We start from the raw sequence: 144,179 nt of genomic DNA on the forward strand, positions 1-144,179 counted from the left end.
ACGTTTATAACCATAAATAGTGCAAATAAAAAATTATAATGTTATTACAAGTAAGCTTACTGATATGAGCGCAGAATTATTAGAATAAAATTTATACAATTACTCGTTAATTAAAAATATTTGTCGCATAAGAAATATTGATTGTAGCCAAACAGGTAGAATAAACTGATTATACACACAAAAGCATCCAATAAGAAAGAATTTAAGAAAAATTAAGGCAATCGCTTAAGGGCAGATTATCAGTCAAAACACAAAAAAGTTTAAAATAAAAATTTCTAATAGACGCTTTATGAGGCAGATCATTATGGTTCAGATGGCATGTTTTTATGCAAATATTAGTATTAATTTTCCTTGTTAATTGCAAGATGCCTGAGGATTATTGTAATTAAACAGAAGCATTAACAACACGTTAAAACAAAATATTTTGAGCAGTCATCCAAGATAGTTTTTTAATGAAATAAACTTTAAGCTGCGTATTACGTACAACTTATCAAGTTTCAGTGTTTAATAATTCAATTAAAAATTCACTTAAAAAGTTATCATAAGTAGTTTTTATTTACCGAAATGAAAATACTCAACATAATTATGATTTTTTGGTATAAGGCACTTAATAATACAAAATTATTTTAACAGAATAAATATTTTTGAATGAAAATATTATATTATATCCGCAATTTTGGGTGATTGAATTAAATAAGAACGTTTCATACTACTAGCTTTGTTATATATTTTGTTATGATATATAATAGCTGTTGCATAGAGATTTATTCGAGGAAATTAATAATAGCTAAATGGTACGGCATATTTTTTCTTAAAATAAGAATAGGTCAAAATCCAGATATTAAAAAAGTCTTTTTTAGTGGCAAATTGCATAGTACCCTCCTCGTAGTTAGTTGCAAAAAGTTGCATTACTTTGTGTTGCGAGTACCAAATGAATGATTTAAATACTGCATATTTTGGTCTTATTAACCAGAATTATGGTTTTTGTTTCACCAGAAATGTAATTATCATACAGTAGGGTAATTTTAATTATACGGTAACTATATGATATGGTTCTTTGCAGATACACTTAATAATAATTCAAAAATAATAGCAGATACACTTAAAAAAATCACTAATTCACACTATTAGATACGCAAAGTAGCTCCCAGGGGTTATTAAGTAAAAAAGAGAAAGGGGCGCAACTCGCTTGTTTGAAGCACTATTTCATTAACTTTATTTCAAAGTTGGTTATTGATCGAAGGTGAACTCGAAGAAAGCAATAATCTCATAAATGGTAAACAACTTGCCTAACCAAGTCACTCTACGTCAAATATCTTCGTCTAAAATTAAATCTATCCTTTCGGTTGTTTACTTCCTAACTTAAAGGGCAGTTTTGACAAAACAATTTTGCCACTTTACTGAAAACCTAATTATAAAAAAATAATTAAATATAAGATGTGGTTTAGAATTTTCTTAAAATATTTTTTCATTATAATGAACTAAAAAAGTACACAACTTAGTTATATATTGGGAATATTTATGAAACTTATTTAGAGATAAAGGATACACATATTTTATCTCTAGAGATATATCATTTACCTATCCAAGAAATAATCGTATTAGGTGGTTTTAGTAATGCCAATTTCCTTTTTAGCGTAGTTATCTATTTAATCCGTCAGACAGATACTAAAAAGAAATTAGTTGCTAAGATCTTGACTTCGTTAGAGCAAATAAAAGCATTTGCGTGTATCTATATTATAAGAACACTTTATTTTCGAACACTAATGTAATCTAATTAGTTTTCGCTCTATGTAACATATCAGTTTGCAATCATTTTAGTTTCATAATGGCAAAGAGTTATATTATTACTGAGATTATAAAAATATTCAACGAAGAAATTCAAAAATGTTTAATAGTAATAAGATTCGGTTACCAATGTTTAGTTTATTGCTAATTTCCTAAAGATAGAAGTTAAACTGATGCCCGGTGGCTGAGCGGTAGCGCTTCGCGCAGTCGTGCCACAGGTCCCTAGTTCGATCCTCGGGCCGGGCAAGGTTGACTCAGCCTTTCTTCTCTTCAGTGGGTCGATGAATGAGTACCAAGCATGCTTGGGAACTAAACACTGGGGGTTTCACGTTCGGCTGACCACCTGACCGGAACATCTGCTCCTGCACCCCAGAGCCCAAAGTCAAGAAAACTGAGGTGGGCACAGTAGGCCTTGGCCCTCTAGGGCTGTCGCGCCACTGAGTTTAGTTTAGTTTAGTTTTAGAAGCTAAACTTAATTTTTTTGAAAAAATTGCAATTTGTCCAAACACATAATTTTATATTCCAATAAAAAATCGTGAAGCATTTTTCAAATTATTAAAGAATGATTATTTATTACACTGAAAAAGATTATGGTAAAATATTTGCACTGAACGGTAATGAGAATTTTTGTAAAAAAAAAAGGTTTATAATGCCAAATATACGGTATTTAAACCAAATTTTTTGGTTTATTTCATAACGGTTTATAACTATAAAGCAATAGTGTTGATATGTTATAGATAATTTATGTGTTATTACCGTTATAAATTTCTGATGTGTGATACTAATTTCTCAAATTTAATTCTCTGATTATGATACCTAATGAATTAGGATATTTTTTGTTCATGAGGTTCTGGTTATGAATATTTTCCGCAAACAGTAACAGATATCAAGTATCTTTTTTATAATATTAAGATAGATCTATCAAATATATCCGTAAAATATTTAGATATAACGTAATGAGAACAATGTTAGGAATTTTAGTGTCTCTCAAACGTATTTATTTTTGCTTATTATGCTGTTTATACATTTTTAAAATTTTTACATACATTGTATGTTATACATTATTACGTTACGGAAGCAACGTAATAACCAGAGGGCTCCATTATTTCTAAGCAAGTATAAGACAAGATTTTGTTTGAGCAAAAAAAATTCTTTATTTTTGCTTATTACGTTACTTCTGCGTTGGAAAATCAGATAGAACAAATTTAATAAGTAAACGTTTAGATTTCTCTCAAATTTGCTTATCCATTCTGAGATAGCAAGAAAAATTTATAAAAATTTCAATTCCATTGAACGAAACCTATATTAAAACAAATTGAATAATTTTAAGATAATTGAATGATTAATGATAATAAGAACAATTGAATGTTTTATAAAGAAAATGCCCAATTGGAAAAAATAATAATCGAGACAAATTTTAATTATTGAGTATTTACAAATTTTAGTTATTGAGTTAATAATTGAGTAAAATATTTACATAATTTAAATAAAATTAGTGAAGTATTGCATTGCATTGTATTGTATTCCATTATAATAAGTATAATGTTATTATTAATGTAATTAATTAAATATTTAAAAGCACATTAAATGTAATATTTATATACGTAAAATTATTTATAAGTACAACATTAGAAAAATATTCTTTAAATACTGCTTCAATTCAAAAACTATATAGGCATGCATATCTTTTATGAAAAATCACATCTAAGTCATTAATGTGTAAAATACTACGAAGTATTATTTAAATGAATAGAAATGCACAAGCGCTGAATGCATGAGTGAAACGCATGAAACAAGCAAAAAAGAGAGACAATTGCTAATAATAAAATTGAGAATATTTATATTATACTTTAAATTATAATAAAATTTTAAATCATCTAAAACTTTCTATTGTTTAAATGGAAAGTTCTAAGTTTGGTGTATTCTAATGGTGTATTCTAAATGGTATATTCTAAGTAAAACCTAAGAAGATAAATTCGTTAAATATTACTTCAATGGAAAAAATATGCAGGCATCTCTCTCTTTCTATATATATATAGATATATATATATAGAAAGAGAGAGATCTTTCTAAAGAATACTTCTAATTCATTAGTGCGTAAAATACTACGATGTATGGATTGAATAAGCACTTTCTTATACTTTTAAGTATTGGACTTTCTCGAAGTTTACAACATTCTTTCTCGACAAATTATTGAATGTTCAAATGAAAGGCACAGAATGCATAAATGAAAAGCTCTGATGGAATGAATGAAACTCATGAAGCAAAACAATAAATTAGAGACAATTTTTAATAATAAAATTAAGAATGTTAATATTCTTCTTTAAATTATAATATAAATTTTAAGTCATATTATAAGTAAAACTTTTTATTTATAAACGTGGAACTATTTGAAGTATCAGCTAAATATATATATATATATATATATATATATATATATATATATATATATATATATATATATATATATATATATATATATATATATATATATATATATATATATATATATATATGTATATATATATATATATATATATATATATATATATATATATATATATATATATATGTATATATATATATATATATATATATAAGTTCAAAATGAAGAATAAAACAAAGAAAAATTATAGACATATGAAAAAAAAAGGGGGTGGGAAATAATAAGTAAAAAAATAACAAACAACATATTATTTAAAAAAAAAAAAAATAAAAAAAAAAATATGAAATTTTAATTAAAAAACCGGAAAAAAAGCCGGAAAAAAAAGATATAATCTTTTCTTCAGCCCACACGATTATATCCGCAAAACAGAGTGCTTTCTGATATTGTATCAATAAAGCCAAAGCAAAATATATTAATACAATAGTGTGAGGAGCACTCAGTTATTTCTCATATTAATACAATAGTTGAGTGCTCCTCACACTATTGTATTAATATATTTTGCTTTGGCTTTATTGATACAATATCAGGAAGCACTCTGTTTTGCGGATATAATCGTGTGGGCTGAAGAAAAGATTATATCTTTTTTTTCCGGTTTTTTAATTAAAATTTCATATTTTTTTATTTTATTTTTTAAATAATATGTTGTTTGTTATTTTTTTACTTCTTATTTCCCACCCCCCCTTTTTTTTCTTCATATGTCTATAATTTTTTTTTGTTTTATTCTTCATTTTGAACTTATCTAATGAGTGCTGTTTACTTGCAGCTTACGCGCAATAAATGATACTTATTGTTTTTCTTAACTTTCTTAGTGTTTTCTTGTATTTATTTATTTATTATATATATATATATATATATATATATATATATATATATATATATATATATATATATATATATATATAAGTTCAAAATGAAGAATAAAACAAAGAAAAATTATAGACATATGAAAAAAATGGGGGTGGGAAATAATAAGTAAAAAAAAAAAAAAACAAACAACAGTTTATAAAAAAAAAAAAAAAAAAATGAAATGTCTATTAAAAACCGGAAAAAAATCCGGAAAAAAAGATATAAACTTTTATTCAGCCCACACGATTATATCCGCAAAACAGAGTGCTTTCTGATATTGCATCAATAAAGCCAAAGCAAAATATATTAATACAATAGTGCGAGGAGCACTCAAAAATTTTTTTTAATAAAATAACAACAAATAAAATAGATCACAAAAAGTGAAAATAAGCAAAAATAACATGTAAAAACAGGTAATAAAATAAAATAAAAAGAAATAACATTAAAAAGGGGGGACTATAAAGCGAGTAGCAAAATCAGAACAACTTACTTGGACGGATATTTTTCAAGAATGATTTAAAAATGTTTTCGCAGAAAGATTGCCAGATTACAAAATATGAAAACAAAAGATGAAAACAAAAGCGCAAATTGAGTGTAACAAGAGGGTTTTAAAGTGTCGTTCTTACTGCACTGCTGAAGTGATTTGTTATTCTGAGTTTTGATTTGTTAGTTACCAAGGATGGGCCCGAAATGGATTTGCGCCAGGTAATACTATACTGGATAATTTTAAAAATTTATCATAAATAGTTTTAGAAGATAGATGTTTATTTAAGAAAAAATATTAAATAGAAAAGAGAAACATAAATTGCCTGTTTTGCAAATAATTTTAGCCGCGGATTTGCACCATATGGATTAGCACATAGAAAAATTATTTAAATTATCAAAGAAAAAAATTTTAATAGATAATTTTAACACGGATTCGCCCGAAATGGATTTGCACATGGAAACTTTCTTAACTTTCTTAGTGTTTTCTTAGTATTAAAATAAAATAATGGTCCATCACAGCCTAATTACTTAATTAAAATCACTCGCAGATTCAATAGAAATAGTATACATTTAGATATAGGGTGGATAATTTTATGGCATTGCATTAAAACAAATCAATATATATATATATATATATATATATATATATATATATATATATATATATATATATATATATATATATATATATATATATATATATATATATATATATATATATATATATATATATATATATATATATATATATATATATATATATATATATATATATATATATATATATATATATATATATATATATATATATATATATATATATATATATATATATATATATATATATATATATACTTTCTCGATGTTTCCAAATTATTGAATGCATAAATGAGAAGCATTGAACTCTACTTCAAACAACAAAGTTGCCTTCCACGAGACCCTTTATAGTAAAAATAAAGAAATTCTTTGTTCTAGTTTCGTAGCTTTTTGTAACATAAGATCAGTATTTGACGGGAAAAATGTCATTTGAAGCGGTTGCAGTGAACAGACTTTTTCATCTTCCTTGATTATATATCAAGCAAAGATATTTCCGCTTCTTGCTGCTGAGTTTTTTCTCGAGTAAAATTACTTTTAGACTAGAACACCAGAGAGAAGTTCCGTATTTCGGCGAAAAAGAAAATGCATTAAAGTTGAACAGTTTCTTTAAAAGAAGTCTGGGGAGTTTCGCGCCCAAGGAATTTATTATTTTCTTTATGTGCAAATATTTCTTGTTCTTGGAAAGAAATTCCTATATGTGTTTACATAAAAGCAGTATTTAAGTTTTAATAATAAACTGGTTATGGTGTCATAACTTTCATTTGAATGCAGTTCAGTTATCTTTAAAAAGTATTTGAGTTTCAATAAGTTATTTTAGAAATAATATGAATTTAAGCTTAGAGTGTTTATTGAAAAAAAATATTTAGAAATATTTCGAAAAAGGAATTTCTCCTAATTAGAGGGAAAAATTCAAACTTTATATTTAATTTTAAATCAAATAAACATTATAGTAAGCGAAGGTGAGGAATAACATTTTTGAAAGAATTAAGTCATGATATGAATTGTTATGAAAACCATTTTAGAATTTACGCATAAAAGAACACAAAAGGAAGACGTTAAGTAATATATCGAAAACTTATTGAATATATATAATATATATATATTGAATGTAAAAGGAATTTCTCGTAATTAGAGGAAAAAAATCAAGCTTTATATTTAATTTTAAAATAAATAAACATTATATTAAACGAAGAATCTAAATAACATTTTTGAAAGAATTAAGTTATGATATGGATTGTTATGAAAACTATTTTAGAATTTACGCATAAAAGAACACAAAAGGAAGGCGTTAAGTCGATCAACGTTAAGTTATTGAAAACTTATTGAATATATATATATTGAATATTATAATTCAGAAAATGTAATTTTATTAAGTAACACACTGGTTTAGAATTAAATTTTAGTTGGATATAAACCTGAGCACCAATTTAAAACACAAACAAACGTTAATGTATGATGCTCAAACTAAGCGAACATGATAAGTAACATATTAAAGCTCAATAATATCGTAAGTTTTTGTATGTGTCAATATGAAAATGAATAATACGAGAAATTATAAAGAAAAATAGATAACATAAAAAAACACACTAAGTAACATTTCTAAACCATATACAGTTTCATATAAATGTTGAAGACCAATTTAAAATGGTATATTAAAAATTAATATTCGATGTTCTCAAAATCAACTGTATAATCAAGTTGATATTAAATTACATAATACTTTAAATTATGAAGAAAATATAATGCGGAAGAAGATGTTAGATAATGTTTCAAATGCAAAAAAGGATTCAATTTCTGAAAATACAATGATTTAATGCAAATATTGAATAATAAATTATCAAAAAGGAAATACTGGTCATTAGTTTATTATGTTGGCTTAATTAATGTGTATGAAAATAAAAAAATAGTCTTCCTTTTCTTTTGCTTTATTTAAAATCTCCATACTTGAAAAAAAAACAAAAAAAAACAAAAAAAAAAAAAAAAAAAAAACGCGGGGACATGACAGCCCAAAGAATGCCAAAGCCTACTGTGACCATCGCAGTCTTTTTGACCTAGGGCTCTGGGATGCAGGAGCAGATGTTCCTGTTGGATGGCTTCCAAAAATTTTAGTTTCCTCACTAAAAAATAATTTTCCAAGAATTTCATGATTTTTCAAGTCCTATTCTTTAAGCACAGGAAAACGAGACTTAACAAAAACATGACTTAACAAAAATATTGTATTACTGTGCTTTATTTTTTCCACTGATGACGTATTTGCTAGTGACGTATTTGCTAGTGATGACGTATATCTATGCTTTTGAAAAGGATGAAATTTGTATGAATAAGACCAGAATGCTGCCATAACTTATCCACAGTAATAAGACAAACTGCCGAGATAAACATAAAAGTATTTAGTGATTTCCTATTAATCTAATCCTTTGTTTTACGAGCTATAAGTATACTGAGGTTTAAAGTGCTTTCTTGCTCAAGCCACTTCAAGCTCTTTTCTTGAATATGTCTTACATGTATTTCAGCGATGCTGATAAAAAACGAAATTTTTAAGACAAAAAACATGAAAACTTAATTATGAAGTCAAGTTTGAGTTTCAATTTTGTAATTCAGGAACAAAACTTTTCTCATTAGTTCATCGGAAGACAATGTTTTAAATTATATTATACACAGCAATAAAAATCAGATAAATTTACAAACAAAACAACAACAACAAAAAACTGTCAGGTAGTGTGTCAGCATAAAACAGTTTATTTCACAAAATTAATTAAAAACGGACGCCTGTGCTATAAGCAGATAAATACTGTTATTTTCTTTTTCAAAAAATAAGAAACACTGTTACTTTAATAAAAAAACTCTGTTATTTTATCAAACAAAACACTCAATAAAATAACTATGTCAGTACTGTGGTCGAGGCAATACAAGAGCAGATTTCGTATGACCAGTTAACCCCGTGATTTGATGAAAGATCACTATAATTAATAAACAAAATCTATGTAAACTGCAATTAATTAAAAGATATGTAAAAATTAAATTGCTTTAGAGTTTTAAAAATTGGGAATTTTTTTCTAAATTTCAATTTAAAAAAAACATATTAGTAACAAATAGTTAAAAATATTTGTTACTTTATTTATTTTAAAATGCATAACTGAGAGTACTGTGGCCGATTAATTTATCTGCGAAAATTAATTTATAGTTAAAATATTTAATTATTTATGAGTATTATTTACTTTTACTGTATATTGGTGAATGAATATTTTATTGAATATTTTTTATGAATATTTTTCTAGGTTGAACAAACAGTTTACAATGGATTAAATTTTTAAATAGGATACAACAAAGCTTAAACTCCGCTTACTCTTGAAAAAATTTGCTTCCTAACTAAAAAGAAAATGCAGTCAATGTTCTTTAATAATTAACTGTTGATTTACGAAAAAGTTGTTAACGAGGAATGAAAAAAGGTGGCCAAAAATTTATCTACTAGCTTTTTTGTGGGTAATTTTCTGTGCTACAAAATGAAACTTGCGAAGCACTGCTTTTGTTTTCTTATTTTAATTACGCATTTTCACGCCTCATTTCAAATTTCGTTTAATTTTTTTCTTTCTTAACTACCAAAATTAACAAATATTACTTATTCAAACGATGATAATTGTTTTAGAATTTTTGTGAATCTTGTTAATATATTTTAGCAGAAAAAACGGAACTATTTTATATTTTGCCTTTAAGAATTCCTCTTTCAGTTTCACCGAAAAAGGCTGCTTAAAAGATTATTTTATCATGTGACGTGTTTAATTATTTAGGATTTAGAGGAAGATATACTTTGCCTTAGCAGTAAAGACGATGCCTGATTGAAGCATCAAAGCAGCATTCTCATTTTTTTATCTGTTCTTATCATGTCGCAAAAACATTTATCATCTTGTAATTCGAAACATGATAATTGGTTCAGAATAATCTCTTTTTTTTAATCTATTTTTATCACGTCGCTAAAACAATTATCACCTTGTCATATAAAAAATAATAGTTATTTTAGAATTTTAACAATGTAAATGTTATATACAGAACGAGGAAAAAAAATTGCTGCATTGTTTCACTTCTTATCCCCTAGCTTCATTTAAAATTGTACTTCAAAAGTTTATTTGTTTACATGAAATATGATAATATATAACATTTATACGAAGTTACAGTCTGCCTTCGCAGTAAAGACGATGCCTGGTAAAAGCTTTAAAACAGCGTTGTCATTTTTTTATCTGTTCTTATCATGTCGCAAAAACAATTATCATCTTGTAATTCGAAATATGATAATTGGTTTAGAATATTTGAAAATGCAACTATAGTTGAACAGAGAAAAAGAAAAAATTTTTGCTGCACAGTTTGAAATTTTATCTTAAAGCTTCGTCTAAAATTATCAATTATCATCTTGTAATTCAAAATATGATAATTGGTTTAGAATATTTGAAAATGCAACTATAGTTGAACAGAGAAAAAGAAAAAATTTTTGCTGCACAGTTTGAAATTTTATCTTAAAGCTTCGTCTAAAATTATCAATTATCATCTTGTAATTCGAAATATGATAATTGGTTTAGAATATTTGAAAATGCAACTATAGTTGAACAGAGAAAAAGAAAAAATTTTTGCTGCACAGTTTGAAATTTTATCTTAAAGCTTCGTCTAAAATTTGTATATTAAAGTTTATTTGCTTACGTGAAATATAAATTTTGTTAAAAATTTATGCAAAGATATACTGCTTTAGTGAAGACGATGTCTGGCAAAGGAATCTTTTATCATCTTGTAATTCGAAAGATGATAATTGCCTTAGAATATTTGAAAATGTAAATATAGTTGGACGAAAAGGATTTATTGCTGCATAGTTTGACATTTATCTTCATCTAAAACTGTAACTTTAAAGTTTAATTGTTTATGCAAAATATTAAATTATATAACATTTATAGGAAGATATAATCTGCCTTAGCAGTGAAGACTATTTCTGGGAGATGTTTCAAAACAACGTTATGGCTTTTCTTACATCTATTCTTATCTTACCACTAAAACAATTATTATCTTGTAGTTCTAATTATGATAACTATTTTAGAATATTTAAGAACATATATTCTAAGACAATTATCATAATTCGAATACAGATGAACAAAAAAAAATATTTTTTGCTTCATAGTTTGACATTTCTTCCTAAACCTTCATCAAAAATCGTAAATTAAAATTCATTTGTTTATGTGAAATATCAAATTAATTTGAATTATGATAATTGCTTTAGAATATTTAAGAACATACATTCTAAAACAATTATCATAATTCGAATATAGTTGAACGAATAAAAGGTTTTTTCTGCATAATTTGACATTTCTTTCTAAAGCTTCATCAAAAATCGTAAATTAAAGTTCATTTGTTTCTGCGAAATATCAAATTATATATAATTCATACGAAGATATACTCTATCTTGGCGAAGAAGATGTCTGATAGAAGAATCAAAACAGTGTTATGTCTTTTTTTATCCGTCCTTATTATGTCACTAAAACAACTATTATGTTGTAATTTGAGAGATGAAAATTGTCTAAAATATTTGAGAATGCAAGTATAGTTGAAAGAAAAAAATATTTCTGCTGCATAGTTTGGCATTTTATCTTACGGCTTCATCTAAAATTGTAAATAAAAGTTTATTTGTTTATGTGAATCATTAAATTACCTAACATTTAAACCAAAATATAATCTGTCTTACCAAGGAAGGTAGAAACATCAAATAGCGTCTTCTTTATTTACACTTTTTACTCTGCTTTTTTTCTTCTGACATTATTAAACCGGTTCTATGTAAATAGATATATTTTGAGGAAAGACTGTTACAGTTAAAAAGATAAAAATATGTAGATGTTATCATTGTGAATTAAATATTTTATTTATATGCAATAATAATAGATTGAATCATTGATTGATGATAGATTTGATGATTAGTTTTAAAATTATATTAGATGACGACACATCGCAATAATTTAAATGGAACGAAAATGTATATGGATTTGGATATTGAATAAAAAATGAATCATTGATATGAATTTATCATTGAATTGAAAATAACAACTATTGATTTCAAAGCAAAAAAAAAAAAAAATTAGGGCCAGAAATGGGATCAAAAATAATTAAATAAAGGGGAACGGGAACGTTTGCGATAAGTGATGGCACAAAACCATTGAGGAAGAGCAATAACCCAATAGGTTCAATGGCCACACTACGTGAGGTTAACATTGAGCTGATTGGTATCACTGGTTTTGAAATAAGGTTAACATTAAAAATTAATCAAAATTATGGATTAAAGAAGAAGCAATGACTTTTTATATTCAAATATAAACTTAGGATTTGAAATAGTGAAGTACTGTTTCCAATCCAAAATAAATGTATGCCCAAAAAGCAAAGTCAATACTCATCGGACATGTGCAGGAGCCAATGAAGAAAAAGAATACACCGAAATAAAAAAAACACGTTTGATGTAACATATTTTTTAAAGCTTTTTATTACATTCCTTCTTCTCAGACGCAGATATTGTTTCAAACACAAAAGTTTTTAGGACTAAAACTCTCGTAAAACAGGAAATCGAACATGAAGCTCAAAAGCATATCAAGCAATATTTGCCTAAAATTTTTCGAGAAATAGGTGAGTAGTCTTTTTGAATTTTTATAAGGGTTTTGCATTTAAATGCAATACATTATGAAAGATACTAGATAAAGATAAATGTAAATGGTGATAAGAAGATAAATAAAGAAGGAAATCTTGAATCGAAAGGATCTTAAATGTAAAAGAAATTTTCAAAAATATAAACATGTAGATATAAAGGACCTTGAAATGAGCACAAAATAAAGGTTTTGAGAATTTGTATTAACATTAATGCCGAAAAAAAGGATGTAAAAATAAATTCCGTCTATATGGACCAAAGTCCAAATTTCGGAGAGAAAGGGCAAGAGTTACACGAAAATGTAAGATAGTGTGTAAATATTTAGAACAATTCGTTGACTGAGAAAAATCCTGACAAGTGATAACCGATTCAAGGAGCAAAGAGTTTGAAAAGTGGACGATTAAGATTGCCCCCCCCCCCCCGCAGAAAAAAATGAAGAAAAATAGTTATCCCTATAGTTTGAGATTTTATGAAAAGTTAAGTCCTAAAATACTTTCAATGACATCTTCTTCCAAAAAAAGGTAAAACATGAAAGGCAATTATAAAGGGTCTCTCTCCTCACAGGAAGCTTAATATTAGACAGGATGTGCAATGACCCTTGAAATGTGACCAAAGAAGAGCGAATCGGAAGTTAAGATTCGGTTCCAAAAGAAAAGTGAAATTTTTTCCAGGCAAAAATATTCAATATATTTACGTTTAAATTGAGGAAAACATCCCTTAATTTAAGAAAAATCATTTGAAAATTTCGCATGGAATAAACTTAAAATGTTATAAAATTAGGAGTAAATAAAGGTTTGAAAAATATTTAAATAAAGGAACAATTGTAACATTACACAAAGTTTAATTCTCGCATATACTTTTCAATAAAAATGACCAGTGTCCCAAAAAGTCTTGGACACAATTATTTACTATTCACAATTACACAAACACCACCCTAAAACATTTGACAGGGCTCCAGGTGATTTGCATCAAATTCGATTCTGTGAGGGCTGTCTCCCGTTGTATAATAAGGAACCTTCGAATAGTTGAACGCTAACCCCTATATTAGTATTTTAGAATATTTTTATGTTCTTAAGACGTCAACGCTCCATGTTATGCTGTAGTCTCAGTCAAGTAGTGATATCAAGACATGGATATAATGTGACTTCTTTGATCTTTCAGGAAAGCGTACCTATCCTCCATATATTATTTTTGGTATGATTTAAAATGGCGCTTGTGAACCAAGAAACTACGTCTAAAATCTCTCGCCAAATTATTTAAACAGAAATACTACAGAAGACTACAGTTGTATCTGAGAGTAGTTGATAATGAATTGCAACATGAATAAGACAATTCCTAAATCATGTATGTATTTTTTCCTTTGACCATCATAATTTGCTATCTAATTCATTATTGCAAGGAAGTGCGTATTAAATAAAAGTATACAAAGCAAGTATACCTAACCGTACCTATCCTCCATATATTATTTTTGGTATGATTTAAAATGGCGCTTTTGAATCAAGAAACTGCGTCTAAAATCTCTCGCCAAATTATTTAAACAGAAATACTACAGAAGACTACAGTCGTATCTGTGAGTAGTTGATAATGAATTGCAACATGATTAAGACAATTCCTAAATCATGTATGTATTTTTTCCTTTTACCATCATAATTTGCTATCTAGTTCATTATTACAAGGAAGTGCGTATTAAATAAAAGTATACAAAGCAAGTATACCTAACCGTACCTATCCTCCATATATTATTTTTGGTATGATTTAAAATGGCGCTTTTGAATCAAGAAACTACGTCTAAAATCTCTCGCCAAATTATTTAAACAGAAATACTACAGAAGACTACAGTCGTATCTGTGAGAAGTTGATAATGAATTGCAACCTGATTAAGAAAATTCCTGAATCAGATATGTATTTGTTCCTTTTACCATCTTAATTTGCTATCGGGTTCATTATTACAAGGAAGTGCGTATTAAATAAAAGCATACAAAGCAAGTACACTGCAAAAAATGAATGCTCAACTTTCACGAAACTTTCTTCGTTTTGACGAAACAGTTTCCAAACCAAGGATTACTGAATCGTCAAAAGTAAAAGTATTATTTCTGAAAATTTATTTAGATACATTTACTACATTTCTAAATATTAAAGAGTTCGAAATGATGAAAATATTTTTTTGTAAGTATACGTATATTTAGAGAAGTTAGGCTTGAAATATTGTTATCTTAGGCAATATACGACATATTTAGTCAGAAATTGAGAATCTTTGATCTAAGCATATGTTATAAGTGGATTATTGTTTAAAATAAACGGAAATCAGATTTGAGTAACTAATGAAAAATAAATTAAGAAACTTATTTTGCTTTGACTCATTTTCATTTTATCCGTTACTTGTTTAGAGTAATATTTTCTACAACATTAAAATAAGAAAAATAAAATTTCTCGAATTGTACGAACTCTAAATAAATTTAAAGTACTTGTGGATTTTTCTTAGTAAGATTTTAAAACAATCGTTCAACTGGAAAGACAAGAAAATTCACTTCTTTATTAAATGGATTAAACTTATGACTTCGAAAATTTGAAGGCAAATAAGTATTTCTACTTAACTTTCGCTTTAATGCTTGCAAATTCTTTTCTATCTTTGAATTTCTTTTGCTTTTCTTTGAAGTTGGAATGAGTTTTAGCTTTTACTTTCACCCTCTTATTCGTCTTCCAAATTTTCTTAAATATTTACGGGTTGATTTTAAGGAAATTACAAACGCCGCAAACTTCAGATATTTAATTAAAGAAATATTTTCCATCTAGAATGTTGAATTTGCTTAAACTTTGTTTAAGTAACGACTGAAAATAAGCAATTCATGTTACAACAGCATTAGAGTGAAAGTCTATTTCCATCGATTTAAATATATATATATATATATATATATATATATATATATATATATATATATATATATATATATATATATATATATATATATATATATATATATATATATATATATATATATATATATATATATATATATATATATATATATATATATATATATATATATATATATATAATTGCATTAAATAAACTTAATATTAGCATGTTACTTACAAATAAAGTATTTATTTTTACTATTTTCTAAACTTTAATTATTTTCAGGTTAGGAAAGTTTATTGAGTTTAAAAATGTGACTTTTCGTAATTTTATTTCTTACAGAAAAAAATGGAATCGAAGAATTATGAATGGAAAAATCATTATAATTTTTGTAAGATTTTCGTTTTAGTTTTCTTACTTACTTTCTAATGCTTTAAATAACTTGCATTGAGGAGAAAAAAATGTCTACTTTAGGAAAGTTAAAAGAAAAAACTAAAATAGGATGACATTTTTTTAACGAGTTTTTCATGGAGTCATTAGTTTTTCACTATTGCTACATTTGGATTAATTAACTAAAAATGAAATGAATGAAATGGGGGTTTAAGTTAATGAAAGCTTATTGCGTCATTTAATTATGCATTTATCTGTCTATACTTTAACAATAAACGGTATATTCTTTATCAAACATGGTGTAAAAATATATGTAAAAAAAAATTCCAGGAGATAAGTTTTGCGAAAATTTCAATTTCTAGCTCACACATTAATTTTTCAAATATTTCTGCCAGTTATAACTTATTTCCACTTATAAGATTATACATTAACTAACAAAATTCTAAGAAATAAATTTTACGAGCAATTATACTATTTATTAAATGTAACTAATTATTTTTATTACCTAAAATATCCTGTGTTAAACTATGAAACTCCACGAAATAAATTTTGAAAAGAGTGTTACAACTATATGACTTAAAAATGTTGTTAATATTTTTGCTATTTAAATCCTTCAATTTACTAATTATACTATTTATAATATCATAAATAATCATGAAATTTAAGGAACATACTGAAATTAATTAAAAATTTATTTTGGCTACCTGGTGCCACATGATTTTTATAAATATCCCTAATATTCATAACTACTGAATTTCATGAAAAGAAACATCAATTAATGAACTTATAAAATCTAATGAATTAAAATTTGCAACTATTTCAATCTTTACAACTTTACAAATAAATTTTAATCTTTACAAACTATTTATAACATATAAGTTATCGAATTTCTCTGACGTATGACTTCTTATATTCAATTATCACATTTTTGGAAATGCATTTTGCTAACATTTCTACTACTTATATTTTACAAATAATTATTTCTACTATTTATCACATCACATACCAATACATAAAATATATCCACTATTTATAACATATAACTTTCATAATTTCTTCTACTTAAAGCATCGCATACTAATATATAAAATATATCCACTATTTATAGCATATAGTTACCTAATTTCTACTACTTATGACTCTTTATATTCAACTACCAAATGTCTGGAAATACATTTTGCAAATACTTCTACAACTTATATTTAACAAATAATTATTTTTTTAACCTATAATATCACATACTAATATATAAAATATATCCACTATTCATAACACATAACTTACCTAATTTCTCTTACTCCTTATATTTGAACTATCTAATTTCTAGAAATACATTTTGCAAAGATTTTTTCTACTTATAATTTACAAATAATTATTTTTGCTACTTATAACATTACATACTAATACATAAAATCATCCACTATTTATAACATGTAACTTACAAAATTTCTACTAATTATTTCATTGTATACTAATACATAAAATATAATTCTGCTTTTGTCAATGATGATGATAAAATATATCCACTATTTATAGCATATAGTTACCTAATTTCTACTACTTATGACTTTTTATATTCAACTACCAAATTTCTGGAAATACATTTTGCAAGCTTGGCTTAGCCCCGACCCGTCCCATAGCGGGACATCCGGGAAATAAGTGAAGACTATCGTAGCTGCAAACCTCGAATCAGTCGGAGGACCCAGTGGTGCATGGACACGTGGTTTCATGGCCCCGAGTCACGCCCGACGAGAGCAACACTGTCGTTCGACGGACAGAGGAGGCCGAAGGGACAAGCCCGAGACGGGTGCGGCGGTGCCATGTTCGGCTGCGAACGACTCACCAGGAGTGTTGCACCGAGAGACGACCGCCACGCCACGACCCATCGAGGCACCCTCTGACTGGAAGATTACGAAACCCCTTTGAACTTTATTAAGTATGCAACAAAATGGATTATACAACAAAATGGACCACCAACTCGGTGATCAAACAAAGGAAACAAATTTAAATAAAATCAATTACAGCATTAACATCCCAGGAAGGGGTGGAGGACGCCTTAGAACGGCTCACAAAAAGTGGGTCAATATTTGATGTGTTTTCACAGGGCTGCTATTGCTCTTTGGAATGATGGGCAAGTTCTTTTGTTTGCTGAGTGATTCGTGTTTAGCTTTAGGCCGAATCTTCGGTTTGCTGTCTCGCAGTTGACGCATTTGCTCTTATTTTTGCAGTTATTTCTCTTGTGCCCTTCGTCGCCGCAATTTGCGCAGCATTCTTCCTTAGTGCAGTCTCGCGCCATGTGTCCGAAGCAGTTGCACTTGTAGCACCTAAGGGGTCTTAGGTATTCTTTGATTCGGATTATAGACCATCCAAGTTTTAGTATTCCTTTTCTCATTATGTTCTTAAAAACACTTGGGTCAGTTTGAATAACCCAGTTGGTACCATTTAAGGATTTTATGGGAAAACAGATTTCAAATTTGTCGTCTACCATTTCATTATTATGGTCGCTTAGCTTTTGCTTTAGCTCTTCTTTTTCCATTTCTTTGTCAACATTGAAGAGTATGACTCTTGGAAATTTCTTTATCGGCAATGAGCACTTCAGTTTGGTCTCTAGACCCTGGTCCACGATTTTTTCGTGAACTTTCTTAACATCTTTCTTGGACACCATTCGAACTACAATCCCGCCTTCCTTGATTGGTCTTATGTTTCTGACGCCAATAGCAAGCGCTGCTGGGTCAATGTTCTCTTTTAAGGTTTTTTCAGTCTCTTCGGAGGTGCACGGGACAACCGGACGAACAACCAGCACGTGGTTCAGAGCCACCTTTGAGGCTCCTGTTTTGGTTCCGCTCTTCGCAATTTCTGCGTAAGATTTTTGCACTTTCTTCGCACTTTTTTCTACCACTTCTTTGAGAGTTTTTTGTGCCTCGTCGTAGAGCCCTCTTGTATAGGCCAGAACCTCTGATTGACTCACAAAAAGATTATTATAAGAAAGAGCAATTTTTAGTAACTCACTGATTTTTAGTGCATCAAGTTTTTTATTATAAAAGTCACTTGTGAATTTCGTAAATCGCTCATTCAGCTCTTCAACCGACTTAGCCCATTCCTTCCTTGACAGATCAAAAGATGCGTTAAAATCCTCCGGGATCGAATCCCCTTCCTCGTCGCTGCTCGTATCCAGAATACAACTCGTATTCCTCAGGGTTCTTTGATTGAAAGGCTCTGTAGGCAGCCTCGATTGGGAAATTTCGTTCAGGTCTTGAGTGAACCAGCTCTTATGAATAAATCGAGCTTTCTTATTATTTGAGGATCTATTGCCCAATTGGCTGTCTTCGGTCTACCGTCCCCTCTGTCTGCGTTAGCCACCCAGAGGTGTTACTCCCTCGTACCACGAAGAGGTGCAGAGCAGGTACTATAAAGCTGATGATTTGATGTTAGATGGTAGACCTTTTAAGAATTCGACGCAGGGAATAGACTCTCGGCCGTTGTTCCACTGCGAGTATTCGTTCTCGAATTACTTAGTTAGCTCGTTCGAATTCTAAGGGACACGAGGGAATACATTTTGCAAATATTTCTACAACTTATATTTAACAAATAATTATTTTTTTAACCCATAATATCACATACTAATATATAAAATGTATCCACTATTCGTAACACATAACTTACCTAATTTCTCTTACTCCTTACACTGTTAAAAATTTCTCCGAAAAAATGGTTAAATAACAATTTATTGAATGGCTATTTGACCATATTTAATCAAAACAGTGAAATAACCATAAATAAAATGGTAATCAAACTGTTGAGTTTGAGAAAAACTGTTTATTAACTGCTTTCACCTAATGCAGTTAAACAACCAGAATTTTATCTCACCAACTAGAAAAACCTAAAGAAGATACTGTGTACATATCATAGCCGAGCGGGCTTATCTGTCAATCTAATGACTGACAGAACTGGAGTTCGAGTCCTAGTGTTGACACCACATGACAACACATGAAGAATTTATAGTGTCCGGCACTCTCCAATGCCCATTACCTTACGAAAAGCCGAGTTAGTATGTCTAGTTAAATAATTATATTTTTTTACGTTTTTGAAAAATGCTGGTAGTAAATGGTTAAAAAACCGTATAGTTTTGTGTTCGTGGTTTTATAACCATACTTTTGTCAAATGGTTTCAAAATCATGAAGGAAAAAAAATGTTCTTTACTGTAAACTTTACGGTTAATCGGATGTACAGACAGCTGCCAGTTGTTTTACCATAATTTTAGAAAGAAAATTTTAACAGTGTATATTTAAACTATCAAATTTCTAGTAATACATTTTGCAAAGATTTTTTCTACTTATAATTTACAAATAATTATTTTTGCTACTTATAACATCACATACTAATACATAAAATATATCCACTACTTATAACATGTAACTTACATAATTTATACTAATTATAACATTGTATACTAATATATAAAATATAATTCTGCTTTTGGCAGTGATGATGATGAAATATATCCACTACTTATAACATATAACATATCTAATTTTTCTTATATATAATTGACACAGCAATTTAGACGCAACATTTTGAAAAAAATCTCTTCCACTTATAATTTAAAAATAATTTTTCTACTATTTATAACACTACATACTTATATATAATATATCCAGTATTTACAACATATGATTTACGTAATTTCTACTATTTATGAATTCCTATGCTTAACGATGAAATTACTAAAAATATATTTTCCAACATTATTAATACTTGTACATAATTTACAAATAATTGTTTAAACGTCACATACTAATCTATAAAATCCATAATTTCTTTTATTCTGCTCAAATATTTAATTTCATTAAGCATTTCAGGAACCTGAGAAAATTTTCATCTGATTTCTCTTATCTCTGAAAACATCATCATTTTACGAGGTTCTCAATATTCAATTTACAAGTTTCCCTTGGCAGTTGAAGATTAATTTTGGGAAAGCTTTCAAATTAAGAGAAAAGTACTCCATTGAAGTGGAAGCAAATTGAGCGGATAAACTTAATTTAAATGACGGTTGTTTGACCAAAGAATGGTCACGGTTCGAATATTCTGTCTATTTTACCCCCTCTTCTCATTTCTCTTACCGTTCTTTCTATTTCTGCTTAGCTTTAAATCTTACCTGACGTTTAATAAATTATTGATGCTTTTATTTCCTTATTTCATTACACATTTTGCTTGTTTATTTTGAGAAAATGTTCAGGATTATACATTGTAAAAAATTCCGGATCAAATTACGGTATAAAATATCGACGTTTGGGATCCGTATTATCTATTTTACCGTAAAATCCATTTTATTGTTGGATATTATACAGTTATTTTCACAGTAATATTTATTCAATTAGAGTGATTTAGTGATTTCATGGTAATTATTACTGTAAAAATTATAGTATTTTAGATATTTTGTTCTGTAGCATGTCCCGGTGAAAATGGATTTTACGGTTAAAAGTAACGGCACTTTTTACTGTAGCTTTACGCGAAATTTTTTAAGCCCATTTTTTATGAATTTGCAACGGAATTTTTTTTATGAATTTTTCAATCCTGATAAAAACTTATTTTTATTGATTGCTAGCTGCAATTCGCTGATCATTGATGATTGTCAATGAACAACTGACGTGATGTCAGCTTAGACATCTCCATTAAAGAAAGTGAAACAAACTACTTTTTGATTATATAGAGCTGTGAGCTAACAAGCATCACTGATATTACATTTTATCTGAGTAGAAAAGGATAATAATCGGAATTAATGAGTAGAAAAGGTTACAATGAAATTAAAAAGTTTATTTCAGTTCAATTTATAACAAATCTTAAAGCAAAAACTGTGGGAAAAATGCATTTTTCAAATGTTCTCTACTAACAAGCTAATAGAATTTATAGAACTGTCGATTTTTTGGATCGCGGGTGAAAATATTTTCCGTAGCACCCGCTTTCAGGTTCTGAAGTTATACAAAAGGTTCTGGTGTTATAAGAGATTCACAGACAAACTCTTTATTTTATTACGTCACTATCGTACACTTAAAATAAAAACTTGTCAAAATTACCGTACTATATTGTGATTACATTTTTAAATTTTGGTATAAAACCAAGGATGTGTAATAAATCTTAGCATAAAATCGAAATATACAGAATTTAAATCAATTATATGGTAATTTTTCCCTTTCTTTGATAGCAAATTATTGCAAAATTATAGTACTTATTACCAATAAAAAATACAAAACCGGAAAGTTGCTTGAGCCGAATAAATGATTTTTTCTACCGTGCTCTAAAGTTGCATGATAAATTGCCTAATTTTCACATATTTTTTCAAATTTTACCGCACATTATAAAACGATATTTTTGTTATTTTTGCCAAATTCATCACCAAAACACTTCAGTAAAAATTACCGCGGTTTTTTGTGTTTCCATCGCACTAAGGACACTGTAAATTTTACCATATTCTGGTAGTTTCGGCCATGCGTTTTTTGTCTGCACACAAAGAACTGGTATACAGTTGTATTTAATAAGCATGTTTAAAACCCATATTTATTATTTTTACTATTCATCATTCATACTACTTAAAAAAATTCGTATTCTACTTAAGACTATGTTTATAACACATCGTAAGAAAAGAAAAATAACAATTGAAAAATAAAAAATAATGAAGATTTTGAAAAGAATGGGACTTGTAACATTTTATTCTGAGCAATAAGTCTCTGGAAAAATAGTTTATAACACTCGAATGCATAAATATTTCAGAAATAAATCTCTCTATAGTATTGACAAATGTGACTAAGCAAAAAAAGTATAGAACAGTCTACTACGTCGTTTCTCAATTCCAAATATTGAAAAGAACAAGTAGTACTTCAACAATATTCGCTCTTCTCTTTCTTATAGGCTGCAGCAACGGAGCAGAGAGATATTTATTCACTGTAAAAGTGAAAAGCAATATTTCTGCTAAATAAACTGACTTGAAGGATTTAAAATTCATTTCAGTAAACAAAAATAAAGATAAAATTTCATTTATCCATTAAAAATTTTAATAAATAACTTAGCAAACTACGTCATAAAAAGTTCTATGTTCTTCCTTCGGGAATGGGCATTTTTGGAACCGTTTACATTATGAAGGCATTGTAAATTCAATATCGACTTTGGTTCTAATAGGAATTATTTTCAGACATATTTTAGTATATGACATATGACAGAGATATTTTATGGTATATGACAGACATATTTTATGTGTTAACAGATTCTTCGATGTAAGAGTGTAAATAAATGTTGAGTGATCAATTCAAAATTAAGTAGCTTAAGTATCTTAATGCTGCCAGCCAGGTGGCCGAGCTGTTAGCGCGCCTGACTGCGAAGCCAATGGCTGCAAGTTCGAATCCCACCCTGGGCATTGATGTTTCTCTCTCTATTTGTTGTCCTCTATGCGTGGATGTGGCCCACTCTATAAACGGGTTTGTGGCAGTGTGGCGTGGGTGATGTTGCTCACCTCCGTGACTTTGGTTCACAGGTGCCCACTGGGTAACGTGAAATGAATAACAATTCCGGCATCTTCTAAGGAGAAGAATAATGTTCAGTGCCTGCCGTTTGAAAAAAAAGTATATTAATGCTTATTTAAGGAAGTACTAAAGATTACTTTTCTCGATTATTTTTACACAAATTTAAGCTCTTTCTATTCTTTTCTAATCCCTCTGTTCATTGACTGGCTATCAGAGTCACATTTATTTATTTCTCTTTCAGAAGTAGCTTTAATTTACAATGCGTACCTACTCGTATAGGTAAGGAAAGGTGGCTATCCTTGTACAGAATACCCGCCCCAAGAGAACACTTAACACATGACAACACCAAAATTAGAGACTCATTGACACTTATACAGATTTCAAGGAACTGATCAATCCATATATCCACTTCCAGATATCCAACAGCTATTCCTGATTCTATTCATTGATGTTTTGCCGAACAAGGACAACTATTCATTTCTACTGAACTCATTGTTACAGAATTTAAGGAACTCATCAAGATTCCAGATATCTTCCAGCTATTCCTGATTCTACTCATTAATGCTCTCCTGAACAAGGACAACTATTCATTTCTACAGAACTCATTTTTACAGAATTCAAGGAACTCTTCAAGATTCTAGATATCTACCAGCTATTCCTGGTTCTACTCATTGATGCTCTCATGAACAAGGACAACTATTCATTTCTACCGAACTCATTTTTACAGAATTCAAGGAACTCATCAAGATTCCAGATATCTACCAGCTATTCCTGATTCTACTCAATGATGCTTTGCCGAACAAGGACAACTATTCATTTCTACCGAATTCATATTTACAGAATTTAAGGAATTCATAAAGATTCCAGCTATTCCTGATTCTACTCATTGATGCTTTGACGAACAAGGACAATTATTCATTTCTACCGAACTCATTTTTACAGAATTTAAGAAACTCATCAAGATTCCAGATATCCACCGGCTATTCCATATTCTACTCACCGAAGCTCTCCTGAACAAGTACAGCTATTCATTTCTACCGCACTCAAATTTACAGAATTTAAGGAACTCATCAAGATTCCAGATATCCACCCGTTATTCCAGATTCTACTCACCGATGCTCTCCTGAAAAATGACAACTATTCATTTTTACCGAATTCATATTTACAGAATTTAAGGAATTCATCAAGATTCCAGCTATTCCTGATTCTACTCATTGATGCTTAGCCGAACAAGGAGAACTATTCATTTCTACCGAACTCATTTTTACAGAATTTAAGGAACTCATCTAGATTACAGATATCCACCGGCTATTCCAGATTCTACTCTCCGAAGCTCTCCTGAACAAGGACAGCTATTGATTTCTGCAGAGCTCATTCTTACAGAATTCAAGAAACTCATCAAGATTCTAGGTTTCCACAGGCTATTCTAGATTCCAGTCACTGATGCTCGGCCAAACAAAGAAAATTATTCATTTCCACAGAAATATTTCTTGCATAATTTATGAGGATCATCAAGATTTCAGACTTCCACAAGTTGTTCTATACTTTACTCACTTATAATATTCAGAACTAGGACAACTAAGCCACTTATCATGTTTCCTGACTTGCCACGCTACACCCTTTTGCTTGCATTCTTCGAGTCTGTAGGTGAAACGAATCCGTAAACACCGCTTTCTTCAGCAGAGCAAGAGGTATAGATATATAGATATAACTCTTTTGTTGGGCCACATTCATTGGGTTGTAATTATTGACAACAGACACTACCTATTGACAGTTTAATATATTTTCTTTATTAAACTATATATTTAATATATTTTTAATATATATATTTTTGACTGTCTCCATCTTTACCGTGAGTGAAATCACGTTCAAACAAGTTTCCTAAAGTACTAATTTTACTTTATTTTCCTAATTTTTTAATGTACATAAATTATTTAAAATTAATGAAGAGTAAATAGTATTTTAATTGTTAGTTTTACATAATATTTAAAACTGAGTTTCAGCTTCATTTAGCATGATTCACCGCGCATACTTTGTCATAACCAAACTCACCAATAAATGTCATCAATGAGCTAGCTTCACTTACTATAAATGGGCTGGTAGCCTAACCGTAGAACTCAAATCAAGGCAAATATCAACCTTTTACGGCCAATGATGCTTTACGTCTTCGAAATGAAGAGAACTTGAAAGTAACAATTGCAGTTATTAAGAATTTATGAATTAATAATTTATTAGAAATTGTACAAAAAAATTAATTTATAAATTAATTAATTTCATAAAATTATGTAGATTACGACCTTAAAAGCAGACGATAAAAAATATCGTGATTGGAAAAGGACACTTTCGGGTCCTTCCTTGTAAGAAAAAATATCGAATAAAAATTGAGACCTATAAGCTTATAATGCATTTAAGAACTAATGTCTCAACGTTTTGGCAATTAATTTAAATTTCAACTGAATAAAAATTCTAGATCAAATTGCGGTATAAAATACCGTAACTTTGGGATCATCTTGTCCCCCCCCCATAAAAGTGATTAAAGGGCAAAGACTAATAAATTTTTTTCGTTTCAAAAAGCTAAATGTTCCTTTTAAATACTTCAAACATTTTAAAAACAACCTAATACAACCTTTTATTCCTATACCAAAAACAAAAATGGTCTTTATGTGCTATTTGTAAATAATCTAAAATGAAAGAAAGTAAAATATCCAAAAATATGTTATTCTCAGATTTATATTCTGGAACTCTATAATATAGGGATCTAAAAGAAGATAAATCAAACTAAGCATGAGACATCAGATTTTGACAGCTAATTATGATACAGATCTTTATCTGCTTTTTCAAAATAACGTCACATTTCTCTTCATTTCGATTTTGACATTTTCTTCCAAATATCGATTCCGGCATCGCATATTCCTTTACATTTTTACCTAGATGGGTAATCATTATTCATCATCCGGTTAGGGCTAAATTCCTTCTGTATGTCATACATTTTTTTGCTGCATTTTTTATTGCTATTATTCTCATGCAAATAAGAGTCATATTATCATAGTTTCACGGGTATATTTTTAAAAAAAATTTACATCATCGAAAACATATGGACATTTTTAAATCATCCATTGGGAACTTATTGTATGCATATATTTTGACGTAGTTATATAATTGAGAACTTATTTTCTTGCATGTTTGAAATAATCAAATTGTTTCATTGTTTGAATAGTTTTCATTGTGAACACATTTTGCAAGTTTATTTAAAACATTTTCATGATTGCAAATGTATTTTTTATGCTTACTTTTAAATAGTTAAATCATGGCGAGCACTTTTTTTTAGCAGAAACTACACTGTAAGAAAACAAATGATGATTAAGAAAAATACGGAATCAAATTACGATAAAAAAATACCAGTACTCAGTATTCCGGTATTTTATACAGAACAATCCATGTTTACTGCAATATATTACGGAGTAAAAAATCTCATATACCACAGCAAATATTGCAATAAAATCACTGCACCACTCCAATTAAATAAATAGTACTTCAAAATATACGGTAAAAATTGATTTCACGGATAGTGCACGCAAAATGCCGATATTTTATACCGTAATTTGTTCTGGAAATTTTTAAGTGCAGTTGAACCATTGAAAACATTATTATTGTAAATGACACAACATTATAGGCGTAACATGAAGTAACATAAGTATTGAATCAAGAGTACTGAAAAATGTTTGATTTTCCGTTACGTCTTATTATTATCTAATATAGAGCCCCTGAATTAGACAGGCCGACTCATCATCTATTTTTGGCTCTAATATATATAATTCTCTTACGTGGCTCCCAAATTTTGACTGTATTTCTCTTCCGCCGGTGGGAACGTTTGTTTTGTTTTGTTTACGTTTTGAAAACACCAAAGCATTCTGCCTTTTAATGATGTGTTTCTGATTAAAAATTAAGGATGGATTTAAGAAGAGCTGTGAAGTATTATTGCAATAACATTTACTTTATTTTCTTCATTTATGGAGAGAACAGTCGGCAGAGAATTCTGTTAGGTTAAAAAAGATTTTGCTAAAAAAAGAACGAATTCTAAAAGAAATAAAAGTAAACAACTTAAAAAATAAAAATGCTGTTGCCAGCCATCGAATTTTTTGAAAGTTAACTTAGCTACATAATGACATCGAAGCGCAACTAGATCAAAATTATGATACCTGAGCGCTTGACGTAACAAATCCTTCAATTCTATTAGTGTTGTATCGCCAAATGTCCAAATTAACAATTGTGTTCTTAAAAAAATTCTATATATATATATATATATATATATATATATATATATATATATATATATATATATATATATATATATATATATATATATATATATATATATATATATATATATATTTTGTTTGCATTTTACAACTTCATATTAAACTTCTGTTGAGGGTCTGAATACTGACTGAATACTGAGACCAAAATTAAGGTTTAAAATTGCCTCGGAGAAATTTGAATTGTTAACAATGACTTTAACAAAAAGTTTTATTTTAACTGACAAATACTATATTATAATTTTAACTTTTTCTATGACTATACTCATTTTCTTACTCTTTTCTTTGTTTTTTATACATTTTATATTTTTGTGATAAAATAAAAAACTTATAGTTGTTCTGCTTCTGAACACTGATGAAAACACAAAATGATGGGCTTCATCAACAATCAAAAATGTACACATTTATTTTACAAATTCCATATTATTAGGGTGGCGCCCTTCAGAGAATTAAAAATACAAAATTATCTTCATCGAAGCCGATGCTTTACATCCGGCGTTCAGTGGCAGACTACTATTTCATATTGTTTTACAACATATGGCTTTAACACTCTGGTGGGAAAGACTTTAAAACAAAACTTACAACAGTTACTTTTCTCAACAACTGAAATTTAGAATAGTGTGATTAAGAAAAATATGTTAACTGTTTGCAATTTCAAATTAATATTGAAATGTACAGGCTTAAAATTTTCTACAGTGAAAAGTTTTCGGAACTTCAGTGTTCAAAAAAGTATACAAAAGCTAGACGTTAAGAACGTATCCAATGAGCGAGTAAAGCGAGCATTGGATTGCGAAGCAATCCGAAATGAAATGCGAAAGCAGTTCTGGGGGTTGGCGAGAGCCAGCGAGCAGGGGGCGAAGCCTCCTAGTACATTTATATGTCTTTTATTTTTATTAACTCATTTACCATAAATATTTTGTTTTATGTACGGAGGAATAACCCTTATCAGCTGACATTTATCTTAATTTTGAAGAATGTTAAAAATTAACAGAAACAGAGATAGTTTTTCTTTCTTTATATAAATACAACTTACCTTAAATATATTCTATAAGTTGTCTTCTTATCAGTATTGAATCAAGAGTAACGTAAAATGTTTGATTTTCTGTTCCGTGTTTTTATTATTTATTTATTAAAACTCTTTTATTGCTTGTTATTTTAATAAATTTTTTTACCATAAATGTTTCGTTTTATATACCGAGTATTAACCCTTATCAGCTAAAATTTGCATTAATTTTAAAGAATGCTAAAAATTAACAGAAACAGAGACAGTTTTTTTTCTTTATATAAATACAACTTACTTTAAAAAAATTCTATAAGTTGTCTTCTTATCAGTATTGAATCAAGAGTAACGTAAAATGTTTGATTTTCTGTTTCGTGTTTTTATTATTTATTTATTATAACTGTTTTATTACTTGTTATTTTTATAAATTTATTTACCATAAATGTTTCGTTTTATGTACGGAGGTATAACCCTTATCAGTTGACATTTATCTTAATTTTAAAGAATGCTAAAAATTAACAGAAACAGAGACAGTTTTTTTTCTTTATATAAATACAACTTACTTTAAAAAAATTCTATAAGTTGTCTTCTTATCAGTATTGAATCAAGAGTAACGTAAAATGTTTGATTTTCTGTTTCGTGTTTTTATTATTTATTTATTATAACTGTTTTATTACTTGTTATTTTTATAAATTTATTTACCATAAATATTTTGTTTTATGTACGGAGGAATAACCCTTATCAGCTGACATTTATCTTAATTTTAAAGAATGCTAAAAATTAACAGAAACAGAGACAGTTTTTTTTCTTTATATAAATACAACTTACTTTAAAAAAATTCTATAAGTTGTCTTCTTATCAGTATTGAATCAAGAGTAACGTAAAATGTTTGATTTTCTGTTTCGTGTTTTTATTATTTATTTATTATAACTGTTTTATTACTTGTTATTTTTATAAATTTATTTACCATAAATGTTTCGTTTTATGTACGGAGGTATAACCCTTATCAGTTGACATTTGAATTATTTTTGAAGAATGTTATAAATTAACAGAAACAGAGATAGTTTTTTTTCTTCATATAAATACAATTTGCTTTTATGAATATTCTATAAGTTGTCTCCTCATCACTAATGAATCACGAAAAATGTAAAATGCTTGATATTCTGTCACGTGTTTTCATTATTTATTTATAACTCTTTAATTATTTGTTATTTTTATTATCTTATTTACTATAAATGATTCGTTTTATTTTCGGAGTAATTCGTGTGTAAATAGCAACATCATCTATTAAGTTTGACAGTTATAATTTTACTTAACGAAGCCAAATTAATGCTTAAATTCATTGAGGTACATTTTAGAAGCCTAACGTGAAGTTGGTCGGAACTGTTGATATATTGAGATTACGTATTTAATACATAGCTTATAAGGCCTCCGGAATGATATGCTATATGTTCGGAAATGATGTAATTAAAATACATAGTTTCAGAATGCTCTTTTGAAAACAATTAAATGTTTGCTGGCGTTCAAACAAGAGAGAAAAAAAGAATACTGCGGTTTGATACTGCGTACAGTGACAAAGAAAAAAAAAACGGATTATACTGATCATTTTGATCTAACGTTTGATCTGAGTATTGGATCTTCACATTCTAGGACTCAATCTTAGTGGTCCTAGAGGATGACATCTAATAGGCTAAATAATTAGAGAAAACAATATTTTAAGTTACAAAATCAGACACAAAAACAAACTTTATATGAACAATCTACTTTCTGATTCCCAAAATATTGGGGGTATCCGATATCTGGGAAATTTTTTGTTTATTAAAATTATTATTATTTTCCAGTAAATTAAAATTTATTTTTGCTAAAATATTAAAAAGTACCATCGATAATCAACATAAGCGTAATATTTATATTTAACCAAAAGTAGAAACAAAAAAGCGTCAACTTCAAGGGGTCTTAGTGTCAAGAAAAAGACAACGCACGAAGACTGAACAACGTAGCAAATTATGAAAAAAAAAGAGAAATATTGGGATGCCACACGATCGACAATTTCATAAATCACAAAAGTGTTTGACTTAATTCCAGGAACCAAGATCTCGCACCAAACAATTCGAACAGAACTTTAACTTCTTGGGCTTGAAAGTTCACATGTCATATGGAGTTACAATTCCTTTGGCCTGTATGTTTACGATATGAGTCATTTAAGATTAAAGTTTTATTTTCTTAAAATCATTAAACGAGATATATCAATGCCATATAAAAAGCTTTAAGTCTTAAATTCTCTCGCCATTTGATTTAAATAAAATCCCCTACAGTTGCCAATCAACCATTGTTATTATCAATTCTCAGAAAAGGTGTTTCGCGTTTAGTGCACTCAAAATATTTTAAATAGAATCTATTTGATTCTTCTCGGCATCGATCTTTCGCTCCCTTGCGGCAATTGGAGAATTAATTTTAACTAAAGCTTTTATGTCAAAAAGGGGAAACTTGGTGATAAAACTTAATTTGAAGGACTCTCTAAGACCAGAAATTGGTCACGATTGGATAATGTAGTTTGATCGAACGTAAAACTTCATTCTTCTTCACTTTATTTTGAAGAGTGGCTTTAAGTCTTTATTTAAGTTTTGGGAACAATTTTCGAGAATAAAGAGTTAGAACTCTTTAAAAAAAAGAAGTTATGTATGCTTGCAGTAGTTTCGAGCTTATTTAGAATGCAATAAGAGTAATTCTGTTGCCGTAAATACTCATAGAATTTAATTTCCGGTAAAAGAAATTGTTTCATTGTTTTCGTTTTAACATTCCTTTTAAGTAAGCAAACTAAAATTTGTGATATTAAAATAAAAATAGCGAAAGATGTTTGTCGCAGGTTCTACGTCAGTAATAAAATAAACCGTTTTCATTTTTAACTTATAATGATGTCAATTATACGTATTACAAAATAACATTTCGCTTTTTTAACTTAACGATGTTATTAGCATACATTTGTTTTAATAGTTATATTTTAACAAAAGTACTAAAAACTACACACGGTGACTAAAATATGTTATTTTATAACCGTTATTGAACAGCTGACCTAATTTTGAGTTTTTGACAGCAAATGTTTAATTTTACAACCTTGTAATTTTGAACCTAATCCAAAAGACAAAGGAACCCCTGTATTAAGTATTAGGAAAAATTTGCCTTCGTTGTAGATGTCTTGATAGAGCAAACCGGCATTTGCGCTACACGGAAAGAAAAACTACTAAATCCGGTGTCGGATGCAGAATTCATATCCATCCACCATCGTTAGGATTCGAACCCGGGAGACCTAATTGGGAGACGAGCGCTCTATACCACTGATCCACCGCAGCTGACTAAAATATTGTAAAAGGAATATGTATATTGTGCTAATCCAGTTTTCCTCTTCTTGGGCTTTGGGTTGTAGGAGCAGATGTTCTGGTTGGGTTGTGAGCCGAGCGCGCAATTGTGAGTGTTTAGTACTCAAGCATACTTGATACAAATTTTAATAAATCAACTGAAGGGAAGAAATGCTGAATCAATCTTGCCCTGTTCAAGGATAGAACCCCGGACCTGTGGCACGGAAGCGCTGCCACTCAGCCACTAGACCTCAAAAGTTTTTATTTCAAAAATGTATTTATTAAACTACTATATCACTCTAATTAATGTTTGCAAGATGAATGGTACAGATGGTGGACAAAGTAATGGAAACACTTCTTTACTTATGTATTTTATCATATTTCTCAAGAAATACAATAAGAATAATTTTATAGCTTTAGACTTTACTTCATCTTCTATTTTTAATGATAGATTATGTTTCCTGTGTGCTAACTCTCACCTTTCCCCAAAAATTATAAGGCAATCTTTTATGCTTCACTCTGAGAACCGAATTTGTTTTATTTGCTAGACCTGTTTTTTTTCAGCAACAAAAAAAGAATTGCAAACCTTCTTGAAAACAGAAGTATTTGCACAATAAGCATTATTTGAGCATGAGATAAATAAGCGTAACAAAAACTTCATAATTACGTCACGGACCCTGCTATTCTCCTTTATTTCAGGATTTTTGTTAACATTAGTGTACACAATAAAATGCAAAAGTACTGTATAGATTTTGATTTTAATTTACAGAATTCAAAAAGAGTGATTGGATTGAGTTATTGAGTTAGGCTTTTTCTAAACATTTTTAGCAAGTTAATGTTAAAAACAAATCAAATGCAATGAATAGTATCATTGTATCCGATTTGCATGTATCACATAAAATAAATTTGTCTATAGATTTTTAAATTAGTTACTTTTCTTTAATGAAATATTGAAAACACCTTTGTACAAAATATTTTAAATCTATTTATCATTTCTTATTCAGTGTAGTGGATAGTGCAATGATATCATATCCTTGAAATCGGTGTATAATCCCTTTGGAGCAGCGGCAGACTGTTGCGTTGAGTTATACAGTCATTAGGAAACCATAAGCTAGAGTATGTCATGTAGAGTAGGATTTAACACACAGCTCACTAAAATGTAACACTGCGCTCAAGATATGTAAGCATGATGCTTGATATATCGAAAGCAGTATGACTTTCCCACTTAAAATCATTTGAAACATTTTTATCATATACACGAGAGCTTTTTGAAACTAAACTATAATGTAATTGATTTCTTACTTTAATGCTAACAAAAAACTCTCATGAATCTTGGAAGAATGTTTTAATTTTGTATTAATGGAATAACAATAACTGCTGCCACTGAAAATTAGGCTTAGTGAGAAATTTAAGAGACGTATACAAATATCTTTATGCATTGCGAAAGTCAAGTGTTAAATATGCGCCTGTGATCATTTTAGTCAGACGCTGCTTTTTCATTTCAGATGATTTAAAATAACTATAGCATTTCTTGAACTTTTTGAAAGCTTTTTGGATTTTTTGAAATGTTTGGCAATAGTAAGAAATAAAAAAAAAATTATCATAAGTTTTGAACGCTAAAAATTTTTAAAATTTATAATATTTTAAATATTTAAAAAAATATTTTAAGAAAAATATAAATATGTTAAATATTTTAAGAAATGTTTGGGAAGATCAATATTAAATAGTGAACACACGAGCAACATATGCAAAAATGCAAAATGTTTTTGAAGTTTATCTGAGGTTGTTTTTTGGTGTTAAGGCTGATTTGAGGCTTACTTAAAGCTCAATTAAACAACTTTAAACAGTCAATCTCAAGGTACATAAAATTATTTTATTTACACTTAAGGTTATTTTGAAGTTGATAAAAATTTACCTTAGAGCAACCAGCTTGGGAAGGTTGTTTAAACGTTGGTTGGAATTTTTTTCGAAAAACCAGCTTAGAGAGGTTGTTTTTGGGATGTGCAGGTTATATTTTCTACACTTCAAGCAAAAAAATACATATGAGGTGTGAATAAATTCACCCGATTTTAATGAAAAGTATTGCTGAGCTATATGTGATGTTGATTTTATGAAGAGTAAATGAAATTTAGAATTGAAATTTAGAGTTATTGATGAGCTTATTTTTGATACAAAATATAGCTTATTTATATTATATATTCAAGTATATTTTTTGACACCTTTCAATCTCAAAACAATCTCACTAATACAATCTTTTTATAAAGTTCAAGAACAGTATAATTAGTTTATATGTGTTAAGGAAATCAACTACCAATTAAAATATTCCGGTTGAAATTAATGTATTAATTACCGGCACTTTTGTTGCATCATCCGTAAAATGCATTTTCTCGTAATATTCATTTTTACCGTAATATATTATACCGTATTTTTTAAAGCTACATTTATTTAATTAGAGTGATTCGGAGATTTTAATGTTAAAAATATGGCATATTAGATTTTTTTTTGTTCCGTGACTTGTTACGGTAAAAATTTATTTTAAGGTAAAAAGTGTGGGCACTCTGAGTGCCGTTAGATTTTTTTATTACCGTAATTTGATACAGAAGTTTTCGCAATGTAGAGCATTTCTTGGACTTTTGGAATGTTTTGTACCTTTTGAAACTGTTTTTTTACACAATAAAGGTTATAAAATTATTTATCAAAAGAAAAATAGAACTAATATATGAATTAGAGTAGGAAAGAAAAAAAATACAATGTGAATTGTGAGGAAAAAAACTGCTTAAAATCTTTTTTTAAATAATTTAAGAAATAATTCAAACAATAAATAATTAATAGAAAAAATTGACAAGAATAATATAATGGGTAATAAAAAGTTTTTTCAGGAAATAAACTAATAATTTATTACTAAAATTTAGCGTTAAGAGCTAAGATCAAAAAGTAATGTATGAGAGTATAGTTGAATTTCAAAACAGGTTGTAAGATTAAAAAATAGCAATGTTCAGACGCAGACTGCTGATTCATTTCGCAGAAACTCAAAGTTGTTATAGTCTGTGAAAAGGTTTCTTTGACGTTGACAAATATCTGTTCGCACAAGACAAACACCATAAATCTCAAAATTTCAAATATTGAATTTACCCAAATACATTTTTCATGATACCGACTGACAAAGATAACAGTAAAAACAAATGGTAAGAAGTCTGAGTTTGGAAAGGAAGATAAATTATTAATATTTTAATATTTTTACTTCAGATTTGCTAACATTATTTAAATAAAACATTTTAATAAACATTAATTCGCGTCGGTATGAAGTAATTTAATTTAAAACTAGCAAAAGCTTAAAAAATTTAATATATTTGCTGTCTTGTCATTAGTTTCTCGTTTTCAGCTTTCAAAACTGTATTTTTCTGGGTATTATATTTGAGAATTTACGCGAGTGGGACTTTTTGAATGACTAGCACATTTCTAGAATTATTTTTTCGTGTAACATTCTCAAAGTCGTATATGGGGATGAAGTTTGTTCATCTGAAATAGGTAATTGTATTTTTTTTAGTATGATGTTTAAAAAAGTTTTAATATATGTTTTTTGTAATAAATGCGTCAAAAGCGTGAACATTATTTTTAAAAACTTATATGTTTATCTTTTTAGAACCATTTATAAATATTACTTTTAAACTTTTAAAATTATAATACTTTTTGATGAAACAACTTAATCAAAGGCTAATAGTTTCAAAGAAAAATAAGATAAAAAAGAAAAGTAAGATAAAAAAGAAAAATAAGATAAAAAGAAGAATAAGATAAAAAATGAGATTAAAAAAAGAAAATAAATGAAAAAGAAAAATAAGAAAATTTTCGATTTATGTCTTAATTTTTCTTTTTTTGGCAATCTGCTATTATTCTTTTCGTAATCTGCTATTTCAACTTCTTTTTGTGTTGTTTTTTCCTCATTCTGAAAATAGCTCGTGATTAGCGAGATTACACAGAATAAAAAATTCTGTAAAACTTACTATGCTTGTATGGTAAAAAAGTTCAGGTAAAAGTAACCGTAATTTAGATAATTAAACAAAAATGTATGGTATTTAAAGAATTCATTTGGTAATTTTAACGTTTGCTATGAAAATAGTTTACCGGAAATTCTGGTTTTCATATTTATCATTCCTATTACCACACATTAAGTAGCAAATTGAAGCAAATAAATAGTTTTTATGCTACGCTCTAAAGTATCACTTTAAAATTCCTAAAATGTGTTTTTCAGAATTGTCACTCATTTTAGATTTTATTTGGTAATTTTTAATTTTTGATATCTATGCCTCTTACCAAGCAGAAAAGAAATCTGCTTACACTTCTATGGTTTAGTTAACTGATGGTTTATTTAATTTGTTTAAACGAGTCAGATGACTGATAAATATTTCTTATTCTACCATAATTTTTTTAAATGTGACAAGGATTAAAGGGCTGCAAAATTCTAATTAAAAAATTTTAAAGATGCTAAACTCAGATATATCAATATGTAGATATGTCTGACAGATAGACATAGGGTGACTGCCTAAACATCTTTAATGGGTGTAATTGGATTTATTTATTTATGAGCTGAATACCAGTTCTCCGTAAAATTAGACAAAAGCAAGCAAGCAATATATTAGAACAAAAATAGGGAAAAATGCTCAAAATTGAAAAGCATAATGAATAAAGTTAAAATAATTACATACTTTAATTTATTATATTTTTTCGTACCAGTATTCTTTACGTTATTACATTACGTTATTACAAACGTTATTACAAAGCACGTTTGTAGCACATCCTGTCAGAATAAAAATTAACTGTTTTCACAATCATTCGAAATAATGCTGTTACAGTTGATTTTCTCCGGTACTTACTCCTTTAGAGGTGCCATAAAAAAATTTTCCCAGTATCTATACTAAAATTTCTAAGTATTAGTTCAGTTTTAATTGGTGGCAAATTTACTTACATAATAAATAGTAACTGTATTTGTATATTTAGTACCTTTATGCCAGTAATGCCCATTACTAAAATCAATTGAGCATCTTTATTGTTAATAATCGTGTGCAATTATTTTTGCCTCTCCAAAATAAATTAGCACCTTTTCTCCAGCAACTTTGCATATAGTAGAATACCTAGCTTTACTTTATATTAATCAGTTCTTCTTATTAAATCAAGTAGGTATAATGGGAGATAATAATAATCATTCAATATTTTACTCTTTTTTTTACCGAATTAGTACCATTTTTCCATAAATTTTGTTTTTAACCAGGCTTATTTTTCATTCAACTAGTATTTATTAAAAAAAAAATCAAATGCACACAATTGCTGTCAAAAATGGTACAAGGTGATTTTTTTTCTTCCTATACAAATTCGTACCGTTTCTCTATTAACTTTGATTTTTAGTACAAGGCTATTTTTCATTTCAATTAATACTTATTTTCTAAAATTTACTAAGCATCATTGTCATCAATAATAGCATTAAATTTTTTTATGATTCTCCTAAATGAATTTTTATTATTTCTTTATTAATTTTTCCTTTTAATGCATAGCTTATTTTTTATTTCAACTGGCACCTATTACCAAAATCAATTAAGCGTATTTGGTGTCAATAATAGTAGGGCAATTTTCCCTGTTTGTCTGAAATAAATTTGCCACATTCCTCCATTAATTTTAATTTTTCTTTTTAGTACTTATCTTTTCTTTTATTTCAATTCGTAACTATTACAAAAATTAATCTTCTATCTTTAAGAAGTATTGTAACTATCTTTAAGAAGAGAAAAATCTATGCGTCTCTGAAATAGTTTCCCCATGACAATGTATCTATTTAGCAGATGCACTTTATCATTTCTTTTCAAGAAGACATAATCATACTTCTATCATTAACTTTTATAACATCTCAGAATAAATAGAATAATACTCGTAATATACAGAATACATTTATTCCAAAAAGGTATTTAATTTACATCATTAAGGGACTTACTTAAACAGAAATCTATATCGATATCAATATTCAGCTATTAATGTTTAGTATCAAACTTCACTATCGATACTATAAAGAATTAAGAAGTATCAGCACTATATTTTAATAGTATTAAGTAGAATTGATACCTTTGTTCAGTAATATTGAATAGTAATAACATTTATTTTTGATACTATAAAGTATGCAGCTGTATCAAATATTTCTTGCTGTAGTATCTAGTGGAATCAATACTTTAATCCAATTGTACCAAGTAATATCGATACTTTTCGCTAGTAGTATCGAGTATAAAATGCAAATCTAAATCGATATCAATATGTTGCATAAATTTATGTTTAGTATCAAACTTTATTATCGATACCATAAAGAATCTAGAAGTATCAATACCATATTTCGATAATATTAAGTAAAATTGACTCTTTTGTTCAATGAACAACGAGTACGCAAGAATTGATACTTTTGTTCAATACTATTGAATAGTAATGACCTTTATTTATGAAGTATTCAATCGTATTAAAATTTTGTTTTGATAGTGTCGAGTAATATCAATACTTTTCTCCAACTGAATCGAATGGTATCGATAATTTTCCCGAATAGTATCGATACTTTGCTTCGATAATATATGTAGTAACGGTACTTTCCTTTTCATTCATTTTTGATATAAAGGGACAATACTTTTTCTGTTACTATGCCACTACTTGTGGTATACGAGAACACATCTTGATACACGAGAATGAGAAGGATAAATTAACGAGAATGTTTGCAACAATCATTAGAAGAGAAAAATATAAGTTTCTCTAAAATAGTTTCCCCTTTAAAATATATCTATTTAGCTAAGTTACTGTTTCGTTGCTTTTAAAGAAGACTCATTCATACCTCTATTGTAACTTTTATAACATCTCTGAATAAATAGAAACAGTGTGTTTAAAGAAATTATTCAAATACAAAGAAGGGCTTAGACGGATTTTAATCGGAAACACTGTTGTGATCGTTTGTGTTTCTTTCTCTAATGTGTAAAAGTTTGTTCCCTTCAAGTACTTAAGAGAATAAGAATCATTTAGACTTGTTTGGAACCATGCCAAATCAAAGTAAAATAGTTATAAGAATTCTTTCTTAATAGCTATTTATTTGTTATTATTTTTCCCATGATAATACTTTTTGTAACAAAATAAACGTATTTAGTATCGCCTTTTTAATAGTGACATAAGGAAACCAGTGCTTCGATTGCTGAAACATGGAACTTAAAAAATGGGTTTTAACCTCCTCCATGAAAATTTGCGATACTTTTTCTTTATAAAATATGAATTTTAACCTGTTCAAGCTCTAAAACTGCATTGCGATTTGTCAAGCGCTTATAATAGATCTGAAAATAACCACTCGATACTTAGCGAGTAAACAAAAAAAAAAGTGTGGGCTTAGTTTAAATAAACAACCTGTCACTTCATTCATTTCAAAAATCGTTTAATAATTAAAGTACATCAGTGCAGAAACACCCTGGAAAACATAATTTTCACAAAAATGTCCAATGTCTCGGTTCAAAATTTTGATCCCACAAAATCCATCAATTTGTGATAGAAAGATTCAAGCAGAAGGAGATTTTTACAGCAATTTGCAATTTCAAAGTTGTAATAATTTATATATCAATAATATTTTGCCGATAAGCCTGTGTAGAGGTCAGAGAACTGGCATTGTCTCAGAAAGTTTCCAAGTTTGAATCCCAGGAAAGGCATGGATGTTCTTTCCTTCTCTGTACTATCTGTCATTACTGTGGGAGCAACAATCTGGTATTTCTGTAAGAGTCGCCAACAAATGTGCCCATCAGACAAAAGGTAATTCTCCCGGTTGGCATAGGAAAAAAAAATTTTACCTCCCCAAACACTTTTTTAAATTAAGTTCTTTAAAGTCAGTATGTTTGAGTAAATGTTGTCCCATATTTAGAATATTTTTTTTATGTCGGATTAGCTTTTTATTTATTTTCTTTTTTGTTGACAAAAACGCTTTCCAAGGACGAATTAGATTGCTCTAAGCTCCCTATTCACCTAATCTTAAATACTAAAGGAAATATTGCAAATACAATTTAAGAAGTAAACTCCTTTCAAAAGGTTTTGAAGAAAAGAGTGAATATTTTGATGAAATTTTATTTCAATAATATAAAACATTAACTGAAATGTAATATTATAACTTTCCACAAAATATAAACTAATAAAATATTTTAATTTGTATTTCTTTTTTTTTTAAATTTATGAAATTCACTTTTATAATTATAAACAGATTAAAATTAAAAATTTCAATAGCATTAATTGTTATAAATTCACAAACATTGCGTTTTTCTATTTATCTAAGCTTTACAAATTAATCTAAGCTTTACAAATTAAAACTCAAAGAACCAGGAGAGGATTTTGGTATAAGGATTTCGTTCTATTAATGAAACAAATAAGAAATTTCCGATTTTTAAATGACAAAGTTAGCAATTGCGGTGAGCAATTAGAGTCAAGTAATTGCTTTATAGCAGTTTAAAAAGAACATTTTCTCAACATGATTTCTGCGAAGCATAATACAACTCTTAATTTTCCGTTTTTACAAATTAAACAATAGATTTAGTTAAATTAAAATCATGGGAAATTTATGTGACTTTAATTAAAGATGACAAAATAAATGAAGTAAGTAATAAAATCAGCTTTGAAACTCGTTTATTCTAATCTTTGTTTTAAAACAAACATTTTAAGAACGTTTAGAGTTAATTGAAATTTGATAATTGCGCAAAATCACATCCAGTATTAAAAATAAATATTTTTTTTTAACTAATCTGTTCTTAAATCAAAGCCATATCTTTATTTCGCTCTTTACTTAATTCGCTGTTAAAAGTATTTGTTTAAATAAAACTTTAACTTCAAAAATTAGGGGGGAAATGTAATATTAATATTAAGATTATATTGATTTTTCATTACTGTAGTGTGTAGTTTCTTCTGCAACTTTTTTAAAATCTTCAGATCTTTAAAATATGGGAGTTGGCAAGTAATATCATATGCATTGATAAAACTGTATAAGAAACAATATTTAAAAATTTTTGTAGTCGCACTTAAGCGTCTTGAAAACACCTGAATATAAATAAAATCTGGTTACTTTATTATTTTTTGATAAGATATCTGAAGCAATTTTCTTTTAATACTATTGTAAAACGCTAACTCAATCTTGCAAGTATTTATATTATAAACATAGTTTTTATTACTTAATTTAAAATTATTCATTTGAAATTTGAGACAAGAGGTATATATCTTTTTTATTTTTATCACATTTTAAATATTGTAAATTAATTATAATTGTTAAAGTTTCTTTGATTAACTATATATTGAAAATTTACCCGAAGAATATTTACATTGTAATAAAAAAAATCAATGTAGAAAAAAATCTTGATTAAATATTCATCTGAAAGGTCATGTATATTAATTGTGAAAACATGTTTTATAAGGGCACTCTATATCTTATTATATGGTTACATCAGCTCAATTTATTGTATTTTTTTTTTAAAAAAATGTCCAGTTTAATATGTTTACATATAACTCCTACTTTGATTTTATTACGTTGGTAGTGCATTATCTCATATCACCGAACTACAGTCAATGGAATTGGTTCGTTAAGAACAAACATTTTGCAAGAGCAGCGTTCTAAAAATCTAATACATATATAATTCTCTTACGTGGCTCCCAAATTTTGGCTGTATTTCTTTTCCTCCGGTGGCAACGTTTGCTTTGTTTTGTTTGCGTTACTATTTCTCTTACACGGCGAATCGACCAATGATTGCCGCTAAAAATTTCACATGCCAAATCTAGCTGAGGTGGCTCAACATATTGCGCTTTTAAAAACGGAAACTGAAATAACCAGAGAGTATCAGCTGCGGCAATCTCATACTATTAAGCTAGGCAGAAGTGAATTCAAATTTATTTTAATGACTTAGTATTTACTAAAAAGATGTAATTGTTTTGAAAAAAAAGTTTTTATATAGATTTGAATGATTGTTTTGAATTCTTAGAATTTTGCGCATTTGCAATGTAGCTAAGTTAGTAGCGAGCGAAGCGAGCATGGTTTGCGAAGCAAACCATATAAGATTGAGTAGCAATTTTAGGGGGTTGGCGAGCGTTAGCGAGCAGTGGGCGCAGCCTACTAGTAGTAACTAATGGCAGTAAAATTTCCGTCCTTCATACTAGAGACAGCTTTTTAAAAAAATATGTGAGAAATGCTATGCTTTTCCGTCTTATTCTTGTATATAATTACATGTTTGTGCAAGTTTAAATTAATTCAGATTAAACACAATATTTACTACTTTTTTTGGTTTATAAATTTAATTGATAAGTAAATTTTTTGGCTAAGATTGTTAGATTAGTATATAGTACCTTTAAATAGTTATAGAATTGGTAAAAACTTCTGATGTGCCCACGTAAAACTATTTTTGCATTAAGAAGAAATATTTAAAATGTTTACAATATTCGATGCTTTCCTAGTTTAACTCTCTGAATAAATTTTAATGGTGCTTTTGGGTTTTGTTTCAGGTGTTATATTAAGTAAAATTTCAGATTGGGAACTGTAAGAATAAAGAATCTTGAATAAATCTTTAAATAAAACTACAGAAATAAATTATATATCGCTATACTTTAAGGTTAAAATCACCACTCGATTTAAATATAAATATATTTTCACAATTATATAGTGTGGGCTTCTATTATATAATTTCAGAATATGAATAATGTATGACAATTAATGACTAGAGTAAAATGAGAGATGACTAGAGTATTGATTTATATAAAACCTGTTTCATAAATTAACAGAATAAAATATAATTAAAAGTGAAGCTGTTCAATTATTATTTCTCAACTTATATTGAAATATTCATTCAAAAATTCAACTGGAAACAATATATACCATAGAGTAAGAGGGGGTGGGGGAAGCATGGTAGCAGAATTCAGTGATATAATTTTATTTAGTATTTCTGTATTGCTAAGTACAGCATGACGCGGAATTACATTATAAAACTATTCTACGCCCTATTGCTTCACAACAATACAGAAAATTAAGTAAAACTATATTGTCAAACTATTCTACTAACATGCAAGTCTTCGCCTTGCTTATTCCAAAATTTAAAAAAAAAACAACGACTCAAGACAATAACAGAAAGCATCAAAAGTAATGCAAAATAATATTGGTTTGGTTAGAATTAAGCGTTATACAAAGGTGAGAAAACAGCGATATTTTGTAACTTTCTAATATTTGAAAGTTGTGCAAAATGTCTGATTTTTTGGTTAATTAATATTATCTGATATTAAGTGATACTTGGGTAAAATCTAGTGCATTTTTGTGTAAAATTGACAGGCGACAATTTTTGTTTAAAACTTTTTATAATACTTTTCTTATAATAGTTTTAAAAAAATTCATGCTTTATTACTAACGATGTGTTTAATGCTAAATATTTCACTTTTTTTATAAATTATGTAACAATTGAAATATAGTTTATTTTTGAGATATTCCATATTTTAATCAATAGATTATTTTTATTGATAATTAATCTACATTTATTCTTGAATTGTTATTATAATAATACTTATCACCATTATGAAAATCAATTTTACTAAAATTTTTAATGTTTATGTATGGTAATTATTTTAAAGAATTAAATATATCCTTCAATGTATTAGATGATATAGTAATTCTGACGTAAATGTAAAAAGCATGGACTATTCACTTTTTAAAAATAAATATAGAAATAATATGTTACTTATTACCTAAAAAAGACTGGTTCTGTTTTTTTACTTATTAAAGCATTGTTTGACATTTTTAGCATGTATTTATGTTTTTTTTTTTTTGTTAAATGATTTTGAAATATTAGGCTTGTAAAATAATATACATTTTGAACCCCCGAAGAAATATAACGCTTAATGAATAAAATAAATTTTAATTTGTAGTCTATATCCTTCAGTATTCAAATCGAGAACGTAATTTAAATTAAAATATATATTTGGAATAGGAAGCATTCTTTACTTTTTTTAAATAAACACTGTAAAACTGTGAGTTCTTATTACTTAAAAGGAAGTGAAGCCATTGTTTGCGACTTATTTAAGCATAATTTGAAATCAATGCTTGGAATTTTTGTTATTTATTTATGTTTCCTTTAAAAAAATATTTTAAAGAACCAAGTTCGTCACAAAACACAGATTTCGAACCCACGGAAAAATATTACACTGAGAAATAAAATCAGCGCTCTAAATGACTTGTAATTAAAACTTAAATATATATTTAGAAGCCGGCGTATTCTTGCCTTTTTAAAAATCAAAAAATAAACCCAGGAATACCGTGGCTACTTATTACTTAAAAAGAAGTGGCGCTGGTGTTTGTGGCTCGTTCAAATATCGTCTGAAATCGATGAACTCCCATCCAGAGTCCTAACTCTAGACAGTTTTCCGTTAGTTCAACTGCTCATAGTCTTTGAGTGAACAATTCGTCTTTTTAATTCTTCTGGTTACTTTCTAGCTGAAGGAGAAAGTGGAAGTTGTAGTTTTTTTTCTAAAACTTTTGGAAGTGTGCCGTTTTCTGGGACGTCATTACCTTAGTTTTAGTGTATGCCTCTGGCTTTATTTTGAAGGCATATTTTTGTTTGTTTAAAGTTTGGATTATGTTGGCTCGACTTAAAACTTTCTTTCTGGTGATTCAAAAAAGAAATTAACTTCATTGTTTGGAGTTGGTAAGTTGGAATTTGAGTTTCTTTTAGAAGTTCATTGAACAATGTAATTAAAGATAATAAAAAAATTGAAGAATGCTATTTAAATGATTCAATTAAAAATACGTACAATAAAGTTGAAAACAATGTTTGATGGGGCTTGGTAAGCATAATTTATATATCTGTTACATTAAGCTATCAATGTTTTCTGTTTATAAATGTCTATTAAAATAAAAGTGTTTATAATTGATATAAGCTGTTATGAATTTAATATAGTTGCATATTTTAAATTTTTTATAGATATAAAGTTTAAAAATATTTTCTGAACTTATATATATTCACTTAATATTATAATGTACAATTTTGCTTTTTAATTAATTAACATTGAATTTTTGTTTTTAATTTTTATTGCATTTATGAAATTTTAAAATGATACACAAGCAACTTAAATGTATTTTAAGTAATTCGTCTTTAAATGATAAATTTTTGAATAATTAATTTTTTAATGTCTACTGAACTATAATATATAAGAGATAAAACAAATAAATAAATGAATTAAAACTTGTAAAACTGGAAAGACCACAAGAGAAAAGTACCAAAAGAAATTTTGCATAATTAAGTTGAAATATTTTATTAAAAACCAACAAAATACAAAAAGTAGAGCTGCCGTTATTTCTAAAAAATGCTTCCAAAAATTTAAAAACTCACTCTTGAAAAATTATTTTTTTCAGGTTACGCATAAACAATTGTAAATTTTTGCATATACTTGTCTAAAATCGTTATAATAGCTCTTTTTTTTAAAAAAGTTTATTCTAAAGCTATTTCAGTACTTAAACAGCCATTCTGGTTGTTCTCTATTGAATTGAAAAGCTAAGTGACTACCAAGAGACATTGTGAACATTTTATGTTTAAATTACGTTATGTGTGTATAGAACTTAGTTATTTGCTTTCAGTTCATTTAATAAGACTTTTTTTTAATTGAAAAATGTGTTTTATAAATAGCTTTCTATTGTTAGTATATATTATGAAGCGGGTGTTCGTAAATCCACAAAAATGTTTGTTCCAATAAGCTTTATTACTGACATATGACGAGGAAGAAAGGTTTATATACAAAACGTTGATTTGGAGAAAATCGAATGTCAATTTCAAATTTTATGAGCCTTCAAGATCAAGCTTTCAGTTGGAGTGAGAAAAAAAGAACAAGAATATTATTAATATTTTTTACCTCTCCAAGAAATTAAAAAAAAAATACTATTTTTTATGTTAGGAAAAATAAAATCTGAAAATTGGGTTGGACTAGAATATTTCTTTTCACAAAATTTCATCCCAATGAATACTTAGTCTCTAATTTTAACCGTGATTTTACTCATTATACGTCTCTTTTCTTTTACGAGTAGACAATAATCGTTTTTCCAAACCTCGGCTCATCTTCACCGCAAAATAACTGTCAGAGAGAATCGATTTTCCTCGTTATTAATTTGTAAAACCTGAATAATATTGAAAATACACAAATTGGTGATCGAGCCGTCATTTTTGCTTATAAACCATTCTAACAATGTAATTTGCACCAGCAATGTAAAATCAATATTGAATTTCAGTAAGTAAATGTTTCCTTGGTATAGAAACAACATGCATTTCCCCGAGCTTGTGAAGCAATAGGCTTATGATATCGGCAATGTACGAAATGCAGAATCAATGTTAACACTGTGATTTGCATCAACAATGCAAATCAACAAGGTGAATCTTAGATCAAGCATTAGGTGAAACTAGATAAAGCGGAGAGCAGTTTGATCGAACTAAGCAGCATTTGTGTTATATTGAGTGGAAAACTACGAAAATTTCCCATGGTTAGCCGATGAAATGCAGATTCTAACCTATGACCCCTTTACCACCGAGAATATTTTACATCACATAGTCAGAAAATTTATCGAAAGATATCGCTAAATGTCAATGTATTTAATCGTCAATTTACCATATTATATAAACAATCAAATAACCGTGGATGGATGGTAATTGAATTGTAAACTGTGAGAAAAATCGATTATTATCTAATTTCACCTAAAACGGTTAAACAACCAGATTTTTATCGCATCAACTAGGCTCACCTGATGAAACTACGAAGCTCCTTGCAACTGCGCACATATGATCTGTCTGCAGATCTGTCAGTCTCATGACCCACAGAACTGGGGTTCGAGTCTAAGTAATGACATCACAATATTTCCTCCATTCTCTTCAACACATGGAGAGTTTTCAGTGCTCTGCACTCCCCAATTTGTGTCCTGTACTCTCTTCTGCCCGTTATCCATTGAGAAGCCTAGCTCCTATGTCCAATTAATTTTCTTTTCTGTGGTTTTAAAACCGTAAAAGTTGTAAATGGCTTCATAACCATATTAGTTACAAACGGTTTCAAAACCGTAAAGATAAAAAAATGTTCTTTACCGTAAACTTCAAGATTAATCGGATGGACAGAATGCTGCCGGTGATTTTACCATAATTTTAGAATGAAAGTGCAGCTTCTTGGTCGGGGATGGGACCAGGAGAAGATTTCGAATCGACCAGCTATCGTTGGTATCAAAATCAGGGTCACCTCATTGGAAGGCGAGGTATTGGATATCATAGGTCTCTATCCCCTGAGCTACCTCGGCTAAATTTACCGGGAAAAAGCCCCTCACATCCATACCTTTCTATATTTACCTAAGTTGATACAAAGAGCGTAAGGTAATTACTAAATATTATGACTTTCACATCGAAGAAAGCAAAGCAAACTGGGGATTATTAAATAGTTGCACCGAGAAATTACTTTCAACTAGGTAGTAGTAAATCAGAAACAGAATCAGAAATTAGTTAAAAGTAAGAAACAATCATATTTGATATTTTGCTGGTTTGTCATTTAGCATTGTATGCAATACCTAACCATTATGAGAAAACTTAAATAATTTTAATATTTTTAATATTTTTGTAGACAATGTTTCGTTCAGTATACAATCACTACGTATTATTTACGTTACTGGATTTTCAATACCTGCAAGCTGTGAATAACCACGTACTTGCGATTACACCTGCAAGTCTATTGTATGAGAAACTAGTGTTTCAAATTGAAGGTCACACTATGCCTCTTTCTTTTTCGCTGCTTTTTACTCACCTGCGAAGTTTCACCTTGCGAATAGAATAGCCATCAGCGTTCTTACATGAATTATTTCCGTAACATGCCATATTTTTGCATAATAGAGTGTTTTAAAGTTCAATTAAAAATGTGTTTTAATTTAATAATGTATTTAAGTTTTTGTAAATGTAAATAACTTTTGTTTTGCTTAAAACTTACAATCTAATTAATAATTAAAATATCAATCATACTGTAAAAGATTGCAGATCAAATTATGATAGAAAGTATCGGCATTTTGGGTAAATCATAGGTAAAATTCATTTTTACTGAAAAGTGTTATACCGTAAATTTTACTGTGATATTTATTTATTTAAAGCGATTCAGTGATTTTACCATAATTTTTACTGCAAAACTTACGGTGAATCAGATTTTTTGTTCCGTAACATGTTCCGGGAAAAAGGATTTTACGGCAAAAACTAATTGTATATGAAGTATAAGTCGTAATAAAATTGTTGGATGTATACAAAAGTAAAGCACGGAGCTGTAAAATGCTGAAGAGCAGAAAAGTAATGCTACAGGAAAAAAAATGCTATTTCCTGTAGCAGATTTGCTACAGGAAATAGCAAATCTGCTCATTTCTGAAACAAAACGAAGAATAGTATGCAGAAACAATATTGCATTTGCATAAATTATATGCTAACGTCGTATTAACGTCATTCTCAAAATTACGTTTAAAATTTTAAAAAAGACAGCAAAATCTGACATCAATCGTGTGTATGAGTGTAGAGATGCTGGCATCATAGAATGTAGAAAATTGCAGAAATCAACTATAAAATGACTTTGATAATTTTCATTTTTTTTATCACATGGTTACTTAAAATCACTTTGACTAAGAATTGCAACCTTCCAAAAATTTACTAACAGCCCTTTAAAAAACATCATACCGGTACATCTAAGTTATAATCTATTTTCATAATTATATTACTCTCCTCTAAAGACAAATCACCCTTCTATTTATCGAAAATCTTAAAGTTCTAGATAGAACTTACTGGAAATGTTTTTGGCAGATATTCCCGTTTGTTGACATTTCAAGAATTCTAGAAGTATTCAATGTATAGAACTGGAAGATATCTGTTTGGATAGAGAGATGAACTTGAGGGATTAAAATGGAAGCTATCAGAGTAAAAGTGCTTAAGTGAGTAATGGGTAAAACAAAGGAAGTAGAGGGAGAGAATGTGTGATAAACAATAACACAGTGAGTACCCCTCATTTTCACACAGAATGTTCAGTGTGTGATCATGCTTGTTACGAGGTGGTCAACCACTTCAGAGCCCAGTGATTGCCATTCCTCTTTTGGAGCAGTTTACATATCTGTGAGAGTGGCTGCAGGAGGTAAACGAGCACACACAGCTAGGGTGACTGCATCCCAAAGATTTTCAAATGGATAAAGATTCGTTGAGTAAGCCTGTCACGCCATACGCGCAATGCCATCACTCTCTAAATAGTCATCAACGAGGGCAACTCTATTAGAACGCGTATTGTCGTCTATTGAAACGTAAATAAGACCATCTGATGCATCATTTAAATTCCCAACTCGGTCTAGGACTTAATCCCTATACTGTCAAGAACTTCACTGCAGGTGCGCAGATCGCTGCGATATCTCATTGAAAATCTTAATCAAGCCATGATGAGATTTGTTGCTTTGAAACAAGCAACAGTTTCTTCAGTGATTATAGAATCTGGTCCTCGATATAGAATCTGGTTTCGCAGGTCCGAAGGAGTGGGGGTTCGATTTTTGAATTTGGAAAGATCCAACGAGTACATGCAATCAGCGTAAAATCTGAGCAATCTGAGTCCTGCGGTTGGTCGCTGAGCAGTACCATGGCTACAAGGATTCGGAAACAATTTTCTTACCCTTTAGAACTATGCCTACATTGAGGAAATAGCCTCACGAATGAGTGTTGATGCAATCTATTCGTGGGTTTCTTAGTTAATAGGTACTTTACCTCTTGAGGTGCTCATTTCGCGAAAGACAAATGGCTGGAGAGCTTGGCTATAAAAGTGTCATAAGAAACAACAACACTCTCTGTTCTCAGACCGTAAGTAAACAGTGTGGTAAAAATCACCTGACTTCGGTGCTAAAAATATCTGTTGATGGACTGATCGAAATTTAAAATGAGAAGTTAAATAACTCAAATATTATGAAGTATGGACACATTATCTACGGTGTAATTTTGATGATACTACTTGTTAATATTCCTTATTGACATATTCACTATTGATGTATGCTTATGCCAGTGGCAATACAAACTAGAATATAAGATTATGTATCTTAAAACCTTAAATATCGACTGCAGTTTGATAATGTTTCTCCTAACCATTTCCAGTACTGTACAGCAATATTTATAAATTGATTTAAACATTAGAAATAATTTATCGGTAATTTTGTGAAATTTTCGCCATTTTTTCAAACTTTAAAGTGGTTTTCCTTTTTAAAAAATGTCAATATCTTAAGACATTATTGCTTATTAAAATACGATTGGTTACTTTTACAACTATTCTACATTATTCAACTATTCGACACAGTTCAACTATTCTACACTATTCAACTATTCTACACTCTTCAAGTATTCTACACTAAAACTACTTAGCATTTGAAGTAAATCTGATTAAAGTTATATGCCACAGTCTGTACTCAGATAAAAGATAAGGTTTTGTGAGAACTCATTCTAAGTTTTATATTACAAAGTAATCAATATAATTTACTTACGCAAAATACACATAACAGGAAAAATTGATAAAATTTATCCCTGATGTAACCTTAATCCTGATATTCTTAATTCAGATATTTAAGCCATAATTCTTTAAAAAGTTAACTACACACGGGGAAAAAGTATGGTCAAAACTACCAGAATATGGTAAACGTACCGTGTTTATGGCTGTATGGGAACAACAAAAATCTCGGTAATTTTCACCGAGGCTCTTTGATAATGAAGTTTAAAAAATTGCTGCTCGCAAAATATGCTTTTATAATATTGGTAAAAAATTGGTAATTGTTACATCTATCTATATTATATAAAACGCTAATACGTACGTATGTATGTATGTATCAATAAAACCGATGATATTTCTTTTCTCGCGCTGGCAACAGTTTTCATTTTTAATTGATTGGATTCGGCGCGCAAGAGCACGTAGTGAGCAACCAGAGTGAGCATTATCAGTTTGTTCAATTCAGATTCATGCACTGAAAACATGACAATATTTAATTAATTGATTAATTGAAGTGAGAATGCTTTAAAAGGCCGCTGTTGAATTGATATTTTTCTACTGGGAGCTACCTAAACGTCTAAAAAACGTTTAAGTGTTTGTATTGAATGCATTGAATTTTTTTAAATTTCGCGTTTATTTATGCATTGAATTTTCACGCTTTAAAATGCAGAATATTAGTGAAGCAATATTTGATAATTTATTTTGCTACTATGTTTCTTATTTAGCTAATGTTTTGATTTTTTCACCATGTACAATCTAAATAGCTAATATACTTTTTTAAAAGCCAATAAGAACATTGGTAGAATTCTACTACATAAGTACAATACTATGTCTTTGATGATAAAATACTATGTCTTTGATGATAATATATTATGTCTTTGTGCTAGAACATTGTGTTCATTGGCAAGCGAGCGCAGCGAGCCATGGTTCACGGCGTGAACCACATAGGATTGCGTTGCAATTCTCGGGGGATGGCGAGCGTTAGCGAGCAGGGGGCGGAGCCTCCTAGTATTATATAAAACGCTAATACGTACGTATGTATGTATGTATCAATAAAACCGATGATATTTCTTTTCTCGCGCTGGCAACAGTTTTCATTTTTAATTGATTGGATTCGGCGCGCAAGAGCACGTAGTGAGCAACCAGATAACAATAACCAGAGTGAGCGTTATCAGGTTGTTCAATTCAGATTCATGCACTAAAAACATGACAATATTTAATTTAAACTCAATTAGGAATTAATTAATTAATTGAAGTGAGAATGCTTTAAAAGGCCGCTGTTGAATTGATATTTTTCTACTGGGAGCTACCTTAACGTCTAAAAAACGCTTAGGTGTTTGTATTGAATGCATTGAATTTCTTTATATTTCGCGTTTATTTATGCATTGAATTTTCACGCTTTAAAATGCAGAATATTAGTGAAGCAATATTTGATAATTTATTTTGCTAATATGTTTCTTATTTAGCTAATGTTTTGATTTTTTCACCATGTACAATCTAAGTAGCTAATATACTTTTTTAAAAGCCAATAAGAACATTGGTAGAATTCTACTACATAAGTACAATACTATGTCTTTGATGATAAAATACTATGTCTTTGATGATAATATATTATGTCTTTGTGCTAGAACATTGTGTTCATTGGCAAGCGAGCGCAGCGAGCCATGGTTCACGGCGTGAACCACATAGGATTGCGTTGCAATTCTCGGGGGATGGCGAGCGTTAGCGAGCAGGGGGCGGAGCCTCCTAGTATTATATAAAACGCTAATACGTACGTATGTATGTATGTATCAATAAAACCGATGATATTTCTTTTCTCGCGCTGGCAACAGTTTTCATTTTTAATTGATTGGATTCGGCGCGCAAGAGCACGTAGTGAGCAACCAGATAACAATAACCAGAGTGAGCGTTATCAGGTTGTTCAATTCAGATTCATGCACTAAAAACATGACAATATTTAATTTAAACTCAATTAGGAATTAATTAATTAATTGAAGTGAGAATGCTTTAAAAGGCCGCTGTTGAATTGATATTTTTCTACTGGGAGCTACCTTAACGTCTAAAAAACGCTTAGGTGTTTGTATTGAATGCATTGAATTTCTTTATATTTCGCGTTTATTTATGCATTGAATTTTCACGCTTTAAAATGCAGAATATTAGTGAAGCAATATTTGATAATTTATTTTGCTAATATGTTTCTTATTTAGCTAATGTTTTGATTTTTTCACCATGTACAATCTAAATAGCTAATATACTTTTTAAAAAGCCAATAAGAACATTGGTAGAATTCTACTACATAAGTACAATACTATGTCTTTGATGATAAAATACTATGTCTTTGATGATAATATATTATGTCTTTGTGCTAGAACATTGTGTTCATTGGCAAGCGAGCGCAGCGAGCCATGGTTCACGGCGTGAACCACATAGGATTGCGTTGCAATTCTCGGGGGATGGCGAGCGTTAGCGAGCAGGGGGCGGAGCCTCCTAGTATTATATAAAACGCTAATACGTACGTATGTATGTATGTATCAATAAAACCGATGATATTTCTTTTCTCGCGCTGGCAACAGTTTTCATTTTTAATTGATTGGATTCGGCGCGCAAGAGCACGTAGTGAGCAACCAGATAACAATAACCAGAGTGAGCGTTATCAGGTTGTTCAATTCAGATTCATGCACTAAAAACATGACAATATTTAATTTAAACTCAATTAGGAATTAATTAATTAATTGAAGTGAGAATGCTTTAAAAGGCCGCTGTTGAATTGATATTTTTCTACTGGGAGCTACCTTAACGTCTAAAAAACGCTTAGGTGTTTGTATTGAATGCATTGAATTTCTTTATATTTCGCGTTTATTTATGCATTGAATTTTCACGCTTTAAAATGCAGAATATTAGTGAAGCAATATTTGATAATTTATTTTGCTAATATGTTTCTTATTTAGCTAATGTTTTGATTTTTTCACCATGTACAATCTAAATAGCTAATATACTTTTTTAAAAGCCAATAAGAACATTGGGAGAATTCTTCTACATAAGTATAATACTGTGTCTTTGATGATAAAATACTATGTCTTTGATGATAATATATTATGTCTTTGTGCTAGAACATTGTGTTCATTGGCGAGCGAGCGCAGCGAGCCATGGTTCACGGCGTGAACCACATAGGATTGCGTAGCAATTCTGGGGGGTAGGCGAGCGTTAGCGAGCAGGGGGCGGAGCCTCCTAGTTTGATATAATATGTTATGTATTTATCTCATGGTGCGAATAAAAGTAAATTTATTTATATATTAAAATAGATGATAGGTTGAAAGTATGCATGTGTAATTGTATTTAGATATATTTATTGTGTGAAAAGACGGGAAATGATTGAATTTCATAATAACAAATTAAGGCCAAAATTACCTTAAAAATATCCTAGTACTGGCCATCTGGTGTGAAAAATGAGAAATAATTTTTTTTATGGGCGAAAGAAATGAATTAGTTTTATTCTTATTGGCACTTAACTACTGAACACTCCAGCCCGGAAATATGACGGGAGCGAGAAATAGATGGCGAAATCTCACTCCGTCAGTTTCACGGCAGCGAGAAGGAAGGGGTCAACCACATACAGGAGGACTGAAAGAAATACTAAAATCATCAAATGAAGAAATGAACACACACACTTGTTAAAATTCTGCACATTTAATTATGAACGAATTCATGATTTAATTTGTAAGACATATCTCTAGATGCATGTTGTAACACACGAAAAGCCTTATTAAGAAATGGGTGACAAGAAAAATGGCGTCATGCATAAAAATTAAGAGAATGAGAAATTTGACTAGTTAAAAAAGATAAATATAGAAGGAAAGCTTAAATTTGAGAAGGTCTTTAATGTTAAGGAAAATTAAAGGTATAAAATGTAGATATTTAATTTACAGAAATTGATTATGGTTATTGATCTAATTTAAAATACAGGCTAAGAAAAAAGATGTAAAAAAATAGATCCCCTCGATACTGACCAAAGTCCGCATCTCGAAGAAAGAACAGAGGTGTCACCAAGCAAGCATGTACGAGAGAGAGAATGCGTCCTAAAGTATCTTAAAAAATTTGTTAACTGGTGTAGGACCAGAAAATTGATAGCCAACCAAATTCAAGGAGCCCAGGGTTTGAAAGTCAAAGGAGAGAGATTGGTAAAGTTAGTCCCCCTTAAAAAAATAAATGAAGAAAAAAGAAAGGCAGGTATAGATTGATATCTCTCCACACAAGGATTGCAATGACCGCGTTGACCATTGAGGAAGGTCAAACAGAAAGTTAAAATAAATTCAAACTGCTATATAAAAAGGAATTAATGGCTTAAGAAAATTAAAGGATTAGATATAAATAAAATATTAAATTGTAACGCTACACTAAGTGTAAATGTGACAGTAATGTTTAAATATTTGGAAATTTTATCATATTACCTTAGAGCAATGTATAAAATTCATTTATTCGGTTAAATTTACTTTTCAGTTTTGTATTTGTTTACTAAAGTAAGAGTAAGTAAGTAAGAGTTAATGAGAGTAAGAACTAAACTTTTAAAAACCGAAATTTCCGGTAAACCATTACTATAACAAAAATATTCAGGAATTATTAGTTTAAATACCATACGTTCTGTTTCTTATCAGCGGAATTATGGTTTTTATATTTTACCAGAACTGTCAGTACCATGCAGGACTGTAATTTCACTAAAACTTTTTCTGCTTGCAAAATCATTTACACACCAAAAAAAAATATCTAAAATTTTTATTTTATTTACTCAGTAAAAAAAAAATATGATTTTGCATAAATCGTATCCATAGTTTTGTGCTATAAAACTAAGTGATACAGTTTGCTCAAGCAAAATACGTTTAACTTGTAAAATGCGCAACGTTCCTTAATATTTTTTTAATATTTAGAATATAATTTAATATTTAATTTAATATTTAAAACAAGTTAACTATAAAAAATTCGCTCAAAATATCTATAATTTATTTATTTATTTACTTACATTTTAAATTCAATACTGAAAACGGAGCTTTAAAATCACTAACTTCCTACTAAGATGCAGGTCCATAAGAAAATATTTTTATAACATAAAATTCTTTTCATAATAATGTTAGGAAGAAATGTGGTATATTCTATGCATATTTTTCCAATTTTAAAATATTTATTTTAAGATATTAAAGTGTATCTTAAATCTAGCATGAACTAAGTTATGTTTCATAACTTTATAAAATGGCTGGAAAGTCTTGAACATTTATGAATAAGCCGATTAGTAAAACGAACATTCTTTTACCCTTTAAAGAGTTGTAATACTTTTATATATTTATTTTTATTCGATTCGTAAAATAGAAATTTTCTTTTCTCAGCAGATATATTTTCTAATAACAAATCTGAAAGAAATATTAAATGCTCTTTCGAATACGAAAATCTTCTTTGCGAACATTAACGATAATGGATTTTTAAGTACCATTCCATGTTTGAAAGAATATCTCAGCTTATTTTACATAGTTAGGGAATACGTGATGTTAGATTCTATTTCTAATAAATACTTTTCAATTTCAGGAATCAAATTTTATAAGATTTCTTTTGAAACGATTATTTTCATTTATTCGTGACTGTTAGGGCTGTTTGTGATTTAAAAAATGTATATTGCAATTACAGGCTCCGTATTGTTTACTTTTAAGAACAATAAAATAAAAATAAAAACACTTCTCTGATATATATGATAACAATGCTTATCAGAGCTAATATAGTTTATTAAGTCTTAAATATTTTTTTATTGGTTGAATATATAGTGATGAAAATACTATTAAAATTTTCAACAGCATTTTTTCTTGCATTAAGGAATATTTTTTTGGAAAAAATAATGTAAATCTCATCATTAAAAATTTACAAACAAATACGAAGATTGTTTAAAAAAGTAGCAATTCAGAATGGATTCCACATGGAAATGCATTTTGCCCCAATTTGCCGTCTTCAGCCACCGCTGTTCCCTTGACTAATGTGGTATTTCCTGTTTTCAATCCCATAATTTTTCTGTTTTGTGCTGGTATGTGTGGTTTTTTCTTATTCTTTATATTTAATATTTCCATTCTTCACATGTTAGTGTCTTGAGAATGAGACCTGTGTTTGGCCGCTCACATCATTTTAACTTTTTTCCATTTCGAATATCAAAAAATTCAAATTTTTATTGACCAGTCGTAGAGACAATTCTTCTAAAAATGTTAATAGAAAATTTTTAAGCATTTGTCAAGATATAGTTGAATAGTTTTTTTTTTGCATTACGTTACATTTTATAGAAAATTAAAATCTATAATTATTTTTTGCTTGGCTTTAACATTTCCCCTGCTTTGTATAAATTTTAAAATAATTATTGCTCACAAATCACTTTAATTTCTCTTATCACTTCATTTTGTATTCCTCTAAAAAGATAAAATTTGATAGAATAATATAATAATTGGAGCCTATAGATTTATTATTTTCGTGTTTTTTTTGCCCGAAAGTCAAAATAAACTAAGAACCTAAATAATTTATTTAATGTGTAATTAAATTAAAATCACGCTATAATTTATTTAATATATAGCGTGAAAATCGGAAATCGGTAGCTTTATAAAACGAACTTTTAACAATATTACTTTAAAAAGTACAAACACATGTAAAAGTGATATAAACTAAAACCGTGGATAAAATAGATGAGTCACCAATAGAAAATGTTGAACCATGATGGCTCAGGGAATAGAGCATTCGCCTTCCAATGAGGTGGACCTGGTTCGGATCCAGGAGATGGCTGGATGATACGAATTCCGCATCCGGCTTGCACCATCCACACAGTGCTGCTGTGAAATATCCTCAGTGATAGACGGATCATGGGTTAGAGTCCCCTTGCCGTCAAGCTAACCGTGAGAGGTTTCCGCGGTTTTCCTCTCCGTGTAACTCAAATACAGGTTAGTTCCATCAAAGAAGTCCTCCACTTAGGCAAATTTCTCCCAATACTGGATCCAGGAGTTCCCTTGTCTTCTGGATATTGGATTCAGAATTACGAGGCTACGGTGTTAAACATTACGAGTCGTAAACCCAAAATTGGGTCTGCTGTTTAACGACCTTTATAAAATAAAATAAAATAAAATAAAATAGAAAATATTGGGACCAGGGAATTTTTATTAATTTGAAGAAAGCAAAACTATAGAAATTCAAAATTCTCACAGCAGCTCTGCTTGAGCTTTAGCCTTCTTCAGATTATTTTTACATGTCACTTCGTAGCCAAATCTTGCCTGTTCAATATCTTAAGGGTTTACGATTTCCACTTAAATGGAGTCCAGCCATCGTAGTTTAGGACATGTTCCCGCTCTATGAATTGATTTATGTTGAAAATCTTAGGTGTTAAACTAGTTATATCAAAACGGCAAACAAGCCTTATCGTTCGTATCCCAGTGATTTGACGTAAATTCGAATCCCTACAATGGATGGTTTATTCGAATTTCAGTATTGGATCGCGCCGACTACAGTGCTGACCTAAAACATCCTCAGTGATAGACGGATCATAGGTTAGAGGCCTTACAGTCCGTAGACTCCTTACAGTCGGGCTAATTATGGAAGGTTTTCGTAATTTTCCTCTTCATGAACTGTTAGAAATTTCTTCAAAAATTGAATAACAGTTTGTTATTCGACCATATTCAACCAAAACAGTCAAATAACCATAAGAACATGTTATTCAAACTATTAACTGAGAAAAAATCGTTTATTGACTGTTTTCATTTAATACGGTTAACAAACCAGAATTTTATCAACGCCAACTAGGCCCTCTATATGAAAATACTTATTTCTTAGCAGATGGGTACTTACTTATAGCCAAGAGGACAAATCTGTCAATCTCATGACTGACTGTAGGAGGGTCTGAATCATAACGTTGACACTACTTCCATTCCTTTAACAAAGAGAGAGTTTCCAGTATCCTGCTTTTCCAAATTTGTGACCCTGGACAATTAGAATTCTATTCTACTATTCACGCATGAATGGCATCACCGCAAAGTTGCTTAACACATAAAAATCCAGATTCTCCTGATAGTTGGCCCACTAGAAACACTAATTGAGCCCATTTTAGCGATACATTTGGCATAACACAACTCAACAACAAATTAACTCCAACTAGCATAATCTAACTCCTATGTCTAGTTAAATTTTATTCTTACGAATTTATAACTATACCAGTTGTTATTGGTTTTAAAACCGTTAAAGTAAGAAATATTTTTAACCGTGAACATTGCGAATAATTAGATCGACAGGCTGCCTTAATTTAGAATGAAAATTCAATTATTATAAAGTGTAACGCAAATACGGATTAGTTCCATTAAAAATTCCTCCACGAAGGCTAATTTGTCCCAATCCCTTTTTTCTGGAATACCCTTTACAAGGTTAAGGAGTTGAATATTGATAGTCGTTAATTGAGAATTCGTTCGGCTGCTCAACGCCGGTTATAAAATAAAATAAAATGTCCTTCAAACCTGATTCCGTTTAACTTTATAGATTTTAGTATTCCAATGCTTTGTACTTTTTCTTCCTTGATTTTGCCAAGAAATCAAAAAATATTTCCTTATCACAGATAATTCATTATTACAGATTCATTATCACAGATAATTCATTATTACAGATTCATTATCACTGATAATTCATTATTACAGATTCATTATCACAGATAATTCATTATTACAGATTCATTATCACAGTAATATTAGCCTCCTTTTTCTTTGCTAGAGTTAAGATTTCGGATGCGTAGGAGAGGACTGGGTGTATAACACTTTCATACAGAAAAAATTGAAATTGTAACACCATTTAAAATCTTCTACCATAAGAGCAAAGAATTAAGAAATAAAGCTAGAGAAAATATTTATCTTTTTAAAAAATAATTTTCTATTTTCAGGATCTCACAGCACAGTTTTTTCTTTATTTTGATATTGACAAAAGAACTGTTGACTTTTGAACAAAAGGAGTTGAAAATACAATTTTGATCTTTTTTAAACTGCTTTAATTAATCAAGCTTCATTACAAAAATGCAGCTTACCAGTAATTTAAGGATTAAAACTTATGAGCTGTATGATGATATTACTTTCTGGAAAATAATCGAAATTCATTATTCTTTTTCCTTTGCTAAGAAATTAAAATTTTACGGCTGTAAAGCTTCATCATTTTTAATTAATTTAAGTTATATTTCTAAACACTCCACGCCACTGTGGTCGGCATTGAGTATAAAAGAGCTTCAAAATCATTTTCTATTTTATAATTAATGAATCTCAAGTGATTTGAGCATCATTAATTTTAAAACAAAGGAAAAGAGCTGCATCTACTGAAATAGAGCTGTGGGCAAAAGTAAAGCGTTTTAAAGGCGATTTCATATTGTTATGTTCCTAAGTTGAGGTTTTAGTTTAAGGCTACACTGTAAAAAAATTTTCTGGTCAAATTTTGGTACAAAGTACCGGCACTTTGAATACAACATCTGTAAAATCCACTTTACCGTAAATTTTAGTTTTACAGTAAAATAATATTATACCACAATTTTTAAAGTAATATTTATTTTATTGGAATGATCAAATTATTTTACAGTAATTATTTCTTTAAAAATTACGGCATTTAAAATGTTCGTTCCGTAACATGTTCCGGAAAAATGAATTTTACGATCAAAAGTATGGGCACCCTGATTACCGGTACTTTTTAGAGGAATTTTTTGTAGTGAAGTCCGTTTTCCTATTTATCATTTTTTTAAAAGTTTAGAATTATGCTACTGTAATAATACCTTTTTAAAAAGGAGTTATGCAAAAATTCTTATCTAAAATAAATGTTATTAGGAAATTATAACACATAATAAGAAGATGAGTGAGTGCGACTTAGGAATAAATAAAACCTATTTTGACGATGGGAAATAAAGCAAATTTGTTTTTAAACTTTTAGATTTATATTAATATCTTTTTTTTTTTTAAAAAAAAAGAGTTTCAGAAAAATCTGATTAAAAATAAAGAAATTGAACGAGTTTTAAAATTATAACACCTAAGTGAAAGATATGAAATAAAGTTTAAAAATTTAAATTTATAACATAATCACTTAAACTAAACTCGGCGTCTTTTTTTAATTTGAATACTTTTCTTGTCACCTTATATCTCCTTAAACACTATCACAAGCGTAATGTTAACTTATGACAATTGTTAGAACTATTTTTTGATGCTTTTTTTAATTTTAAAGATTTTTAGAACAAACTGAATTCTACATAATAAAAAATGGTTTACTTAATGGTGACAATTTCGTAAGAAATTAATGCCTATTTTAAATATTTCATGGCCTATTATATTTTCTCCAAATTATGAACATAGTGATTTTTTTCCCATTGAAGTTTAAACAAAAATGGTTGCACAAATGGCAAAGGGGAGTTGTTAATTATCCCGAAGATCATACAGTTAAAAATAAGGATCGAATAATGGTATAAAGTACTGGCACTTTGAATGCATCTCATCGGTAAAATCCATTTATAGTAAAATATTATACCGTAATTATTACAGTAATAAATATTTAGTTAGAGTAATTCAGTGATTTCACGGTAATTATTATTGTGAAAATTACGGACTGGATTGCATGAAGTTTATGGTAACATGGATTTTATGGTATGAAGAACTGACACCCTGATTGCTTGTATTTTTTACTGTAATTTGATCCGGAATTTTTCACATGGTAGTTATAATAAGCAATAAATAAGCAATTCCGTTACTTTAAAATATTGTTTTCGCATTACAGCGTTTTTCAGATGTAGAGGCCCCATAATTCAATAATTGCGTTCAAATTATTTAATTAGTTTAAACTAAATTAAGTGGTTCGTTTAATAGTTTTAAAGGAAGTTTTAGTTCAGGTAAAAGATTTTGTTATTGTAATAATACTTTCTAATTAAATAAATGATACGAAAATACATTTTAGTCTATATTTTCGTAAAATATGTTGTTATTTATTTTTAAACAAAAACCTTAAAAATTTAATGGGAAACATAAACAGAGTTTTTTACATTTTGTCTTTAAAAGTTTGTATAAGCTGTTTAAAATATAATAAAGAACTTTTAGTATTATCATATTTGGTTGATAATTTAATATGTCTCATTTTATCAGCGAGACATATTAAATTATCAACCAAAGCATTTAAGAAAATGCAAAATTTAGAGAAAAATGTTTTGCATTTCATAACCAAATAAGTTCGCTAGAATAATTTCAAAAAAGCGATGGAAAAGTGTTGTTTTCATAAAATATTTTGTCATCAAGTATTGAATCAAAACTGACAACAAAAAACCCGAATTATTATAGTTTAATGATTAAAATCGAAGATAAAAATATTCGACACTAAGATATTTTAATCTTTCATAAGGTATCATAATGCAAGAAAGGGTTTTCAATAAATCATATTTATTATATTTCCATAACTAGCCGACCAGTCTGTGTAGGGGGCAGGGAACTGTCCTTGCATCAGAAAGGTTCTGGGTTCGAATCCCGGGCAAGGCATGGATGTTTCTTTCCCTCCTGTGTTCTATGTCCTTTCTCCTTTGTGTGTGAATGTGACCCGCCCTATAAACGGGTTGTGGTAGTGTGACGTGGGCGACGCTGTTCCACCGCCGTGGCTTCGCCACAGGTGCCCACTGGGTAACGAAAAGAGAATTAGCAGTTCTGGCACTTTCTGTGGCCAATGGACAATAGCTCCAAGTGCCCGCCATTAAAAAAAAAAAAAAAATATTTCCATAACTCATGAAGCTATAAGTTTTGAAAGGATAGATGTTTTTCAAATAGCAATATCTTTTTTTACAGCAGCTTGTTACAATTTTCCTCTCTTTTATTCAGAAATATGTGAATCAAAGGAGAAAAAAAAAATAGTTTTGCATAAAACGCTTTTAAAAAATATTCATTTATCTATTAATAATTAATTTACGTATTTATAATAAATATTTGCTTAAAACAAATTGTTATAGAAAGACGAAGCATTTCATTGTTATAAATAAAACAAATTTAGCGACTACAGAATATTACGGATATTTTTAAAATTTAAAAGAAGTTTTTAAATTTTTGCCAAATTCACTTTGAGTTAAAATTCATTGAGTTTTTAATATGCATCGATTATACAAATATGTTAAATATTTACTCAGGAGACATAATGTAGGATAATATTTGAATAAAATATTTTAGCAAATTTAAACAATTGCTTTTCTTCGGTGAATAATGTAATCTTAAAAAATTTGTCAATGTAAATATATTTTAGCAGAGTTTAAATTTTTAAATATTTTCTTAATGCTATTAATTTCTTTCTTATCATATATTTATTTTTTATTTGTATAAGATATAGATTTTCAATAGAAAATATAAATTTTTTATTTCGAGGGGATTCTCGATTGAGTTTAAATTTTCATAATCTTACTCAACCAAAAATAAAACTAAAATGAAATACCGAAAATGCTTCAGATAATAAAAAAAAATTAAAGTTAATGGAAAACAATTGTATTTCAACTACCGTTATGAACATTCACTTGGATAGGTGGTTAGGGTACATTGCCATTTTATCCCCCCCCCACATCACCCTAGAGATTTTGCCTTCCTTCTATTGAAATGTATTTGATTTTTCTTTTTTGGGGTTTAGTTTATTTTACAATATTTTATCCCTAGCCTTGAGAATATGATTTAAACCACACTTACACATTATGAACAATAAAATTACCACAACCTACTACGGTTGTTTGATAGTTAGGGAATTGTAACCCATGACCAGTCTATCATGGTGTCGCGAGAATTTAATTCTAGAGATGAATTCGTACGGTTTCGATGAAATACATCTATTCACGAAGGTAGTGCCTCTTGTAGTGCCTGCGAAAGATAACTAATTATTTATTTTTTTGCCACTCAAGTATTACAAAAGCCCTCAAGTTTTTATTTTATATTTTAAATCCATCGTTCAACACCCGACCCAATTTTGGGTTTACGACTACCAATGTTCAACCCCACAGTCTTGCAATTTTGAACACTATACAGAAGACAAGGGAGCTCCTGAATCACCTAGTGAGAAAAAATTTGCCTTATTGCAGGACTTTTTGACGGAACTAACTCGCATTTGCGTTGAATGCAGAGGAAAACAACGAAAACATCCCACGGTTAGCCTGACTACAAGGGGACTCTAACCCATGATCCGTCTACCACTGTAGATATATTACTTCAGCACTGTGGTTGGTGTAAGCCGGGTGTGGCATTTGCATCCACCAGTCATCGTTGGGATTCGATGTTCACCTCATTGAAAGGCAAGCTCTCTGTCGCCTGAGCCACTACGGCTTAGGAAGACAGGGTTTGTAATTTACTTATTGTTACATACAAGGGCTATGACGTAAGAGCAATTCTTGCTTTAGACACTAAAATCTTCTTCTTTTTAGGCACTGTAATCAGTTTCCGGCCAAGATCATCAATAGCCTGGGTTCTAAGGAAAGGCCAAAGCAATCTATTTACAATTTAAGAAATAAAAATAAGAGATTTTAGGCATTAAAATCTTTTATTTTAATTTTTTTAATTGTAAATAGATTTTTGTGACTGGTCCTTAGAGCTCAACGATTGGTTGTAAATTCATTTTTACTTAGCATTTATATTTGTTAAGTAAAACTTCGTAACATCCGTCGTTACTTAATTTGCACCAAAAAAAGTAATACTTCTACCTACCACTCTTGTTGTACTCTGGAGTGTAAAAATTTTATTTTTTATTTTTTAATTTAGTAACTTTTTCATATTTATTTTTAGAATGAATTGCGTTTCTTTTTTCATTTAATTTCGTTTTTCGCAGTGTTTCTTTTAATTCGATTAAAAAAGGCAAGAAAAAATTTGATAAATTTAGCTATCACATAAGAAAATAAGACAGTTTTATAGCTTTTATAAGCCTTTCCTTTTCGGAAACTTGCGCTTTTTATGACATGAAACCATAAAAAGTTCCAAACGAAACGTTTCTTTAAGAAAAAAAAACAGAAAATTCAAAACAATTTTGATATAAATATGGGTTTTTTACGAAATGCCTTGCTATCTCAATTATTCATGACGCAAATTTCATATTAAACTAATTAAACGCTATGGATAATGAATAAATTATGAAAGCACTTAAAAATATATTGTCGTTAAAAAAATATGTATACATATTTTTTTAACGATGGTTTTAACTATAAAGAATAGCAATAATTTGAAAAATCTGGTCCAAATAGTATAGTGGTCCTAAGAAAGCATTATACACTCTTATTTTTAATTTTACTTTTTGCATGTATCACCATTTCTCTATAACTTTTTAAGCTAAGAGGTTAGCACATATTAAAGTATCATTTTTAAAGAATCATTTTTAATATTTATTTGATTTTGTAATAATTAAAATATTTTTCACTTTTAAGTCAAAATTTTCATTGCAATTTTTACACGGTGTTTAAATAGCAAGATGATTCGTTCCTTATTTAGTTTTTAAAAAAAAAAACAACAGAAAAACGTTTGACTAGTTGCCAATAGCTTTAGAAATTTTAAACATATTCGAACTAGAATTTTTCATCAGGTGGGGAGAAAATGGTATTAGTTCCACACCTGCTTATAACTATTATTTTTACTACTCGCTTGCTAGGCTTTTAAAAATTGTTTGTTTACTTTTAAAATTTCACACTGCGTTTGGCAAACATTTAAAAAAACGCCCTCCTCAGCAGCTTTTCCTTTTACTTAGACTTTTAAATTAGTAATCTAATTTTAGATATAAAATTAAATTACTAGTGAAAGTGAAAAAAAAATTAAGCTTTACATAAGTCTAAATGTGTGTTTTAATTTATTTTCGAATCTCTTCAGAGATTATTCTGTAGTTTTTTTTGTGTGTGTTTTCTTTCAGCCGTGAAACAACTCGACGTCTTTGCACTTTTTTTCAGCAGTTTCTTTATCCTAATTTAATATAATTACAAAGCTGAAACTTTTCAAGTTTAATAATTTTCTAAATTTATATTTTTACATTTTATTTCATGGAGATTTTCGTGTTTTTTTCTCCGTGTAATACTAATCCTGGTTATTTCTGTCAAATAATTCTCCACGACAAATTTATCCCAAAACTTGAGCCAAGAAATCCCCCGTCTTCTGAATTGGGTTCACAATTGCGAGACAACAAAATTGAACATTGGTAGTCGTAATCTCGAAAATAGGGTCTGTTGTTCGTCAACGGTAAAAAAGTAAAATATACTGTTATTTTAAAGAAAATTCTTAGTTTTCAATGCATTTATAATTGTAGTAACAGTATTTAGAATTTCACGTGTTTTTTAAATATCATATTTAAGAGTGTTTTACAAAAAAAAAAGAATTAATGTATTACCTTTCAATTTAAAACGAATGAACAATTAAATATTAATTTAAGTATTGAATTATTATATATTTTACAGAGTTCTGTGGAAAAGTGCTGCGACTTAAGCAAATAATTATGTCTACCTGTATTCATTCAGTCATGAGAGTTCTGAAAAATATTCAGAACTGAGTCAAGCATATTTCAAAATTAATTCCCACAGTTATATTTTATAAACTAACTATTTAAAATCTGAAGTTTATTAAGAAAAAGTTCGAAAAGCGAAAAAATAATAACTATTAATAAAAAACAATGTGTTATATCGAATAACAAATTTAAATCAAACGAACAATATAATATTTTAGGCATGCCGAATAGACACAGCTTTCAATTCACAAAAATAGATACAGCAGAATTTTCTTGCAGAATTTCTAATGTGAACAATTTTAAAAATACTTTACAAAGATTTTTAACACAGCTATAATAAGTTATAATTCTAAATTTAAGAGCTTTTCTACATGTTTTACAAAAAATTAACTTTTAATAGAATAATTACAAATTTTAAAGTAAAGTATACTGTATGAACTGATTTTTTCTAAGTAAGTCTCGTGTTGAATTGAAAACTTTTTGCTCACACTTCTAAAATTCGCTTACCTAAAGATAAATTCATGCTAAAAATGGGTGTTAATTATTATTTATTTTTTAATTATTTAATTTAATAAGAAACAGTCAAAGCTTGAATTGTAGTATATTTCAAAATAGATTTCCCATCAATTATTCGATTAATTTGGTTCAAATCGTGCCGTATAAAATTGGATTTTTTAAAACGAAATTACAATTTACAGTTCAAAACTTTTTTCGACTATTACTAAATAAAATTTTGAAAAATAATAAATAGTTGATGAATATTATATTTTGGATGAAATTAGCTTAAAACAAATTTTATTATAGTGTGCAAAAGAAAAATAAATAAATTACGTTTAGGCACATTAAACTCGAAACTTAGTCTTCATTTTAAGCTTTGTTAATAAAGAGAACCAGATGGACTTATATCTTACATGTATAACAAGAAATATTTATTTATTTACTTTTGTTAAAATTTGAGAAATCGAAGAGGTTCTTCCAACTATAAAAAAAACTATTAACAGTGTTTTTCAGAGCTCTTTTGAAAAGAAAAATAAATAAATCATGTTTAAGTACATTAAACTCGAAACATAGTCTTCATTTTAAGCTATGTTGATAAAATGAACCATCTGGACGTATAGTTTAATTACATTAAAAAAATATTTATTTATTTTATTTACAAAAAATTAGTCAAACTGAAGAGATGTTTTCATCTGGAAGAAAACCATTAGCAATGCTTTTCAAAGCTCTTTTACAAATAAAAATAAAAATGAAAGCACAGACTTACAAATCAAGCAAAACAACAATTTAAACTATAAGTATATATTATTTGGTCTTTAGAATGGCCTGATTACGCAAATATTCTACAATTTATTTAAATACTCTTAAAAGTCGCCAATTTAGCATGTTTTTCAATAGCATAATTTTAATTATTCTCAAAAAATGAATAATTTTACATTTTCCCATCTTTGTAAGTGCAAAAAATATAGTGTTTAAGCAGTTTTTCAAACTTTCAAAAATTCGATCACAAAAGCTGTTTTTCAAAAAACTAAGACTTTTCTTCGTTTCAGTATTTGGGGGCATTTTCGCAATTAGTGTAAAAAGAGTTTGCTTAACATGGACAAAACTAATTATAATAACCCAGAATAACTGTTGAAAGCTCACAACAGTTAAATAGAACATATTATTCACTAAATCTCTTGTTCATAAGACGACAAAATCTTATAGAACACCAGCCTAATGTCAATATCAGCTCTTATACCTTTAATTCCAAAATCGAATGCAATAAGCTTTCCTCTACGTTATGAAAGCTTCAAATTTGGGACAATCTATGCTTACGCATATTTGAAAGGAATAAATGCTTCTTTGGGAATACCTTAAGAGAAATTTAAATTACCTCAAAATAACTCGCATATTGTATGTACTCGCATATGTATAAAAGTTATCTTTTAATGAAGATTGTATGTTACACTTCGTTCAATTTCTCAAGTTATACATAGACTTTTCAACTGTAGGCTACAGAATGAATACATCAAAGATTTTCCATGTTCATTAGATATATTTGGTAAAGTTCTCGGTGGAATGATTTAAATCTGGTATAAAAAAAAACTTATTATAAGAATTCCATTGCATGTGTCACTTTTATGGCCTGGTGAAAGGAAGTATTTCCAAGGAAAATTATTCGTTCGTGTTCTTTGGGCATTAAAGAATTTGGCGAGAAATTGTTTCGCCCATGAAGAAAAATATCTTTTATTCTTAAGCCATTCTTTATCGCTTATTACTTTTTCTTCAAATATTTGAATTTCATCACAGGAAATTCTTTCTTCTCTTTTTTAATTGAGTTAGAAGAAGTTATTTTATCGTCTTTCCAGTTCCTCTGACGAACAAATTGAGACTCAAGAGCTTTCTAAGGACGTTAATAGGATTAAAACTGTTGAAAAGTTTTATGTGAGCTCACCGAAAAAACGCCTTTCGTTTTTTATTGTACTTTTATCGCCAATCCTCGTGTACTAATTTCAAGCAATAGAAAAAAAACTTTGATTTATATAAATTATCAGATATTTTTCAGTTATAGTGTCTCTTTCAGCTGTTTATCAATATATAAGAAGAATAAAATTATAAATTATTTCAGCAAGAAAATTGTCCTTGCTACTAGGGAATATTTTTTCATTTATGGAAATTTTTATTTCAAACCCTTATTATGTTAATTATTTTCAGAAATTTTATGTTTAATTTGGGAGAAATAAAATTAATCCCTCAGTAATGTTTTGTTTTAGATTCTAAAACATATTTTTGGGATATTGAAGATAAAATTAAATTATTATTATATTGGTTATGGGTTGTTGAAATGATACTTTGATTTAAATTGGTCATCGCAGTGATTATTTCGCTTCAAAATAGCACGTTTGAGCGCTTCTATGCAATCATTGAGAATTTGGTTTTTCCATCACACAAAAAAAGCAAAATGTAACCTTTTATTTGGTATAATTGTCCTTAATAGTCAGCTCAAAAATCTTACTTTGCAAAAATTCTTTGTCCCATTTTTTCAACTTTTTACAATATTTTTTTGAGATTTTAAAATTATCAAACATAAGACTTCGTTCTAAAATATGTGTTTTTTAAAATCATTTCTATTCTATTCATCAAATGCTTCGAAAATACCAAAAACATTTATGATCTTCGGAAACAATTTTCCAAATGCGTTTGAGTTAGATTTAAAACAGTATAATGCCTCATTTAGAAATGCTCTGAAATTTATACAAGATTGCAGAGCTTAAAACTAGTTATGATTTATTATAATATTGTTTTCAGGAAATATTATGGAACATATACTTAGGTGTAAAGAACAATTTTTAAAGAAACGAGTAAACAAAAAGTTAAGGGTATTTATCGGAAAAGGAACGAATAAAAAGAAAACAGATTTTTTTTAAAAAAGAAATTAATACAGCGAATTCAGTAAAAATAAGCCATATCATGGAAATAAAATAAATGAAACCACATATAAATGAATATAATAAATGATACAATAAATGAAAGAGCCACATTTGGTTTCACTGGCTTTAGAATGGAATGCATTATATTATTCAAATAACAATAAATTGAGAAAATAAAAATAAAAAAACTGTAGAGAAACAAAATACACATAAAAGAAGAAAAATTTAGCTGTATGGGAAGATAAAATTTAAAGACATCATTCAAGAGTATCTGGTTTCATGCAATTTAAAATTGCAATAGTAAAAGTTGCAATCATTAACTACGAAAATACACACAACGAAAAAAAGTAAGAGCTTGAAAAAATAAGTATAAGAGAATATCATTTATAGTAGATATAAAAGTTTTTAGCAGTTTTTTTTTTTGGAAATATACAAGCTGTTTCAGTTTTGAATTTCAAAAAGGAGTTGATTAAAAAATTTGACAAAAAAATATTGAAAAAATTCACGAATTTTTTTTTTATTAAGTTAAGGTGTAGGATAAACTTAATTAGGTTCTTTTGAACTAGTCGTGGCCTTTTTTTTAATAGTAATTCCGGTTTTTGATTAGATGTGGACATAGTTTGCGAAAAAATAATTTAAGGATAAGTATACTAATAAATTGTTCATTTTTATTTTAATTTCTTCGAATTATGCCTTTTTGTTAGGCCGGGATAGATTGGTCGGTAGGGAGCTGGGCCCATGTCAGAGAGTTCGTGTGCTCGAACCGCTCCGGCCGAAGACTGTCGAGTCGCAAAAGTCCTCCATGTTCCCAAAACAAATCAATACCTCTGGGGGTACTGGATTGGAGATCATCATTCTCTGATTCAGGTCAAAATTACGATCTGTGGCTGAATGAATAGATGTATGAATGGGTCCGCCCTATTAACGGGTGTGACGTACGGTGTGGCAGAAGTTGAATTCTTGGTCATAGATGGCGCCACTGGTAAACAAGAACAATCGTACCCCCCCCCCCTGCCTAAATAGGCATACGTCAACAACAGCATCCCTTTTTGTTACTTCTTTTTGCAATTATTCTTGAATATTAAACAGTTTGTTTCTGATAGATATGTAATTCCAATAACATACTATTAAAAACTAATAAATAAATGAGTGTACTCATACCTATGCTGTGCAAAACGGTTAATAAAAACCAAGCAAAAATATCTCTGAAATATAGTCGAATTTGTATACCCTACAAATTGAAGACGGAGACAGCTAATACCAATTTTTGATCGAGCAAAATGCATAGTGTCAAAAGTGATGTGGAAGAAGAAATGTCTGAGAAAGATGTTCGTTGGCAGTCGGTAAGATTCGAACCAAGGACCTCCGAATTCGTAGTACTTAAACCACCATAGTAGTACACCGCAGTGCAAAGAGAGATAGGAAGATTTTATAGTTTCCGCCGTAGGGTCACATTATGCCATACTAATTTCTAATTTCAATGGTACAAAGGGTCATAATTTGAAGAATATGGTCTCATCAGCTTAATCAGAAGATCCTTTGTTCAAATCCAGCAGGCTGCCAGCGAGCATCTCTGTCATACATTTTTCTTTCCACATCTTTTTTTAAGCCGAATGCATTTTCTAAAAATTTGGTATATTTTGTTTCAATTTTGAAATCATAGGGTTTACAAATTCGGGTACATTTGTCTCGGAGCAGTAGTTTGGTAGAGCAGTATAACTAAGATTAAAACATTATTAAAAACATTTTTAAATAAAAAAAATAAATCCAAAACCAAAACTTGTTTCATTTAAAGGGGTTAGTTGATATAATCTAACTATCTCAACTCTATGGAAAACTATAGCTGACAAATTGATTTTAATACTCTCTTTTTCTATCTATATAAACACTTATTAAATCCTTATACATGCCTTATAATCACTTACTATCACGGAAAGTTCTTTACCAAAAAAATGTTATTTTAAATTATCGCTGTTACAATTAATAATTTGTTTTCAGTAAATTATTTAGAAAAGAGCCAAAACTAAGTAAACTTGATAAGAAGAAAATTTAATTTAATTTTCTTCAACATATTAACATATTCAATTATGCACTCCTGAAGTAAAATAAATTCTTATAAATATATACTCATCTAATTGAAATTTATTTTTCACTCAAATTTCTTTTAAAAATATTTCCATAAACAAAGGTAATTACTAGTTAGGAAGTGCTTTACGGAATTTCTTTTTGAAAATGAAATAACCTTTAACGCTGAGAATTATTTAATATTTGCTTTTTTAACAAAATTATAATTAAATGATTGTTATTTTTAGCGTGAAAACTAGACTAGTTTTATTTACATATAATGAAAAGTGGGTAACTTTCAAACTTATCTTTTTCCTACATTTCCTGCATTAATTTTTACTGTACATAGAATAAATTAATAATCTGTATTTTTTTTTTTTTTTGCTGAAGTTTTATTATGTTTGGGGAATAATTTGAAAACAATAAATAGTAAACAAATAATCTCAAGAAATAGAGACGGTTATATAATACTGGATTAAAAACTTCATTCTCTTCAAAGTTATAAGAATTGGAAATTACTATCGGCAAGTTTCAAATGCTCAAAAATAGGCATCCATTATCAAGACTATCCAGACGATATCTAAAAGAACAAACCTGGTTTAAAATCTGATACGTAGCGTTGCCAACGAAAAATGAAAAAATTATGGGGAAAGACAAAACTAGATCTACTGGAAATTTTTTCATCTCTTTTCTCTTTCCGCTGCTGCGGTTTTTCTAGTTTTGTTTCGCACCTTTATTTTTCCATTTTTTTTTCCTTGTAGAAGGCAGGGACTAATATAGGGGATAAGGACATTTAACTTTTCCCGGGGGTTTTTAGAAAAGCAACACGCTTTTGACAGACCGGTTTTACGCACAAAAAGGGGCGTTCGTGTCGTCCTAGGGATTATTTTCTGACATCCCCGCCGTACCTTAGCATTGCGCGTAATCAGTGTTGATCATTAAAAAGCAACTTAATTTAAATTCTAAAATTTTTTCATTTCCGTAAACCAGTTTATTATTTTGTATGTTGCTCAAAGATGTCTATTCATTACTCATAATTAATTTGTTTGTTTATTGAAGTTTTAAAACCAGAGATCATTCAGATTATGAGCAATTATATACTATAGTTTCGGTTTTGTTTAGTTTCGGTTTTCAGAACTTGGGTTGATTAAAACCGAAGGAAGGATATTTGCTTATTCAACCATAATTATTAGTTTGAAGCATCTGGTTCTATTATAACTGAAGTATAGATGCTTATATTAGCATTTTTTTATATTTAAAAATTTGATTTAACAGAACGAGTTCAAAACTAAAACCCTTTGAATTTTATAAGTTTACTATTATTGTTTTAAAATCGTTATAATTAAAAATGCACATTAATGACACATTTGTTTAAGCAAAATATAAGCCATGCAACCGTAATTTTTTTAAATTTTCCGATGAGAATTAAAAATAAAAATCTTTTGCATGAAAATAATTATTCGTAGCATTTATTATGAATTCGATTGTATCTTTCAATTTCCGACCTTTATTAATGCCTTTGCACGAATAATTATTCAAATTATTATAATATATATATATATATATATATATATATATATATATATATATATATATATATATATATATATATATATATATATATATATATATATATATGTATATATATATATATATATATATATATATATATATATATATATATATATATATATATATATATATATATATATATATATATATATATATATATATATATATATATATATATATATATATATATATATATAGTATATATATATATATATATATATATACCCCTGTCAAAATCTCCCAATTCATTTCTTAATGTCCACGTAAGACTATCTACCTTGCTAATTAATTGCCCTCAATCAAATGCTCTTCATTTTGTTTTGATTTAACAAGGAATAAAGATAAAATAACTCATAACTTATGTAAATATTTAAACATTGCTGCCTTTATGAATGTTTTTTTTTTTTAAATAAAACAATCATGTTTTGAGTTACACGTAAAGGGAAACCACGAAAATATCATTCAGATTGCTTGACGCTTAAAGAGTTCCAGCGAAATGCTCAGTAATCGTAATGAATTTTTTCTTATATAATAAATCATTTTTTTTGAGTCTTTGACAGACAGTCAATTATTTAATTATTTCGGTGATTAGCGAGATGCTCTTCATATTTTTTGTAACTTTAAACTCATTCCAAAAATCAAAGTAGCGTGCAATTTAAATATCGGCGTAAAACAATGTTTATAAAAGTTAATAAAATAATTTATTTTAACCAAGATTAAGTTGAAATTAAAGTAATCAAATGTTTCGTTAAATGCAAAGGAAAATCACGAAAAAGTATTTTAGATAACAGAACAATGATAACATTACAGCTAAATGTTCATTATCGCAATGAATTATTTTTTAACCATTAATTTTTTTATCATCCTTGACAAACAATTTGTCATCTAAGTGGATGTTGTGAAACACTTTCTTATATTTTTTACTTTTAACACGATCCATATATCATAGTAACTTGTAATTGAAATAGAGGAGTAAAATCATATTTTGAAAGACTTTTTGAATGAAAATAATTGGAATTTCCATTACACACAAATGAAAACCAAGAAAACGTTTTACTGGCAAACTAATTGTACGCTAACAGGCAATAATGAGACTATATCTCAGCAATTATTATCATTTTCCTATTTCTTGTGCTTTATAAATATATTTAATGTTTTGACTAGCTTGGAATGCTTACTAAAATGATCTTTATTTTATTTATTTATTCATTTTTTGTAAATACATGAATTGTGTTTTATTTTATTTGAAATATTTGAATTTCAGAATGATATAAAGAATTAAATTTTAATAAATTTTTTTTTTTTTTTTTTTTTTTTTTTTTTAAAGTTTAAAATTTACGAATTATAAATCTTTAAAAACATCTAAAAAAAATGTGTCATAAAATTTGCGAATTTCAGATTTTTCTGGGCTAAATAAGAGACTGAATGTTATCAATTATTATTAATCATTACAACTTATAAAAATCAAAAAATAAAAATAATAATAATTATGTACAGCTGCAATAAACAAGCACCGCAGCTCACTAGAGGGCGTGGATATAGAGTACAAACTAGTTACTAGACCAGTGATGTCAACGTTCACCGTGACGTCCGTAACTTTGAGTTTTAGATTTAAAATCACTTTCTTTTCTTCTCATTCGCGTCTGGTGAGTCTTGAAAATGGGTGACTATTTTTTAGCGTTTGGAAAATGTCCACTGTTATTTCCATGATGTATATTTTTGAAGCGAATGTAATCAAGTAATATATACTCACTACTTTAAAATCACTTCCAGGCCTTTTTAATTTAAGCTTGCTAAAAATAGCTATTTATTTTATATCTAGAAGTTTTGAAATTTTTGTTCTTAAAAGAAGAAAAAAGGGCTTTTAATGAATTACAGTGCATATTAAGATCTCTACTCTTAAAAACAAACTACCTCATGCATTATTGCAAACTTATTCACGACCTGCTTAAATGATTATTCTTGCTAGGCATCGGTATTTTATACAGTATTTATTCTTACCTGAATTTTTTTTAATGAAATTTTGGATTTTGTTGGACTATAATGTATATTAATGAAATCCCTACTTTTAAAAACAAACTTACTTATTCAATGCTTTAAAACCATTCCCTGATGTTTTGCATTTATAACAATGCTGTTTATTTGACGTCTGTTATTTTTTCCGTTTTTGATTTAAAAAGAAAAAAAATACAGTGTTTATCTTTAAAAGGGAAACATATTTTAATTATCAGGCTATGGATCTCATTGATGAATTTTTTATTCTTAAAATTTTTTTATGAGAAAACTTGCTAATTCAATTCTTTAAAACAATTAGCTGACTTTCTAAATGTATTTTCATCTGCTTATTTCACTTCTATATTTTTTTTTTGAAGTTTTTATTCTAAAAAAATTATTTTTACAGTATTTATTTTAAAAAGAAAGTATATTTTATTTACAAGATTTTTACTTCTTTTTTATCTGCATTGATATGGATTAAGATCTCCATTTTTAAAAACATACATGCTTACTCATTACTTTAAAACCATTCTCTGACGTTTTGCCTTTACAACAATGCTACTTATTTGACATTGATAACTTTTTCAGTTTTTGTTCTAAAAGAAAAGAAAGTTTTTTTTTGGCTTATGTTAAACTGTAGCGTATATGAATTAAGACCTCTACTTTTCTTTAATAGACACACCCATTTTCGTCAAAGCTTCGACACCTTCACAGTTAACTTCATTTTTTCAGTCTAATAATCGGAATTACTTATGTGAGGTTGGCGTGATTCATGTAATAAATGTCATCGACAGAAAAAGGAAAAGTGTTATCTTAAACTATTCTATCTTTATGACATTTTACAATAATAATGAAAACAGTGAAATGGATTAATTTGTTATATGCAAATAACAAATTAAAAATAAATTATATTAATTTATAATTTTCGGAAACTTATTTTGTTCATAAATGGGATTAATTATCATAAATAATAAATGCGTTTGAAAAAAAGTAAAAATATTTTCTAATAACAATTAAAACTGTGAAATCGATTAATTTGTACCATGGAGCCGAGGTGGGTTAGGGGATAGAGTGCTCACCCCCAATGAGGTGAATCGGGTTCGAGTCCTAGTGATGGCTGGTTGATACGAATTCCGCACCCGGCTCGCATCGACCACAGTTTTGACGCAAAATATAATCAGTGGTAGACGGATCATGGGTTAGAATCCCTTGACGTCAGGCTAACCTTGGGAAGTACTTGGTTTACTTCTCCCTGCATCGCAAATGCAGGTTAGTTTCATCAAAATGTCCTTCACGAGGGCAAATTTCCTCCAATACTTGATCCAGGAGTTCTCTTGTCTTCTGGATTGGGTTCAAAATTACAAGGCTACGGAGTTGAACATTGACGGACGTAAACCCAGAATTGGGTCATCTCTTCAATGACGGTTATAAAATGAAATAAAAATTTTGTTGCATGCATTTAGCGAAGGAAAAATAATTTTTATCAAGTTGTGATTTTTTTTATATTGATGTGGTTTGTAAATTATGTGATTAATTATGTAATTTTCAAAGTATGAAATTAAAAATTATGTTATTTATCAGCACCGAAATAATTCTACCGTTAAATTAATATCCAGTAGATGTTTTATAAATGTCATGTAACTAGGTTTTGTAAAACATATTTGAATTGTATAACATAATGAAATAAACCTGAATAGTAAATTAGCAAAACAAACCTTGAATAGTAAATTATCATGCTGTCATTGAAGAATATTATATTCACTTTTAGAAACTTAGTACTATACGTTATGATTCAATCTATTAGCGTGGATTTTAAAGAGAATTGCGGCAACCTTTTTATGGTGCTAAGTTGAAACTTCTTTAATTTGATTGCATAACGCTTAAGTTCAGTTTGAACGGAATTGTTAATATAAAATTAGGATTACAGCAAATTTTCGCTTTATTATAGTTCAACACTCTATAATCATGGTTAGGCGTTGATCAGATTTTCTGAGTGAGGATTTAAAATTTATCTCAATCGTTAAACATGTTAAGGTAAGATTGATATAATATGGTGAACTGAAAATGAAACATAGTAAAACATTCTACATTACAGGGCTAAAGTGATTATTATACAATTCTGAAGTGCAACTTGGTATTTAGCAGAGTCCGGTGCTATGCCTGCCTACTAACAAATTTCAAATAAATTCAAGGAGAAATTATATGTGATATAATTTTGATACAGAAAAGAAATTTAATTTATTGCGATTGACACTGTTGCAATAACTGTCATAATTATGCACAGAAAAATATTAAATTATTTGTTTACTTAGATAGGTTAAAATCAGTGAACTCATTGTTTTCGCTAACTTCCTATTTTGATTTTTTTTTTAGAAAATGTTAATTTTTTTTAAACTTCGTTTAGTGAGGTTTCACACATCATGCCAAATCTAGATTTTCGGCATGATGTGTGAAACTTAAAAACTCCTACTTAAAAAGAGGGAAAGGAAAAACAAAACAAAAAATAGTAAACGCTTCACTAAATATTGAATAACAGAAACAAAAAGCGAACCAGTGACTCGTTCGTAATGTGGACAGTGAATAATCGAATCATACTCATTTCAGTTTACTGAATCAAATTAAGTTACTTATTTGGGAGTCATTATTCTCAGTTGAGATTTCCTATTTTTCTACAGATATTTGATATTTCTTTAAACACCCTTATTGCTTACTACCTACATTTAGATATTTAATTATTATTGTAAGTTTAAATATCTCTTAATTCCTGAGGATCTAATATTTCTCGAAGTGTGTACAATTTTCCTCAAAAAGGGAGTTTTGGGACAAATTTTGAACTTTGTAAAAAAAACGTTATTATAATTATTTTACTATTATAGTAAAAACTAGTAATGTACATGGATAAGAAAAATTATTATGTGCAGTTTGAATTTTTATAATGTTTACAAGGCACTAAAGAAATATTTTCGCCCAAAGCTAATTGAAGATTGTTTTTTTCTCCTAATTATTCATCATGCATAATAATAGATTTTAAATCTTTAAAAAAAGCTCTTCAAATGTTATACTGGTAGCGAAAAATTCGGTTACCCTATAAAAAGAGCCCATTTGCATCTAAGTGCACTCAAAATGGATGCTAAGCTCCCAGCGAGTACGTATGATGTTACACAGCCTTCCTTTTGTTCGCTTTCCTAAATCTTTCGTGAATAAAAACTATTGTTTTGCTATTAAGAATTAATGAAAATCATATCTAAAAATCGCAACAAACTTACTTCTTTCAGTTCGCATTTAAAGAAATAAGAATGAAGAACAATAATTATGACAGAATAATAAATATTTTTTTTTTGCAGATGATTTTCTTCGACAGAGAATGAAAAGTAAAAATACTCATTATCTCGCATTTGATTTATTAAAGACATGTCAGCATAAGACTCACCATTTTTAGTTGTCAAACCAAATACAATTCTCTTGCAACGTCCTATAGTTGCTGTTTTTTTCAAGAACGAATGTCCTTCTTATTTGTCGAAATATGTCGCCAAATCTAGAATTCCAGTAAGACTTTGAAATCATATATTTTCCTTAATAATTCTATGATAAATATAGAAAAAAATAACGCGAATTAAATTTTAATTTGGCGTGTTTAACTTAAAAAAGCTTTTAAATTGTTTCAAAGCTTATTTGAATAATTTAATAAAGAAATAAAACGGAACTATATGCAGTCGCAAACGATTAGTTAAATTCTATACCACAATGATCTTTTCTTAATTTTTAAAGGAGTATAGTACAAATAGAGGCCCTTTTGTCAGGTTTTGAAATTTGTTTTTTGTCCATGCAAAGTTATTCTTAACGGAAAAACGATATAGACTATATTAAACCAGATTGTCAGAAAAAATCGGTTACATGTTGATCCAACATGTCCTTACTTTGAACCATTACATGATGCAAATTTACTGCAACATTCATAAAGTACTAACTTTAACAATAGTTTTGTTCATGTTAAACCATAGTAATCGTAATATGTAATCAAGCTTTAAAAGTGGGATGATAGTGTTCATTTAGTTTTATCTTAAAACTGTGACAAATTAAGCCTTTACAGTTTAACATGATCCATATTTTTTGTGTAATATTAATTATAAATTCTTTAGCACAGAAATTTTTCAGAACACTAAAAAAATATTTTTAAAATCAGGAGAAAAAAAAACTCAAGCCAGTTCACCATAATACGCTTAGAAAAAAGTATGGTCAAAATTACTAAGATACTGTAAAATGTACCGTATATCTAGCTTTATGAGAACGCCAGAAAGCTCGGTAACTTTACTCGAAGCTCTTTAGTAATGATTTTGGTAACTATAAAATATGGTTTTATAATCCGTGATAAAATGCCGTAAATATGATAAAATTTGGCAATTTTTTCGTGATACTTTAAGGCATGGTTTAGAACATGGTTAAATTAAATTTACAATTATGCATTCTTTACTATATGTATGGTAATAACAGCTATTTTTAAAACCATAATTTTTTGTAAACCGTTATCATAGGATGGAAAAATTACAAAATGAATGGTTTTAATATCATATATTTTGATTTTACCAGAAATATGTTTTTTTTCTTTTTGCCACAAATGCTATTACCATATAGTGCGGTAATTTTACCGAAATGTTTTGCTTCATGTATGAGTTTAATATAATACTTATTTGCACTGAAAATTTTGAAATTTTTCATAAATCAGGTTGTTTTTTACAAGCAGTAATAAAGTGATTTTATTTCAAAATTGAACAATTTATTTCGATCGTCTTTCTGAGAAATATTTGATCGGGAAAATATTTTTCAACATTCGATATTGCTACTCAGCGAAAACATTCAAATCCATAAAAAATATTTCAGTCAGATTCAATATTTGAAGTTTCGAGCAAACTAAAAAAATCTTTTTCTGCTCCTCTCTTCTGAAAAAGCACATTTGTCAATGACACCAAAGGATTTATTTCTTGAATTTCAATTGTTTCGGAACTTTAGTTTTGTTCTCAAGCAAATGATAGTTCTTGAGAATTTCCCATTGACTTTTAAATCGCTACGAATTTTCAATACCAGACTAAAACGATAAGATTTATTTTTTTGAATAGAATCTTTGAACATTATTTCCATGCATTCAGTTTAAGTAACTTTGATAAATATTTAAATATAATCAATTTCTATATAATACTTTTCCTCGTTTAATGCCATTCAAAAAGATTCAGGTTTAGATTTATATATTTTTCTGTATTTAACATAAAAAGATAATGGTTTAAAACTAATTCTCGTCTGAGAATTCTTATAGGTTAGATAGTCATAAGATAGGATATTTAATTAACAAAGTTTATCCACCTTCGTTTGGTTGCCATTCATATAAAACTAATAAAGGGTATTTGTCTGTTAATGTTTTCTTTATCTCTCATTTAAAAATACTTTCCTGAAATATATCATTATAATCTTTTCTTAGCAACAATCTTTGCAATAATTGCGCTTTTGATTTTGATTATTTTTCTTAATTAAAGCTTTGAAAAAAAATTTGAACCGTCGCTGTAAAGTAAAACTTAAAAAATTACTTTACCTAAAATGTTATGATAAAAGATTTTATAACAGCTTATAACTACTATTTTTAACCATTTACTATCTTGAAATAGTAAATAAGTCATATTTATTTTTTTATTATGATTTATATATATGTGTGTTCACTAAATCACGCAATTTGAATGATGATTATTGGAAATTAATATTCTTGAGAGCAAGTACTCTTAATGTTTTTGCGCACTGAACCATTATTTTATAGATATATACATTTTTGATGAATAGAATTTGTTAAGTTTTTGGAGTAACCGAAAGCTAAACCAGAGATATAATTACAAAGATATAAATGCAAAATGAGTCGATAAAGTTTTATCCTGATGGATTTGGGAACCAAATTTTTGATACAATGAAAACGCTTGGGATATTTTAATCGCATAATTACATTTTTTTAAGGACTGTAAATATGGGAATTAGTTGTAGAAGTAGGCAGTGGATCTATCTAGATTTTAAATAATTTACACTTGCATCATAACTTTTATTAGGTATTTGTTAATATTCCTAATGCCACTTGCCAGCAAGTCTACTCATTGAAACAAAGCAAATTTAAAGCAGAGGATGTGTTTTCTGTTTTACAGTGTCACCATTTAGGGCCAAGAATACGATTTCTGCCACATGCAAGCCACAGCCCATTTGTAGGGTGAAACCATTCATACATCCATTTATTCTTCCATGGATCGTAATTTTTGCCTGAATCAGCGAACGATCTATCCCCATATCCGTACCACCAGAGGTATTGATCTTTTAGGTGAGCATGGAGGACTTTGTAACCCAGCAGGTTTAACGCGCACCAGTCACCATCGGCCGACTGGTATCGAACTCACTACTTCTTGGACATGGCTCCAACACCCTACCAAACAGGCTATACCGGCCTTTTTTTAAGTATCGTTTAATAAAGTATAATCATTAAATGTACAAGTTGTTGATTTTTTTTGTTGACATCCTGCAAAATATCTGAAAGATCTGTAGAGCGAATTTATATTTGAAACATAATTACTTCGAACCTAATTACTGCATCTTTAAAAATTCTTTAAATTTCATTTGGAAAAAAAAAAGAAAAAAAACGCGGCAGTGGAATGGTGCAATATTCTATCTCAACATTGGTGCAATATATAGATCTTAACAATGTTTTATCATTTGTATCGGATAGAGAATTGGTTTAGAGAATATGTGGTGACTAAATACCACATGGTACTTTCAAAGGATACTAAGAAGAGAAAGGAACATCTAAATCGCGATTTGGAAAGTAAATTTTCTTTGAAGATCTTTCAGCTGAGATATCTTGAATTTGAGAGAAATGAAAGAGAGAGGAAGAAAAATATCTCGAAAATTTCTTATTGTCAACCTAAAAGCAATTAAACTCTAGCCAGTGATCTTCCAATAATTTTCGATACTATGTGCTAGCACCAAGGTTAAAACTGTATACGCAAAACTAAAAAAAAGATTACAGGTTGTAGCTGGTTGTAGGTAGGTTGTGGCTGTAGGTTGTTGCTGGTTGTAGCATTATGAACAGGGGATACCTTCACAGAGATTGAAAATTTTAAACGATAAGAAACTCTTGGTATTAGTAATGTGAACTGTTTCTTTTGAAGTGTTCCTCAATATATTTTGAAAATCACAAGCTTTGCTTTTAAAATGAAGACAAATTTAATGGAACAAGCATGAAAGATAATAATTTTCAATATATTATAAAATATTCAAAATAAAACCTCATTTATTAAGAGAAAGATAATAAAATGGATATGGGGTGCATTTTCGACGATCTGGTAGTAGTTTTTTAAACGCTGTTTGTCATATTTAGCCACCCTGTAGCAAGTAGTAATTTTGCTCTATGTGGTAAGCTAAGAAACGCTTGTGTATCAACTAGCAATAACCGAGCTTCGAATCCATATCACTTGTGCTTAAAACCACAATATTTTCTAAGCAATATCGGGTAAATTAAATTTTATTTTAACGCCTTGCATTTAATTTAATATTCCTTGGTCTTCTACACAGTGTCGATCCTTTTAATCTGGTAATTTGATTACCAATCAAATTATTGTTAGCACTACGTGTTCCTCCAATGCTGATGCTCTTATTAATGAGAACAATGAAATAATTCACAAATTTCAATGCAATTATTTTATGATATAATAATATAATGAGTCATGCTAATAAATTTTAGCATGACTTATTCCAGAATACATTGAACGTATTTTGTCTATACATGGAAGTCCTGTGTTGCAGTTTTAACTCAAGGAGGTATAATGCATTGTACATAAATATATTGTACAGTGCAACAAAAAGAAACGAACCACACTCAATAACCTTTGATCTAAAGATCGGATCTTCACATTTTAAGACGCAATCTTAATGGTTCGAGGGGTTCCCTCGATAATGCTAATTAATTAGTGCAGACGGTATTTTAAGTTACAACATCAGACACAACGCCCTTTCTCTGAATAAACATAATTTTTTTTAAACGGTTTCAGATTTCTGACCCCCAAGACATAGGGAGTAGCAGCAAACTGAGAAAATATTGTCCCCATAGTTTGGTCAGGAGAGTCATCCAAAATTTTGACCCCTTAATGTTAATTTTACTTTTTGCGTTATATCTCGAGAATTTTTTAAGCAAATTAAAACATTTTTGTGCACAGTTATAACATTCGTATATCCAAAGATAATTCCAAGCAAAAAAGTAAGTTTAAGTAAATATTTATTATTTTTTATTATATTATTAAATAATAGTCGAAAAGTTTTCAATTCGTTTTGCATTTGCAATTCCAAAGTAAGTAATTTCAGATAGCGAAATATTAAATTTTTGCGAAATCGGTTGAATAATTCCTGAGAAATCAAATTTTAAAGAAGTCGCAATACTTAAAAATTTGATTTCTCAGAAACGCTTCAATTGATTTCGTTCAAACATAATATGCTAATACGCAAAAAGTAAAATTAACATTAAAGGATCCAAACTTTGGATAGCTATCCTGACCGAATTATGAGAACCTTAATTTCACAGACTGTGGCTAACCCTAATGTTTTGGGGGTCGAAAAACCGAGTTCATTGAGACATGCTTTAAAAATAACTTTTCGGTTCAGGGCTTAAATTAATCATGCACAAATAGAAATTTTGAAAATTAAAACAGTATAAAACTAAATTTAACTTTTAGTATAAATTCTAAAGTGACAGAAAATTATTAAAGAAATTATTGTTATTTTTCGTGAATTAAACTTGAAAATTAGGAATGAAGTTACAAAAAATAATGATGGAAATACACTTACAGTACTGCATTGAATTTATCCTATGAAAAACTATCTCAATGAATTTTATTCATCATTTACTGTGGTATGTTATTTAAATCATTACTTCATTATCATGAAATTCATATTTCAAAAAGAAAAAGGAAAACTAAATTTTAATAAAAGTACCAAAGCCAACTTAATAATTGAGGAATTACTTAATGATTCACCTCGCAAAATAATCTTCTTAATCAAAATGTTCTAAGTATATGTGTGATATTAATTACGTCTTCTTTTTTGCTTTACATTTTTGCACAAACATTTTTATTAAGGAGTTTTTTTGGAAAAAAATGATTGCCATTAATCTCATTTCCCTTGGCTATTTTTAACCAGTTTTTAATTGTTGCAACAACATATATTTAATAGCATAGTTTTGCCATTAACCCCTCTTTCTTTTGGTTTTTTGAACCAGTTTTTACATATTGCAACACAGCATGCATTGAATATGATAGTTTTGCCATTAACCTTCTTTCCTTTGGTTTTTTGAACCAGTTTTTAGATGTTGCAGCACCGCATATATTAAATTGCTTTGTTTTGCCATTAACCGTCTTTCCTTCGGTTTTTTGAACCAGTTTTTACATGTTGCAACACAGCATGCATTGAATATGATAGTTTTGCCATTAACCTCCTTTCCTTTGGTTTTTTGAACCAGTTTTTAATTGTTGCAACAACATATATTTAATAGCATAGTTTTAACATTAACCCCTCTTTCTTTTGGTTTTTTGAACCAGTTTTTACATGTTGCAACACAGCATGCATTGAATATGATAGTTTTGCCATTAACCTCCTTTCCTTTGGTTTTTTGAACCAGTTTTTAATTGTTGCAACAACATATATTTAATAGCATAGTTTTGCCATTAACCCCCCTTTCTTTTGGTTTTTTTGAACCAGTTTTTACATATTGCAACACAGCATGCATTGAATATGATAGTTTTGCCATTAACCTCCTTTCCTTTGGTTTTTTGAACAAGTTTTTAGATGTTGCAGCACCGCATATATTGAATTGCTTAGTTTTGCCGTTAACCGTCTTTCCTTTGGTTTTTTGAACCAGTTTTTACATGTTGCAACACAGCATGCATTGAATATGATAGTTTTGCCATTAACCTCCTTTCCTTTGGTTTTTTGAACCAGTTTTTAATTGTTGCAACAACATATATTTAATAGCATAGTTTTGCCATTAACCCCCCCTTTCTTTTGGTTTTTTGAACCAGTTTTTACATATTGCAACACAGCATGCATTGAATATGATAGTTTTGCCATTAACCTCATTTCCTTTGGTTTTTTGAACCAGTTTTTAGATGTTGCAGCACCGCATATATTGAATTGCTTAGTTTTGCCATTAACCGTCTTTCTTTTGGTTTTTTGAACCAGTTTTTACATGTTGCAACACAGCATGCATTGAATATGATAGTTTTGCCATTAACTTCCTTTCCTTTGGTTTTTTGAGCCAGTTTTTAGATGTTGCAGCACCGCATATATTGAATAACATAGTTTTGCCATTAACCTCCTTTCCTTCGGTTCCTTGTTACATGCGGCAACTCCGCATATATTGAATATCATTGTTATGTATTTTGGAAAACTATAAATGGAACTTTTTCACTATTTAAAATTACTACTAAAATTACGAACCTACTGAATCACGAAAACTGCAAAAAATTATTTATATTCAAACATTTAAATGTATTCAAAACAAATCGTAAGAATACTTATCGCTTGAAACTCGAAATTAATTGAAGGGAATGATTATCATAAAGAAAAGAAAGCTAATTTTGAAATAATAGAGCGCCTAAGAATAGTACTAGTGTAAGTGGTGTCACAAACTCATCCATCCCCCTTCCTTTAGGAGGAAATTTAAGCAGCATGTTTTTATACTTTAAAAACCTTTCAGGTTTGAAACATCTCTTAGGAGCAATTAAAAAAAACATACGAATTTAATATCTTTGAAAGAATGTGTGAATGTGAAATTTAGTTAGTAATGAATCAAAATCAAGAATAATTTTTAATTTTAATAATTTTTTTCAGAAATGTACTTAATGTAAAATTAATTAAATGCAGAAATTTATCAATTTAATAATGTTTCAATAATATAATAAAAGCACAAACTACTTTTAAATTCAATTTAGTCCATTCTAACAAACCCTGGCAATTTTATTTTAATTAGAAGATATTCTTTGGTTATATGTTTGATTAACTTTTTTCTATGTGAGATGAATTTTCAGTTATTTCCACTGCCCTGATAGATATTCTTTTTCTCCCAGAAGAAAACATAGTGAAACCTCCGTTAAGCGGATATTCTTGGGACCGAAAAAATTGTCCGTTTATGAGAGTTGCCCGCTTACGGAAAGAGTACCCTAATAACGAAGTTTAATACTGTATATTGTTTTTATAATATTTTTAAAGATGTAGAAATTATTAAATAATATGCAATAACTATCTACAAGGATATTTGTTTAAACTTTATGAGAGATAAAAAAGAATATATAAAGAAGTTTGATATAAATACATAATTCTAGATCTAGCTACAGATAAATGAGTATAATTTTCCTATTAGCATATATACTCAAGTCAGACATATGATACCGAATAGGAACTTTTAGTCCTCAATCGGTTTCAATTATTAGGTTTAAATCCCCTTATACCTACCTATCATTTGATAGGGAACATGGTTAATACCTATTTGAAAGTAAACATTCAAGGACCTATGGAAGGAAATTCCCACGATTCACATTCAAGTCATGAGGACCTATGGAATTGATTATTCACAAGTGATCAGCTATCAAGTGTCTGAATAAATGTTTCATTCATATGAACATTTCAAAGATTACTTTCTGTTTACAGGTACAGAGAGCAAAGCACTTTTCTCCTCCAGAGTACCTCAGTGATTTCTGACGTCTCCGCTGTGGACACTTGAAATCACTGAGGTACTCTGAATGAGAAAAGTGCTTTGCCCTCTGTACCAAGTGCTCTTCGGCCCAGGCATCCCCTGAACATCTACTGGACTGCCTCGGTCTTTTAAAACAAGACCTTATTGAAAGACCCTTACTTGTTTTAGACTTTTTGAAGGTGAACAATCTCATGGACCTTGTCTAGCTAGGCGAGAAATGGGGATTTGAAAGAAGAAGAAGAAGATTACGTTTCAGTTCTCTTTTTTTCCCAGCTGTGTTAAATACAGTCTTCAAATTGATAAGAAAATTATAGAAATTTTCAATGGGGAAGAATCATTGAGAGCATTTAAGATGCCATTTCAACTTAAGGGGTCTCATAACCTGTGTGATCCATATGAAAATATCAAAAGATGCCGCTGTCCGAATTATTTCAGGAGAGCAGCATCAGTTTCTCTCCTTTCTTTACAACGATAAGGCAAGGTGACAGGAGAAAGATTGATTCTTCAGTAGTGAAATAGCTTAACATTATTTTTAGTTATGGATAAGGCAAAAAAATTATATGTTTTAAAAATGACAAAAAATTGCATTTTTTTCGTTGTAATTTAAAGCAGAAACATTATTTTTTCAAATTTAAAAAAAGTAGTGCCCGGTTTGTTGTTGTTGTTGTTGTTGTTAATTTTACGTCGCACTAGAGCTGCACAATGGGCTATTGGCGACGGTCTGGGAAGCATCCCGGAGAATGATCCGAAGACATGCCATCACAATTTTGATCCTCTGCGGAGGGGATGGCACCCCCGCTTCGGTAGCCCGACGACCTGCTAGCGAAGTCGAGCACAGTGCCCGGTTTGAAGAGATGGAAAATAACGGTTCAGGGCCAAAATAACTGTCCGCGACCGGTTACGGGAGTGTCCGCTTTGCGGAGAATGTACATAATGGTTTATTCATAGAAGATTCCCGGGGAATTAAAAATGTGTCCGTATTGAGAGGCGTCCGTTTTACAGGAGTGTCCATAACAGTATTTAGTTCCTTATTTTATGTTACGATGTGTAAAAGTACAGCTTTAATATTTGCATTGAATATATGATGGCAAACTAAACTTTTTTTAATATTAGAAATTATATTATTAGTAGTTCAATATAAGTTCGATAAACTCTTTTTTAAAATTTCAATAAAAGCTTTAAGCAAAATGCATTCAAATAGTAATTTGTATGCGATTAAATTATAAGCTGAAATATAAATTTTAATTCGCGTGTAGGTCGTCGGGTTACCGAAGCGGGGTGCCATACCCTCTGCAGAGGATCAGAATTGTGATGGCAAGTCTTCGGATCATCCTCAGGAATGTTTCCCAGACCGTCGCCAATAGCCCATTGTGCAGCTCTAGTGAGACGTAAATGAGCAACAACAACATAAATTTTAAACTTCAAAGCAGTTGCTAATAATAGGAATAACAACAAAAGATATGATAGCTTAAGCGTCTACTAAGCACGTGACGTCATAAATTGAGTTCTCTGAAGAAGAGGCTAATAAAACTCGGGAAAAGTAAACCTTACTGTTTAATAACCTTGAACATTTCCTAAGCAAAACAAAATTTATCTTAATTTTAAATCATGACTTGTTACTATTGCATTTACTTTCTCGGAGAGAAATCTTTCCTTTGTATTGATAGTTAAAATTATTAAAAAAGTAGATAATTTTGGATAAACATATTGATTTTTCAATTCTACGTTATTTTATTTTTTGACAAAGTTTTTATGACATAATTTCAAAGAAATGTCAGAAACTGGTAATGCATCTGATTTTTTTGCTTGCTTATTCAGGAAGAAAATATTCTATTTTTCGTCAAAACTTTTTTTTAAAAAAATTAAAACTTTCTCAAAAAAGAGTTGAAAGATACATGTCAGCTCAAAAACAAAACATATTTTCTCATCCGTAAAATGTTAAGGAAAGGCTATAATTTCTGTCACTTTTGACATTCTGTTTTGCAATTTTAAGATAAGAAATACACATAAAAACCAATAAAAATATTTTGCTGCTAGGATAAAATATAGTTGTCACAAAAACTTTTTTAGTAAAGGCTTACTTAAGAAATATTTAATAATAACATTTAAAAAAAACATTACTTGTTCTTTTTATACATTTTAATACATAGTTCATGAGATAAGAGCTTTATATTTTAATTCAATTATTATAAAATTTATTTAAAGTTTCTTTATTTGGTTCACCAATGAATTGTAATTAAACGAGGTAATGGAACGGTGAATGGATGAAATAGGAAAGGAGTGAATGAATACATTTATGAAAGGATGAGGAACCGAATGAAGAATCATGAATAGATGATAGAGTTAATAATCTCATTATTTGGTTCACCGAAAAATTGTAAATAAACGAGGTAATGGAACAGGGAATGGATGAAATAGCAAAGAAGTGAATTAATAAATTGATAAAAGGGTGAGAAACAGAATGAAGAATCATGAATAGATGATAGAGTTAATATAATAGTCTCAATATTTGCTTCACCCAAGAATTTTAAATAAGTGAGGTAATGGAACAGTGAATGGATGAAATAGTAAAGAAGTGAATTAATAAATTTATGAAAGGATGAGGAACCGAATGAGTGAGTTTAAAGAATCATGAATAGATGATAGAGTTTACATAATAGTGTGTCATTATTTGGTTCACCAAAGAATTGTAAATAAACTTGGTAATGAAACAGTAAATGAATGAAATAGTAAAGAAGTGAATTAATAAATTGATGAAAGGGTGAGGAACAGAATGAAGAACCATGAATAAATTATAGAGTTAATATAATAGTCTCATTATTTGGTTCACCGAAAAATTGTAAGTAAACGAGGTAATGAAACAGTGAATGGATGAAATAGTGAAGAAGTGAATTAATAAATTTACGAAAGGATGAGGAACCGAATGAGTGAGTTTTTAACAATCGTGAGTAATTGATAAAGTTAATATAACAGTCTCATTACTTGTTTCATCATAAATGAGCGAGTTAAGGGAATGATGGATGGAGAAAATAGCAAAGGAGTGAATTAATGAATTTATGAAATGGTGAGGAACTGAATGAGGCAATTTAAGGTATGGTGAATGAATGATAAAGTTAATAGAATAGTGCGCAGATAAGAAAGCAAACTATAATAATAAAGTAGTATAGGTGGACGCCTAATTAGTAAAAGTAGTAGTAAAAAGTGTAGTTGTAAAAAATGTAGTAGTGAAGGACAAGCAAAAAAATGAGTAAATAATACTGTGATTGAATCAGTGAGCGAAAATGTGAGTCGAAAGGAAATTGAATGATCAGTTAAACTGAGTGAACGAATAGAATAAGGCAGCGGTTCCTATTTTTTCCTGCTATGGATTACAAGTTTCTGACGACGGGAACCCGACCTCATAGTTAAAGTAAATAATTGAAATTATGTACGTATTAACCATTAAAAATTGACTTTATTTTGATTTTTGAACTTTTCAATATTTAATCATAATATTTTTTTTCATTGTTTTATCGTTTAATAATTTTAAATTATGTTTTATGTTCGACAGTTGAATTTGCAGTCTTGAAGAGGAATCTAGTCTAGCTGAAAATTTATTTTTAATAATTGCTATAAAACAAGAACTGTTAAAAGTATTAAAAATGAATATTATGGAAACATATTTCTTTATAAAAGAATTCAGTCATTGTAATTTAATTTGAAAATAGCAAAGCGTAATGCTTTTGAAATTTTTATGAATAAATGTCCTTTTTATTCTACTTCATAATTATTGTTAGAAAAATTATATATATTTTTTAAAATTTTCATTTCTCTCTTTTTGGCATTTAATTAATTCCGGCACTTGGCATTTAGCATTAAATAATTTCATGAAGCAATAGAAATAGGTGAATGATGGATTTTTAAATATAGTTAATTATAATTACAGATTTCAAAAATGTTTAAAGCAAACTTTTAAAGAATTAACAAAGGCATGTCTTAGAAGAATGGGATGCATTTTAAATCAATTATAAAAAATCGATTATCATATTTATATCGTGGAATTTTATTATCGTCCAAGTTCTATATGCCAAACTTTATTACGTTTATTGCTTTGTCGTGATTATATGGCATGTTGTGCTTAATGGTGCTCCGATGAATAGTATTAATTAAGTATCCGTTCAAGCTCTATATGCCAATCTTTATTACGTTTTTTATTTCATTGTGATTCTATGCCATGTTGTGATTGATGGTGCTCCGATGAATAGTATTATTTAAGTATCCGTCCAAGCTCTTTATGCCAATCTTTATTACGTTTATTACTTCGTTGTGATTCTATGCCATGTTGTGATTGATGGTGCTCCGATGAATAGTATTATTTAAGTATCCGTCCAAGCTCTTTATGCCAATCTTTATTACGTTTATTACTTCGTTGTGATTCTATGCCATGTTGTGATTGATGGTGCTCCGATGAATAGTATTATTTAAGGATCCGTTCAAACTCTTTATGCCAATCTTTATTACGTTTATTACTTCGTTGCGATTCTATGACATGTTGTGATTGATAGTGCTCCGGTGAATAGTATTATTTAAATATCCGTCCAAGTTCTATATGCCAATCTTTATTATGTTTATTGCTTCATTGTGATTCTATGGCATGTTGCTATTGATAGTGCTCCGATGAATAGTATTATTTAAATATGCATTGTATGCATATAACTACTACTGCTTTAAAAAAAAACATTGTCATTCCTATTTCGCTTATTGCTTTGTTGTGATTTGATGGCATATACTAGTGAATAGATACATTATACTATGCAAGTATGCATTGCATGTATATAACTGCTATTGCTTTAAAAACGTTGCTATTATTTAACTCATTGCTTTATTGTGATTTGGTAGCATATAATAGTAAATAGAAGCAGTGTATTATGTAAGAATGCGCTGTATGTATATAACTACTATTACTTTAAAAAATACTGCCTTTCCTCTTTAATTCACTGCTTTATTGTGATTTGATGGCATATAATAGTGAATAGATACAGTGTACTATGTAAGAATGCGTTGCACGTATATAACTACTATTGTTTTAAAAAATATTGCCATTCCTATTTAACTCATTGTTTTACTGTGATTTGGTGGTATATAATAGCGAATAGATTTTTTGTACTATGCAAGAATGCATTAAGTATATAATTACTAGTATTTTAGAAAAAAATATCATAGTTTGTGAATGTTTTGCTTCTTAATTTCTGCTGCATATTATAATGAAAATTGGTAATTTATTTTTCAGATAATTTACCTAAGGGATATTCATTAACAAGAGGCTGAGAGTCATAATAAAATCTGAATGAGAAATGCTCAAGGAGCCACCTATTGCTGCTTGCATCATTGAAAACTTGCTTTTCCTCTTTGTTGCTTCCGTACCAGTTATTTGTGAGTATTCATATCGTAATACATATTTTTTGTGCAACGTGTAGTCGGATTAGCTAAAAATAGTAAATTAGAATCAGATTAATTAGAAATAATAATTAGATTAATTAGATAAGAGAACCTAAATTGGCTATCATCGAAAAGTTTAACAAAAGTATTCTTTAACAAACTTTATTGCTTATCATTGTTATTCAGTCTACAGTATCTTGCCATAACCTTTCAAACTAAAATCATTTTTAAATTGTGTTCTTTGCTAAGTTACTTTTCCGAAATCCCAGGAATTAAAGTGATTTGAGAAACCAAATAAAAGTCTAGTAATTTGTTCCAATGTGAAAATAATGGCGCGTTCCATGAGGAGAATCACGTTTTCCCGTACCTGATGCACTTTAGATTGCCATTTAAAATAGAAAGACAAAATAGCTTAAAAATTTGTTAAATAACGTAAAAAAAACTTATTAAAACATACAAATTACTGTTTTATTTATAATATATTGCAGGTATTTCGATCTAGGTATTGTAGGCATTTCGATATATTGTAGGTACTTGAAGCAAAAACTTCTTAAATAATAATGAATATGGTAGTAACGAAATATCATAACGATTACCTCAGAACATTTTAAAGAAACAATATGAAATTTAATTTTGCTTCTAAATTTATTTACTTTCAAACGCATGTGTTAGTTGCAAGTTCGAACCAAAACTATCTACATATAATCAATATATGTAGCTATTCTGGAGTTTGATTTTCTGTGAAGTTCCCTTTTGTTTCTAGTCATAAATATTTTTCATTTAAATCTCATTAACGTCTGTCAAGTTTTAGAAATTGGCGCCTGTTTTATGAGCTCTTAATTGTCAACAGTTTTTTCCAATTTGTATATTTTTGAATTAAGTAACTTCTTGTATCATAACTGAAATAGTAAAAGTGTTAGCTAAAGAGAAAATTATAAATTAATTATTTTTGATAATTAGCAAACTAACCCATACTTGATTAAAAAAATCTTCTTTGGCTTCAAAAATATGCAGATGAAAATAAAAGTCGACATGTTTCAAACGACGTATTTCATATTTTTGAACCAAATTTAGTTTTCTTTTGAGTAATATCTTACCACTTCCATTTCCTGGGATTATTTACTTAAAACTAACCATTAATTAATAACAAATTATTGACTAATAATAATTTTTGTCAATTAATTATTATTATAATTATTTTAATAATTATTAATTATTATTATTATAATTATAATTATTATAATTATAATTATTATAATTATAATTATTATAATTATAATTATTATAATTATAATTATTATAATTATAATTATTATAATTATAATTATTATAATCATAATTATTTTAATGATTATCAATTATTATAATTATAATTATTATAATCATAATTATTTTAATAATTATTAATTATAATTATTATAATTATAATTATTATAATTATAATTATAATTATTATAATTATAATTATTATAATTATAATTATTATAATTATAATTATTATAATTATAATTATTATAATTATAATTATTATAATTATAATTATTATAATTATAATTATTATAATTATAATTATTATAATTATAATTATTATAATTATAATTATTATAAATATATTATTATAATTATTAATTACTAATCGATTAACATTATTTTTAATTATTAATTAATGACTAAATTGCTTAGGCAATATTTGCACTTATTATTTGAATCATAATAGAAATTTAGAAAACTTAATTTTTATATCAAGTTATTGCAAATATAATTTGCACTTAAAAAAAATAAAATATACTTTAGAATGTCTTGTTTCTTATTTCTCCAGGTTCTCGCCCCGACGTTCCACTTCGAATAAGCATGCTTCACATTCCCAGTCCTGTAGTTACAGGAGACAGTGTTCACTTACAGTGCTGGTATGAGCTTGGAAATGAAACTTTATATGCCGTCAAATGGTACAAAAATATGAGAGAGTTTTTTAGATATGTACCAGGTTCCAACCCATCTTTTAAAATCCTCCCACAAGTCGGCGTTCAGGTCGATGTAAGTTTTATGATTATTTCGAAAATTTTTAATGTTATTTTTCTTGCACGACTTATGGGGCTCTTTCCTTCAAACCAAACTCAACCGTTTAAGAGGGGGGGTATAGATTTAGTGCGATTATAATAATCTTAATTTCATTATAAACCATTGTGTTGTATGGTGTATATTTAATGTACCCAACTTTCAAAATATTTTAAATACAAAATAGTGACCTTATTAGAATTAGATAAATATAATAGGTGTTATTATATTAATTTAATTGCATTTTCCAACTTTCAGTAAAATCCACGTCAAAATTCTTGATAGTGCCATCGAAGGATTTTGATTATTTATGTCGGTTTCAACGCGTTTCTTGATGGTCCAACACTATAGGATGGTCACTATCATCCAACATTTTTCATCATGTGTTCATGGTTTTTGATATACTTACAAACTTCCATCATTTCAGGATAGAAAATGTTGTTTTAATACTATAATAGTTGACCATCAAGAAATATTTGATTTTCATGGGCCAATAAAATGTTAACAACTTATGATGTAAGATGTTTCGTTGCTATGACTGTGTGACTGTCTCCCGTTATATTATGTTTGGTACTGTTGAAACAGATGTTATTCTCTGCTATGATGGTTAACCATCGGATTAAGTTTGGTACTGTTGAACCAAGAATATGCATCATATTATGTTGGAAGATGATGCTTTACTATTTTGATGATCAACCCATGAGTTACCTTTGGTCATTAACAACATTTATCACGTAATGATAGTATATGTGAAGTCAATGCTATGATAAATCATCAAATGAAGTTAGTTACTGTTGGACCAGAAAAAATTATCATTTCGTGTTGGAAGATGATGTACTTATTTGATTGCTGCAAACAGAAGAAAATAAGAATCTCTGTTGAATTATGTAAGTTATTAAAACTCTTATAACCAAGTTCATTGTTATCAGATAAAATATTTTTACTTGAGTTTTTCTCTAGAAGGGATTTAATGATATAAATACTATATGAGAACTTATTGGACACCCTATATAAAATACCACTTTTCTGCTTTGCATTTTTGTCAGTAGTATTTACTCGCTGAATTTTAAAAACCTTTTTTCTTCAATATTGTTTTGTTTATGCACTTTGAAGAGAAATGATTTATTTTTGTTGAAAATAATATTTCTCATTTATCGTTAAACATGTTTTATGTTTTCAGTAAATGTGAAAATTATTCTGCGAATTTATGAATAAATAGCAAAATATTTTAAAGCTGTCATATTTTTGAAACTCCATGATAAGTAAATATAATTTATGCCATTTACATAAGTTTTTCTGCCGCCATAAATCATTCAGTAACTTTTGAAGGAAAATTGTGTAGTTTTTTTTTCCTTTTTTATCATAAAAGTTGAACCTCCCACTGTTCTCACTGTTTTTTGAAAGAGGAAACAAAATAGTTTACGAAAATGGAAAACAGTTTATCTTCGGAAACCAGTTGCCAAAGAAAATTCAATCCTCCATTCACGGTAAAGATGAATGTATGAAAGTTATTTAAAATCCATCAAAGAAAATGCGAAAAGTGAGAATACATTTATGATCAAAAATCAGTTTTTCACCTTGTAAAGACTTCCTCCAGCTGCATTTTTTTATTCTATAGTTGTAAAAAGCGTTTGAAGGAATGCTAATCATGTGATTTATTATTCCTATATTGGGATTTTCTAGGAAAAATTTCAATAAATTCAGTTCACGCGTTCCATTTTTGAATAAAACAATCTTAGCAAAAATTTGAGACAAAGAAATAAAATACCGTCAACTACAAGAAATGTTAAGAAAAACAAGCAAAATTTGAACAACAATAACTGCAATAAAGCACAGCAAAAAATAAACAAATATATATGTTAAAGTACAAACAATATGCAATCAACAATTGTTAAGAAGGGTAAAGGTTTGACAAAAGATATCAAAAGAAAATATGAACAGAAAACAAGAAATCGTTTGGTACACGTGCTGAAATAAAAGAACAAAACATTTTCAGCAATACATTGATAGTAATTCTCTTTGAATTTTCTTACGCTTAAGCAGTGGAGAAATAAAGAGCTTCAACTATGACGCAAGAGCATGTAGAAACGATGCGTTTTTTCAAAGCGTGACGAAATGGTAAACACTTTCGCCATAGCAGTTTCAGCGCCACACTACGGTAAACATTTTAACTACCAGCTCTATTGGTGAGCGGTTTCTTTATAACTATTGTTGAACATCCAACCCAGTATTGGGTTTACGACTACGAACGTTCAGCTCTGTAGCCTTGTAATTTTGAACCCAATCCAGAAGACAAGGAAACTCCTGGATCAAATATTCGAAGAAATTTGCCTTCGCGGAGAACTTTTCGATGAAGGTAACCTGTATTTGCGTTACATGGATAGGAAAATCACGTAAACCTTACACGGATAGCCTGACAGCAGGGGGGCACTAACCTATGATCCATCTACCACTGAGGATATTTTACGTCAGCATTGTGGTAGATGCGAACCGGGCGCGGAATTCATATCGACTAGCCATCGCTGGAATTCGAACCCGCCCACCTCATTAAAAGCCGAATGCTCTATCCCGTGAGCCACCACGGCTATATATTGATGAGTTTATCACTTTCTTTAATTATTTTTAATTGAATTTATTTTGAATCATTTGGTTATTTGCTTTATTTTAGTTACAGGAAAAGCTTAGAAGTTAATTCTTTAAAGATATCGTGTAGCAATGAAGACAAAAATACTTATTGTAAAGCAGATTAATTAATTTAAATATTTTAATTTTTCACCATTATTCTTGTTCTTAAGTTTATTTCCTCATTGCATAAAGTACATATTTGAATGAATGATGTGCGAAAGAATGATTTGAAACTAAAGAATAAATTCAGAAAATCATTATTAAAGCAGATTTTCTTCTTTTCTTTTCTTCCTGTTTATATTATCATTTATTGTATGACAGAATGAAATAAATTGGAGTAAATAAAAATATAGCAGAAACACTTTTTTCGAGTTACAGAATTAAAATTTAAAACAAAAGATAAATAATTTATTAGGAAATTTTATATTTTTGCATAAATACTTAATATAAACGAATTTCACAATGGCAACAGAAATTATTCTGTTCTGTTTTAATTCAATAAATATTACTGGAATGAAGCAAGAAATATAACAAAAACACTTTCTACGTTTTACAGAAATAAGACCTAAAATTATAGATTAAAAATAGATAAGTATATTTTATATTTCTGCATAAATTCTTAATATGAACGAAATTCTCTACGCTTACAAAATTATTTTATTCTGTTTTTATTCAATAAATATTATTGGAAGTTAGTAAGAAATATAACAGAAATACTTTCTACGTATTAAAGAACTAAACTCTTTAAAAAAAAAGAAAGTTATGGAATGGGTTTGGAAGTTTTATATTTGTTTCATATATGATTAATATGAATACATTTCAAGAGGCTAATAGAAATTCCTCGTTTCTATTTTTAATCAACATATGCTTTTGGAAGGAAGCAAGAAAAACACAGTTTTAAAACTTTGCTCACACACAAAGTAGTAATTCAGTCCCTACATGCGATAAATTTAATCATCATGTTATAATCCTACAAAAGTAAGCAGAAATATGACCTAAAAACTACATTATAAACTAAAAAGTATCAATTATTACATTCTACAGTATCAACTAATCGTTTTCTTTAAACTTTAAAAGTGGGCGCAATAAGCCAGTTAGGCATGAAGAAGCGTTTAAGAAAGCGTATTGATAAAGTCAGAATGGATTTTAAAGTTTTATCGTTCATGTTTTAAACATTTTATGAAAACAATTAAAGGATTAAAGAATAATAGGATTAATAGATAAAATATTAATAATACCAACTATTAATATGAGCAAGTAAAATCTGAGACAGTTATAATTCTTAGGAAGAGAAGTAAATAGTTAACTACATTAAATGTTTACAATATTTACAATTATAAAGAATAACAGAATGAGTCAATTAATAATTAGAAGACTAAAGTGTTGGCTACTGTAGTATTAGGAATGAAACACAAGCGAAATTTTAGCATATATTGGTAAAAAGAATACACAGCAAAAACTGAACCATCGATTATTCTGTTTTTTTTTTTTAAATACGTTGAAGCATATTATTTTCGAATGAAACAAATTTTTCATAACAATGAAACCAAAAGTTAATATTAAAACAAAATACAAATGCAAAATAAACCCCAAGAAATGTTTTAAAAAAACAAAGAAAGTTAAAAATCTAAAAACTAAGATGAGGAAATAAAATGTGAATACTTATTCGTCTAAGGAAGATTAACAAAATGTGGTCAAAATTAAGTGTTAAGAAGAATTTTTTTAATAAATTTTTCGAGGAACAAAGTGTTTACATGTATTAAGAATAAAACACACAATAAAATGTTAACCGTAACAAGTTCTATCTGAAAAAAAACAACCGTACCATATTCCTGCTTCTTATTGTAACGTCTACACCGATCAACAACATTGATTTTATTTTAAAAATGTATAATATTTTAAAAATATCAAACCTTTAATTTACTTAAAAATGCCAATTAAAAATATGCTAAGAAATTCAGTTAAAAAACTCATAATAAAGATTTTAACTCATAATGATAGAAAAACTCATAATAATAGATTTTATGTCCAACAACTAAATTTGCAGTCCTGGAGCTTTGTCCAGCCTTGTACTGAATTTGTTTTTTAGTATTTTCATAAACTTAAAAAATATAAAATGAGCCAAATTATGACTTTCTTTTAAATAAAAACTAAAATGAACTGCTATAAGCGTTGAAAATGAATTCTAGGGAAATATATTTCTTTAACATCCTATTTAGTTTGATTTGAAGATCCCTTGTGGGAAATATGCATGGGATTTTTTTTAAATGCATGTCTTTTTCATTATTTATTCCACGTATTGTTATTGAAACAAAATGTAATTTTTTTTTGTTTAAAAAGGGCAATATATTTTTTATTTTCATTTTAGTTTAAATAATTTAATAAAGGCAAACGAAATGCTGAATAAATAGTGGTTTATTAATTTGATTTTAATATAATTAAAAGTTTCAAAATAATTACGGGTTAAAAAAAAGCACTAAGTCTCAAAATATCGTTAACTCTTCCACGGAACCCTAGGGTTCTACAGAGCAACATTTTGGAAGTGCTGGTCTATGCCGTTCAACAATTTCAATAATTTTATTTCGAGAAATATATAAAATGTATTTAAAATATCAAAAATTAAATATGTCGAGTAACTTATTAAGTCAAAATCTGCCAAGAAATTCAGCTATAAGGCTATGATCAATGTTATTTATACTGTAGTATTTTGTCAAACAAATCATAAATAATAACTTTAATTTCATTAAATTTCTTAAGAAAACATTTGCTGCATTTTAACAAACTGTAGAAATCAGTTATTAAAATATCCCCGAACACTGTTATAAATTTCTAGAAAAAATTTCTAGAATACGGTAAAATAACAATTAAATAAATAACAATTTATTTAATTGTTATTTCACCATATTCAAACAAAACAATCAAATAACTATAAATAAGATGGTACTCGCACTGTTAACTGTGAGAAAAACCATTTTTTGACTGATTTCACCTAATACGGTTAAAAAACCAGAATGTTTTCGAACCAACTAAGTCCATCCAATAAAACCACTTAGTTCCTAGCAACTGTGTTCATGTTATAGATGAGAGGGCTATTCTGTCAATATCATGACCGACAGAACTAGGGCTCGGATCCCAACGTTGGCACCACAATATTCTCTTCCAAACATGAAGAGTTTCCATTGTCCTGCACGCTACAACGCCAATTACCTAATAAAAAGCCTAGATGTCCAGTTAAATTTCTTTTCTACGGTGCTGAAACCATGTTAGTTGAAAATGGTTAAAAAAATCCGTACAGTTTTGTATTCATGGTCTTATAACTATGTTTTTTGTAAACAGTTTCACAACCGTGAAGGTAAAAAATGTTCTTTTTACCTTCTTTTGAACAGACTGTTGCCGGTTAGTTCATCATAATTTTGAATAAAAATTCTAACAGTGTATTATGATATCCCCGTCATATTTCAGACCATCAATGGGTAAACTTTCATCATAGGGTTATTTCAAACATCCCATTTGATCATCTGACTATTATAGTAGAAGAATTTTAGCCATTCAATTTGGGATATACACTATCTACCAATAAGTATTTGGACATGTGTGATTGAAAAGAAAAACAAACTTTATTCATAATCAATTGACACGAGAGGCAATTACAATGTGAACCCTCTAGGGCATACTTTCCACAAGTCCATTTGTGGCGGCTAGGGGTATTTTCTTCCACTCGGCTTGGAGAAGACTTGTAAGTTCCTTCACTGATTTTAGACGGTAGTACACCCCTTAATTCGGCGATCCAACTCGTTTCAGAGGTTCTCGATAGGGTTCAGGTCTGGGCTCTGGGCAGGCCAGTCCATTCGATTAACCCCCCTGGCACGACACCAAGCCTTGGTGACCCTTGCAACATGACAGCTGGCATTGTCGTCCTGGAAGTAAAAACGGTACACCCAGTGAAACTGTCACAACGTAGGAAGCATATTGTCATCCAAAATAGTGCAGTAGGCTTCTTGCATGGGACTAATGCCGATGTTGTTCCCTGCACGATATATACCGGCGGAAGGTATGATGTATCTCAGGACCGCAGATATAGTCATTTGCATAGGTGTCCAAATACTTATTGGTAGATAGTGTACTATAACTTGCGAAATCACTACTTAATATAGATATTTTTAAAATCCTTTTCTAAAGAACGTTTAATATACACATTGAAAATCGGCTAGTAATTTTCAAGTAAGGAGAAAACTAAAACGGTTTTGAAATTTGGTGATATCACTTCTGAGGAAGGTGTAACTGAAAATATAATATTCCTTTTGATTGATTGTAGAAACAAAGAGAAAGTAAGAGTTATTAGAGTCTTTAGGTGATCAAACTGGTTTTGACCTTCGCATCCCGCCTGTATTACTGTGGTTCAACAGTTTCTAATGCATTTTTCTTTTTTCCTTAAGTGTTATTTATTTAACATATTAGTGTAAATGTGAATACTTCACTAAATAAGCTACATTAGTAGTTTACCAGATGGTGCTCCGCGGAACCCTTGTGTTCCATGGAAATGTCCCAGAAGTTCCGAAAGTTAGGACAACGTTATCAGCTACAAAGCGCTGCAGTGAAATTTATATTCAATTAAGTTTCCATTAGTTTCTTAATAATGATTTTTTAACTGTTCTGAACGTTTATTTTAGTTTTTCTTTATTTTTATTAAAACGAAAACCGTATTTCGGCTTTTTCATTTTTAGTTTATGCATAAAATAAAAGAAATTATAAAATAGGCTAGATGAAATTGCTAATTAAACAGTCTGACATAAAACCCAATTTTAACTAGTATTCTTTAAACTTTGCGATAAAAATATTTCATTCTTCATTCATTCATTAAATATTTTCAAAACCTTTTTAAAAAATTAAATTTACGAAAAATTTTCAAAATAAATAATGGTCATTAGTTACAGAATATTTTTCATAATTGCTAATGAAATTTCCTCTGAGTCTCAGGGTTCCTTTGAAAGAAGGTCGATCACTTAGGGTTCCTTAGCCGAAAAAAATTTGGAACCGCTGCACCACACTATCTACACTAATGAGTATATTTTTTTTGTCTTCATTTTTGACAAATATTAGTAAAATATGCATTAAAGAGGTGATTAAAGAACAGCCGGTGTACATTTTTTCAAACATGCAGAAATAAAATCTGGAGGCTTTGAAATTATTTCAGTAAGAAAGCTTTTCATGTGTCAAACTTTACAAAGATCAGGTTCAATTAGCTGTAGCTTTACTTTCCATTTTCCTACCGAATAGCCTGGTTTGATTAATTACAGCAAAATAAGTTTCCTCAGAACCTTCACTACTTAAAGTTAATATTCGATAACTTTCTCCATATAATTCATTAATTAAAACTTATGTAACCATAAACTTGAAGAACGCTAGGAATCATTAATTAATACTAATTATGTTCTCTATGTAAACTAGAGTTGTTACTTTCTTTTAGTAGAGTTATTAATACTTCAGTAAAAAAAACAGTAAAGACTGATAAAGTTAGTGGTATGAGGAAGATAAATGGGGCATTTTATAAAAGATGTTTATAAAAGAGATTTTATATCTAAATAAGTTGGTAAATACGCAGAAAAAAATTTAACGCAGCAAATTTAGCGAATATGAAACACTCTAATTTTACCTTAAAAAATTTAAATAAAGGATCACTACAGAATTTTTGTGATATTTTTTATTCGAATATCGTAATTTTAGTGAAAAAACATAATCGAATTTGTTCTCTTTTGTTCTTGTCTAAATCATCACATTTAAGGATAAAATATTATAGGAAAAGATTTCCTATTGCTTGAATAAATAGCAAACCTACTTTTACAGAAAATCATATCTTAGAGTGTTTTCTAGCAAAATTTAAATGCTTTGTAAATTTAATGGAATTTTAAATGCTGTTTATATTCATTTAAGTGCCGTGTACAATACAAAATTAGAGTTCACTAAAGAGTTATTATTAGAAATGTAATTTTTTTTTTCAGAATTATTCGCATAGCTAATGTAATCTTGTAAAAGTTGAAACAGAGAAAACATATACTTGTATATCCAAAAATGATAACGATTTTAAAAATCAAAGAATAACGAAGGGGCACAGTTCGATGCATTTTGATTTGAACATCAGGAATTTATTCTTTTGAAAATTCAAATGTAATTATAAAGTTCATCAACAGGTGACACTATTGACAATAACGTGGTGCAGCCTGGGAAAAATTGAATCACTCAATTTAACTCACGTACCTATAAATATTTTTAGTTGGGGTAGTCTACATATTTCTATATCAGTCAACTCCACAGTTTTCCCAACTATTTTATTATAGTTTTTTCAAGTCATCAGCGCCATCTTATGACAAGCTTTGTAACTAGTTTGTAAAATTCGTGAGAATAAATCTCATTTCTTAATGAGAAAGAAGCTACTTCTCTTTTTCTATAATCATTTTTTTCAATCATTTTGGGGATAAATGAAAAGTTTTCCTCATTGAATGCTTACGCTCACATTCCAAACTAGCAGCTCAATTCACAGATAATATTTCTATGTCTTTGTTCTTAGTCTTCGGGAAACTACAAATTAAACTCAATTTTAAAGTTTCCAGCAAATGCTTGATTTAGTACCTCTTACTTATAACAAGGGAATGTTAGTCTTCATTTCATCTGACTTTCTTTACAATTCAGTATTTTTCATTTATTTCAAAATTTAAGTGAAATTTTACATTAATGCAAAAATATAGCTTATTTCATTTTGACCCACTCAAAAAAGTATAAATTTCATAAATGTCTAATCAAATATGGATGAAAATTTTATGCACTCTTAATAAACCAAGTACAATTCTATAATTATCTAACAATAATACCTGAGTTTTGTTTCAGATGTCAAAATCAGACAACCAGAGTGTGTTTTTAAAAAATCTTAGTATGGACAGCCACGGCAACTATACATGTCAAATTTCCACTGATAAACCTCATTTTAGATGTGTGCAGAAAACAAAGGAGCTTCAAGTAGTGGGTAAATTTATTTCTTCTTTTTTATCATTGAAATGTCTAAGAAATCAATTAAATCCATCCTTTAAACCGTATTAGTCAGTATGATTTGAATCACAAAACCTCATGCATAAAGCTATAAATAATGCATTCATAATTCTAAATAATCCTTAACTCGCAACTTCCTGATTTTTTTTTCAAAGAGAAAGAAAATGAAATACGTGTTTTAACTTTGTCTTAAAATTCAGAAAGAATTTATAGTGTTCGTTACCTGGTTCACTATACGTTTCCATCAATATAATTAATTTTAATTAAGCTTTACTCGGCAAGGCATTAGTTTACGCATGCGCAATGATGACCTATAGTTAAGGGAAAGGGAGTAGAGAACCAAACGGAAAGCAGTATGAAACCAACTGCAGGGGTATTTCTCCCCTCGATCAAACTTTACTGTCAAAGGAGTGAAGACAGAGAGTTAAAATTCTAATTATGCTTTTAATCCTCCTTAGTTAATTTTCATACATAAATTGATGGTGAATATTCATTTTATTCCTCCGTATCTTTTGATACATGTAAAATACGAGACCGTCACCCAATCAGAACTTGAGATATAAAGCATTTGGTAATTTAGTTCTCTTTTAAATTTTTCTGTCAAAATTGCATCTATACAGTTTTGAAATCAGTAGTTTCTGAAAGGTATTTAAATAGTATACATTTGTTTAGTTTCAAATTTTTGGTAAATATCTTTCCTTTTATATAATTTGCGTTATAACATTCCTTCAAATTAGTTTTAATCAGTTTAAACTGAAATAAAATCAAATTTTGAAAAGAAACGTAAAAAGTGACAAATGCGTAGCTTTAAATTACTGATTCAAAACACAAATCGCAGATTTTCATTGCCTTATCGTTTTGTGGAAAATTTTATAGAATTTCCTGAAATTATTCAAGCTCTATTTCTCCTAATTTAATAAAACGATCCTTTTAGTTTCCTTTAAAAAAAATATGGGTGTGTCAAATAATATTATATCATGAAAAGTTTATTAAGTACAAAAAAATATCAAGAAAACAAAAATCAAAAATTTAATCTAAATTCCGAGATGGCGTGGCGTGGGTAGAGATCTCTTAAATGTTATACGGGTGAAAAAAATATTCTTCGTATTTGATTTGAGAAGGAAACGAAAACAAGGTTTTTTTTTAATCTTAAATTGTCGAGATTAAAGCTGTTTTTAAAATTGAACAGAAATTATAACTCTTCAAACAAATAAGAGATATTTTTATTTCATGCTACCTTTAAGTACAGAAATGAGATAAGCTATAGATTACGTAGGTGGTGCTCAGATTAACACGGGTGATTCGTTTAAGTGTCAGAAATAATTTCATTTTTGAAATTAACTGAATAATCTGTTTAGTACTTAATTGGCATTTGTTAGAGAGGAAATGAGGTCTTTTCTGGAATAAAAGAAATGCTTCCTCACACTTTAAGTAACTTGTTATTTATTTGTTAACATGTTATTCAAGTTTATGCAATCAAACATTTAACAAGCTATCTGGTAGAACCAAAAATGAATGAATTAAACACCTATAATGCAAAAAATCAAATTGTTAGATACGTTATTGGAATTAAGAAAATTAACATGATGAATTATTTAATCTTTCGATTATTAATAGTGCAGTTATCCACTGTTTGAAGTGTAAGAAGTCTGCTAAGCACTAATGAAGAGAGAGCTTTTCATCTACCATCCCGAGTTTACACTCTCTCTTCGTAAAAAATAAAAGCATAAAAATAATAAAATTTTCATTGAGCACTTTACATAACTATCCTCAAACCATTATAAAATGTATTGTTGTTTCGGATAAATTTTATGTTGAGTTTTAATGAATGATTTATTCTTGAATTCTTGACGCAGAATGGGAGGAGACCAATTCCAATGAGATCAGACTAATAGTTTAGATTCTAAACTATCTAAACTATCTAGATTGTTAAATTCTAACCGTCCCACTTAAAGCATTTATTTATTGATTAGTTATTTTATATAACAGAAACTAAATTTTAATTTGGTTTATTTTATTTTGAATTTATTTGATAAATGTATAAAATCAACATGTGTTTTTTTTTTCTCAAGTTTTTCACACTTGACTTCACTACAATTAGAAATTTAAATCTTTCACAGTGAGTAGCACTATACCAGCTGTCAAAATTATATTTGAAGTTGATGAATTTACAAAAAATCAATATTAGGTAAGCAGGAGGTCTGCCCAAAGCCGAAAAACATGGCAACGAGTCTACGAGACTAAAAAATTCAGGAACCACTGGTTTAGAAGTTATAAGAGTTTTATTTTCAGAAAGTGCATTTTTGTACTTTCATTTATTTCCACATCTTACATTACTCAGAAAAGTGAAGTATTGTTTCGTATACAATTTTTTTTTGTTTATTCGAGTGACACCAAATACGAATCAAAAAGACTAATATTGCAAAAGTTTAAATGACACTTTTTTGTATAAAATATACTACTTTTGAATTGCACTTAAAATGAAAAAGACCCTTATGTCTTTACAAGTATTTATCTTATCAACTCAAATTTTATCTGATTTAATTCTGCGTAAAATATTTTTGGGGAAAAACCACGTACCTTACATGTTTAGATAACTCCTAAATAGCAATACAAAAGGGTACGTATAACGCAGGTCTAAAATAGTATTATTTTTAAAACTCATGCAACTTCCGAACTATTCATTCTATTGACTCATGTTAGTTTCTTTCGATTCCAGTGTTAAAAATTCCACAGGAAACACCGTCTCACTTGTTTCAATAAATATATCAGATGAGTAAATAAGTACAAGTACAAATTTGAACTTTTATAAATAATACCCTTATAACTTTTAAGCTATTCAAACAAATGGTCTCGTAATTGATTCCATTCCAGATTTTTTTAAAAATACACCAGAATCAATGGAAACGGAATAGAATGGATAGTCAGCCGATTCGATTAGATTAAAAAAAATACACCAGAATCTTGTATATTAATTGTTTTGAAAAAAAAAGTCTAATTTTACTGGACTAATTTCTTTAATCATCCAATAATGAAACCAACAAATTAATTGATCGAAACTAATTATGAAAAATAAAAACAATTGGCTATGACAAGATGCTGCAAAGCCAAGCTAAAGGAGGAAGGAAAAAAAAGAAGAAGCAGGAAAAGGTAGTAAGAAAAACAGATATCTGAACTTTTAATATAATGTGCACATCATTATAGATTATGTACACTTTATTATATATATTGTACGCATTAACATGTTCCTTATTAGATTTGCTTCAGGAAGATCCAGTACTGAAATCCTGCTTTTAATACACATAGTACACAATGCAACAGACATCGATAATTTAAGGATGAAGCCAGTAATTCACCAGCAATGTGCAACGAATTGACTTAGTACTTTTTGATTTTTTTTGGATATCTCTTTTAAATTGCATCAAAGTTCAGTTTGTATACAAATTATATTTGACCCATTCCTTTCGAATGCGTTTGGTTGTAATATGAAGGTTATGATATGCAGGTTATAATAGTACGCAATAATAATATGGGGTAGATATAATTATGAAGCATATTATTTTTCAACGAAATATAACAATTCAATATTAATTTTCAAAAACATCTGAAGTGAAATACTGAAAAAGAATTGGAACATGATACATAAATGTTATTGTTGTGTTAGATTTAATAAGAGTTTTTCCTTGCGAAATTAACTAATGCCTAATTCATTTCGTTGATTTGGCTTTTCGTAATTTTATTCCTAAAGTGTATTTTAATGATATTATTTTTTTAAATATTTTTGTTAATCTAAAAGCAACTTTGTTTTGTTTCAGTTCCACCTTCGGATGGTCCAATACTAATGACTGAAAAATCTGAATATGAATTAGGTGATAATATTTCGATTTTGTGCAATTCTGGTAAATCAAAGCCAGCCCCAGAATTAAAATGGTACATCAATGATCAATTAGTAAGTAATATTTGTCATTATAATACTCTTTTATAATATCAGTGGGCGAAAATGTAATATCATCTTTATTTTGATTCATTCTCGGCTGCTCAGGTTTTTCTAGTTTTTCTTCTCACCACTTTTGCTAGGCAACTTTACGTTTTATAATTCAAATCACTTTTTTTCGTCTGAATAATGTCTGACAGAGTCGTGGTAGCTCAGGAGATAGAGCGTTCACCTCCCAATGAGGTGAATCATGTTCGAATCCCAGCAATGGCTGGTGGATACAAATTCCACATTTGGCTCACACAGACCGCATTGCTGACATAAAATAACCTCAGTGGTAAGCGGATTATGGGTTACTGTTCTCTTTCTGTCAGACTAACCTTGGGAGGTTTATGTGGTTTTCCTCTCCATGTTACTCAAATGTGGGTTAGTTCCATCAAAAAGATCTCCACGAAGATAAATTTCTCCCAATACTTGAGTCTGGAGTTTCCTTGTCTTCTGAATTCAAACTTACAAGCCTACGGTGTAGAACATTAGTAGTAGGTCCCAAAATTGGCTCGAATGGTCAACGACGGTTATAAAATAATGTCTGGTAATTCATGCAAGTGGTTGCTTATTTATGAGCGCTTGAAACATTTAAGCTGATATGTACAATCTATATATTTTTGAAGCGATTGAAATTTTTTAATCAAGTAAATTGTTATATATATATCGCATTCTCAAATATTTTCGTTTTTGGATTTCCAATTTTTAAGGACAATCATAGAATTCTGATTTCACTGCTCAACCCATGAGTTTAGTGCAGTTTTAAGCTCTTATGCTGTCAAAAGCAATCGGTTATTTTCCTAAAATTAATTGTCTTTAACATTTAGAGCAAATTTGTCAGGTTACTACTGATTCTTCACAGATTATAATGAGCAAAGTAAGCGACATCTAATTGGTTTAAATGATGCTATTGGAATCTTAGCAGACAGTTACAACAGATATAGACCGGGAGAATAGATAGAAGAGGCAGATAATTTTAAGGTGAGACCGTAGTTATAAAAGGGGACTTAGTATATTTTCATCAATATATCTGAAGATGTGTAGTAAAATGCTTGTGCTATCAGGTCTAGATATTTAGCAAAAAAATAAATAAATATATATCACCGTAATCCACTCAAATAAGTACGTACTTGGTCTACTCAGGCCATATTCTTCTCGCCGTGAGGATTGGTTTCCTCTTTGCTGTCCGTCAAGATTAACTGAATAAGAAACTTAAAAAATCGAATTTCTATCTTGATTTTCGATGTTTAATATATATTTAATATAATAGCATTCCACATCTGAACTTTGAAGCGATGGATTATCGGGAATGGGAAATCAATCAAGTGTCCATTATTATACCACCAATCCTAAGAAAAATTAAATTTTTTGTCTTTGAACGTCCAATTTAATTTTTTGAGTTCACGTCAACTGATTTTTAACTCCATAGCCTCGTAATATATCACTTGTCAAGTTAGCAAAAAGAGGCCACGTAGCTAAAAATACTAGACTACTTTAATGACAATTATGTAACAGAATATTGGATAAAACGTAATAAAATATTTTTCTGTTAGTGTAAGGACATGAAATTCATTCACCAACCTTTTTTACCCATTCCAGTCTAAAAAAAAGTTTTATCCTCGCATCCGCTATTCTACAAATTCAAATGCTAATCCTTACACCCGTGGATCCTTACAGTTAGTATGTACAATAAAGTAGCTATTAAATTAATATTTTAGATTAATCTTTTGCTTACGACTTGTACAACAAGTGGACTGCAGATGATGGTACAATATGGTATACGGTAACCAAAGAGTTTAGAACCATAGGATGAAAATAATATGATTGTTTGGGACAGTTGATATCGATAAATAACATACTGAATCACATGTTTTAACTCGCGAAATAGATCACCCATGAGGATTAGTATTTTACGAAAAGGGAGTAAAATTTCCAACAAGAAAAGTATGATTGATGAAGAGACTTTATTTTATTACCTCCGTTGAACAGCTGACCCAATTTTGGGTTTACGACTACCAACGTTCAACTTCGTAGCCTTGTAGTTTCGACCCCAATCCAGAAGACAAAGAAAAAACACTCCTGTATTAAGTATTGGGAGAAATTTGCTTCAGATGGAATTAGTTTTTTGATGGAAATAACCCACTTGGAGAAGAAAACATGCGATACATGGAAAGGAAAACCACGAAAACCTCCTACTATTAGCATGACAGCAAAGGGTCTCCATTATTCGTCTACCACTGAGGATATTTTACGTCAGCACTGTGGTTGGTGAGAGCCGGGTGAGGAAATCCTAGCGACCATGCACCACTGGGATTCGAACCTGGTTCACCTCATTGGAAGGCGAACGCTCTATACCCTGAGCCACCCCGGCTCTGATGAAAAGATGTGAAAAGAAATTCACAAGATATGCGTATACATCCATTGAATTAACTGAACGTATACAGACTTCATGCCATTCGTAATATATATTTTTAATTGCCATTATAAATTAATCCATATTTTGCTAACATTTTGTCCATACATTTTGTGTTTTTCAAATTAATTTTTTAAGAGATTCCGCATTTAATTTGCGATAACATCAAGACAAGTGGATTGGTATAATTGACGAGAAACGAGCGAAAGATTGAACCTCAAATGACGAGACTTCAGTGTGGATATTTTCTAATGGGAGTTAAAATTACATTGCGTCTACGGGAGTCTATGTCTCGCTTATAACAATTATTGGGTTAATGTAACGGGATTTTTCCGAAGAATAACTATTATATTGAATTAACAGATTTAGCTTTTAAATTTTATTACATCATCAAATCTTTGTTTGATATGCTTCTATAATGGTATATTATACCAACTAAATTATGTTTATAAAAAAGGAATAAAAGATTTGTTTTTTAAATTCGATGAGAATGATTGTAGTACTTATAATTATTATACAACTGCCTGAATTTATTAAAAAGTTTTTGGTCTGTTTATTTTTGTTTATTTTTTATATTTATAGGCTCCATCTGAGTTGTCCGACCAAGAAACTGTAGTATATCCCGACCAATTAGAAAGCACAAGCTTAGCACTCAGATTTAGGTTCAAACCAGATGTTCTACATAATGGAAAAGTAATTCTGAAGTGTGTTGCTACGATAAACCAGATGCGTGCTGTTTCAATAAAAGAAATCAGAGCTACAGGTAAAATAGTATTTTTTAACCTCAGTAGTTAGCTATAATCAATTAAAATTATAATTTTCTATGCAATTCAAAAATATAGTACCTATATAAAAATATAGCAAAATATAGTTCAAAAATATAGTATATATAAAATGGAACGCATCTTCGCAACTTTCAGTTTGTTCTACAAATCATTTTATTTCTCGTGGTTGATGAGTTCATTGCGTTATTTTTAATTCTCAATTAAAATGATTTATTTCTATTTAGGTTATTCATGGCAGTTAATAGGCAAAATAAATACAAGGGCTGCTTTATTATCAAACAAAAGTCTAATAACTATGTATAAAAATCGTTACCTAACTTAGATATTATTAGTGATCAACGTTAGCAAACGTGCGGTTAATCTGCGTTTGTATCATGAGCCATAAGTTCAGTTATTAAACAGTTTTTGTTTCAAATCACCAAAATAGAAAATTAAAAATTTCCTCTAAAAAGAAGTTTTTTTTCGTGAAATTGCTAACTAAACTACTGAACTAATAAAATTACTGAAGTGTGAGCCCAATTTTTTCCTAGGATCATATAATTTCTGTGTGTAACTATTGTCTCTAAGGAAACAAGATATAAATATTACTAAAGACATTCATATCTGCAATAAAACAAGAATGTCAAATGTAACTTAATTTATATACTAATTATCAGAGAAGAAAAATCTATCATGTTTTATAAAATTGTATCGCAAAAGGTAATGGTAAAAAGCTTCAAAAAGTTAAGGAATAAATATTCAACGTCTAAGATACAGAAGTGTTATACATCTAATAAAAATTATAGCGTTTATTAGCAGCATATTAATGAATTTCACTTGGAGTCATTCCATTACTTTCGCGCGTTTTAACGTTCGTTTTGGAGACATGAGGCCTCTCTGGTTATGAAGACAATGTGTGAATGAGAAAAAAAACAGAAAGTAGTTAGAAACAAAAAAATGCACATCTTACAGCAAAAAAGTAAAAAGAAAATTATTGAGAGAAAAACGAGATTCGGTAGTAGCCGAAGGAGGCTAAACAGGGCAGAATATACTGCCATGGCTGATCTGATCATGGCTGACTGGGCTGAAGGCTGAACAGTCATGGCTGACTGGACTGATCTGATATCACAATCACTATATAATCAGCGTTGGCATGAATGAAACAAGACTTAAGAGGTTAATAATAGCTGTCTTTTCAAGAATAGGAAAATTTCGGTATTACCAAAATTAGATTTATAACCTAGGTCCCAACAATAAGGGGTGTTTGGGGATTTGTAGATATCTTGTGACGAACATATCTATCGTAATGCCTCTAATAAAAATTTTAAATCAAACCAGTTTTCCAATTATAGCTCAAGTTTCATTGGTTAAGTATGTGGTAACTTTCTAAGCTAATGGTAATACTGTTAGGGTCTTTAAGTGATTTTAATTAAATTAAACTTCAGTGACATGCTGTAAAGCAATTTAGAATCTAAATCAGGACAGTGTGTTGTGAATTTTGAGGAAAGAGAGGGTGAAAAAAAACTAAACTTACCTGTTCTTTGCAAGATACATTGGCATTTAATAATCAAATATTTTCTTAACTTTTAGAAATCCTATTTTTGGAAAAGGAAGGAGTTCTGTTCCATCTCAAATAACTAAAACAAATAAAAAATACTTGTATGAAAATTTGTGACATCGAATAAAAAATAATTATTTTTCGGAGCTGATTGATTGTGAAGTAGGTACACTGTAAAAAATTCTGGATCAAGTTATAGTAAAAAATATCAGCTCTCAGGGTGTCGATACTTCTTACCATAAAATTCATTTTTTATTAAAATCTGATGTACCGTAATGTTTACAGTAATAATGACTGAAATTAAATAAGTATTACTATTAAATTTACCATAAAAATAGATTTTACGGATGCACCCAGAGTGCTGTTTTTTATACCGTAATTTTAAACGGAATATTTTACATTGTAGAAGGAAGTAAAGAATGTACACAGAAAAACGAATTGCATTTTATTGCAATTTGTTTTTCTGTGTTTATTTTAAAATCTGATGTACCGTAATTTTTACAGTAATAATTACTCTAATTAAATAAATACTACTATTAAATTTACCGTAGAAATAGAGTTTACGGATGCATCCAGAGTGCCGTTTTTTATACCGTAATTTTAACCGGTATATTTTACATTGTAGGGAGAAATAAGGAATATACACAGAAGTAAAAATTACATTTTATTACAAATATGTTATTTAGTTTGAAGCAGAGACACGTATTTTAACTACAATTTCTTCTTATAGGTGCTAAACAAACAGAACTTCATGTCGGATTGTTATGTGTGTTGGTCCTAATGGTTTTAACTCGACAACTACAAGCATTGTTTATATAAAACTGTATTTTGTTAATTTTAAGTGGCAATTAAAATCCGGAAGTTTCATAGAAATTTACGTTAAAATTATACACTCCTCATGAATGAAAAATTATTTCTTTGAAAGAAAATCAACAGAGTAATTTATGGAGTTATATTTTTCATTACATTCCTTCTTATTCATATTTTTTCAAGCAATCAGTTATTCGTTATTAAAGTAATCGTTACTTTTAAAAGCAATCAGTTATTCGTTCTGTTTCCAGCAATTGCTCAAATACAGTGAAACGTTTTTAAAAGAAAATGTATTTTAAAAGGAATGAAAAGTGAATTTCAAAGTGTATAATACATAAAAATGGTTGCATTTTGTCTTTTGGTGCTCCAGCTTGTGGCTTTGGTCTTTAAAAGGCAGCTTTCAGAAGTTTATATTTTTGTAATTAAAATAACTTTAAAAAAATCCTTTTGTTAACAAGCAAGTATATCGAATTTATTTGTGCTAACTTTTTTTTTTGTTCATATTTTTTTACTGTCATAGTTTTGTTATTGTTTTTTCAGGCTTAATTCTCTCCCGGTAAAAGCTGCGTTATATTTACCCCACGCATCATTCAAACGCAGCTTCTTAACATTTTTACTGCCTGATCAAAGAATAGGAATGCAATAGATCTTTCAAAATAATTCTTAAGTGTATATTTTATTCAAAGTGTTCCAAATATATTTGCGTACTTTTTTAGTAAGTCATTTATATAACACAACAGTTGTATTTCCGGAGAATTTAGTTTTAATTGCTAGTGAATCAAATATATTAAATCAGTGGTTCGTTACAAAGTGAGGGGGATTACTTTTTTTTTCGAAGTTAAGTTACGACCACATTGAACTTTCTCACATATATGATTTTCTTTGGACTTACATTTTCTGATTTTCATTTAACAAACCTACTCTGAGAGACGCACAGCAAAATAACACTAAAAGGTTAAAGAAAGAAAAAATAAAATGAACTCAAGTTTGAATTTCTGCTGAACTTGGAAATAAAATCTCCAAACAACACTATAAAAACCCTGAGAAAAACTATAAAACAATATTTCCAAAATAATCAGTATTTACAAGAAAAAAAGCTGGAGTCTGAGGAAAAATTATTCATTTGGAATGGTCTAGTATTTATCAGAAACATTGTTATTCAGCTTTTTGTTTTCCGTAATTTGTGTTGTCAGTCGATGTTGAAACTAACTTTTACATTAAGTAAATGTAATTGTCCTTATTTTTTTACCCTTGCATAGATTTCTTTCGTTTTTCTCTATTTGATTTGCTAAATAATCTGCAGTTTTTGAATTACTCGATAATTAGCAACACTGAAAAAGCTGCTTCTTAACAGACAGTGTCCTTTTACATTAAAACTTTAATTTTTAATTTTAGTGGAAAAATGTTTTCAACGGAATAACCAGAAATGTAATTCAAATTTCATAGTCTTTGTTCTCATTTACTAAATAAATTTTTAACGCACGTAATTTTTAATGGCGGGAGTTGCTAATTAAATTTTATTGGTTTTCCTAGCTATAAAATATAAATTTGGTTTTTGTCAAAAATTTACTCTTTATCAGATGGTTGGAAAAGAAACTATTTACGAGCTTATACCTCGAAGCGATCTGAACAGAACCAATTGACAATTGCGTAAAAAATAACGAGGGGATGCAGAGCAGCAGCGAGTAGGAGGGGGGTTTTCTTTGTAAAAAAAATCGCGCTCAAACCTCTATATTGGTCACTTTGACAGCAAATCGTCGTTCTAGGCAAATCGTCACTTTATGCACTCATTATATATTCTAATAAAATTTTATTTCAATGCTTCTAAAGTGCCCAAAATATTAGAAAAAGTCACAAAATTCAACAAAGCTGCTAAAATTATTTCAGGACTTAGCGCTTCTCGAAGTTGATGTAATGTCAAAATGACCGATCATTCTAGCGTTAAACAAACAATAAATTTTAGAATTCTTTAAATTGGATGATTGTTGAAATGATTCAAACTTAATTTAGAAACTACAAGCGTAATTTTAAAAATCGAAGAAAGTCTGCACTTATTTGGACACTTTGGAATTGTTTTTTCGATATTTTTACTTGACAGATAATCAATGAAGTTATAAATATCGAGACTGTTTTTTTTTTCTCTCACTTAAACTGAATTTTGACTGCAATAAGCTTTTGAGTACGTTTTTATCTGATGTGAAAGTCTTCCGCTAAATTACTTACTAATTTTTCTAGTATAATTAGAATTAATTTTTTCGAAAGAAGCTGAAAAGGAATAAATTCTTAATTTGAATTTATAACTCAAAGTTATTTTTCAGACACACTTTGAATCAATTATATTAAAATTAAAGATATTCTTTTTATTAAGAACTTCCCTCAATTTCTTTACTGATATTGCTGTCTTCTTTCTGTTATGTGGAATTCAAACTGTTGTAATTTGATATTAATGTTTTTAATCGTCGTATTTTATGCTACTGGAAATTACAACGTGATCTGTATCTTTTGACTAGTATGTAAGTTGTTCATGATGAATTTTAATTGTATAGGAAACCGAGGTTATTTGAAACACATTTCGGTATTTCAGCATAGTATTTATTTATTTTTTTAATTTTTGGGTGCAATCTCTTTAAAAGCACCGTATCATTCAAAATTTCATATAATTTCATTATCATCAAAAAATATCTACTTTTGCATGTATTTTTAGTGTAACCAGTTTTTAACTATTTTGACACAAGTATACTCCTCGTGATTTGAAATATTTTAAACAAAGGATAATAAACGATATTAGTTCACTGTCAATTGAAATTAACTTAGTTATTTGTAGTTGGATTTCATATTTATCAAAGTTTTGAAGATAGTCAGATATGTTTTAAAAATTTCCACTTAATGATAGAGCAGCGACTGACATTTTTAAGCTTCGGAATTTTAAACAGGACATGTATATAATCACTAAAAATGGTGTAAAAACAACAAGTTTAAACAAATATTTTTGCCAGTAACGCTGTTTTCCTTTATTTTTTTACCTTTTGACGCGGAATTTTTATTAAACAAATTTTTCATACTTTTTTCATTATTTTGCATTAATTTAGGTCAAAATAAGTGAAAAATATTATATTTAGCACTTCAAAAATTTATGGTTGTGAAATACAGCGTGAAATATCGATGTCTTTTTCTGCGTTAAATGTAAAATCTTTCAACTATGACTCACTTACATACAATAATTTTTCAAATTTGCATTTATTTGCGTCTGAGAGAAACAGTTTTTTATCATTAAAATTTCTTCAATTTACGAAATCAATTACTGATAATTTTTTAAAAATGGATTTTTCCCCGTATATTTTAGTAGAAAACAGTTCCGCTAATCTAACAGATTTTTTTAGTAACTATAAGACTGTTTTTTTATTATTGAAAATTACCGAAATACATTTTATCTTGCAATTTGAGCGTCAAAAAAATTATTTAAAAGAGATGCTGTCGTCTCATCCGCCTCAGAGTGTTAAAATAAAGAGTTTTAACTATACAGTTTTCGAATTCATCTCTAGGAATCCATAATTTCGTTTTAAAGTTAATAGATGGATCTATCATATCTCGGTAAACGAGAAGCGCATAAAAAAAGTTGCTGTGACGTCATTCTGGAATGTTCTTAGAGCTTGCGCTACCCTGAATGAAAATGAGATTCATTGTTATATACGATATGTCACATGGGTGTAATGTAACACCTAAACAGACTATATGTACGAAAAATCTAGATATACCAGTTTAATATTAAATTAAGATTCAGTTTAGAAACATTAAGAAAAATAAAAAAGAGGCAAATTGATCATTTGCAATAGAAGATACGAAAGTATCATGAGCATGATAAGCACTCTTGGAAGCTGGAGTGTTCTATTAGAGTTATTTATTTAAAATCGCAGGTTTCAACAGACATTGTTTAAAATATGTTTCAAATCAAATACAACCTGAACTTGAGTTTTTGCTAAATGTGGCAGTCTCGCTTACTCAGTCTGAGACAGCAAATATCATTTGAAAGCATGTTAAATTTTAGAGCATTCATGTAGAATTTTTAACATTAAATCTGTCTAAAATTTAATTTATGCGATTTTATAAAATAATCCTTACTCAATACAAAGTTATTACCAGCAAAAAGCGTGTTTTAAAAATAAAAATATACAAAATAAATAGTAAAAGTCCAAACTAAATAGTCCTAATAAATGATTAACATTATAATTAATTATATAACTTATTATACTGCAGTGTTAAAATTTTTATTCTAAAATTATGGTAAAATAACTGACAGCAGTTGGTCCATAAGTAAAGTTTACGGTAAATAAAAATTTCGTACTTTTATGGTTTCGAAACCATTTGCAACTAGTATGGTTATAAGAACGCAAATATAAAATTATACGGTTTTTTAACCATTTGCTACAAGCATGGTACCAAAAACGTAAAAAAGAAACTTAACTGGACATAGGAGCTAGGCACTTCATTAGAAAATGGGCTTTAGAGAGTGCAGAATACTGGAAACTCTTCAAGTGTTGTAGGGAATGGAAGAAATATTGTGATGTGATCGCTGCGATCCCCAATTCTCTCGGTCATGAGGCTGGCAGATTAGCGTATTGGCTACAATATATACGCAGTAGCAAGGAACTAGGTGGCTTCAATAGGTGGGCGTAGTTGGTGTAATAAAATTCTGGTTGTTTAACCGTATTAGGTGAAAGCGGTTAATAAACATAGTTTCTCACTGTTTACAGTTTGATTACCATCTTATGTATGGTCATTTGACTGTTTTGTTTGAATATGGTAAAATGACAATTTAATTTTCCTTTAACCAGTTTGAAGCATCATAGTTGATGCATTATAATACACCATCTAATTGATACATCATAAGCAAGTCAACATCGTGCACCTCTTACATCGTGCAAGTCAACATCAGAAACCTCTGTGGAAAATTACCTCGGTTTCCCCTAAATGTTTTCTTAAGTTGAATGCCATGTGTTAAATTTTATATAAATAAAAACTGTTTAAAGTAAAGCTCCTTTCTAATGTCGTGTGACTTTGTTATTTATTGAACTTGCACAATTTATGACTGTTTAAATGTATGTAAAAGTATTGCTAAAAGTGATATAATATTGTTTTGTAAAGAAATTTGCGCATGTATATTTGTGCATGGCGAATAATAAAGATTGATTGTTATTTTGTGTTTGTTTTTAATGAATTCTTTTCATCTTTATTATTATTTCGTAAATACATACACCGAAGAGCCATCATACTATGACCACCATCCATCTATATCAATGGGCTCACCCAGGTTTTCATGGTTTTTCGCCCAGGAACAATGCTTTCATAGGGCCCATTAGGACCCATAATACTCATAAAACAATCCCTGGCGTCTGTAAGCTACTTGAACATAGTTGCAGACCAGGTTTACCCATTCATGGCAACACTTTTTCCTTCGGGGGATGGTGTTTACCAACAGGATAATGCACCATGTCATAAGGGTCGAATCGAGGAACATTCCAGTGACTTTCAAGTCATGTCCTGGCCCCCAAATTAACCTGACCTTAATCCAATAGAGCATTTGTGGTCCTACTTGGAAAACCAAATTCGAACTGCCACGCTACCCCATCGTAATGTGAGGGAATTGCAGGACCAGTTGGTGAGCGCTTGGTACCCGATACCTCAGACTACCTATCAGCATCTTGTGGAATCAATGCCGCGGCGGGTGCTAGCAGTTTTGAGGGCTAAAGGTGGTCCTACATGTTATTAGCTGGGTAGTCATAATGTAATGGCTCTTCTGTGTATATATATAACTGTTTCACTTAGATAATCAAATAAGATTAGAAATGCATCCCAGTGAAATTGATGTTAAACAGCTCTCAGTTCGCTAATATTAGAGCATAATGGTAGAGCATATTCTTTTTCTTTTTTAAATAAATAAGAGCTGAAAAGCAATAAAATTTTGAGCCGAAATGATTTCAACACCATGCTACCTTAAGCAGCTGAACTACATAATAAGGGATGAGATTATAATTTTCTCTTACTGCTTTTAATTAGGCACCAGCAACTGGAGAAGAAGTAAAGTGACTATATTTAACCCTGTGGTTTAAATCAGATTCAATTCGATACCTGTAAGTGACGTCACGCGTGAGTATCGAATCTGATTGGCTTCTGATTCGAAATGCCATGATATATTAACAATCATTTGCAGGTCTTCAATGGAATATATGAAGTTCGCCATAATCATTTGGTAATTATTATTGTATTTTCTCTTCACTTCACTTTTATGAAATTCTTAAATGTTAATTCTTTAATAATTTCTTGCGTTAATGAAGTAAATTTGTTTTGTAATGTAAATTGCAATTTGGTCTTAATGTTTTAAATTTCTCACCATTTTTCCTGCTCTGAAACTTATTTATGTTGAATAAAATAAATACTTACATATGTGGCATGCAGCACTAATCCTTTTAACGTAATAGGAAAATGAATACGCAACGCGTTACTGCTTATAATTGCTGCATAACTGCTTCTAGATAAATAATTTATGAAGATTTTCTTATGGTAGATTATGAATCACCATTCTGATGGACTTTTGATTCATTTTCTATTTGCTTTTTTTTACTCAAATTTTATTTAAATACTTTCATATTTGATTATTTTTGAACTTTAAAGTAAATCTTTCATGACATGTGTTCATTAAGTGGTAAAACAAATATAAATAATTTTTGCAAAACATAATATCGTGAGGAAAGGAAACAAAGAATTTACATGAAACATAATATTTTGAAACTTAACTCTATACATTTCTTTTGAAAAATAAAACTATTTACTTTAATTTGAAGAAGATAAACTATGCGTAAATTAGAAGAAAAAAGAGATAAATTAATACTTTCCAAGAATATTTAAGAAAACCTTCTGCAGAAAATATATTTTTTATTTTACATATTAGAATTTGGTTTGCGAAGTAAAAAGTAAATTTAATCAGCGTCGAATAAACAGTATTCTGCAAACAAAACTATTTCTATTTGACGCAAATATCTTTTTAAAAAATTTCTATTTTTCACAAAACCTACTAACTATAATATTAACTACTTCACAACACTATATTAATACTTAAAAGTTTTTTATTTACCTTTACTCGAATGATTTTTTTTTACATTTTCCAGTTCATTAAATTAGTTTAGCATTCTCAGTAAATTTTTTGCAGGCATCATCGCGTTAATTACTATTTTTGCAATATGTTAAATAAAGGAAAAGATTATTTTAACGACATTCAAAACTAAAAGTTTTTAGTTATTTAAGTTTAAAATGATGAAAGTATATTTTAATAAAACTGCAAAAAAAACTTATAAATATTAGATGTTTCTATATAAAAATGACGGTAATACGAATCAAACATTATACATGAGATATTATTAAGCTCATAAGCACATAAAGCTATGAAATTACTATAGGAAAAGAACCTGAGAAGTTAATAAAAGTGCTTTAAAATAACTATTTAAATGTTTAAAAATAATAAACTCTGTAAGTCCTAAATATATCCTAAGTATAATAAGTCCTAAAATTCTATAAGTCTTTAACTAAGAAAAAAAATGCGATCGAAATTAGAAGAATATAATAAAATTTATGGTGTTTCTGGCTGAATGGAAAGAACAAAAAGCTCGGTAATTTTTACAAAAGCAGTTTGGTAATGATTATGGTAAAATAAACATAAAATATGGTTTTGTTATCAGTGATAAAATTTGATAAATGATGTAAAATTTGGAAATTTTACCAAGACACCTTAGAGTATGACATAAAAACCAATTTTTTGGTTAAATTTGATTTCACAGTTTTGTATTTTTTACTTACTGTGTGTTAATAAAAGCTATAATTCGAAACCCAGAAGTACAAACAAACCGTAATTATATGAAGGAAAAAATTACCAAATGAATGGTTTTAATAACGTATATTTAAGATTTTAATACAAGAATTATGGATTTTTTCGTACTAGAAATGTCATCCCATACAGTACGGTGACTTTAACAGAATTTTTTTCCGTTTAAATTTTGAAATTTGCATAACTCATTTTGGCATTATTTTTACAAATTACATATATTCATTATTAAAGCACATGCTATATACTATTTTCAATCGTAACAAAATTTAAAATACTTCTATGAGGTTCATAATTATTTCGCTTTCTATTTCTCATTTTACTTTCATGGAAGCTAAGTTTTACATTTATTATGTTAGCTTTAGGATGACAATTCTAATTATTTACATTATTTTTTATAAATTTTTGCCATTATTATGTATTTTTATAAATTACATATATTCATTGCTAAAGCACGTATTATATACTACTTTTAATATCAACTAGTGTAAAAATACTTCTATATGGTTCATAATTTTTTCGCTTTCCATCTCCCGTTTTACGTAAATGGAAGCTAAGTTCTACATCTTCCATGTTAGCTTTAGTGTGGTAATTCTTATTATTAAAATTATTTTAAAAAATTTCTGACATTATTATAACATTATTTTTATAAAGTAAATATATTCATTATTAAAGCACATGCTATATACTATTTTCAATCGTAACAAGATTGAAAATACTTCTATGAGGTTCAGAATTATTTCGCTTTCTATCTCTCATTTTACTTCAATGGAAGCTAAGTATTACATCTATCATGTTAGCTTTAGGGTGGCAATTCTTATTATTAGCATTATTTTTATAAATTTTTGACATTATTATGAAATTTTTATAAGGTAAATATATTCATTATTAAAGCACATGCTGTATACTATTTTCAATCTTTACAAGTTTGAAAATACTTCTATGATATGCATAATTATTTCGCTTTCTATCTCTCATTTTACTTCAATGGAAGCTAAATTTTACATCCATCATGTTAGCTTTAGGGTGGTAATTCTTATTATTAACATTATTTTTATAAATTTTTGACATTATTTTTATAAAGTAAAGGTATTCATTATTAAAGCACATGCTCTATACTATTCTCAATCGCAACAAGTTTGAAAATACTTCTATGAGATTCATAATTATTTCGCTTTCTATCTCTCATTTTACTTCAATGGAAGCTAAATTTTACATCTATTATGTTAGCTTTAGGATGGCAATTCTTATTATTAAGAAGAAAAAAAAACTAAAATATAACAGACGACGCTTAAAAGGTAAAGGGTGTGTCTTTAACAAAGACGTAAATGTCTCAATTTGTGGGGAAAAAAGGTGAATAAGCTATCTTCGGAAGAAAGATTGCAGGTTAGAGTACTTCGATTAGTAGATTAACGATAGGATAAAAATCTGACAATTTTCGATTTTTTAATACGGGTATTTATTCTATAAAAACAATTTCAAAAAGTTTCTTATTGGTTAAAAGATCGTCTGATTGAAATAAGTGTTTGGAAATATTAGATAATCATTTATTATTGGAAATATATTGGAGCAAAATGTAACAAAATTTTATAGGATGCAAAATATTAAATATAAAATCTTAAGCTGTTTAGTAAAAATTCTGGTGAAATAAAAGGTTAAAATAATATCTAATTAAATTTGCTTTCGGTCAAAATAAAATTTATTGACTATTAGCTGCTTCCGGCAACCACCCGGTCTGATTTTTTATGAGTAAAAATTCAAATGTGTCGGGAAGAAAAATAGTTTTGTAAAAAGTAAGCTTTCATAGGTCAGTTCACAGCAAAAAACGTATGGTCAAATTTTTCAAACATTTCATTTTCAAACAAGCATTTTCCAGGTTTTTAGCTCTATGAAAACACCAAAACTCTCGGTAAATTTCACTGAAGTGTTTGATATTGATTTTGGTAAAATTGAAAATAAAATATGGTTTTACAATGTGTGATAAAATTTGAAAAATGATATTAAATTGATAATTTTAATGTGATACCTTAAACCATGGCTTAAAAATTATTTATTCTGCCAATTATACTTCTCTGTTTTATATTTTTTTTAATAAAATGTGTGGTAATAAGAGCTATAAGTTGAAGAACCTGTATTTACAGTAAGCAATTACCATAAGAACGAAAAAAATTTCAAAATGAAAAAAACGTATATTTTGGTTTCATTAACCAGAATTATTATTTTTTACTAGAAAAGTCGTTACCTTACAGTACAGTAATTTTACTAAAATTGTTTTCCGTGAAAATTCTGACTTTTGGTCAGTTTTAAGATTTGACCACACAAAAAAAGTATCATTGTGTTAGATTGCGCATTTGGTTCTAGAGCACGTTTTTATTTCTGCGCGAAAGCAGTGAGTTTTTGGAAACATTAAAATTACATTATCTTAACATTAATCTTAATATAACATTTTGCAACACTGCTTTTTCCCTAACAGGGCGCATAAATAATAAAAAATAAGTTTTTAACTTCAATATTGCACATGAACTTTGATAAAAATAAATGACCAAAGAGCAAGCATATGAAATTATTAAAAAAAAAATTAAAAAAATAGTAGAAATTTAAACACTATGCCCATCATCAAAATCATTTGAAATCTGTCAAAGAAAGTTAAATCAATGACAATAGGCTTAAAAACGAGTGTTTCGTGTGTTTTAATATTGTACGCAAGCTACATGATGTAGGAAAGAAGCGAATGTTTCTATCCTTTAGAACTTTGAAATCTATGGGAAAAATACGATTCAAATCAACGCTACTGCTCCCAAATTGTTTAAGTACAGTGCACAAAGAAAGATACGGACCTCTCTGAATAACTCTTGATCTAACGATCGGATATTCAAGTTCTGGAACTCAACTTAAAGGTTCAAAGGAGGTGACCTAAAATATGCTAATTAATTAGAGTAGACGATATCTTAAATTACAAAATCAGACACAATAACGTAATTTCTCTGAATAAACATACCATATTTCCAACGGATTCGGTTTTTGATCCCCAAAGTATAGGGGATAGCCTCAATCTGGGAAATATGGCTCAAATAGTTTGGTCAGGAGAGTAATTCAAAATTTAAGCCCCTCTACTGTAATTTTCAATTTTTGCTTGTTTCACCATATTACGAGGACTTTTAAGTGAATTGAACCATTTTCCACACAATTGTAATAGTAGTTTAACCTTAGAATCTTAGATAATTCCATGCAGAATCTAACTACTAGAAAGTAGTTTTATTATTTCATTTAATAATAGTTAAAGAAAATGTGTGAATTGTAAGGTATAAAATGTTTTTACATAATTATTAAGAATGTAATTTTAAATGGCAAAATGTGAGCAAGATTAGTCGAATAGTTCTTTAGAAAAATAATTTTAAAAATACGACTTTTTCAATACCATATATACCCTCCTGATTGGGTCCGTATTTCCCAGATTACAACTAGCCCCTATATTTTGTGGATGAGAATATCTAATCCCTCGAAAATTAATTATGTTTATTCGAAGAAAAAGCGTTTTTGTGACAAATTTCGTAACTTAAAATATTGTCTGCACTAATAAATTAGCATATTTGAGGTCATCTCCTCCAGCCACTAAGATTGAGTTCTAGAACGTGAAGAGTCGATCACTAGACCAAAAGTTATTAAGGGTGGTCCGTTTTTATTTTGCGCAAGTGTACATCCAGACCTACATAACATAGAGTCTTTTGATAAGTAAATCTAGTGAACAATGATATACAAGCGCACTGTTTTTAATGCCACAGTTTTTAATTTTTCTGCCGTCGGGTTAACCGAGGAAGGTTTCAGTGATTTTCTTCTCCATGCAACGTAACTCTTCTTAGTTGCTTCAAAAAGTCCTCCACGAAGGTTAGTTTATCCAAATTCTTGATTCAAGAAATATCTTGTCTTCTGAATTGAATTCAAGGCCTCGGAGTTTAACATTAATAGTCGTAAACTCAAAATTGAGTTGACTACTCTACGCCGGTTGTAAAATTTATAATATCTTATTGGGAATTACTATAAATATGGAATATTCCATAAATTTATAATTGATTCAATTTCTAATTCAAAAAAATCATTATTTAATAATTAAATTTGAAAAACATAGTTCAATCCAGCTAATTTACGCAATTATAATGTTTTTAAGGAAATTGCGTACCTTTCTCGTGTTAATTGAAGTATTTAAAAACTTATAAAGCTTTTATTGATATTTTTCGAATAAATTAATTTGAATATTGTGAATTTATCTTTATACTTCCGAAATTCTTTACAGAGACCATTAAAATGTTTTCAGAACAAAAATTACTGTTTTAGGCAATTCACATGTCAATTTAAGAGGAGAAAATTCTGTTTTTTAAAAGCTTTTCATCATTTTCTTTTAATCATATTTCTTCTATAAAAGAGTAAAGAGTGTTTTTTTTTCTTTTCAAATTCTGAAATTTTTGAAAATGGATATTTTAACATAAAAATAATTATTCTTTTAAAACTGGAAGAAAATTCACTGAATATAATTTTTTTTATTGTAACGTGCTTTATGTATTTCCACAAATAAACAGCAACATCAAACATCCACGTTTCAAAGATATGTATTATTAGTTTTTTAATTCTGTAATCAATTTCGAAGTTTAAAAAATTCTTAGTTTTACACATAGAAAATTAAATACAATCTCCTGCATTTACAAAAACGGAACATATTTTAATCTCAGCTAATGATGTTGGAATATTATTTTTTATCGCAATACGTTTTTTTTTTCAATATTTTCAAAATATTTTAAATGTTTCAGCAGAAGTTTTAATATTTATAAATATACTAAGCATAAAATCTTTTTTTTTTTATTTTCTTTCCTCATATTTCAATTTAAAACGGAATTGTTTTTATTGTAAATTTTTCCCAACAGAAAAGTTGGTTATGCAGAATGTTTCAAAAATTCTAATAAAAGAACAGTATATACCGAAAAGCCACTTTTATTAAAAAATTTTATTGAATCGAATGGAAAGAATCATATTTTTAAAAATATTCCTTACAATAAATATGATTATTCATTGCACTATTTCAAATAAGTTGATAAAGAAAAAATACTTCAGAGATTGTCTTTACCAATCAAAGGCTTCACGTTATTGTTTTTGACTTCATTTTCAGAATAATTTTTATCCTGTTACAGACTTAGAAGTCTTGTGTAGAAAAAGATATGTGAAGATGTAACGTAATCTAGTTATTGAGCAAATTAAGTTAGTCTACTATCTAACAATAGCATTTATTTAAAATATAGCTATTTGAATTCATTTTTATTCTACAAGAAAAACATTTTTTCCACTTTTGGAATTCAATTTGAAAATACTTAAAGATTTTATTATCTTATAATACAATAGCATTTAATTAAAATATCGAAATGAATTCATTTTTAACTTCAAAAGGTTTTTTTTTCGTAGAATCAACTTTGAATGCTTCTGAACATAATAATATTTTTCCCCATTTAAATTGTCGCAAGGAGTTTCAAAATTTAAGTATACAATAGCTAATTATTTACACTTTGGCATTTTAAAATGTCTGAAAAAAGAATAATTAGAATAGTTGTCTGATTTTGATTAAATTTAATGCAATGAAACAGATAGTCTGAATATTATACTTTCTGAGTGGACAATTTCATGCAAATTCAAGCTTTCTTTCGTATGATTACTAGTGCAGGATAGCATTGAAATTTTAAAACCACGATTAGACCTGTTTAATTAGAGAGCAATAACATTTGTTTAAAATACTAAGATCCCTCACTCCCGGTCCGATTCGCTCAACAGTCCCCGTGGTTGCTTTTCATTCAACATTAAACATAAAAGAGAATGAGCAGTTTATGTCTATTTTTTACACAAACCTACAATTGGATTGTTATCTGTGGCATTTTGAGGAATAAATAATAATAGAATGAAAACTCAGTCCAGAATATAAGTCCACTAAACAATAGCATGAAAAACAAGTCCATAATATCAGTCCAAATTTTTTTTAACTTTTTATTTCCAATGGCAGGAATGCAAACAATAACGCAGAGGAACAATAAAAATAGAAAATAACAAAAGACCGAAGTCATCTTTCCAAAAGCTCTCTCGCACGCCAATATCTTGCTGTCTCCGAGTCAAGCCCGTGGAACCTCCTACAGCAATGGAGGTGCTCTCTATTCATTGGTGCTCCAGAACCACACAATTGAAACTGAGGGTGGTCCAAAAATTAATAGCATGAAAAATAAGTCCATAATATCAGTTCAGAAATCGATAGCATAAAAACATAATATCTGTCTAGATATCAATAGCATGAAAAATAAACCCATAATATCTGCCCAGAAATCAAAAGCATAAAAATGAGTCCATAATTTTAGTCCAGATATCAATAGCATGAAAAATCAGTCCATAATATCAGTTCAGAAATCAATAGCTTGAAAATTAAAGCCATAATATCAGTCCAGATATCAATAGCATGAAAAATCAGTCCATAATATCAGTCCAGAAATCAATAGAATGAAAAATCAGTCCATAATGTCAGTTCAGAAATCAATAGCAGATAAAATTAGTCCACCCCGAGAGTTCTTACTCAATTGTTACTCAGCTGAAGAAAAACTGTTCCAGTTCATGCACAAATATCTCAGAACCAACATGGATGGAAACTGTTTTTCCCCTTTGATTTTCATAAAAGCATTTTTTTTCCCTTGAGAGTCGATAAAAAAATAAAGATCACTCTGTTTACAAAATATGCGATTATTTTAATTACATGTAAAATTATTTCATTTATATGTGAATCGTTGCGAAATGAAGGGATTGCTGGATTTGAAAATAATCATCTGCACTTTAAAAAAAAATAATCATCTGCACTTAAAAAGAAAAAAATAAATAATCATCTGCACTTTAAAAAAAAGAAAAAAAAATAATCATCTGCACTTAAAAAAAATTAATAATAATAATAATCATCTGCACTTGAAAAAAAAAACTAGAAAAATCTAATATACAACACAATAAGTAGAGATAGATGAGTTGAGAAAGAAACGAATGAGAAAAATAATTTTAAAAACTAACCTAACGTCATATAACAGTTTACATTCCAAACAGTTTGTTGCTTCGGTATGATTTACAGCTAGCAACATCTGACCTCTCTTTTATTTTATTCTTTTATTTTTTCATTTTATTTTTATTATTTTTAACATCAAGTCAAAGTGAGCTTAAGAAGTAAACATTACGAGAGAGATAAATTTTTATACAACTTAAATTTAATAATTATTTTTAAATAAATAATTATTGATAAATGACTGTTATTTGAAAAAGAAAATGTAAAATAAGAAGAAATTAAAGGAATTTTGAAAAAAAAAAAAAAAAAAACGTCTAAGTTATAATTTATAATGGTCGTATCATCACGTCAAATTTCAACGAATCATTTGCTCTTCAACGAAAATTAGATCAACCATTACAAATATTAGTTTTTTTTCACTACAAGAGTAGCAGTTGATAATTCTCGAACTAATAATAGAATCGTATTTTATTAAGAAGAAAATTGTTTTAAACTCAAGAATAATAAACCCTCTCAGCATGCCAAATTTCAACTCTGCAGTTGCATTTCTGCAGTCTGTAGAGCGGCTTGTATGATATTTTTTGCAACAGGTTAAACTGTTAATAATTCTCGAACTAATAATCAAATGCAGATGTTTCTCGTTCTATCTTAACTCCTGTACCGTGTAACTGAAAAACAAATAATGTTGTAAGTGCTTCGAGAAAGATTTCAAAAAACGACATAACAGCTATTTTTCTTGTCATTTCATTACTATCAATTGAAAGTATTTTAAATTTGTTATACCCCTATCTTCATTGTGTCCCAGTTACTTGCAAGCCCTATCTAATCTCAAATCACATTCCAAATACAATTGAGCATAAACTTTGCCTTTTCAGAATTACAAATTTTGTTCTTTGACTATTCAGACTTTTGAAATTTCCCAAAGATTTGACGTTTGAAAACTTTTTTTCGTCTTTTCAGACCTCTGAAAAACTTATTATTTTTCTTCTTCACATTTTAGGTATATTTCAAAATTTTTCAACATTGATCACTGAATTGATTTCTTATGCCATTGTCTTTTACAATCTTTGATATTCCCAACGCATTGTTCCTCCAATACCTAATGCTCTATTATTGTGTAAACTTCTCATTTGTTTTTTTTTCCAAATTTTCATTGTACTTTATACTTTGTAAGCCATTTATACTTCTTGTTGATGTAATTTTTGTGTTTTATGTATGCTTAATGTATGTTTTGTATGTAGAATGCATGTTCTACTCTTGTGTGCCCTTAAATAGGGCGGGTCGAGATACGAATAAACAAACAATACCCCTACCTTGATATAACATTAATAATATGGTGAAGAAAAATTGCTTATCTGTTTTACGAAAAATAGTTTTAAACAAATTAGGAATTACGATAATTTTCTTCAATTGATTATATTTCGGCAAAGCTTATTACAAATTAAAAATCAACATAACTCACACATATTTGGCCACTTTATGAGTTGCGCGTGCTCTACAGGTTGTTGCAACGACGTTATAGTATTTTTTTTTCTTGTTTCTGTTTTTCATATATTTGTTTATCAAGATTATTTTAATACATTTCGAGAACGGGCCGGGATAGCCTGGACGGTAGGGCGCTGGGCCCATATCCAAGAGGTCGTGGGTTCGATCCTCGCCGGCCGAAGACTCCCCGTGTAGTAAATGGTGACTGATGCACGTTAAATCTGTCGAGTCTCTAAGTCCTCCATGTTCCCACAACAAATCAATACCTCTGGGGGTACTGATCCTGGAGTTTCCTTGTCTTCTGGATTGGTTCAAAATTACAAGGCTACGGAGTTGAACGTAAGTAGTCGTAAACCCATGAAATTGGGTCGGCTGTTCAACGACGGTTATAAAATAAAATAAAATACATTTCGAGAGGGAGGGATAGCCTGGTCGGTAGGGTGCTGAGCCCATGTCCAAGAGGTCGTGGGTTCGATCCTCGCCGGCCGAAGACTCCCCGTGTAGAAAATGGAGACTGCTGCACGTTAAATCTGTCGAGTCTCAAAGTCCTCCATGTTCCCATAACAAATCAATACCTCTGGGGATACTGATCCAGGAGTTTCCTTGTCTTCAGGATTGGTTCAAAATTACAAGGCTACGGAGTTGAACATTAGTAGTCGTAAACCCATGAAATTGGGTCGGCTGTTCAACGACGGTTATAAAATAAAATACATTTCGAGTATGATCCGTGATGACTCAGGGAATAAAGCTTTTGCCTTCCAATGAGATGAACCGGGTTCAAATCCCACCAATGACTGGTCGATACGAATCCACTTCCGGCTTGCACCGACCACAGTGCTGACGTGAAATATCCTCAGTGGTTGACGGATCACGGGTAAGAGTCCCTTTGCTGTCAGGTTAACCATAAGAGGTTCTCATGGTGTTCCTCGTCATGTAACGCAAATGCGGGTTAGTTCCATTAAAAAGAAATCATGCTATTCTTACGTTGGTTTTTTTCAATTGCATGACAGTGTACACACTTCTCTACACACCTTAGTATTTTCATAACTCTAAGACTATTTCTTTGCTCTATAAAACGAAATGTAAGGTTGGGTACCAAAAACAAGAGCAGCGGGAACGTTGGAGACTTACGAGTTTTTTTAATATTCGGAGACATGAATGCATTAGTTTTTAACTTGCCGATACTTAACTTTATCTACAACTTAAACTTATCCAAATTATATAATACTTTTAATTTTTTTTTCCAAAATAATGCTTCTGCTTTTCCGAATATGAGATAATTTTGATTAAGGATCATCCTAGAAAAGAGAAAAAAATACTATTTGAGAGAATCTACTGAAAAATACTATTTGAAGAATTCAGAAAAATCTTATTTTAAATTTAATTCAAGAAAAATAGTGCCAAGTGAAACGTTGTTCAGCAGCGAATTTTCTCAATCTAAGAGTGTCTCCAGCAACTTTTCTTTCTATATATTTATTTATTGAGTCAGATATAATATTTTCAATAAATCGTTACAATAAATAATTATTGCAGCATTATCAAATTCAATATAGATCGTTGAAAATGAATATTTAGCGATATGTGGACTATTTATTTTGTGCATCAAACAGAAACATAGTCATACAGATTTTACCTGATGGAAAACTTCCTACGCTTCAAAATTACACAAACTTGAATTGACAGTCGACAGGTTTTAAACGAATTGAAAATGAGTGCCCATTTCCAAAACTTGACAGACGTAAATGTAACAAAAGAAAAATAATTTGGAAAAAAAAATTTGTTAAAAAAGAGGAAAAATAAAGGTAAGAAACAAAAACTAGGAAAAAGACAGAAGTCGAGAGAGAAAAAAAATCAAAAACTGAACTAGAAAAAACTTAGAGGCTGAAAAGCAAATCATGGTAAAATGTATTTCCAAGCGTTATGTAGACGTAGGGTAAAAACTAATGTCATTTATTCATCTGAATCAGCACTCCGATGAATAAAATACAACTCCAAGGTATCAAGATGAGCCGATATGATTGAGGAGGAAATAATTCTAGCATTGTCGAAACCGAATTTATGTCAAAGATTCCAACAATGGAGAGCAATTGAAGATTTCTTGAGTTCTTGATAACGGTCAAATGCATCGTGATCCTTGAGTCTGCATTTTAAAGCTCGTTAAACAGATACACGTTTCATACAGATTGTTTTATAATCACCTGCCTTAATATTAACTCCAAGAATTTTTGTTAGAAATGGAGTAAAAAATAAACCTTTGTAAGCTTTAATTAATACTTAACGAACCAAAACCGAGCAAATAATAAACGAGAAAGAAAAATTTTAAAACATCAAAAACCATTTATTGCCTACAGAAATTGAGAGAAGGTTTACGAAAATTCTTTCAAGTTTTATCCAGTAATTAAAATGCTTTCCATGCTTTTAATCCCACCTTGTTCAGAAGCCATTTATTAGTTTTACCCTGTTAATTAAATATTTTACGAGGATATAAAAAATTACGGTAATTATGCAACGCTATGTAAATATGAAACATGTGTCAATATTAATATCGTTTGGACAAGAAGATTTCCCTTGGAATTATAATACAACTCTTTCTTTATTTAATCATAAATTCATGACGTCTCGTAAATATAATTAAAGGAAAAGAATTATAATAATGTTAATTAAATAAATTAACATTATTTTAAGTTAGCTAAACTACTTTATTTAAAATATTTCTTCGTTGTCTATAAACAATTTTAAAGTACTTACTTCCTAAATTACAAGCTGCTAGTTATTGGAGAAAATTTGTAATTCTTTTTCTACATAGCACTATACAAAGCAAACTTTTACTTGTTACAAAATTCATTCTCTTCACAAACATAAACTATTTATCATTTACTATTGATTACAAAATCGTTAGCATTATACGAGAGATAAATAAAAAAATTTTTGTTTTATGTAAAGAAAAAAGGTGCAAAAGAGCATTAAAAGCATTAAATTAAGTGAAATGCACATTTTTAAAGACGTAGAGAAATTCTGAAAGCTAAATAATATATTGCAGATATTAATTTAAAAAATATCTTTTTAGAGAAATGGAAAAAAATTAAATACTATAAACTGGTTTTGTATGAACCCAAGTGAAAAAGGGAATATATTTCTCATCACTGTATTTGTTTAAATATTTTAATTACTTTTGATACATGTATTTATACTTGTGATACATGCATTTATTAGTAATTATTTAAGCGTGCATTAAGATGAAAAACAAAATTTAGATAAATATCAAACGTGATATCAGTTTATATACATTTATTGTTGTTGTTCAATTACGTCTCACTGGAGCTGCACAATGGGCTATTGGCGACGGTTTGGAAAACATCCCTGAGGATGATCCGAAGACATGCCATCAAAATTTCGATCCTCTACAGAGGGAATGACACCCCCCGCTTCGGTAGCCCGACGACCTGCACCCGAAGTCGAGCATTTTACGGTAAAGCAGTTTAACGAGGACCAATACCGCACACCCTCGGTCCCTACGCAGACTAATACAAGTAGCCACCATCCCGTACACTGACCGTAGCCAGTGATGCTTGACTTCGGTGATCCACTGGGAACCGTGTCTTAACGATCAGTCTCCTGCGGGACTCACATACATTTAAATAACACATTAAATTTTAAAACCTAAAATTATTGTTTCATCAAATCACGCATTATTAAATACGTCAAAAATACGATCTGGGAAATAAAATTCTAAATAAACGCACTAAATTCTAAAAACGATAGTTTCTCTAATAGATTGATCAAACTGAAAATCATTGATTTAAATGCAAAGAAAACAAAAACTAGAATCTTGCTTTTATCTCTTGAAATATTTGTCCTCTCTATTCCTTTTCGACAGGACGAGTCTTCACAATGATAATTTTAATAAGAATATTTTTTATTTCTAATAAAATCCGGAATTTAAAAGTTTGAATTTTTCGAAATGAACAAATCACCCGAAATGCATTTCAGCGAAATTAATTGCTTCAAAACTCCATGAATTGTAGCATATGGGAGACAATCATGATCAGTATATACCTTTATATTTCAAACGAAAAGAAATCAAAATGAGATTTAAAATCAGAATAAAAAATTAAATGCTGCTCAGAGTTGTATTATGAATAAGCATAGCAGCAGTTATAATTGTTGCTTTTTCTTCATCTGAATGTATGTAACATTTTTACTTTCATCTCAGTTCTTAAATAAGTTAGTATTTTCGAAAGTATAATTACTGATACTTAACCTAAAAAATGTGTTATTTTTAAGCTTTCAATTTCATACTCTCTACCTCGTATATTACTCTTGGAAGGATAACAATATTAAATAAATTGAATGTTTGACTTTAACACTCAGCCAACAGCTTGGTTTATTTATTTATTTATTATTTCTTTTTTTTTACCTTCTCAAACTTTTATGACAGAGAGGGAGAGTGTTGAACTTGAAATCACGTGTACATGAGACCAGAATAAAAAATTACGCCCTCCGGTTTAAATATATTGCACCAACTATACAAAATTGATGCTGACAAGAACAGGTATTATCTGCTGTGTTGAAATCCATTTCAGGTTTTCCAGGCTAGTACTAAGAAATTTTTTTTTATTTCTAAAAAACGAAATAATTTTTTTTTCTTCAGAAAAATAACTTCTTTTTCTTAAACAAGCCAAAAAAACATAAATAAATGTTTATGGTCACTCTATTAATTTTTTAAAGCTCTTATGCTTCTCTAAAGCTTTAATAAAAATGTTCTTAACTGGTTTTATTGTTACTACCGAGTTTATCACAAAAATTATTATTATTATCAGCAATGTTTCAAAAAACTGTTCATTTTGACTTGAAAAAAAATCTTATGAATCGTCAAAATTTATGTTGGCTAATTTAACAAAGTAATTATTCAATAATGGTTGTTTTATTTTATTTTAAAACCATCATTAAACTGTAGACCCAATTTTGGGTTTAGGTCTACTAATGTTCAACCCTGTAGCCTTGAAATTTGAACCCAATCCAGAAGACAAGGGAACTCTTAAATTACGTTTTGGAAGAAATTTGATTTCGTGGAGGATTTTTTGAAGAAACTAACCTGTATTTGCGTACCATGAAGAGGAATACCTCGAAAACTTCCCACGGTTAGCTTGAAGACAAGGGTACTCTAACCCATGATTCGTCTACCAATGAGAATATTTAATGTCAGCTCTCTGATCGGTGTGAGCCGGGTGCGTGATTTGTATCGACCAGCCATCGCTGGTATTCGAACTCGGTTAACCTCATGGGGAGGCGAGCGCTCTATCTCCTGAGCCACCACGATTACATATCAATTGTTGGCTTAACCGTCTTTTAAGATAACGCTTTGCCCGAGCGGAATTATCTTGATTTTAATAATAACTTTTCAAGCGGTGCCCTCGATATTATTAAAGTTATGCATGTATTCTGTATGTTTTTGTAATAATATAAAACCTGTTCAGCAACTATTTAATCACACTAACCATCATAACTTCAAGATATTTCATCATAATAAGCATCAGTGTTATAGTGTTAATTGTTACTGGAACACAAATTCCCGTAGATGGAAAGGGGGAGAATGAAAAAAAAAATAGTGCGTGGTGTCCCTCCGCGCGGAAGAAGTTAAACTTCATAACCTGCGACGTTAATTGTAGAAGAATCAGCAGTCGTAGAAGGATCACTAGTTCTATTCAACGACTCTTTTTCCTGCTCCGCTCGCTTCCGTGCTCTCTAATCACGGTAATATTGTGCATTTTTCCCTCGTGGACCTCTTGAACCAGTGGAAGTGCTTGTGGATGCCTCATCGTCTCGGCATGGAAATGTATTTGTATTAATAATGTATGTGAATGCATCATAATGTAATTCGCGATCGCAACGCTCGAGTACGCCGTCTAGCGGGAGCCTGTAAATATCAGACATTAATTTATCACGTTTTCATTTAGTTCCATCGAAATCATTGACAGAATCAGACGCCATTTTTTAGCAGCAAATAAGAAACAAAATTTCCCTAAGGAAGAACTTGAAAAAAATCTCCAGAATATTAGTAAATCTTTCAGGAACAGAACACGCCAAACATTTGAAGAAAAATTCCTCAATAATTTTTAATTTCTATTATCAACAAACTTGCAACTGATGACTTCCGATTTCGGATACTGTTACTGATGTGTGTATTAAGGTAAAATGCATTTCTTCTGTCTTCAATTCATTACGAATTAAAGTGAAGTCAACATTGCTTTCGTCATTCCAGTAAATAAATATGAATTCAGAACATACGGAATTGTAATTGTTATAGCATATTCTTCTTCGTTATAGAATAGTATATATTTCTGTATCCATATAATTCGGAAAACAACAATAAAAAATTATCCAAGTTACTTGAAATAATGCCATTTGTGCTGATTCTTAATTAATTTTAATCGTTTTCTTGGTAAGTATTTTTTAGTTTTGAAAGAATAAGCTCAACTAGAATTCAGCTATTCTGTTTTTAGCTACATATTCAAATTAATATCAATTATAAAATTTTGCTGTGTAGTATGTTATCTAAAAGTAATGAAGGGATAAACTATGTATCTATTATTTGAGAATAAAGTTTTCAAACAAGGAACTTATCATTTTGGAATTCTCCGGGAATTATAAATCAGGTAAGTGCAATGATTTTTACAATAAAAAATTTGCTTGTAAAATTTTTTTTTTTCATTTGATGATGGTTCTCTACAGAATGGTTTTTTACGTCTGATTAAGAACTATAAGAATAATAAAAAAAAGAAACAATATGAAAGTTTTTATTTCAATGTAAAGAATTCTTAAAATCGTTTTTTTTTATCCTAAGAATTCTTTATTTTCCGTTTTTTAGTTTATAATTTTTTGATAAAAATTGTTCTCAAAATACTTTTTTTGAAAAATTAAATGGTATAACATTATGTGTTTATGTATACTTTTTATATATTCCAATGTTTGATTCAGAAAAGTATGGAATAAAAATTCGGTACTTACGTATTAACGCCACCGCCGCTACAGATTTGGCGGTTTTTAAGTGCCGCTAATCTACACTTAAAATTTTTGCGACAATTCATAAAATAAAACACTTTATTTAAAATCAAAATAGTCAATCGGATTTCGGTGGAAAATGAGCCAATATAGAGTTTAGCATAGATTCAAAACAATCATATCGCCATATGAACTCTGATAAATAAGATTCCAAATGAAATAACATTTCCAAAACGTATGTTTACCAAGATAAAGTTTATGTTGTGGGAATTGGTACATTTTCGTTTTTTCGGTAAAATATTTTCCTCCTGAAAAATAAAATTGCATCTTGTTTTGTTTTTGGCATATCCCAAAGACGAATTTTTGTAGCACTAAAAATGGCGACAAAAAAGAATTGTTTTTTTTGTTTTTGTTTCGTCAGCATTCTTTATTTTACGTTTCTTAGTTTCTAAATAATGATTTTTATTGAAACTTGAAATTTTTTGATAAAAATTGTTGTCAAAAAACTTTGTTTACAAAATTAAATTTCATTAAATTATGAGGTTTATGTATACTTTTTGTTCATTATAATTTTTGAAGTAATATGATTCTTAAAGCTATAGAATGTAAAGTTTAAATGGGCCTTTCATGTTATATCATTAAATTTAGTAATACTATTTCTCGGGCATCAGGTTTTAACTGTTATAAGAATATACATATTTTTTTCCGTTAATGTACAAACATTTTTCCGATGTGTTTTGGATATTCCTTCTCTAATAAAAAGAGATACCATTTTGTTTTCGTTTGCATGAGAAAGAATATCAAGCATTTTTCTTTTTTAAATTTAATTAGCCACAATAAAGAAGGAACGTTGCAATGCTACGTGCTACATTAACGACGTCTCTAGAGTAACTGAATGACTGTTCATATAGAAATCGCAGGTACTAGTCTCATACAACAACGCCCCCTATAGTTCGTTGCGATCGCGAATTTCAAAAGAGAAAACCCAACAATCAATTGATATTCACAAGAGACGTTCCTTGACATAACCTTAAATCCGTCGCATTGTCCGTGGGATTGTTTTCACTCATTTTTTTACAATTGCTATCCACTAAATTTGAAAATAAAAAAATGCTATCCTATTAAATTATATGTGTATCAAATCAAACTAAAAAAACATTTATAGAAAAACAATACTTTTATTATTTTTATGCTAGTGAGAACCAAAACAATATGGAAATGAATGGGGGAAAGCTGGATCCTACCACGTGATTTCCCGACCAATAAAAATGTAGCGTTAAACGTTTAACGCAACCTTGTTGGAAGTCGCATGAGAAGTACAACTTAAAAAAACTTAAAATGCGGATTCGACGTCGAACAACCTCTGGAATGTATTACAAATACATTCCAGATGCAATACAATACAAATACAATACAGATACAATACAAATAGCTAAAAATAAAATCACGTTAAAAAATTTTTATTTGTGTTATTTTGCTGTCAAAGAGGGCCACTTAAATATAGGCAGCAGACACATTAAAACTATTTCCATCTCTGTCGTGAAATTACATAGAAAATTTATTTCAATTCTCCTTTGCGTGCTGTACTACTTCCTCACGCACCTTACGAGCCACATCTTGAGTATCTCTACATATAATAAAAATAAAGTTGTCTCATATTGTAGTCAGACCATTTTGTGGACGCATTTATCGGCTGGAAAATTACATGGTATGGTCCAGTTTTCCCTCATTGACTATCATACTTATTTGGTTATCATCAGCATAAAATTTATAAAAGTTACTAAAGTATTGTCTTCTATAAAATATTTTGTGTCCCTTATTCAAAAGTATTTATCTGTATTATATCTTTTATTCTACTTTGATGCAATTAAGCTTCTATGGTTTTTATATATTAAGATTATAAAACTTAATCTACAAAACTCTTGTCTGGCCAGTCTTGACTTCTGAAGCTTGGACAAGGACATAACTGGAGGAAAATTGTATCGCAATATTAGAGAGAAAGGTTTTGCGGGATATACTTGGTGGTGTAAATGAAAACAATAGCTGGAGAAGGAGGTTTAACTTTGAACTGTACAACATTTATAAACAACCTGATATTATTAAATACATAAAAATAAATAGAATGAATTGGATCACCCTCGTGATTCGAATGAGTGACGATAATACAATAAAAAAGCTGCTTTTTAGACCCTCTGGTAAAAGAAAGCGGGGAAGGCCACTGTTGAGATGGACTGACTCAGTGGAGTCTGATTTTCTCGCAATTAATGAAAATAATTCGAGATCAAAGATAAATCGGATGTCATCATGGAAAAATCTTCAGAGGAAGGCATTGGCTCACATTGGGCTGTCAGGCCAACTATAATAATGATGATGAGGAAGGTTATTAAACTAAAAGAGTGTTATATATAACATAATTCTATGGCATTACCTTATTGAATAATATTTTAAATTAATTTATCTGGTATGACAGTATACAGCACCATAGCACCGCCATTTATGTTTATAATTTCCATAGCCATTTTAGAAAGGATCAGAAATGAATCTAAATAATTACTTGGCAACTAAGTTTTTATTTCAATAAAAATGCGATATTCTATAAAAAAAATACTTAAAGTATTAAGAACAATTAAAAATAATTGAACTATAAGACTACCTAACAAAAAGAATCTAAATAATTAACGTATAACTAATTATTTAAGTCTACTTAAATAATTACTTAAGACAACCTAACAAAATGAATAATTGTAGATGGCAATAGTGTCGCCAATTTATATGGAAAATAACCCGCATTTTTTGTGCCACGTCGGATAGATAAGTATAAGATTACTCAATGATAAATTTATATATTCGTTAATAAAAAAGATTGAAAAAAAGCAACACACTGTATTATTACAAAAATGAATAGAGCTTGCTACGATTTACAAATTTCAGAAGCATTACTTTGTTTCAAAAACATATTTTCTTCCAAATTAAATTAAATGCTGTTGAACGAGAAACCTCTAAAGAAATGTCTTTTATTTCATAAAATACCAAAATTCTCCAAAGAATACTTTTCTATGTGAACTCTTCTCTTTAAAAGTAAATTGGATTTTTCGGAAAACAAGACATCTTAAATTTAAAATAAGGAGCACCTTAGAGAAAATAATGAAAAGCATGTTATAGGTTCAAAGTAAGTTTTTTTGTTGTTATTTTTCACTAAGAGGTGTTCAATAAGTTGCACTTTAAAAGACTTTTTAAGATAAGTTTTTTTAATATAGAATGTTCTACCAAATTTAAAGAATTTGTTATAATATTACTTTAATTATATTTCTTTATAAAAGTCAGTTTCATAATATATCATAACTGTCTGTTAGATAAAAATAAATTATAATTCAGTGACATGTGAATAAACTATCACTATATAAATAATTTTGCTCGTCATGAGCAACCATCATATTAAAATGAAGAAGTAAAATAGTTTTAGTTCAAAGATAAGATAACATTATTTCTTTAAGAATTCATACATATAATATTTATAGAGAGTGCTTATTTTTAATGTCAGATCAACCTTTCTTTTATTTTAATTTAATATTTTTAATCTAAACTCATATAAGCTTGTGTTATGCGAATGAATAAAAACAAGTTTGTTAAGCAAAATCCAAGCTACTTTATGCGTCAAAGTATTTTTTTTAATATAAGCTAATCATATTTCATTATAAAAGTGGGTTTCATAATAAACGATAATTTTTTTGTTCAGTAAAAAATTAATAATTCAGAACTTATGTGAATAAACTATTACTATAAAAAAATTGCCCGGTTATTAACATATTAAAATGAAAAAGAAAAATATTTTTTGTTCTGAGAAAAGTTATAATGCAATATTTCTTATTTAATATTGCAAATTTAATCATATTATTTTTAATAGAAAGTGTTTAAGTTCAATATCAGATCAACCCACGTTTTTTTAATATTATAATTCTGATCTAAACCTACATAAAAGTTACTTGCAAGCTGTTTTTATGTTAACTAATAAAAAAAGTTTGTTAAACAAAACCTAATTATGTTATGCTTCGAAATATATTTTTTTAATAAAAGATTTCTTTAACTATTCTGAACATTAACAAAAAAGAGAGGGATATTTAATGAGTTTCTTTTTATCTATATCATTTTTATTATAATTTATTGCAAGCAGGTATTTTTATTATGTATTTTATAAGATAACTGTAGGATAAAAAATGAAAAATCAAAATTTTTTAGAATTAACTGCAGATTAATTTTGATACTTACAGGCAAATAGCGAATTTAAATATAGAAGTAAACTAATTTTTTATTGAAAAATATTATAGTACTTTATTTCGTATTGATTACTTCGAATCTATTTATTTGAATTTTTCTTAAGGAGGATGTTTAGTTTCAAATATAGTTCACCCTATGTTTTCAATTAATTATTTGTACGATTTTATTAGTCAGGGACCAACAACAATTCTAATATTTAATCCTTTAAATATAACATATACTTAAGAGGCATGAAGTAATCCAAGCATTTACAAAAGCTTGTAAATTGGACCTATTTTTGTAACACATCTTATAAACATGTGTGGTAAACAAATACTGCAATACGTTGCGCTTTACGAGATACTTTTTAGAAAAGTTTTTGGTTCCTTCAATTTACATATTTATCACGCGAAATTTTTATTACATTCTGTTGTAACAAAGAATTTCTTTTTTAATTCTTTATTGCCCAATTATAAGTGAAGAGTTTCAATTTTTATAGAAAAAACTGCTTTATGCCACTAAAGAAATTATAATTAAAATTATAAAATTATGAAAAATTCCATATAAAATCATAAGAAACTCCGTATAAAATCAAGATAAAATAATTGATTACGAAAAAAACAAATTTTATTGCGTAATAATTATTGGGGGTTGGCAAGTAACAAAAAACAGTTGGCTCCGTCCTCTAGTCGAATAATGTATATAGGTTATTGCTCAAAAACCTGTCACCAATAATTCGTGTTACAGTATACAGCCCCTTATCACTGTTTATGTTTAAATTTTCAGAAGCTATTTTAGAAAGCATCAAAAATGAATCTAAATAATAACTTCACAACTATGTTTTTATTTCCTTAAAAATACAAAATTATTCTATATAAATGCCTAACGTATAGACCAAGTATTCAAAAATACTTAAACTATCACTTAATACTACTTAATAGAATTAATCTAAATAAGTAGCATTATGACTAATTATTTAAAAAACATAATTATATAATTAACTCAACTTAAATTTACATTACGTTGCGCTTTCCGAGTTATTTTTTTAAATAAATCCTTTTATTCATTCATTATACTTATTTATAATGCAAAAATTTTATTCCATTCTATTGTAGAAAGTATTTCTTTTTAAGTTATATATTATAGAAAATTGTTAGATTGAAAATTATACGTTACTTATATGAATAAACTACAGATTAATTTGGCTGATTATCAGCAACTAAAATGCTAAAATGAAGGAAAAAAAGAATTTTGTTTGAAAGTGAAAAATACTCTATTTTTTTATTTTAAAATTTCGAACCTATTTATTTTAAATTTTTTAAATCAAAACTGATTTGGCAATATTTTTAAAAAAATAATAAATCTTAGAATTTTTCTAAGAACTTAATTGTCATAAAATTTTTAAAAAAATGTAGTAGTTTTTTTAAGATTAAACAACAAATTTGATTAACTAAATGCCAATAAAATCAGTTTCACTCACATCCAGTAAATAAATCAATCAATTAGTGCTGCTCAACTAAGAATCCTTCTGAAAAGAGAAAATTTCCAAATAAGTTTAGACAGTTAAAGTGGTAATGCATCACCATATAATGGAAACTAAGAGCTTCTGAATGCCTTCTTTTTATTTTAGATGAAAATAAAAATGTAAAGTAGCGTTTTCATTATGGTGAAGTCGAAAACTCCAAATTTCATTCATAGATTTTGTTTAATTCTGAAAGTATGCATTGTATTTAAGAATAGCATGCAAAATTTAGACCTATAACAAAGAAAAGTTATTTTTCAGATAAACTTAACATTTGTTTTCGTATATTAATTTAATTACTAATTTGTAATAATGCACTTATTTAACACGTGATGGATAAATAAATTAGAAACAAACACAGTGTATTCAGCAAATACTTAATTTTTTACCTTTTGTTTAATTTATTTTAAATATGATTTAAAGCATGATAATGTCTTTAGGTGTTAAATGTAAATTAGAATGAAAACATTTCTTTCAAGTCTGTCAGATTTCAGTTTTTGCTGCTGGTGTTGTTCTTATTGCAAAATCTTTAGCAATTTTGGAAGAGTCTTTTTGAGCATTTGAAATTGCTGCTATTAATTAACATAAATAAGAATGTTCCAGGAAGAAAAAAAATATATGCTTCCGTTAAGAAATATTTGTCAGCACGTGTTGGATATTTCCTGGACATTTATGCTTTCGGATTTGTTCTTAGGTTTAACTACTTACAATCATAAATCAATCAAAATTTTCCCGGAAATAAAAGAAAAAGGAAGAGATGCTTCGATAAAACCTTTTAGTACTAATCACAGTTAATTTGTAGAAAAACTAAATTCTTGTTATGTAAAACCATACATAAATCTATTTTGGTTCATGGCATTAACAAGATCTGATGAGTCAGATTTTGGTGAGAAAACGAAAAATTTTATGACAATGGATATTTATCATGGACATGGACATTTTATGACAATAGATTCATATATTTTAGATAAAAATCTCTGGTTGCATGACTGTTTGAATATTCAAACCATAAAACAACAGAACTATTTAGTTTAACGTGTTGGCTCTACTATATGAATTCTTAAAAAAAAATTAAAAACATATTTAAATTTTAGAAAAATATTAAATTTACTATTATGCTAGGAAAAATAGATAAACAAGACTTAATCACGAAAAAAGAAACAAAAACAAAAAGGAAAATGAGAGGAAGCATTGTATAGTATAATGTATAGAAAATA

At 28.8% G+C, this 144,179-nt stretch overlaps 1 protein-coding gene across 2 annotated transcripts; it reads left to right on the top strand.

Moving 5' to 3' along the window:
- The first annotated feature begins 44,688 nt into the window (after positions 1–44,688).
- Positions 44,689–118,956, top strand: LOC107443942 (cell adhesion molecule 2-like). Of its 2 annotated transcripts, XR_015433090.1 has the most exons (8): positions 44,689–44,964; positions 92,370–92,512; positions 94,338–94,552; positions 104,081–104,216; positions 108,055–108,188; positions 111,214–111,394; positions 113,684–114,505; positions 115,514–118,956. XR_015433090.1 is itself a non-coding variant. In XM_016057967.3 (7 exons), exons 2-7 carry the CDS (start codon positions 92,434–92,436, stop codon positions 113,770–113,772), a joined length of 834 nt encoding a protein of 277 aa, XP_015913453.1. In that variant the 5' UTR covers positions 44,689–44,964; positions 92,370–92,433; the 3' UTR covers positions 113,773–116,413. The 2 variants fall into 2 exon arrangements, 1 of the variants encoding a protein (XP_015913453.1); XM_016057967.3 differs by having other exon boundaries at positions 113,684–116,413.
- The last annotated feature ends 25,223 nt before the right edge of the window (positions 118,957–144,179 follow it).

Source organism: Parasteatoda tepidariorum, chromosome 4 (genome assembly GCF_982258835.1).
Source record: "Parasteatoda tepidariorum strain Cologne lab strain chromosome 4, Ptep-v5.0, whole genome shotgun sequence".
Classification (NCBI taxonomy): domain Eukaryota; kingdom Metazoa; phylum Arthropoda; class Arachnida; order Araneae; family Theridiidae; genus Parasteatoda; species Parasteatoda tepidariorum.

Coding starts and splice junctions, on each gene's coding strand:
- LOC107443942 (XM_016057967.3), top strand. CDS start 92,434: ATGCTCAAGGAGCCACCTATTGCTGCTTGCATCATTGAAAACTTGCTT. Junction 94,553..104,080: donor AAGTCGGCGTTCAGGTCGAT/GTAAGTTTTATG, acceptor GTTTTGTTTCAG/ATGTCAAAATCAGACAACCA. Junction 108,189..111,213: donor GGTACATCAATGATCAATTA/GTAAGTAATATT, acceptor TTATATTTATAG/GCTCCATCTGAGTTGTCCGA.